Source organism: Dasypus novemcinctus, chromosome 2 (genome assembly GCF_030445035.2).
Source record: "Dasypus novemcinctus isolate mDasNov1 chromosome 2, mDasNov1.1.hap2, whole genome shotgun sequence".
NCBI lineage: Eukaryota > Metazoa > Chordata > Mammalia > Cingulata > Dasypodidae > Dasypus > Dasypus novemcinctus.
Genome location: NC_080674.1, coordinates 77,955,659 through 78,099,837, shown reverse-complemented (window position 1 = coordinate 78,099,837; position 144,179 = coordinate 77,955,659). Strand labels below are relative to the sequence as shown.

The 144,179-nt window shown below is 38.9% G+C and overlaps 2 protein-coding genes, 1 long non-coding RNA gene and 1 other non-coding gene across 4 annotated transcripts; 3 read left to right on the top strand and 1 right to left on the bottom strand.

Moving 5' to 3' along the window:
* The first annotated feature begins 7,773 nt into the window (after positions 1-7,773).
* ZBED3 (zinc finger BED-type containing 3) lies at positions 7,774-24,337 on the top strand. The gene is made up of 3 exons (XM_004466558.4): positions 7,774-7,892; positions 17,968-18,069; positions 18,708-24,337. The coding sequence occupies exon 3, from the start codon at positions 18,722-18,724 to the stop codon at positions 19,418-19,420; it is 699 nt and encodes a 232-aa protein (XP_004466615.2). The 5' UTR covers positions 7,774-7,892; positions 17,968-18,069; positions 18,708-18,721; the 3' UTR covers positions 19,421-24,337.
* Positions 13,934-14,070, top strand: LOC111766071 (small nucleolar RNA SNORA47). Its single transcript, XR_002798232.1, has one exon. It is a non-coding gene; the product is annotated as a small nucleolar RNA SNORA47 (small nucleolar RNA).
* Positions 24,338-32,761: 8,424 nt separating the features above from the next.
* On the bottom strand, positions 32,762-91,230 carry AGGF1 (angiogenic factor with G-patch and FHA domains 1). The gene is made up of 14 exons (XM_004466553.3): positions 90,614-91,230; positions 88,074-88,170; positions 78,749-78,951; positions 77,279-77,443; positions 74,556-74,744; positions 54,376-54,706; positions 49,753-49,864; positions 46,728-46,779; positions 42,233-42,334; positions 40,543-40,708; positions 39,909-39,991; positions 36,708-36,835; positions 34,915-35,014; positions 32,762-33,840 (listed from the first exon to the last, which is right to left on the bottom strand). Exons 1-14 carry the CDS (start codon positions 90,836-90,838, stop codon positions 33,640-33,642), a joined length of 2,154 nt encoding a protein of 717 aa, XP_004466610.1. The 5' UTR covers positions 90,839-91,230; the 3' UTR covers positions 32,762-33,639.
* A 67-nt stretch (positions 91,231-91,297) lies between these two features.
* On the top strand, positions 91,298-93,229 carry LOC131280105 (uncharacterized). Its single transcript, XR_009187704.2, has 2 exons — positions 91,298-92,641; positions 93,027-93,229. It is a non-coding gene; the product is annotated as an uncharacterized lncRNA (long non-coding RNA).
* The last annotated feature ends 50,950 nt before the right edge of the window (positions 93,230-144,179 follow it).

The following is a 144,179-nucleotide window of genomic DNA, read 5'->3' as shown; positions in this document are numbered from 1 at the left end:
AATCAAAAGAGAAATGCAGACAATATATTTTCCTTTATTTAGCTTTGTATATATAATTACACCAGTACAACATAAGGTAAAAACTTTAAAATAAGAGATTATAGTACAATCATAAAAAAATAATGATCAATATTTTTTGTTCCATTAATGTATTTTTAAAGGGGGGGGACTTTAGATCCACATATTGACATATTGGTCTGCACAGAAATTTATCTTATTACAATTTAATAATTACATAGCAAGAATAACACAAAGAATAAACTTCAATTTTTTAAAATATATTTTTTATTTTTAAAAGATACTTATATAAAATGTTACATTAAAAGATACACGGGATTTCCATATGCTCCCCTCCCCATACCTCCCACTTTTCCCCACATTAACAATTTCTTTCATTAGTGTGGTACATTCATTGCAATTGATGAACACATTTTGGAACATTGCCACTAAGCATGGATTATAGTTAACAATTGTAGTTTACACTCTCTCCCACTCAATTCTGTAGGTTATGGCCATATATATATATAATGGCCTGTATCTGTTGTTGCAGTGCCATTCAGGAAAATTCCAGTGTACCCAAAATGCCTCCATATTACACTTATTTTTCCCTGTCCCTCCCCTCAGAAACTCCAGAGGCCACTGCTTCCACATCAGTGATAAAAGTCTTCCATTGCTAGAAGAAAAATAAGTCTATAGTAGAATACCAGTAAGTCCACTCTAGTCCATATTTTATTCCCCAATCCTGAGGATTCTGGGATGGTGATACCCACTCCATCTCTAATTGAGAGGGGACTTGGATCCCACATGGCTGATGGATGGGACTTGCTTGCAGTTACAGATTCTCTCGGTTCCTTGGGATAGTTGTCCATCCTCCCCTCCTTGTTAGTTGTCCTGGGTGAGTATAAACCTCAATTTTAAGGATATTGTTACGTAAAATTTTTGATGTATGAATTAAATTTTGCAATTGCCAAACAAATTTTACTCCTCACAGTTTGCCCTGTTTCACTTTTATAACTTTTAAACAAAGAAAATTCCTAGTGTCATATAGAATGATAGAACTGAACTAGGCAAAGATTTTTTCTTTTATGCCTGCAATCACTGTAATAATTGTTTTATTTTGAATCGACTGTGTAAATATAGGAATGTGTGCCTCCTAGGGGTTGAAGCAAGCTGGGATGATTTCAATCTGTTACAAATTTATTCTACAAAGAATGCGTGCTGTTGAATCGGTGTCAGAAGTGGGAGCAGGAGGGCGACTGTATAATAGGAAGTTCTCTAAATCAACTTCCATGTAAAATACAATTATTAAAGGTGAATTAATACAAATGTGTACATTTGAAGCTATCATGTATATTAATAAAACTCAACTAACTGCAGCAATTGTTTAGAACTTACACCAACAAAATATTTTTTGAGAGAGAGAGGAGTATTTTTTAAATCATTGACATTGTTTAGAATTGCCAGAATGTGGTACTTAAAAGCAGATCACATTTTAAGTCACCTACAAAGACCCTACAGCTAACGTCATTCTTACTGGCAAACAACTGAATACATCCCCCTAACCTGGTGAACAAGGCAAGGAGGCCCACTCTCATCAGTTCTATTCAATATTGACCTGGAAGCTCTAACCATAGGGAAAAAAATAAAAAGCATGAAAAAGAATGAAAAACTATATATTTTGGAAAGGAAGAATAAAACTATCTTTTTTAAAACAACATTATTGTCAGTAGAAAGTCCTAAGGAATCTACCAAAAAAAAAAGGCTACACTAGAACTCATAAGTTGAATTTAGTAAGGTCATAGGGTACAAGGTCAATATATAAATTCAATTGTATTTCTGTATACCAGCAATGAATACTTGGAAAATTAAAGAAGAAATACAATTCCATTTACCATGCCATCAAGAAACATGACATAATTAGAGATAAATTTAACAAAGTTTATATAAGACCTGTACACTGAAAACTGTAAAACATTGCAATAAGGACTAAATAAACAGAGACATGTCATGTTCATGGAAATGAAGATTCAATATTGTTAGGAAGGCAATTCTCCCCACATTGGTCCATAGGTTCAACACAATGCCAATAAAAATTCCAGCAGATATTTTTGTAGAAGCTGATTCTAAACTTTATTTGGAATTGAAAATCACCTAGAATAATAAGAACAATTTCAAGACTTTCTATAAAGCTATAGTAATCAAGACACTGTGGTCAAGGTAAAGGATAGCCATGTAGAACAAAAGAACAGAGAGGTTTCAGAAATAGAGCCACATATATATGTGATTTTCAGCAAAGTCCCATGGCATTTCAATGGAGAAAGGAATACCTTTTCAGCAAATGTTATTGGGACAATTGGATATCCAAGTCAAAAAAGAGGAATATTGACCCTTGCCTCACAGCATACTCAATGATTAGCTCAAAATGTGTAATAGAAAACATGTAAAAATGAAAACCATAAAACCCCTAGAAGAAAACTTAGGAGATCTTTGCAACTTTGATGTAAGTAAATATTTTGCAGGGCATAAAATCCAACACCATAAAAGAAATATTGGTAAATTGGGCTTTTACAAAATTAATACATTTGCTCATTGAAAGACACTATTAGGAAAATTAAAAGGCAAGCCAAAGGTTGGGAGAAAATATTTGTAATATGCATATCTGACAAAAGACTTGTATCCAGAATATATAAAGATACACATTCAACCATGAAGACAGAAATGAATTAAATATAGGCAAAAGATTTGAAAAGACATTTCACAAAAGAAGATATACAAATGACCAGTAAACACATGGAAAGACTTCACATCATTAGCTATTAAGAAAATGCAAATTAAAACCAAAAATGAGCAACTGAAACTCTACTACACTGCTGGTGGGAATGTAAAATAGTACATCCACTTTGGAAAACAGTTTGGCAATTTCCCAAAAAGGTATTCCACTCCTAAGGATTTAGCCAAGAGAAATGACAACATATGTCCAAACAAAGACTTTTACAAGAATGTGTATAGCAGCTCTATAATAGCTAAAACCTAGAAATAATGCAAATGCCCATCAGCACATGAATGGATAAATATATTATGGTAAATCCAAAAAGTGGAATGCTACTCAGCAATAAAAAAAATGAACTGTTTATAATAGTGGCCAACATAGATGAATCTCAAAATCATTAATCCACACAAAAAGATTACATATTATTCCATTTATATACAATTCTAGAAGATGCAAACTAATCTATAGAAAGCAGGTCAATGGCTGTCTGAGGATGGGAAGTGAGGGAGAGGGGGTGTATTTCAAAGGCGCATAAGTAAACTTTTGGGGGTTATGGTATGCTCATTATCTTTATTGTGTTGGTAATTTCATGCCTACATACATATGTCAAAACTCATCAAATTGTATACTATAGATGTGCAGTTTATTGTATGTCAGCTATACTCAAAGTGTTTTATTTATTTTTTTAAGATTTATTTATTTCTCCCCCCTCCGTCCCTTGTCTGCTCTCTGTGTCCATTCTCTGTGTCTCCTTATACTCTCATTAGGTGGCTCCAGGAACTGATCCTGTCACCTTCTGGAGTGGGAGAGAGGCAATCATTCTTGAGCTACCTCAGCTCCCTATTCTGCTACATCTCTTATTATTTCTCCTCTGTGTCTCTTTTTGTTGCATCATCTTGCTGCACTAACTCTCCAAATGGGCCAGTACTCCTGTGCGAAGGCAGCACTTCTGCATGGGGCAGCACTCCTGTGTGTACTCTACTCAGGGCAGCACTCTGCGCTGGCCAGCATTCCATGTGGGCCAGCTTACCTTCACCAGGAGACCCTGGACATCAAATCCTGGACCTCCTTTATGGCAGATGGCTTGAGCCATACCCACTTCCCTCAAAGTGTTTAAAAAAAAAAATGAGATACCAGGGAAATGGATGTGGCTCAAGCAGTTGGGTGTCTACCTACCATATGGAAAGTCCTGGGTTTGGTTCCTGGTGCCACCTATTGAAGACAAATAAGACAGCGAGCTGACATGACAGGCTGGTGTGGTGAGCTGACACAATGAGGAGACACAACAACGAAACACAATGAGAAACACAAGAAGCAGAAAGTGGAGGTAATTTAAGCAATTATGAGCTTCCCTCCCACATGGAAGGTCCCAGGTTCAGTTCCTGGTGCCTTCTAAAAAGAAGATGAGCACACAACAATCAGACACAGAGAGCAGACAGTGAGCCCAAACAATGGGGGAAGAAGGGGAGAAATAAATCTTTTTTTAAAAAAGTTCAACTCCTTTAAAACAAAAATGATATACCACTTGACACCCACTAAAATGACTGAAATTAAAGAACCTGACAATGCAAAGTGTCAGTGAGGATGTGGAGCCCCTGAAACTCTCATATACTGCTAGTAGGAATGCAAAATGTTACTGCCAATTTGGAAAACATTTTAGTAGCATTTTATAAAGCTCACAAAACACATACTTATGATCCAGCAATTTCATCCCTAGATATTTATCCCAAAGAAATGAAAACATATATCAACACAAAGACTTGTGTACAGATGTTCATAGAAGCTTTTAAAATATATATCCCAAACTAGAAATAACCCAAATGTCCATCAACAGGGGAATAAACAAAGTGGGCATATCTATATAATGGAATAAAACTCAGCAATAATGGGGAGCAGGGGTAGCTCAGTGTTTAAATGCCTGCTTCCCTGCTACCTCCTTAAAAAAACAATACAAAAAAACCAAAAACTCAGCAATAAAAATGAACAGCCTACTGATACATGCAACAACATAGATGAATCTCAAGAATGTGCTAAATGAAAGAAGCCTGACACAAGAGCACACACTGTATGATTGTTTATATGAAATTCTAGAAAAGTTTTTTTTTTTGTAGTGACAACATATCAGATTTCCTGGGTGTGGGGAGAACGTGAGATAAATTGCAATGGGATGAAAGGCTATTTTTTGGACTTTACAGAAATGTTCTGTCTTTTGATCGAAGTGGTACTTACGTGATGGCTCTATACATTTTTCAAAACTCATCAAACTACATTTAAAATGGAAGCATTGTCTTGTATACAAATTATACTAAGGTCCATTTAAAAAAAAAATCAAACCAAGTTCCCAAATCCTCAATGAGCTACCCACTGTCACCCCAAGTGTAGAATTGTAAAAGGGGCATACTGAGGACTCTCCAGGCAATTATGTCCTTTGGCCCCAAGTCCTCATTGGTCTCTTCCAATGATGAAGCTGCATGGTGAAGGTGCACGTGAATGCTATGTAAAACCTAGACCAAGGGGCTAACTCTGTGCCCGTCCTCCAACCTGGATCCCACTTAGCTTTCTGATGGTAAGGAAGGACACCTCCTTCCAAATAGAAAGCTAAGATGTCCTCAGCAGATGGCCAGCAGGGTCCCAGAAGACCAGCAGGATAAACTAGAAGAAGAAAAAAGATATGAGGAACTGAAGACACCCTTGTCCTGCTTTATAACTCTCTCTGGAACACCAGATCCATTGTTTATTGAGGTGTTCACTCTGTACCCAACACTATGGTGAGAGTTTTCCATACATTATCTTATTCAATTATTATAATAACCTTAAGTATAACTATTTCTATTGTACCCCCAAAGGCACCAAGAAATTAAGAAACTGCCACAATGTCTCAGAGCTAGTATATGGCAGAGCTGGACTAGATGAATAGATGAACCCAGAAGCCTGATGTAGGGAAGCAGACTTGGCCCAATGGTTAGGACATCCGTCTACCACATGGGAGGTCCGTGGTTCAAACCCCGGGCCTCCTTGACCCGTGTGGAGCTGGCCCATGCGCAGTGCTGGTGTGCACAAGGAGCGCCTTGCAGTGCAGGGGTGTCCCCCACGTAGGGGAGCCCCATGCGCAAGGAGTGCACCCCATAAGGAGAGCTGCCCAGCGCGAAAGAAAGTCCAGCCTGCCCAGGAATGGTGCCGCACACACGGAGAGCTGACACAACAAGATGACGCAACAGAAAGAAACACAGATTCCCAGTGCCACTGATAAGGACAGAAGTGGTCACAGAAGAACACACAGAGAATTGGGGGGGGGGGGGGGGGAGAAGGGAGAGAAATAAATTTTTAAAATAAAAAAAAAAAGAAGCCTGATGTAAAAGCCTGGGTTCTTGACCACCACACCGACTTCAGTCCTGAGCCAGCTCAGCTCTTGAGATTTCCTGCCTCTTTCCCCCTCATCACCCTTCCCCAAGCACTCACAGCTGGGGGCAGGCTCAGACGATGGTGTGCAGAACAATCAGGACCCAGCTCCCAGAACACAGTTCTGCTCTCCTCTCTGCTCTGGCTACAGCGAGAGGGCCCAGGTTGAAATCCTAGAAGTCATTTTCTTTACGTTTCACATACACTAGTGCTTTTAAGAGATACACTGCACTCTTGAGATCCCCCTGTGTTATAAATATGTTATTTATGGAGAAAATGGGGATTCTTTGTCACATTCAAATTGAGAACTATTTGAAGAGAGGGGGAAAGTATCCCATCCTATTGAGTCAAGGGGGAAAAGAACTACAATATACCATACTAGTAAATACGAGTGTAAAAATAGCTTCTGCTGGAAGTGCAAATTCAATCTTACTGGGGCCTTAAATGTATTTCAAATATTTTTCATTAAGCATTTTCACTTTTTTCATGTTTACAACCTGGTAAGATCCCCCAATTTAAACCAAGGTCAAATTATTTTAGATGCCAACTTGAAAAACCTTAAGCTCAATGTTTTCAACTCCCTTTGAAAAGAAGAAACACGAAGCATCTGTTCTCTGAAAACAGACTATTGTGACCTGTAAGTCATTAGTCATGACAAAATCCTTGAGGATGGGAACCATGGCTGGGTTTTCCTTGGCTTGCCCAGAGCATGTGGTTCCAGGAGGCGGTGGGGAGAGGGCACCTCTGTTTTCTTTGCTCCACACTCCCTTTATTCAGTAGGCAGCACTTCCCTTCCCTTGGAAAACTACTGTTCCCGACTCCCAGTGTGTGGTCCAACAAGGGCTGCCAGATACGGCAGCCTGACCACATAGGTGAGAGTGCGACCCAAGGTTCTGAGATGTAACTTGCCACCTCTAAGCAGAAGTTTTAAGAGTAGCATGTGTACTGCAGCTGACTGATAAATTTCCAAGAAATTTGGCAAGTCACTGCAGCTTGAATTGGCCTTGTGGGAGTATTTACACCATGGAAATCAGTAAACACTGCAAATCAACCCCTGACCCCCAAACTTGTTTACCAGCACACCAATGAGCATGTTCCAAAGAGAAGTTAATCTTTCAGCCAGAATCCCTGAATACAGTAAATTGATGAAGCAGAGCCATAGCTGCCTGCAGGCCATATGTAATTTGCTTGAAATCTAAACATGTTGTTGTAAACCACTGATTTGTAGGGATTGTTACCTCAGCATAATCTAGCAAAAACTGACTGCTACACCAGCTAGTGTTCTCCTTTATCCCCTTTTTTGGTTGGGGAGTATTCCTCCTAACAACTTGTGACATCACACCTTGAACCTGAAAAGCTGCAAACTGCACTGAGAGAGGAAATCGGGAATCCAGGTCTTGGAAGGTTAATGTAAAAGATATAGAACAATAATTGCATTGATTTTTAATCACTAAAGAATTGCGTAATTTTCAAACACGAACAAAGATCTGTCACTCTTGAACCTGGATGGTTTAGGAGTGACTCCCGCATCCCTTTCACATAAAGGTCCCGCGTAACGGTCTTTCTTTTCATCACCGCACTCGCGAATTGAGCGCTGTGTCTTTAAGGAGCGGAGCGCGGACGTTTCCCGGCAGGACAAAATGTCTGCGGGGCTTGTGGCGAGGGTCGGCGTCCGCGGCCTCCCGGCGGGCCTCGGGCTGCCCCCGCGCCTCGGGGGTGAGGGGTGAGTGAGGCCGCCAGCGGGCGCGCCGGGGGGCGCGCCGGGGGCGTCGCGGGCCGGGCGGGGAGCGGCGGGGGCGGGCGGCGCGGGGGGCGCGGAGGCCGAGGCCCCCGGAGGCCCGCGAGGCCGGCAAAGGGCCCGGCGACCCCGTCCGCGACCCGAGGGGTCGGCTGTGGTCGGAATCGCAGTTAAGGCCACGAACCGCAGAAGCCAGTGGGCGTTCCCGGCTTCCCGGGGCACCGGGCGCGGGACGTGCCCTTGGTTGTCAGGTGGTCCTTACTGAAAAAAAAAGCTGCTGGACCCGGGCCCCTGCGTGAAGGCCGGTGACGCCTTTCGTGCTGCGGCTTTGCTCCCCGCCGCAGTGTCCCCTCAAAAAAGCTACTCGCGGACAGCGGCAACCCTCGCCACGCCCCTTTAGTTAAAGTCGCCTTCTTGCGGTTTCACTTAACAATGAAGTTTAGTTGGGTGCCCCGGAGGGAGCACTTTGTCAATTGGGGCTTTCTCAGTGTTTCTTTCTCATTTTGGGGAGAGAGAAACCGGATGCAAGCCGGATTATCAAACTAGAATCGCCCTCTCCCTACGGTTGCTGAAACTAAAGACGTGTCTAATCCTTTAGGAGTATAAAGGAGCGGTTAGCTTTCGTTTCCTTTATTAACTGAAGGCTACCGAACACTTGTTTTTACTCTCCTTGAGAGAAAAAAGTACCTGCCACCGTTCGAACTTCTAATTAGCCAAGACCACGGAGACACGATGTTTAAGAGAAACTGTTGTCGAAATAGCCTAATAAATTGGCATAATTAGGGTAATTATTTCCAGTATTTTAAATTAATGTATTGTTTATACATCTTCTCTGGTCAAAAATAGCTTGAAGCAACTGAGGACAAAAAGTATACACCTATGTGTAAAAAGGCTGAGAGCCCAATCCAGGTAATTTTGCATTAAAGCACAACCTTTCAGTTACAAAGGGATCCAAGGTAGTGTAGAATTTGAGAGAGGTTCAATTATTTGCATATAGAAAGGCCAGGACTCAGGAATGATTTTGAGAAGGAAAAATGATTTATTGACAGCCGGCCGGACTTGGGAGCTTTCTGTTTCAAACTCGAGCTTCTAACAAGATTTTCAAATTCTTTTTATACAGGGTAAGGGCTAAATCCTTCTTTGTTTCAGTTTTCAATAGGCTTGAATTAGCATATATCTTCCACATCCTAGGTAAGCTTTTAGCATGGACCTTATACATTCTAGATAAGCTTTTAGCACATTTGGTTTGCATTTTCCCTGAATATTTAAAGTTTATAGAGTTTGCATTGCTAAAATGTTTCCTGGGACTGGAGTCTTTGCCATGAGCACCGAGGGCAGGACCGGAGCCTCTTAACGACCCACACCCACAAGTCAGGACACACGGACCGTTATCTATGAAGGAACGAACAGCCTCCCACCCATAGCCCACATCAGTAGGACAGTTTTAAATCCCTCTAATTCACATTAAATTATGCGTTTTACAAGATCAAATGGATCACCACCCTTCTTTTTAGGAACATATGTATTAAAGTAATTCAGGCTTGAAATAAAGATCCACTTTACTGCAGAAGGCTTTACAATGTCCATTTTTAAAAATGCCTTAATACGGAGTGCTTCTCAATCTTTTTGCTAATGATGGAAATATCTAAGAGTTTAGTTTATGACATAATAAGGAACATCTCAGATTCACCAGATAATTAGCTGCAGGTCCAGTAAATTTTTTTTACAGTCCACTTAACAAACTTTTTCTAAAATTTTAACACTTCATCCCCTATTCCCTGAGAGTGGTAGGCAGCTATAGCCCAAGGATATGTACCCGATTTGGGTACCAGGTATCCATCCACATTGTCCAGTTTGGAGGCATTTTAACGTGTCTTTTAACTTCTAAGCCTTCAGCCTGGTGATTCCAGACTAATTTCTAGAGTTGTTTGGATCTGTTTATAAATGGATTAATACATAGCAGTAAACTATTTCAACAGAGATGAACAGATAATAGATGAATGAATGGTGGATTCCTTAACACTTCAATTGTCAAGGCTAATTGTTTTAATTAATGTATTCTGCTTTGATTAAAGTCACTAGTGGATGAAGTAAATGAAAATGTTTTTAGTATCTCTACACAAGTCTGTGAATTTCACTTTTGTGTGAATTTCTCACCTATTGTCCAGGCTCAACCAACATATATTTGTTTGTAACTCTGCCAAGTTAATCCAACTAAAGGAATTGGCCTTGACAATGGAAGGATAAATAGAGATGTAATTCCTTGTTATTTCCTTTGAGAACTACCTGGTTCTTTGACTTTTACCCCTGCCTATTGTGTGTTGTTTTTTATAAAAAAAATTTTTTTTTATGTGTATAAGCCTAAGTATAAAATAATTCAACGAACTTTTGTGGGTGGTTAGTCATACCTTGTGTAAATGCATGTATTTACACAAATTACTCTTGCAGTTTTGGTCCCTTCCTTCATTCCCCTCCATTCAGGGGAAGTTTTAATCTGATAGGTTATTAGAAGAATTACAGAGGTCATTAATGTGGATTTATTATCTTCCACAATCTTAGACTTTTTGTGACCCCTCCCAGATAATGAATTCACAAAACTCAGCCTTAGGAGAATTCAGACGTAAAGTTGCAACCATACTAGTCTCAACACTTCCATAAACTACCTAAACACTACATTTGTTTGTTTTTTTATTTTCTTCTGAAATTCAACATAGAAGTTTCCACTATTACATTAATATCATTTATTTAGCTTTTATTTAGCTTCAAGGCACTTTACCTTAGAATATGAGGTTGGGATTGGAACCTTTAATTAGAATTGAGCACTGATAATGTGTTTTGATGGTAGATGACTCTGAGCTTTGTACCTGCAGGGGTGGGGAAGGGATGGGGTGCTGGAGCACGAGTGTCCTCAGGGTCTTAATCAGCCTGCACGTTTGTGTTAGAGCCTCTGAGGCCACATGCCAAGGCCTTGCTGCCCCTTCTCCCAGTGTGGACCCTGCATGATGGAATTCACCCCAATGAGGGAACACTGAGCTGACTATTACCACTGAGTGTGGAACTTACTATGGCAGCATATCTCAGACCCAGAGCTTCCTGAGTGCTGGGGCTGTGGGGTGTTCTTCCTCTTTGAATCTACAGCAGCAAGCACTTGCCTGACACTGAGCACTCTCACAGTGAGCATTTGAATGAAAGAGTAAATGATGTGAACGGATGCAAATGAAATAACTGCACCTTTTTGGTGGCTTAAAAAATGTTTAAGGCAAAGTTAAAGGCAGTTCTTATTTTTCATTTTGTTCTTGTTAGTAGACCTGACAGTTAATTGATGTGCATTTGTATTGTGCACTTGCTAGGTCCAACAGCGTATCACAGGGCTTCAGCTAACCAGATCTCTCCATCATCATCTCTTATCTGATAATGAGCAAACTATTTGCATGAGAGTCAATTTAGGAAGTGGAAATAAATTTGGGGAAAGGAAGTGGACCTATGATTTTTTTTTCTTTGTTTGGTTTTTTGCATTCATAAATCCCCAAGGGGATTTTTTCCAACTTAGATTACCTGGTGTATTGAATAATAGTATGTCAAAGAGAAAAATAGCACTGTCTTTTAGCCACTAAAATCTTAATTCAGGCAGTAGATACCAGTAGCTTATTTGTTCATGCCTTGAATTTATATAGCCCTGGAGAGTTCAACGGTGAGATCATTTGCATTATCTGATTTCAGCCATCTGTATCAGAGGAAGATAATCTTATCATTTCCCTTTACAGATGGGGAGATTGAGGTTGAGTTTGGGTAAGAAGCATAGTGTCAGATTCATTTTCTTTAATGCAGCACCCCTCCCCCCATCACCTACTCTAGGCCAGGGAGATAAATGAATTGAGTTCCTCTCCCCCCATGTCCTCCGACTCTTGTGAATATACAATCTCCTGCTCGGCCCAAGCATGACAGACCACCTGACACTGAGCAGCCCCACACTCAGTTTCCCTAAGGGCCAGATGGCAGCACACTATTGAAATAGATCTTCAGGTGGCCCATGGGACTGTCCCATCCAACCCTATATCCCCCAGAGCCTGGCCCTGCCTGAGCTTACACTTCTCAGGACCCAAAGATTGCTTTTTAAAATTATTTTTATTTGTCTGTAGATCCTAGCATATACATGATGAATGCATATACATACATGATCAATGCATGCTTTCTTAGTACCTTTTTCTTTTCTTCTTCCCTTTCTCTCCTTTCATATCTCTTGCCACCTTATCAACTGTTTCTCATTTTTCTTGAGATATATGTTCTTTAAAGAGTTGTATCTTATTTAATTTTAATGAGTTCATATTGTACACACTTTTCTGCATCTTGCTTTTCTTCTGCAATAGTACCAGAAACCCCTCTAGGTCATCGGGCAGGAGTCCAGTGCACCCTTTTAAATCATTGCATAATATTCCCTTGTATGAATGTACTTTATTTACTCAGCCATTCTCCTGCTGATAGACATTCCTTTGTTTCTAGTTTTTGGCCATTCTAAATAATAAACATCCTAATACATATGACTTTGTGTGCAGAAAAGATTCCCAGGAGTGGACTCTCTGATAATATGTATTTTTAATTAATTAAACTGCCAGATTGCCTTCCTAATGGACTGTAACCCTTCACATCTTCCCTAGTGTAGCAGTTTAATATTGTTGATGAATTCCAAAAAGAAATATTGGGGGAAGCAGATGTGGCTCAACTGGTAGAGCATCCACCTACCATATGGGAGGGGTCCAGGGTTCAAACCCAGGGCCTCCTGACCCATGTGGTAAGCTGGCCTACACGCAGAGCTGCTGTGCACAAGGAGTGCTGTGCCATGCAGGGGCACCCCCACGTGCAAGGAGTGTGCCTGCGAGAGAGCTGCCCTGTGTGAAAAAAGCGCAGTCCGCCCAGGAGTGGCACCTCATACATGGAGAGCTGACGCAACAAGATGACACAACAAAAAAGAGATGCAGTTTCCTGGTGCCACCAAGGGTGCAGGCGGATACAGAACACACAGCGAATGGACGCAGAGAGCAGTAAATGGGGGATGGGGAGAGAAATAAATAAAAATAAATCTTAAAAAAAAATTGGATTATGCTTGTAATCTGATCTGTACCTGGGCATGATTGAGTTATGATTAGGGCATTGAGTTCCCACCTCTTAGTGGGTGAGGACTCACAGATAAAAGGCATGGCAAAGGACAGAGTTGAGGGCTTTTGATATTGGAGTTTGATGCTGAAGCCTTAAGCTGGAGCCCTGGAAAGTAAGCTCACAGAGGAAACAGAAGCAAACCCCAGGAAGAGAGAAACTCTGAGCCCAGGAAAAAGAAGCTGAGGAAGGAAGGAACCCAGGAAGCCTGAACCCTAGCAGACATCGGCAGCCATCTTGCTCCAACACATGGAAATCGACTTTGGTGAGGGAACTTACACTTTAAAGCCTGGTATCTGTAATCTCCTATCCCAAATAAATACCCTTTATAAAAACCAACCAATTTCTGGTATTTTGCACTAGCATCCCTTTGACTGAATAATACACTTAGTAACACATGAACATACCCTTTTTTCTGCATCCCTTTTAGTATTGGCTGTTGGAACTCTCTAGTTTTGTTAGTGTGTGATAGATATAAAGTGATACCTTATTGTTACTTTAATAGAATTCTCTGAATATAAGTGATATTGCACGTCTTTTCATACATTTCCTGGCCTTTTGGCTTTGCTCTTAGATCATTTGCCTACTCATATTTATTGCCCATTTTTTCTATTAGGTTGTTTGTCTTGTTAATTTATAAGAACTCGTTGCATTTAATGGTTGTGGCTGAGGATTCTAAAGAGGCTTCTTTTTTAAGCCAAGGAGGTTAGGAGGTTTCTCTTCCAGACTTCTGCTCTGTAGGGTTGGCTGAAATTAGCCCAACGATTGTTTAGCAGAGCTAGGCAGGCTGTGTATGACCTGCAGCCACTGAATGCTGGTCACTCTTTAGATACAGAGTCTTAATAGAATATTGTATTACCCAGCTTGCAGTTGTGTGGAGGACTGAGAAGGTGAGGCAGATCTGTACCATGCTGCTTTCCACTGGTTAAGACCTCCCAGAGTGAAGGGTGCCAAGGCAGAGGATGTCCCTCTGCCACCCTTGGAGGGGCAGCACTGTGCTGGCCAACATTTGCAGTGCTTCTCCCTGACCGCTAAGCCTAATAAAAGACTCAGACATCAAAACCAGCATTTCTCACCTTCCTTTCCACTTTAACTCTTATAACAGATGGCATTCATGTGTATGATGCTCCTCTGGCATACCTGGTCTGGCAGTTTGAGATTATTTATGAATTCCAAAAGGAGAGATTATGTTTGTAAACTGGTCTGTTCCTCTGGGTGTGATCCCCTTTGATTGTATTAGATTCAGCTGAGATGTCTTTGGTTAAATTATGTTAAGATTAGGACTTTGATTCAACCACATCAGTAGAGTGTAACTCAGGTTAAGTCCCCGCCCCCTTGTTAGGCTATATAAATGGACACTCACTCAAGAAAACACACAGGGAAGTGAATTTGGCTCAACTGATAAAGCGTCTGCCTACCATATGGGAGGTCCAGGGTTCAAACCCAGGGCCTCCTGACCCATGTGGTGAGCTGGCCCATGAGCAGTGCTGGTGCACACAAGGAGTGCCATACCACTCAGGGGTGTCCCCCATGTAGGGGAGCCCCATGAGCAAGGAGTGCACCCCGCAAGGAGAGCTGGCCCTGCACGAAAAAAGTGCAGCCTGCCCCAAGTGGTGCCGCACACAGAGAGAGTTAACACAGCAAGATGACACAACAAAAAGAGACACAGATTCCCAGTGCTGGTCACAAGAATGCAAGCGGACACAGAAGACACAGCAAATGGACACAGCAGACAACTGGGGAGGGGGGGAAGGGAAGAAAAATAAATCTTAGAAAAAAAAAGAAAACACAGAGGAAGAATAGAGAACTTTGTGAGTTTTGATCCTGGAGCCCAGGAAAGAGACGAGCCATTCACTTCATAGTTTACACCTGACCTTGTGAAGGGAACAGAGCAGCTGAGAAGTCTGAGGGACAAGCCCTATGGCAGCCTACAGCTGAGATTGGAAGGAGCTGGGACCACGGAGTCTTAAGAGGAAGGAGGAAGGAGAGACCAGGCAGACATTGCCTGCCATCTTGCTTCAACATGTGGCAACTGACTTTGGCGGAGAAATCAACCTTGAGTTGGATTCTTTAGAGCCTTGTAACTGTAGGCTTTTACCCCAAATAAATACCCTTTATAAAAGCCAACAGATTTCTGGTACTTTTATATCAGCACCCCTTTCAGCTGACTAAAGAAATCCGAAGACATCTTGCAGGAAGATGTCATTTTGACAGTAATTGGTCACCTCTGGCACCTTTGGGGGCACATTAGTTACCATTACTCTCAGACTGTGACACAGATAAGAGTCTTTTGGTTGCGTACAATTTTCAACCCCTAGCACAAGCAAGGAAAGTGATAGTCTTGATAATATAGGTAAACTCTAAATTTCCTTTAGTTTATAAAATAAATCATAGGGATTCTGTTACAACTGAACTCCTGAAGGGCATGACTTGGTGAAGCTGTGAGACCGAAGGACACCCTGGCACTTAGTCAGGCATAAGCTTTATTGGGACTTAAGGACAGGAGAGATTCTTTGATGGCAGCCGGTCAAAGAATGAATGAAGTTAGCTCTTCACAAAGAGATGAGAAAATGAGGGGTAATATAAAAGGGGTGTCAGAACAAGGACATTCCATAGGGGGTAAGAACAGAGTTCCTGCTACGGTCACATGAAGCATACATGTGGGGTGTGGTGATGTTTTCACTAGACTCCTAGGAAGGACGTTTACCAAGGACATTCACTGCTTTGGGAAGATTATAGTTTACAATAACATCTATACATTCTCTTCCCTCTAGGGAGGGTTGTTAACCTTTAATTTATTCTAGGTCATGCAGGCGGCTACATGCTGAGGACTTAGAGGGGCCTCTGTCCCCACAGATTCGCTATACTATTCTTTCCACCCTTGTGTATGTCCACTAATAATAAAAAAAGGAACACTGGAAATATGAGGTTCAGGTGTAGAGGGAGATAGAAAATAATAATAGTAATAATAATAATAAAGACATGGATAAATCCATAGAGACAAAATGCAGATTGGTGGTTGAAGGAGCAGGGTGGAGGGCAATGGGGAGTAATTGCTCAATGGTTATGGGGTTTCCTTTTGAAGTGATGAAAATGTTTTGGAACTAGATGTGATGGTTGCATGACATTGTGAATATACTAAGTATCATTGTTCACTTTTAAATGGGTCAAGGCAAAAAATGGAGGTGGGTGGAGATGAGCATAAGTTAAAAAAAAAAAAACTGGTTATGGGCCAGATTTGGCTCAGGTGTAATTTGCCTTCCTATGGTTTAGACTGAGAGGCTTCAGAAACATTACAACAAATGCAATGTACAGACTTTCTTTGGATGCTGATTTGATCAAACCAAGTCAAAAAAAGAAAAAAACAACAAAGAATACATTTTCATGACAGTGGAGAAATTTGAACAATTAATGGATACAAGGTAATTTTAAGGAACTGTTGTCAGTTCTGTTAGGTGTGACAAGTAGGTGGTTATATTTTTGTTGGTGGTGATGTTTGTTTTTATTTTCAAAGAAGAAAGAATCCTTATCTGCTACCTATTAATACTGAATGGCAGATTTGCTTTAAAATTATCTAGAGTGTGAAGGGAAAGGGAATAAAGATGAAACGGAACTGGCCAGATGATGATAATTATTGAAGTGGGGTAATGGGTGCATGGGGCATCTTCTTTTTGTGTATGTTTGAAATTTTCATAATAAAATCTTTGGGGCAGGGGGAGGGGAGGACAAAAATAACCCTTCTTCCCCCAAAAAGCATTTAAAAGAAGTTTAAGTAAGTTGGATAAAGAAAATATTTCTAAGATTAAAATCTTGTTCTTTATTTATGAATCATAAAAATCCTTGAAGGTGGTCTGGAACCCCTTCCAGCCCTCGCTGTTGGGACTTTAGTGATTTAATGTATCTTGGAGAAATGTAAAAATTCCTTAATTTCTACCTTTTATACTAATTGGTCATCATGAGTAACTTATTCAAATCAATGCCTGTAATATCAGAAGACTAGTCGTTTCTTTTGTTAAAGAGACCTGGTGATCTTGGTGGATTCCTAATCTTCTAAAAATATATATGAGAGATATAGAAAATGCTGTGCCTGATCCTGAGTTAACTTGCTTGGTGGGGACAAAGAATAATTAGGTTTAAAAAATTGTACTGCATGTGTAACAAGACTATTAGCAATTGAGTTAAAAACTTAAATACTACTGTTATTATAGCAACTTATTTTCCCTGTTCTCATCTTTGTCTTCAGTGATTGATTGCCAGTTGTTCTTAACAAGGGAGATTCTGGAACTTTATCATTATCTCTGCTGCTAGTTCAAAACTTGACAGTGAGAGGGTATTGATTATTTTTCCTTGCACTGTCCTCTGACCTTGACCTTGATTTTCCTCCTGAAATAAGTTTGCAGAAGAGTTTATTTTTGAACTTGCAAAGCAAATTTGTCTAGAGTCACATATTCAGTCTTTTGTGAATTTATTTTCTACAGAATAAACTCCTATCCCCTCTTTGATAGATTATTGCAGTGGTGAATTGTTTTCCTGATAGAAAAGACTTTGGAGTGATAGTTATTGCATAGCATTTGGATCCCTTTAACAGGGGTCTTTTGTTGGAGAAAGTGATAAGCTATTACTTTCCTTTATATTTCTTACTTAATTAAAAGTATTGACCGAGTTTTGTATCTTACAGATATATATAGAGGGAGCCATTTAGTTGGGATGAACAATAAAGGAAACTAATTTTATTTTATGACTCTGGCACCAATAATAGGCTCAGAAAAAATGAACACAAGAGGAACACAGTGCTAGTCAGTATATCTAATATTTATCTTTAAGGCTGCTTAATTGACTTTCTTTTACTGGACTGCTTCTCACTGCCTGTCCTCTGAATATACTCATAGCCCTGCTGATGGTTTTTCAGAGCTCAGGAGTGATACTGCAGTGTTTCTACCCAGTGAGCTTGCAGTTGGAAGTCCTGACTCAGTGACAACCCTCGGAACATGACCTTCCATCTAATTTAAAGGTAAAAAATTTAGAAAGCCACTTTATATGTTATTTTCCAAGTTTACATGAATTTGAAACATTCTGATGATTTTTAGTACTGCCAGTTTTTTCATAGGCACATTGTTTTATAACCATAAAAGATCCTTTCATCTTGAGGGAAGTACAGTCATTGTACCTTCTTTAAAAAGGCTGTTGCCCATTGGCTCTGCAGCCTCTAAACTTCAAGGAACAAATGTTTCATTCCCAAGGCTTTATTTCTTGCTGGTTTCCATTGTTTTCTCTGAAACACCCAGAAAAAAATACAAAAGAGAATCCTGCTCTTATTCTGAGAAAAAACAATAGACATTTTTTCTTTAAGAGTGCCAAGAAGACCAGTTAAAACTATCACACAGATAACAGCACTTATTTAGCTTGTCCTTCATTTCAGAGAACTAAGCTTCCCATTTTTAGTATAAGTACTTGTGAGCTGAGGACCCATTTGATTTAGACGAGAATTCCTAGTATAAGGAAAGAAGAACTAAATATTAAAACAATTTTTTCCCCCGAAAAACCAATACTAATAAGAGGGAGGCATGGTTCCCTTCTAGGTTAACTATGGTCACTGAATTTGCATATATATGTAATCCCCCGCTTTCGCTTCCCTCCCTCGGTATGAAGACGCTGCAGAAAGAATGAGGTGTGAGGAGCCGGTCGTGAGCATGGAGGAGACCTGCGGGCAGGACGATGCGGCAACGCAGGGCGGCGCGTTCCTGGGCCTGGCGCCGGCGCCTCCGGGCCGTCTGGGGGCGCCATACTCCGAGGCCTGGGGGTATTTTCACCTGGCACCGGCGCGCCCGGGGTACCCGTCGGGCCACTGGGCCACCTGCCGGCTGTGTGGGGAGCAGGTGAGCCGGGGCCCGGGCTTCCACGCGGGGACCTTGGCGCTGTGGAAGCACCTGAAGGGCGCGCACTGGCGGGAGCTGGAGAAGAGCGGCGCCCGCCGCGAGCCGCCCGCCGCCCCCGGCCCGCCGCCCCCCGCCGCCCCAGCCGCGGCCGCCGAGGGCGACTGGGCGCTGCTGCTCGAGCAGATGGGCGCGCTGGCCTTCCGCGCCAGCCGGCGGGAGCGGGAGCTGGAGCGGCGCGAGGCGGCCGTGGAGCAGGGCGAGCGCGCCCTGGAGCGCAGGCGCAGGGCCCTGCAGGAGGAGGAGCGCGCCGTAGCCCAGGCGCGGCGGGAGCTGCAGGCCGAGAGGGAGGCCCTGCAGGTGCGGCTGCGGGAAGTGAGCCGCCGGGAGTGCGCTTTGGCCTTGGCTGCAGCCCCGCACCAGACAGCACTGAAAGAGGAACAGGACGGGGAGAGGGACGGCTACGCAGTAACGAAGATCCTCCTGTAGAGTTTAGTAACTTCCACCGCTGGCAGCAGCGCTACCCAAACTGGTCCAGGGACCAGCACCGTCAGCAGCTATCTTTGGAGCAGCATCTCAGGCTCCACTGCAACCCTACTCAATTAGAATCTCCAAATGTGGAACCCTCCCGGGGACGCTGATGATGCTTGCTTAAGTTTGAGAAGCACTCCGGGAAACCAGAGCAGAGCCCCAAACACTTCCTCTTTGGTGGTCACCTGTGGACATCTGGGAGTGTAAGCCCCAGGCATCTAATTGGGCATTGGCATTTACAGGTAAAGTGGAAATCTTTTCCTCTGCCTGCCTTTGGGAATAAGAACTCCAGCAGCCCAGACCCCACCCTGATCACCGGAATCCATGATCACTCAGGGCCCAGAACCTTGTACCTGGTGACTTTTAAAGGTCAGAAACTTCTGTACATATCAGACTTATCACACCATATGCTTGTATACCAGCCAGGTCAAGACAGGATGGACGGTGCATGAAAATGAGGATAAAGCTTGGGTCTGGGGTCTTAGCCACCCACCCCCATCCACAAAAAAAGTTTTTCTCATTTCCTATTGCATAGTCTTTGCCCATGGAGTTCTGAAAAAGGGACCGTTAGTTTCCAGGGCTGCTCTTTACTCTCATCATCTGTAGTCCCTTGTTTCCTTCTTGCTTTCCCAGTACAATCCTGAAGGACCCTTCTTTTCACTTGCCATCACACCTCCCAACCCCCATGCTGCCCAACCAATAGCAGGTTCACTCTATCTCACCTCAACCATGCTCTCTGCCATTTCAGGCTCCATGGCAGCTGTTGTAAATTTCCCTACTTTGCTGCCTCACACCTCCTGACCCGTTCCTAGCATCAAGACTTCTTCCCTTTGGTGCCGGGAAGAGCATTTCTTCCTGTGTGTATCTTCACAGTCCTCGCTTCTGGGCCAAAGGAGAAAGCATCCCTCCTATCCCAAACAATCTCTTCCTCTCATGTTTTCATCTCATTCCTCTGCTGCCATTATTACTTTACCCATTCCCTCTCTTTCCCCAGACTATTTTTCAGAAATGCTCATTCTCTCTTGTACTGAAAAGACTGCCTTCCCAGATGCTTCCAAATGAACATCACCTAAGGGTTGAGTGGTCCTTGCTGTCTTCCTCCCCATTCTACTTAATCCTTCACTTCTTGATCAGATTTCTACACTACAGTGGACACTTAGGAAGCCACCACAACCTCCCAGTCACTGAATATGAAGACTTATTTTCAGCCTTCATTTTGCTTCTTGAAATTCTTCCATTGGTAAGTAAAATTTTCTTTTCCTCCCAAGAATTCCTTTTCCTGGTGTAGAGTAGTACCCAAATAATCTCTCCTCAGCTTCATTTTTCCCATTTTTTAAGTGAAAAATACTAAGCATCCAGGAAGGGTTGAAAGGCTAGTACAATGAAAACCCATATATACCCTCTACCTAGCCTGGACATGTGTTAACATTTTGCCATGTTTACTTTTTCTTCCCTCTACCCCATAGGTACGTGCACATATATTTTTCATATATCCCTAAGTAATTCAGCTTGTATCTCCTAAGAATAAAGGCATTATTTTTATAATCACAGTACAATTATAGTACAATTAAGAATATAAACAATTCTCTAAAAGCTTGTAATATAGTCTTGATAAAGATTCCTCAGTGGTCCCAAGACTGTCTTTTGGTTGTTTTTGTTTTTTGTTTCTTTAAAAATGATATAACCAAGCTTCATACTCTTGTTTATAACTCATGTCTTTAAGTCTAGCATAGTCCCCTTACTATTCTTTTTCCATGACACTTTTTTTAAAGAGCCCAGGTCATCTATCTTATAGAGTGTCCTATATTCTGGATTTGTCTGATTGTTTCTTCAGGTTTCTTTCTACACTCTTGATTCAGCTACTTGTAGAACTGCAATAATCATCTCTATGACAGTGACTTATAAATATCTCCAGCCTCGAATATTCTACCCAAGTCCAGTCCTTCAAGTCCAATCCTCTGCATAACCTGCTACTACAAATGGAAGGGGCAAATTTATTCCACTCCCCAGCTTCACCCCTCCCTAGTAACTAATACTTACTGGGCATCTACTAGAACATGTGCTACTACAAGCACATTCTACACACTTGACGTGGATGATTTCAGTTTATTCTCACAGCAGCTTCTTGGGGAGATAACAATACCATGTTCATCACACAGTTAAGGATAGAGAAGGGCTAAGTAGCTTGTACAAGATTGCAGCTTGTAAGTAGTAGAGCTGGGATCCAAATCTAATCATTCTGCTTCCAGAAGCCATGTAACCTACTGTAGTATACTGCCTCCTGATAGCTCTGCTTCCCTGTTACTGAGTCACTAGAGCTGACACTGTTTCCTTCCTAACTCCAATTCCAGTTAGTGATATTTATTTTCTGAGCATTCTCCATGTGCCAGCACTGTGCTAAATCCTTTACAATAAAGATTGTATGCCACACAGCAATGCATGACACTGGTGCTATTGTGCCCATTGCAGATGAAGAGACAGGCTTGGGGGATTTAAGTAATGTCTTCAGAAGACACAACTGCTAAGAGGCAGAGTGGGATTGAACCCCAGTCTGACTGAATCTTTGACCCCTGCTCTACTGAGTCTGTTTCTATAACATATTGCCTGTTTTCCTTCCAATGCCCCCTGCTAAACCCTGGCTCCATTTATCATTCATCTGGGTAGATGCTTGTCTTCCCCCACTGTCCCACCTGATATACCTCTTGGCCAATTCCTAAGCCAATATTATGTTACTTTCCTGTTCAAAAACCTTCCAAGATCACCCATCACCCACCTTTTTTTATTTTTATTTTTAAAGGTACCGGGGTTAGTGATTGAACCCAGGACCTTGTATGTCAGAAGCCAGTGCTCAGCTGCTGAGCTACATCAGGGTTACCCCAAGTTGTTTTTTTCGTTAATTTTGTTGTTTTTTTGTTGTTGTTTTGGGGAGGTACCAGAGATCAAAACTAGGAAGTAGGTGCTCAATCGCTGGAGCTACATATCCTCCCCACCCACTATGTTTTCATTATTTTTTCCATCTATCCCTTGCAATTTGTACTTATACTAATCATAGTATAAGTTATTTCTCTTAAATACTGAAAGTTAACTTTTGCACGAGGATTTATAAATTGGGCTGTAAGATCTGAATTTGGACTTTAGAGAGGGGAAAAAAATCTGAAAGTGATTCTCTTGTATTTTACCAATTGTTAGAAGCATCAAAATACAGCAAAGATTTACTTAAGTTTTAACCACTCCCTCAGGAAAGATGGCTGATGGGAACATGAATAGCCTTTTCTGTGGAGAGAGTAGAGCAAAAAGCCTGAGTGCTGAGTGATGATTATGGGGGCTAAGGAAAGAGATTTTACTTTTTGCTTTATACACATCTACACTGTTTTTGATTCATACCAAGGATGAATCACTTTTATAATAAAAAATAAAATTATTCACATTTTGCAAATGAAAAATCCTCACCATTAGCATTCAGCTTGCTTAGTTAAAATAAACAGAACATCCAACACAAAGACAAATATTCACATTCCAGAAAATTCACATTCCAGAAAAGCCTAGAAAGAACTGTGGCCCTTGTCCAGTCCAGTCCCTTCATTTGACAGATGAGGAAGTTGAATTCCAGAGAGCAACTTGTCCAAGATCACTCAGGTGATAGTGGCTATGGCAGGTCACTTGACTCCCGCCTCCTCAACAAATATTCGGTCTCTGGCCTTGAGGGCTTCTGCTTGTACACCTGCCAAAGCACATGGACTGTCAAGACCACAAGGTCTATCACCTTTTGTGGTGGCATTTTGCGATTAACTGAGAGTGCAGAGATGACTTCAGGGGATTGAACTGGCCTCTCTGTTATGGTATAGTATGCTCACAGAGAGTTGTCACTGCCATTTGGGACAGTGATATGCCTTTATGGATTGATACATGCCCCCCCATAAAGACATGTTCAAGTCCTAACCTCCACTCCTATGGATGTGAACCTGTTTGTAAACAGGATCTTTGAAGACACTGATAAGATAAGACCGCCTGAGTCAGGGTGGACATAATCCAATATGACTTGAGTCCTTATATTTGGGGGAAATTTGGACACAGTAATAGGAATGAGGAGGAAGAGACAAATGGCTATGTGATGAAGGCAGAAACTGAGTTATGGATTGCCAGCAAAACCACCACCAGAGTGCTACAGACTTCAGGAAAAGCATGGTGTGCTGACACCTCGATGTTGGACTTTCAGCCCCCAAAACCTCAAGAGAAAAAGTTCCTGTTGTTTAAGCCAAGCAGTTAGTGGTATTTATAACAGCAGCTCTGGCAAACTAAGACTCATATACCTAGCCTACATAGTGGGTCTTTCCTTAGTTATTTGAGTGGGCTTGCTGATAGCACCAACCTGATGCTGCCTTTGAGAGAGATGTATACAGTGGCAAGGTAGAGGGATTGAACTGGTATACAGACTATACCCTGCAATTTAACTCCTGCCAAGAAGTAAAGATATTATTTACTTCTTTAGATTGAAATTTGGCAGGGAGAAGGCCGTCTGGAAAAAACAGAGTAAGAACAACCAGCCTTGAAATGACCAGGGCCCTGTAAGCATCTAAGTTGTCATCTTGGAGGCTGGCATAGAGAGAGACGAGTTTCGTTTCGGCTGACTTTACACTTTAAATAGCTGTCCATGTCTTTAACATCTCAGAAGGGATTCATAAATACTCTTGTTTTTGTTTTAGTTTTTGCTGCTTTGATCTCATCAGAGAATTGTATTTCTAAAGGTGTTAACTTCTTACCTTTCAACAATTTGAATCTGCTTCTTTGTAAAATGGATGAAGTGATCATTAAGGTCCTCTTTGGCTCTAATAGGCTATAATACATGAAATACAATAAAACATCACTGAAATTTTAGTGGCTCAGTTGCTCTGTTTAATTGGATTTTCTTGTTACATGTGCGTATTTAAAATAATTGTATGTCAAACCTCTCTTTAAACAGTAGTCAAGGTTATAAATCTATCAGGTTCAGTCCCTAGAACTGAAAATATGTGTGGCAGCATCAGCATGCTCTCCATACTGTACTCCTTTGGTCCTCAGAGCACCTTTGTGAGCAGGTAGGGCAGGTGCAATTGTCCGTGCTTTACAATGTGGCCCTAAACTTCAAAAACATCCACTAACTGGGGAGTTGGGGGTAGGACAGCCAGCTTTCCCAGAGGAAGTTAGGGAGTTCTTTGTATTAGGCTACTATTGCTGCTGAAACAAACACAAACTTAGTGACCTCAAACAACACATTCTCTTACAGTTCTGGAAGCCAGAACATAGATCCCAAGGTGTTGGCAGGGCTATGTTCTGTTCTGCAGGCTCTAAGATTCTGTTTTCTGTCCTTTTCCAGCCTCTAGAAGATGCCCACATTCTTTGGCTTGTGGCCCCTTTCTATCTTCAAAGCCAGCGGTGGCCAGTCACTTTTTCACACTGTCTCTCTCTGACTCATACTTTGCCTCCCTTTTTCACATATAAAGGACCCTCTCCTTAAGGTCAGCTGATCAGTGATCTTAATTCCAACTGCAAACTTAATACCCCCTGCCATGTAACCAACATAGTCCCAAATTCCAGGGCTTAAGTTGACATCTTTGAGGGACCATTATTCTGCCCATCACAGCATTGTACAGCCTGACCCTTAACTAGGGGTGTGAGGAAGGAAGGTTGTGCTCTGCCCCAGAAACCAGCACCGTAGTGGGGGTCCTAATGTATTCCCTCTTATATCTTAGTCTCTGTGGCCAGAGCAGGGAGCACACACAGACTTTTCTCAAAGACAAATCCCTGAGTGGAAGCTCCAAACTAATCCCAAGGACCTGGAAAGGTAGATTTGAAGGATGCCTCTGGGGAAAGGAAAGGGAAACCAGATGCTTCCATAGTTCTGAGAACATTTGTAAATTTGTAGGTGGACTAGGATCTGGTTAACTTGAAAGGCAAAGTGGTGTGAAAGGAGTTGATCAAATCTTTGGAGTCAGATGTGAATCTAAATTTCCAATCACTTGGGCAACCATATGAACCTCTCTCAAACCCAGTTTCCTCAGCTGAAATATGGGGATAGTACATGCCTTAAGGGTTACTGTAAGGATTAAGTAAGATATTATTTAGCTAAATTCTGACATGTAGTTTCAACTCAATAAATACTGCTTCCATCTATTTCTCTTACCTGAGAGGGAGTGCAAAACAAATCCTGCATTCCTCAGCAAGAGCAGGTTCCCTGGGAGGATTCCTGAGAGCAGCTGCATGAAAGCCACAAAGGTTTGCCAAATCATTATCCTTCACAGTAGAACTCTTTTTCTATCAAAACATACATTTCATACCTGATTTGCCATATGAGCTGCTCTAGTCAAAACTCAATCTGACTTGTGAATACAAAGTAATCTGATTCATCTTACAAGCAAATATATCAGGACCTATTCATCTGAGTACTTTTCTCTTTAGTCACCTTGGAAGTCTGTACAGTTATTCCAAAAATGCTTACATGCGTAAAACATCTCTGGAACTCCTCTTTTTGGAGTGGCCCTCCGAACCTCTGGTTAAACATCCTTAACCTGGCAACTATTCATCTTTCCAACATAAATTAGAATTTTGAAAAGAGCTGCCAATTATTCAGAGCCCAGTCTGCTGAATAAAGTAGATAATTAAGCAGACTAACATTTCTGGCTAAGAAGGTGAGATGATAATGAAGCAATGATAATTATTTTTGTGTGGCTTGTAAAGTGCTCTTGATAGTGCTGTAATGTTAAGGTTAAGTAAAGGCAGCATGGTCGTGTTCGAGATTAGAGCCCATTTTAGTGGGTTTATGATGCGAATGAATTCAGGTAGCACTGGGAGTCATTACGTATTTAAATAGTATTAAATGTTTCTTTTTATGAAAATCTTACAATATTCCATGAACTCTGATTTCATAATATTAAAATGAAGGCTTTAAGGAAAAACATTAAATGTTAATGAGATTTTTATTATTTCAGTATATATTCTCCTGGGCCTCTGGTCAAGATAAGTAATGATCAAATGAATAAGCTGGCAACCTTCCTGCCCTATGAAGTCTTCTGGTAATTGGAAGCTAAGTAACACTTTGTCACATGTGTAATACATTTAATAATACTCCACCACCTTCTCCCAAATTGTTACCTGCTTTCGGGGTAATAAAATACCATCACATTTTGACATAGATGAGGAAAGCTAACTTTTTGCTGGGAGAATTTCTGAAAAGTCATTCTTACTCAGTAGGAAGAAGGCATCACTTGCCTCCATTCACAGTAACTTTCCCAAGTGTGTTTTCAACTCATCTTCCAGGGAGTTTTTAATTTACATATTCTCCATCAAGTCCAATTTCCAGTTTGACCTGATTCATATTGCTTTCTTTGTGTACTTCAATAACGTATTGCTTGGATTTAGAACTGCAGAACCAAAATGTCCAAGTAGGCAGTCTCTGTTATTCTCAGGTAATCAGATGGAGTGTGTAAATAAATGAGGGGCTGTAGTTTCTATAAGGTTTTACCATTGTCTATATCCAGAACCCTAAAAAGCAAGACTAACAATAATGGAGGCAGAAATTTATAAGATTCACCTAGAAAGGTCATAAACATTTTTAGGAAAAAAAAGGTTTTCCTTTCTCCCCTTCTACTTGCACCCTGCCCCCCACCTCTCCTAGGAAGTCTGGTTTTGGAAAAACCATTGGAATGAAACCATTTTGGACTAATATTCTTTTCAAAACTATCAAGGTCTTCATGTGACTGCTTGGCCTTTACATTCCCTCAAGTACTTTCTGAAACTAAATGTAAGCTAAGTGAAGACCAGAGTCTTGTCTATTTTGTTCACTGCTCTAACCCTAGTGCCTAGAACAGTGCCTGGGTTATGCTAAGTGCTTCATGGCTACTTGCTGAATTAATGTATGCTATCAAAAGATCCTTTAAATCAGGGTTCTTAACAAGGGGTCCATGAGCTTGAATTGAAATTTTAAAAAAATATTCTTGTGGGGTTGTGTTGGTGTGATATATTTATTAAATAATACACAGTATAGTATGGCCTTAGTAAGGGGTCTGTGGTTTCATCTGACTGCAAAGGGGTCTGTGAAACAAAAAAGGTTAAGAACCCCTGCTTGAAATGAAACTATCTGAAATCTAGTACTCAAGAGTTCTCTCTGTAGCTACCCAGCCCTCATGGGGTAATAAGAATCAGGGTTGGCATACAAGATCTTCCTATCATTTCCAGATGGTTCCATTTCCAACGTCAAGCCTCCTTTAAGGATGAGCGTCAGCCTACAATACCTTCTATACTCTCTCAAATGCCAATCAGTGTTTTAGTTTGCTAAAGGCTGCCTAGCATTGGGTTTTTACAATGGGGGTTTATTGGCTTGCAAGCTTACAGTTCTGAGGCTGTGAAAGTGTCCAAGTTAGGCATCAGGAGACTGGCAATCTTGGAGTCCTCTCTCACAAGGCAAGGCACATGGAGGTGTCTACTGGTCTCTGCCATCTCTAGATTCCGTTGCTTTCAGCTTCTTGCTCTCATGGCTTTCTCTCTCCTGGGTTCCATTGATTTCAACTTTTGGCTTCTGGGAGTTTCTGTCTCCAGCTTTTTTCTGTCTATATTCATCCCCTTTATAAAGGAGTCCAGTAAAAGGATTAAGACCCACCCTGGCTCATTCTCTACTGAAGTAATTTAATCAAAAGGTCCTACCTACAATAGGCTCACACCCACAGGAATGGATTAGCTTTAAGAACATAATTTTCTGGGGCCCACGAAGACCTCAAGCTACCACAATCTTCTACCAATCTCCTTGTTATTCTCCAATATTCATTAACCAAGTCAGGTCCCGAATTAGTCTTCTTGTCATATCTACCTCCTGTCATCACTACGGGGGCTAATGATGACCCATCTGTGTACAAGCCTCACTCCTCACCCTTCTCAAATTAATAGTTACCATCTCCTCTCCAGAACTCTACTCAGAGAATCTTACCTTGGCATTCACAATATAGCATAATAACAATATGTACTAATAATTGCTAACATTTGGGGGCTTATGTAGCAGACATTGTGCTGAATGACATGAGTCTTATTTAAATATCCCAACAACTCTATGAAGACACTGAAGTACAGAGAGGTTTAAATACATTTTTAAAGGTCTCAGCTCGGAAGTAGTAGAGCCTGTAATTTGAACCTAGGTCAAACTCTTCACCCTGTGCTCTTAACCATCCCTCTGGAATGAAAAAAACCAAGATTTAAACTCCAGCTCTGCCACTTCTGTCACACAGGCTCTTTGACCCTGTGCAAAATAAAAACCTCTCTGAGCCTCTGTTTTCTAATTTATAAAATACTGGCAGTATGTTCAGTGCCTAGTACAGTACCTGACACTATGAAAGTTAGCATGTTCTATTCATCCCACCAACAATGCTTTTGAGCACCTCCCATATGTTCAACCCTGTGGCAGAAGCTGAAGATAACAATGAATAAACAAACAAGGTCCTTGCTTTTGCAGATCTGGCTCCACCTTTGCAACCCATTTGCAGCTACTCCAATCTAACCCTGGGCATTTGAGTTTAGGTATCCTAGCTTTCTGGGTTTCCTGCTTCTACTCTGCCAACTCTCCAAGTTTGGTGAGAGTGCAGCCTCCTTCACTCTTTTACCAATTGTGTTAAGCCTCTCGATAGCATCTCTTTCCTGCATGTGCCCTCACCTCTTTCATCTTTCTACCCCTCTACTGAACAAACTCCCTATCTCCCTATCTCTTGAAGAAAGACTCCTCTTCTTATTGAAGGTGGTCTCTATTGGATCAATTATTCATTTAACCATCTGCTGAGCCAGGCACCTCTCTACTCTCAAGATCTCTCCACCTGTCTTGTTGACTGTGGAACTCCCAGTGCCCAGTGTAAAAGGTACTTGGGGGGAGCTCAATATTTAATAGATGGAACAAATCCTCAAGGAAGTCAGCCTACTCTTAAGGCCTACCAGCCTCCACTCCACTTCTCTTCAACCAACCAGTTACTATGCTATACAGAAATCTAATGAGGGCATTTCTTGCTGAAAATCCGTTGATAGATTTCTCCTTGCCTCAGATAAATTCCGAATTTCTTAGCATGACAAGCAGAAAAATGGCTCGCTTCTTTTCTGTTTTTTTTTAAGCAGTGAAAAGACTTTCTTCATATGAAAATTTACTTGGAAGCTTTAGTTTGTGAGATCAATGTAGACCAACTCTGGTTAAGGACCTGGGGCCTGCAGTGACTAGTCTGGCCTAGCAACCCTCATTCCCATTCAACCCCACCCTTACCCACCCCACTGGATATGTAGGTCATGAGCTCAGAGTCAATATCTAGGCTGAAACTATGTGGAAGTAATTTTCATTTCTAGATAAATGAAATTGGGCACACAGCAAAGTAAGCAGCACGCCTGCAGTTGAGCCTTAAAGGCCTCCCCACTTCCAGCTGTTGAATTCCTATTTATTACCACCATGTTTATACAGTTGACTACACAAGTATACATGCTTATTTTTTTTAAACATTTTTTAAATTTCTCTCCCTTCCCCCCATCCCCAGTTGTCTGCTGTGTCCATTCACTGTGTGTTCTTCTATCCTTATCAGCGGCACCGGGAATCTGTGTTTCTTTTTGTTGCATCATCTTGTTGTGTCAGCTCTCTGTGTGTGCGGCGCCATTCCTGGGCAGGCTGTACTTTTTCGTGCTGGGTGGTTCTCCTTACGGGGCGCACTCCTTGCATGTGGGGCTCCCCTACGCGGGGGACACCCCTGCGTGGCACGGCACTCCTTGCGTGCATCAGCACTGCACATGGGCCAGCTCCACACGTGTCAAGGAGGCCCGGGGTTTGAACCTTGGACCTCCCATGTGGTAGGCGGACGCCCTATCCATTGGGCCAAGTCCGCTTCCCCCTGCTTACTTTTTAAAACTTCAAATATAGACGTAAATATAAAGCAAAAGTCCCCTCACTCCTTTGTCAATTAATAGTGACAATTTGATATGTATACTTATAATTTTAAAATATAAATGGGATTATAATTTATGTATTTTTCTACAAACTGCTCTTTAAAATGAGCAATGTACTGAGAATATTCTGTGAGGATATAGATAGTTCTTATTCATTTTAATGGCAACAAAGCATTACACAATCTAACCAATACCACCATCAACCCTCAATGGCTTATGCCAATTGTGACCATTCTGTTGCCCACTTTTTCAGCTTCCCTTGCAGCTATGGGTGAGCCATGTTATCCAGTTCTGGCTAATGACCCTAAGGACAGATCTGCTGAGTGGGCTTCTGAATAAGCTTTTGCTTTCTGATCAAAGAGAACTGTGTTCTTCTTCTTTCTCCCTGTTTGGACATGAATGAGGGCTGGTGTCACAAAGTCATTTTGCAACTTAAAAGGTCATAAGCCAATACTAAAAACAGTAAAGCAGAAAGAAGAAAAAGTCTGGCCCTAAAACACACAGATCATGCAAACACACAATCATTTTAAAGAATCCAAATATATTTCCACTTTAAAGTATGAAAAAGTAAATATAATATTTTGGATCAGATATTCAGGGCAAAGACAAAAGTGATGCCCTACAAAAATAAGCATGCTTAGAACAAGATTTTGGGAACAATGTTTTCAACTGTTCCTAGGAACAACTTTAGATGTGGGTCCAGAAATGCTTTCTGGCTCCTTGCCAAGCACATTCCTTTATCCTACAACTTGATAAGATGGCCTTGCCACACAATATCTGACACCTCTTGCTTTCCTTTATGATTTCTCTGTTCTTTCACCTCTTTGAGAACATGCCAAATTAAGAAATAATCTTCTGCATGAGAAGTCATAAGGTTTTTTTTTTTTTGGTCAGAAGGTTTTTTGATTTGGGTGAACCATTACTTTTTGTAAGTTCATGACTGGAACAGAAATGAAACACCAGAAGAAGTAAAAATTCTTTCAAAAGAACTGAGGAAAAAACAAAAAAGACTAAGTTCCTCTCTTTTGAAGATAATAATAAATGCTTCCTCTGGCCATTTCATACCAGGAAATGATTTATTCTACTCTAATGCTAATGATTTCTTCTGTTCTCAATTTTGTTAGCTTCTCATATTCTGGCAAAAATTAAGATATTAGACTTCCCAAAAATTCAGCAAAATTTAGTGCCACTTACAACAAATACTTAAAATTAGTAAATTTATAACTGCAAATAAATGATTTAAAATTAGACAAAATTTTGTGTAATCTAAATTGTATATAATTTGCATATATGCTTCTAAACAAATAGAAGCAGCTCATATTTATATTGCTTTTACAGTTTACAAAGTGCTTTTAGATACATTTTCTCATTTGCTATTCAAGACAGATATGTGAGATAAATATTATTTTTACTTTACAGATGGAAATAGACTAAGACATTATTCAAGGCTTTATCCACTATATAGTGTAGCCCAGAGACTTTTTTAGGTCTGCAAAGGGTTTTAATAATGCAACTACAACATATATTTCCAATTTTATCAGGATTCTCAAGTTCCCACCTCTTAACAAAAGAAAGCAATGAAAAAAGTATTCTTCAATCTAATAATAAAAATGGGAACTATTAAAGATAGTCATATACTTACTCAATGAGTGAGGTCCACCAGAAGCAAAATCTATTTTAGGGGTCCTTTGTTTACTGTTACCTACATACAGCACCACATTTAAACCACAGTAATTTCTATTTTAGAAAAAAATAGGTCTCCAAGTCCTGTGCGTATGTGCCTATGTGTGTGCAGGTAGCCAGAAAGACTTTAACCATTAACCAAATCTGGAATTATAAAGCCTCTGATTATCCTAGCTTAAGTCTGTAGGGACTTGGCAATTTGTATGGTCATCTCTCTAAGTTTTAGTTATGGATTTATTTTTCTTTTCCTATTCCCCTTTCTTCCTATGTACCTTAAGTACTGTATAACATTGCAACCATAAATTCCAAAAGGTAACCTTTTTTTCTAAATTAGCTTTCTTACTGTATAATTATTTTCAGAATTGTCCTTCCTTCCTTATTTCTACCAACTGAAGATATTTCTTTATGGCAGATGAGGGAGCTATAGCTTATATTCACTACCAGAAAAGGGTGAATTCCACCATTAATTTCCCAGCAAAAAGCTGGGAGAAAGGTGAACAGAAAGGAAAAGAATAGTCACACCTGGCAGAGCAGGGACATCTGTACACAGAAGGCTACACTGAGTCCTCCATATCTGAAGCTATCCTTTTATTACTGTACCAATTTAGAGAGGAAAATTCTGGATTGGTTTTGAGTTCAAAACAGACCAATGTATGGTTAAATCATCAGTTCAATAAATCACTCTTTTTGATGTTATAATATTGTTTTTATTGCATTTGAGGACATCTGCAATAATAAATATTATGTTTTGGAGGCCTTGGCTAGGTAATCCTTTTGCACTGGAAATCAGATTTCTCTGGCACAATTCCATCGCCAGCAATGGGATTTATCAAAACTACAAATGCCAGCACATTGAATATTTCAATACTGTACTTAGTTGTTCATACCTAAGTATCTCATTAGCTACGAAACAAACTAAATGTAAACGCTTTATAGTACAAATCAACAGATTCTTCATAGAAGAAAACAATAAAAGACTAATTTTCTACATGTCACCTGTTCATTAGTTCTTCAATAATATTACTTAGGTTATTTCAAGGATAATAAAATGTATGCACCACTACCCATGTTTTCTGAACATCATTTATCTAGGTTCTAAAGGGCATAAACAAGGGTGCATGTGGTCAGAACTGGGTTTCTTTTTGTTTGTTGTTTTATAAACTTTTGATGTTTCTTTTGCTCATGTTACAATAACAAATATATGGCAGCAAGGACAAATGTACACTTAAGTCATTAGTGGTTATGTGGATTTTGCTTAAATGGATATTGTAAATGACAAAACAACAAAGTCTATAAGCTCATCTGTGCCCTGTGAACTTTAGTCCACTCACAGAATAACTTGATTCAGTCACTATTTATTAGTTTAAAAAATGGTTTTTAGAAGCTGCAAAGTTTACCAAAATAACTAAACCACACATTATGTCATATTTCTGAATCCTGAGGGGGTAAATTATGACACAGTTCTTTTATGCCACCAACTCTTCTGGGAGGAAAGTTCTGTAATAAAACAAGAGTTTCCAAATTCTTTTTAAAAGCCTGCATTTCTGTTCTATGACTGATCTTCATTCTGTAGTTCCTTTTACCCAAGGCATGGTCCCTGGTGCATCTTTTTGAGGTTTAGTTTCTGGGAAATTTTCAGCAAATCTCTCTCGTGCTTTGTCCCAGTTCTTTTTGCTCTTGTTTTGAAGAAGGTGAACATCTTCAATTGAGGATGGTTTTCCTGTCCCCAAGCCTGCATGTGTTCGTCGAAGCTGAAGTTGGATCTGTTATCAAAAATTAAGCAGAGGACTTACTTTAGAGTCTAAACACATTGAAATCTGCTGTGCTCAACTTGGGTGACTATAAAGCTTTCTTAGAGACTGGTAAAACAAAAAAAGCTTGTCAAATGCATCAAAAACATACATGAGGGCACATATGTATGTAATTTAAACCTGTTTTTCCAAATTTTCCTGCCTGTCAATAAGCACAGCTGACTCTATAGAAAATGAAGTGCTCCTTAAATAGCAATCACCATATTTCATCGAAATGCTACAGAATGTCAAACCACTCTAACCCAAAGTAATGGCAATGGACATATTTAAACCTACTATCCTACCATAAGTTAATGAACAGTTATGTTAGACATTAAGCGTCATAAAGAAAACTTGACTGTTTATTTTTATAACAAGATAGGAGGATTTCTCATTATTTCAAGAACATTAAAAGCTACCAGTTACTGAATTATTGTACTGTACATTAGGTACCATACTAAGGGCTTTATCTTCACGACATTCTGAAAATCAGTTCTTACTATCCCCATTTTACATAAGAAAACTGAGGCCCAAACTTGCCCAAAGTCACACAGCTATTAAGTAATAGAGCACAAATTCTAACCTAGGTATAATTACAAAACTCATGCTCTTTCCATTGTACCCACAATGAAAATGAGAAATTGATATTATGTCTACCCTTATCCATCTTTATTTCTTTAGATATCAAGTAATTATCAGGAAACTTCTTTAATAATATTATTTTTTAAGGTTTTTGTGAAAGATGATTTGGACCGCCTATGAACATGGACTGTAGATTTAACCATTATTGTTTTCTAGACATTAATCTCTATATTGCTTGTTATGTGCTCTAATTCTTGAACGTAATACGGATTCTCCAGTAATACAGAACCTGCTTGTTTATAATAAACTAACACTATAATTGTTCCTGCAATGTTTAGTTACCAGACATTATACAGAAGTCATTATAACAATTAACAGATACAGAAGAACACCTGGCTCAGAAAACAGCTCTTATTATCCTAGCTTCAATGTAAAAAAATAAATGAAAGAAAACACACATCTTACCGGAGTTTTCATTCCTCCGCCATCCTTCCCTAGGCCCTCTCCTTTTTTCCAACCCATCTTCTCCAACATCTTCCGGCCTTTGTTGCTATCAGTAATTTCACTTTATGGAAATTTAAGATGACAGTTGATTTATAAAAGACCATTTAGGTAACATTTAAAATCATCAATTAAAAACAACTGGAACAATTCCTTTAGAAAGCTATTTGGCATTACTTTATAAAGTTGAAGACACACAAATGTTATAATCTAGAATTCTAGTCTTATGTATACACCGAACAGAAAAACATGTATATGTGCACCAAAAGACATATACAAGAATGTCCTTGCAACAATATTAGTGACAGCCACAGATCAGTTACAACCCAAATGTCCATCAATGGTAAAATTGATAAATGAATTCTGGTAATTTTTATGTAACAGAATATTATAAAGCAATAAAAATAAACTATACCTGACAAAATAATGCTGAACAAAAATAAATGCATAAAATAAAGACTGAATTTTCCTATTTAAAATTTTAAAAATAAGTGAAATAAATCTATTGCTGTTAGAAGTCAGAACAGTGGTTACCATTGGGGAGGAGAAAGAGATAGCTAAGCTATTAGGAGCTCAAGGAGGGTAGGCTCCTGGGTACTGATAATTTCTATTTCTTGATCAAGGTGGCCATTTTACAGTGTGTTAATTTTATGGTATATCATTGAGCTGGACACTTATGATTTGTGTACTTTTTAATTGATGTATATATATATTATACATCAATTAAAAAGTTAAAATAAAAACTCTCATTCACTATTTGCATTTTGTCCTACCCTTTTATAGATTCTGCTAATTTAAGGATATTTTAATTTTATGTCCCATTATATTGTCTTTCAGTTATACAAAATGTGTTAAAATAGCTTTTCAATAACAATAAACCAAGCAAGGTCAGAACTAATGTGTGTCACTTTTTATTTCTGCCTTCTAATTTAACTCTTAAGCCATCTTGATATACTCCAACAATAATTTCAAGAATATTAAAATCACCATGCTGCTTAGTGTTATGTACTGTAGAAGTCTGTATTTCATCATTTTGACCCTATTGCTTTGAAGATACACCACTATATCACATACCAGTAACAGAAAATTGCTGCTCTTTGTAATTGTAAAACTCCATCACCTTCAGAGATGTTAACATGTGAAAAAAAAAGTAGTACTAAGGGTAGAATCAGTGAAATATGACATTTAATCAAAACTTTATCATTAGTTATCAGTTCTACATAACAGATTTAAATTTTAACTAAACCCAGAATTTATATTCTGAGAAAGAAAAAAAAAGTAGCTAATATATAATTAAAAGCAAAAATAAGGTCAAATTATAGAGGCGTCAAAATCATATTTTTATGTTTATCAAGGCTACTATACATAGAGAAAAGAAGTGAATCAAAGAATAAGAAGAAAAATAATTATTTCAGGTCACCAAGAACAGAAGTACTTGAGTATAAAAATAATTAGAAAAAGTACCAGTCCAAACCAATTTCTTACTAGCCTAAGTTCTAAATAGCTAATATATAAAAGTATATTCATTCAATTGGCTGGCTAGAATGTTAGCTATGCATTTATGTACACGCATGTATATGTTCAACAAATTTCCAGGAAATAAAGGAATTCTGATTTTAGAGGACAGTGTTTCCATTTTGTTCTGAACTATCCTTTTAAAAGTACCTATCAGAATATATAACTTTGTAAGTTAGACTACCCTATGACTGTGGTTAGGATATACAGACTGATTGAAGCAATTATAATTCAATACTTACGAATGAACAGATGCAGGAGCATCGTCTCTTTGGAAAGTTCCTTCACTTCCAATCTGTTCCCTACGTTTTCCAGCTCTATCTTTATATTTTGGATTCTTCAATGCCTTTTCATCTTCATAATCTGTGTTCTTTATAAACAAAATATTCATTGAGGAAAAGAAAGTTGATAAATAAAAATGTAATTTCTGTACATTTGCCTTACTTAGCAAATATTATGGCTTCTATAAAGAACAAAATAAAAATAAGCTATGATATAAATCAAGATAATAATGTTACAGGATGTGATATTTTTGTTCTCTCCCCTTTAAAAGTTTTTATATGATTTCAGTTGTACCATAACATGAATAAAATTTTAAGAACATAATACTGTGAAAATACAGTATATTTTGATTTAATGCTATATGCTCATTTTCTCCTATGAACTACTATATTTAAAGAAATATATAGAACCCCAGGGGTTGGAAAAATAGCTATTTCCCTTTTTTCTTATGGAACTGAAAGTCCCAAAGGACCTAAAATAGTTTGTACTGCTTTTTGGAAGGGAAAATTTATAGAAAGTCTTTTAAAAATGAGGAAAAAAGCAAATAACTTTTATGGGCTATAATAGGATTTTTGCTTTGATATGGTTCCATTTATAAGACTGATGAGTCACTCAGAGATTCACTGAGCAAAAAATTTGCTAAACTCGATAGGAGTGTTGGAATACAAAGAAAAACTTATAATCCAGGATGGAAGTCACTTAGCATAATACACTATGACTGTTAAAACAACAAAGGCACATACAAACTGTAGCAGTGTCACAAAAGAAGAGGTAGTCAATTGAGCATGGGGCTTCAGAGAAGACTTCCCTTCCCCTTTTCTAATACTTGTTGATCTTTATGTAAAAATATGATATTCATCCAGAGATATGCTAGGGAGTGGTAGAGCAATTCAAGGAAAGTAGCACATTTTAATTTTGCTTTTAAACAGAGAAGAAAAATACAGAACTACCTACCCTGATCAGTTTTTCCATCAGAAGATGAATTTTTGAGAAAACATTTTATTGTATCCTTATATAGCTTCTATTTTCCTCCCAACTGGCCCACCTTGCCTTTTTTTTCTTTCTGATTTCTTTCCCTTATCATAGCAATACCAACAAATAATAGGATTTTGTAGGAAAATGTTATTTTAGCAGCACTCTTTTTTTTAAAACCAACATTTTCATGAAGTAGAAAAACCACTGGACAAATATACTTTAGATCTAGATTCTATGTCAAACTTTTTTTGTAGCTGAGTGGCCCTCAGTTTTAGTGTTTCAAATGTAAACTGGAAACAGTAATTACCTTCCCTCTCTACTCAAAGGACTAAGGGGTAACTTTTTAAAAAACAGCTTTGAGGTATAATGAACATACAATAAATTGTACATATTTAAATTGTAAAATTACAAAGTTCTGAGGTTTATACACACCTATGAAACCACCACCACAAAGTTTCTTTGTTTCTCTTTGTAATCCATCCTTCTTTACCCTCCCTGTGTATTCCTATTCCCTGTGTCTGGGCAAGTGGACATCAGTTTGGTTTCCTAGAATTTTATATAAATGGAAGTATATGGTATGTACTCTGCTTCTTTTACTTGGAATATTTTAAGACTCATTCAGGTTGTATCCTATATCAACAATTCATACCTTTTATTTTTTTAATGCTGAATAGTATTCCACTGTATGTAGATACCATAGTTTGTATATCCATCCATGTGAGACATCTGAATTTTTTCAAGTTTTGATTATTATAAAAACAGCTACTATAAACATTTGTTCCAAGTTTCTATATGAAAATAGGCTTTTACTTCTTCTTGGGTAAATACCTTAGTGTAGAACAGCTGAATTGAATGGCAGTATATGTTTAACTTTTTAAGAAGCTGCCAAACTGTTTTCCAAAGCAATTATACCATTCTATATTCCTACCAGCAGTGTATGAAGAGTTCCAGTTCCTCTACATCCCAGCCAACACCTGGTATGGTTAGTCTTCTTCAGTTTAGTTCTTCTAATATGGTGTGTAGTGGTACCTTACTGTGGTTTTAATTTGCATTTCCCTAATGACTAAAACTATTTTAACAGCTTTCCTTGTGTTTATTTGCTATCTGTGTATATTTTTTGGTGAAGTATCTATTCAAATCTTTTGTACCTTTTTAATTTTTTTGAGGAGGTATACTGGGAATTGAACCCAGGACCTTGTACATGGGAAGGAGGTACTCAACCACTGAGCTACAACAACTCCCTTTTCTTAATTTTTTTTTTAGGAGATACTGAGGATTGAACCCGGGACCTCATACATGCAAAGCAGGCACTCAATGACTGAGTTACACCTGCTCCGCTTTTTGTACATTTTAAAATTGGGTTGTCTGCTTTCTTACCATTGGGCTTCAAGAGTTCTTTATATAATCTAGATATATAAATCCTTTATAAGAGATATACGTTGCAAATGTATTTTCCAAGTCTATGACTGACATTGTCACTCACTTTAAGAGTGTCTTTGGAAGAGCAAAAGTTTTAAATTTTCATTAAGTCCTGTATATCAATTTGTTCTTTTATGGACTGTGCTTTTCATATTAGATATCTAAGAAATCTTTGCCTAACCTTCTTTAAAAAGTTTGCTTCTAGTTTTACATTTCTATCTATAACCCATTTTGAGTTCATTTTTATCAATGTTATGAAGTATGAATCATAGTTCCTTTTTAAATATATGGGTATACAATTGTTCCAGCACTATTTACTGAAGATCATCTTTTCTCCACCAAATTGCCTCTACACTTTTGTTAAAGATCAATTGTCCATATATATATATTTAGGGTCTATTTCTGGACTTACTGTTTCAATATACTTGTCTATCTTTATGTCAATACTACATTCTTAACTATGGCTTTAGAATAAGTCTTGAAATCATGGGATTAGTCTTCAATGGTATTGTTTTAATGCGAGATTTTGAAAACCAGAAATGACTATTCAAATGTAGGTGTCATCATTTTGCTACTCGACCTTCAAAAGCTGTTAGGTTATAAATCTCAGAATAGAGAATAATTAATGGAAGGTACATGTATCTCACAATCATACTAGGTAACTGGCTCTCTTTTTATATAGCAAGTGAACCTGGCATATCTGAAGACATTTTTACTCAAATCCAAACATGTAGTTTAACATATAGAACAATATTTAACATCCTTACCTGTAAACCATATTTGACTCGTATTTTCTTTAATTCTTTTCTTCTTTCCAACTCTTTTTCTTCCTTACTTAGTGTTGGACCAACTAAAAGGAAATAAGTGAGTCTGATTAAAAAACAAAACTAAATCCAATAGATTTTATAGAAAATTAATGCTAATGTCATTTTAATGGAAAAACAACTGATATTTTTATTTTAACTATATTTTCAAATAGAAAATTTATTTTTTTAAAAATCACTCTTTATAGTAATTATGTCACAATTACAATTTTGGAGGACATTTAGTGAACACTGCAATATTTCTTCAAAAGTTTACTAAACTGGATTGGCAAACAACAGGGCTAAAGAATAAATTTCCTGGTCAGAAAGTAACCTAATGTTATTTATCACTTAGTGAAATTACTACATAGAAAAATCAACTACAATCATAATCTACTAGAGCCTATGTCTCAAATTCCAAATGCTTGTCATTTATTAACCACATTTATAATATTCACTGACATATATTAATAAGCATATCTCAATATAGTATTAGATCAATTAGATATGGAACTGGTAGCTGACAGACTTTACTTCAAAACACTCAATGAATTAAAAAGAAAAGTTATACCCATTCTTAGCATTATGTTTCACGTACCAATAGATTCATCTTTCTTATCAAGGCGAAGGTGAGCTCTAACCTGCCCTGGTTCACAACCATCACAGGTATCACTGCCAGGGTGAATATGAAAGGATAACACAGTCTCTCCAATTTTCACTTCATCTCCATGCTCAAGTACATAAGGATCACATTTAGTTTTAGGCTAGAGTGGGAAAAAATTACAAAACAAATCCGAAACAATTACTTATGGCTATTTTACGTCTACTCTAAGTAATGTCTGATCATAACAAACAAATATTTGAAATGGTTCTCAGTGAGGTGGACATACATAAGTATAAGACACACATTCTTATAAAATTTGACAGTAACCCATGAAAAAGTTCTATTGTGTAGATGATGGCTGAACTGAGACTCTTCCAAGTTTTATCTTATCAAAACCCATCAATCTCCCTATCTCCCAATCTCCAATCCTATCAAATACCCAACCCTAGACTTCAATCTATTACCAATCATTATAGTCAAGAAGGAAATAATACTTACTTCCCTCTTTAACTCTCTTCTCTTGATAATTCAGTTTTGTTTCATTTTTTTATTCCTACAGACTAAGAATGAGGCCTAACTACTTCTCTCCCTCCCATTTATATACATATTTTTATTATGTGCCAAGCACTTTGCTATGTGCTAGGGATACAAGAGTTAACTGGACAAACGTAACCCCTGCTTTCAAGGAGTTTCTAGCAACATTTCCATTAAAGCAACATTTTTAAAAAAGGGGCCTAAAGTTGCTATTAGAATATTTACTCTGAATTGCTTCAAAATACATCTAAATCTAAAAATAAGGCATAGATTCATAATTAGAAGACAAAGCTAAAGTATCCAGCATAGACTTTTTCAGTCCTTTTTGGGAATTCCTTTCCAAGTAACAAATTTGGGCTTGAACTCTGATCCAAATCAAATACCTATAGGAACTATGGACTTCAAGGAATCAAAATTTCAGATGAGTTTTAAAATTTAAGTGCAGGTGATTATGGTTAATAGTATATAAAAATGCTCTTCTTTTATAAAGTGCTAAGAATATGATGATACACAGGTAAATTACAACTAATGTAACTTATGGATGATAGCAGTAATATTGTAATATTTTGCAGCAATGGCAAGAAAATATTTTTTCAATACTAAGGTAGAACAATGAGGGGCTTATGGGGATACGGGATTTTTCATTTTGGAGTGATGAAAACATTCTAAAATTGACTGAAATAATGACAGCCCAACTCTGTGATGAAAATGAGAGCCACTGAGTGTACAATTTGAAAGGACTGTACAAAGCATGAGACTGTATAACCCAGGGAATCCAGTGGTGGATGATGGACTGTGGTAAATAGGACAAATATGAGAATGTTTTCTCCTGAATGATAACATACACCTAATACTAACATAGGGTGATATAATAATAGTGTGGGTTGGGGGGGGGAATATACCAAATGTAAGATAAGGGCTATAGTAACAATATTTTGACAATGTTCTTTCACAGTTTCACAATAATGCTAAGTGTTGGTGGAGGGGAGATTGTATGGGGTCTATATGTATGATGATATGCATGTCTATAAATTCACAAATTCTACTACACATTTATTGCTATGTATGTTCAAGAATGAATGATATACTTCAATAAAATTTTATTTAAAAAAAAATGGTACAGGCAATTAACTACAATATATATACTCACCTGAAGAATCTGTTTCCCATTAACAACTGTACCATTTTGACTGCCTTGATCCACGAGGACATAACTTTGTAAGTCATGGTCAAAATAAATTTCTGCATGAAACTTAGAAAAAAATGAAATTAAGCCAATTATAAAATACTATACTTTTGTAAACCATGTAAAAGAATTTCTTTATGAGAGAATTCTTTTTTTTTAAAGATTTATTTATTTATTTTAATTTCCCCCCCTCCCCTGGTTGTCTGTTCTTGGTGTCTATTTGCTGTGTCTTGTTTCTTTGTCCGCTTCTGTTGTCGTTAGCGGCACGGGAAGTGTGGGCGGCGCCATTCCTGGGCAGGCTGCTCTTTCTTTTCACGCTGGGCGGCTTTCCTCATGGGCACACTCCTTGCGCGTGGGGCTCCCCCACGCGGGGGACACCCTTGCGTGGCACGGCACTCCTTGTGCGCATCAGCGCTGCGCATGGCCAGCTCCACACGGGTCAAGGAGGCCCGGGGTTTGAACCACGGACCTCCCATATGGTAGACGGACGCCCTAACCACTGGGCCAAAGTCCGTTTCCCATGAGAGAATTCTGTGATCTTTAGTTTCAGTTAATTTAACTTTTAATATTTTTAGTACTTTTTTTTCTGAATTAAAAAAAAACATATGCTCCTGGTAGAAATGTGGGTGTAATCTACAATTCCACCTATAACTACAATTAATTAATTAATTCCACCTATAACTACAATTACCTTGTCTACTTTTTAAATATAGTTGATATTACACTGTATATACAATTTAAAATTCTTTTTTCACCTAAAGTATTTGTCAATGTCATTGAAAATTTCTTAATTAAAAGGTGATTTGAAAAGTTCAAAGTCAACTTCTCAAAAGTTTGTCCAGCTCTTCAATACTCAGGACTGAACATTCCCTCCTTGTGGTTCCGTAGCATTTTGTTTATATTTTTATAATAATTAACATTATATGATGGATTACATAAGTGAATATCAAAGTCCTTCCTGAGAAAGGAGCTCATTTTTGTTTATCAGTACATAACACAGTGTTTCACATATATCAATACATATTTATTTGAATAAAGAGCTACTCAAATATTTAAAATTTTATAAGCAGCACACTGCTAGTGGGAAAGTAAAATGATAAAGTTGTTTTAGAAAACAATCTGGCAGTTTCTCAAAAGGTTAAGTAGAGTTACAACATGGGCTAATAACTGTACTCCTAGTAATATACTCGAGAGATGAAAACAAGTTCACACAAAAACTGGTACAAATGTTCATAACAGCACTATTCATATTAGTCAAAAGTGGAAACAACCCAAATGTCTGTCAGTTGATGAGTGGATCAACAAACTGTGATTCCAAACAATGGAATATTATTTGGCAATAAAAGGAAGTACTGATACATGCTGTAACATGGATGAACCTTGAATACATTATGCTACGTGAAGGAAGACAGTTATAAAGGACCACATATTATGAGATTCCATTTACATGAAATATCGAGAGTAGGCAAATCCATAGAGACTGAAGGTAGAGGTGGTTGCCTAGGGCTATGGGAGTTGGGAGGAAGTGAGGAATGTCTATGGCTACAAGGTTTCTTTTTGGAGTGATGAAAATATTCTAAAATTGATTGTGGTGATGGCTGCACAACTCTACATCTCTGTGAATACACTAAAAACCCGTAAACTACACTTTAAATGAGGAAACTGTATATGGTACATGACTATCTCAAACTCATAAAAATTTCTTAAGCATTAACTTAATATCAAATGTAACAAACGCACAAAATACAGTAAAAATATTGAAAACTCTGTATACCCATTACCCAGTTTTCACAAAAAAGAAAATAAATGATTATCCATTGGCATGTATTTCTGATCTATTTCCCTTCCTTCCTTTTCAGAGGTAATTAAAAAATCCCTAAATTTGGTATTTATTTAACTATCATGCATCTCTGTAAACTTTTACCACATATGTGTATATCTATAAACAATATGTAATTTTATTTTACATGGTTGTGAACTTGATGCAAATGGGAATCATACTGTAAGCACTTTTTACTGAGACATAATTTACATTGTAAAATCTAGAAGATCTTAAATGTACAGTTTGATGAGTTCTAACATGTATGCTTCTATATAATTATTTTTATTTTGCTTCTTTGGCTTAATATTTACTATGTTGTAAGGTTCATCCCATTGTAAACATCTGTAGTTGGTTCATTTTGCTTTTCATGTACTTTGTTCATTTTTTTCTGTTATTAGTATAACAACTATATCAAAGGATTTAAATAATTTCAAGTATTTTGATACTGCCAAACCCTATTTAAAAGAGGCTGTTCAAAAAAAGGCTCCCAGAAGTATTATTTACTAAATATGATGAATGAAAACTGACATCTGGGTATCATTTGTATTTCTTAGTTTATTAGAAAAATGGAGTGACTTTCATGTATTACCCATGGTACTTTATTGTGAATTGCCTATTTATGAACTTTGATCATTTACCTATTGGTGTTGCAGTAGGGTTTGAAACAACAAATCTGTAAGAGCTTTTGTAATATAAATATATTTCTGTCATATTTGTTTTGACTGTCCTTTAGCTTGCCTTTTAAATTCATTTTGTGACACAGAAAGAGCTTCAAACTTAAAAGTTTAAATTATCTTGTCTTTTGTGATTTGTTCCATGTTTCTAAACTTAGAATGTCTTCTCCTATCCAGTGGTTAAATATCTGTTTCTGTGTTATTTCCCCTAATAGTAACTTAAGGGTTTTTTGGTTGTTTTTTATTTTTTTTTACATTTAATTTTTCCCCATCTATTCAGATATGTGGATATATGCTGACAAATTAATTTCAAACAGCCAAAATTATCTACCTCACCAGTGGATATGTTAATTTAAAAGAAAGAAGAAACAAATGTCACTGAGAATCACTTATATTTTACATTGGAGGAAGAAAAGGACTTGTTATTCAAGTTACTGACTGGGGTTTTATTTGGGTTTTTGGTGGGGGTTTGAGGCAGTTCTCAAATCAAGGGCCATAGAAAGTAAAAAAGAAAGATAATTTAGACTTAAGATTATAAGGATTTCTTCCCACTCTGAATGAAAAATAAAAAGTGAAAGTAACTAGACTGCCAGCCTAATACTGGGAAACAAGTTTCATTCCAAAAAGAAAAAAAATCATGTAAAATACCCATCAGGTCCATATTATAGACCATTACATGAAAATTTAATGCAGATGACTGAAGTAAAGGAGAAGAAAAACAAAAAAAAGAAAAAGTTAACTGTGGCAGTTTGAGATTTTATGAATTCCCCAAAGAGAAAGATAATGTTGTAAACTAATCTATTCCTCTGGGTGTGATACCCTCTAATTGCACTCAATTCAGTAGAGGGAGCTTTAATTAGATTATTTGATAAGATTACTTTATGATTTTTTGATTGGACTACTGTCAGCTGAGTCCCCACCCCCTTGCTGGGTCTGATATAAATGGACTCACACAGGCAGACACAGGAAAAGGGGAACTGGCATATTTGATTCTACAATGTCAGAGAGGATGCTTAAACATGAAGTCCTCAAGAGGCCAGGCCCACAGAGCACCTCAAGAAGAGACGGTGAGCTAGGATGGGAAGAAAGACCTCCACAGAGATTCGCAGCCATCTTGCTGCACCATGTGGCAACATGTCAGGATCAACAGTAGCTGACTTTGGTGAGAAAGCATCTCTGATGATGCCTCGATTTGGGCTTTTCACAGCCTTGAGACTTATGCTTTTATCCCAAATGAATATCCTTTATAAAACAAACACCTCTCTTGTACTTTGCATTGGCAGCTCTTTGGCAAACTAAAACAACCACCATAAGAAGAGAGGGAAAAAAGCACACTAAACCTAGCATGGAAAAATAGAAATATGAAACATAAAGAATCTGAGAAGCGAAATCTTTTGTTTTCTTCTACTTTAATAACTTAAATTGTAAATATTCTTAATGTCTGTTTGTTTTGAAAATCCAACGAGTTTTCCCTCGGAAACTGCTAGAGGTTCAACTAGAGGCTCAACTAGGAAAACTTGTAGACAAGAAACTTGGGGAGTGGAAAATAGATTATTCTTGGGTTGAAACATACCCTGGACTCAAAGTAACCATCTACTAAAGTAGCCAACTGATAGCCAAAATTGGGTCTGACTCATTTGCGAACTGCCCATATAGTTAGCATATTTATTTCACTCAATAAATATCTGCTAAGTGGGTACTACTTCACATATAAAATTAAATTCAGTATTCTTAAATTCTGCTGTTGCTCCAAATTGTTAAAAAATAATTTAGTGTATCCAAATTGCTATGAGGAATTTTTATTTTCTCAAGCAGTAGAATAAAACAATCTTTATTGCTTTCTTTACCATTATGACATTGAATATCAACCATTCTATTCAATGAGGCAAAAAACTTTCTGCTAGAATGATGATTTTTAAAATTGAGCCTAGGGAGGATATATTTGAAAAACTAAAGAGCTTACCTTACTGACACCAACTTCAGGGATTCGGAGCGTATGTTCCATATCTTTTTCTCTGCAGAATTAAGTAAAGTGTCTTTAGTAATGTTTGGACCATATAAAGATGCAGCATTTACAAAGTGATATGGGATGAATTTTTTAAAAAGGATATTATTAAAATGTAAGTCACCATTATGGTAAATCTCCTAGTTATAGAAAACACAGTTTCCTTAATCCTACTCTAAATTTCCTATCTGAAAGGGTATTCCAGAATTACTTTTATTCTTTGGATTATCCATCCCAGGCTAATCAGCAACCATTGCGCATAAGATGTCCTTTGTACCAATTTCAATCAGTTTTCCAGATCTATTGATGAAATGTTTTTATTTCTATTAATACATGTAAAAAGGAGCATACTGTTCTCCAAGAATTTAAAATGAACGCATTGTACAGAATCTGAATTTAGGATACATTAGATTTTATTCTCTATTGAGAAAAAAAGAAATTATCTTATTTATGATTAAAATCTACCTCCCTACCAAGCAGATTAAGAATTACAAAGGAGGAAAAGAAAGTATATATTGCCAGTGCTGGATTTAAGTCAGTAATTTAAACCTGAAAAGGACAGAACAAAAGGTAAGAAAATGACAAAATCTCTGTGGAAGGTACTACCCAAAGTTTTACCTCTTTTCATAGACAGATTTCCATTTAGAACTGTGATGATTAGGCTAATGTGTCAACTCGGCCAGGTAATGGTGCCCAGTTGTTTGGTCAAGCAAGCACTGGGCTAACTAATACAAAGGCATTTCACAGACTTAAAGATCAGTGAATTGATTGCATATATGGCTAGTTTACATCTACAATCAACTAAGGAGACTGCCATCAGCAATGAGTGATGTCTCATCCAATCAGTCGTAGATCTTAAAAGGGGAAGTGATTTCAGCATTCAGTGAGATAATTCCCATCTCTACTTCAGACAGAGAGCATCTCCTGGGAACTCATCAAGGACCTTCACTGTAGCCTGACCTGCAGAATTTGGACTTGTGCATCCCCACAGTCATGTGAGACAATTTTATAAAGTCTCATACTATTTATACATATCTCCTGTTGGTTCAATTTCCCTGACTAATAAAGGGACTATGAGGAAATACCCTAGATTGAATTCCAAAAGCAACTGACAAAAGTGTCAACAGTATTGGGTGGGTATGGATGCCATTTTTTGCACATTCAACAACTATCACATGCATTTCACAGGTAAGCACTCAAGAAACTTACAGTTCACCGGAAGGATAAGACAAATAAATATACAAATAGCAAGTAAATATAGTAAACCATGTATTGGAAGATACAAGGACAGTATTTAAAGAATTCAGTGGAATAGGGAGAGTATATAAAAAAGAATAAAGCAGTGCCTACCACTCAACTAAGCACTTTATTAGGCAATGTGGTCTGCTTCCAACTATCAACTTCATGAATTAGATATTACTACCCCCGTATAAATGAGAAAATTAAGATTTGATTTCTGACTTGAAGTCTGAAATATCACAAAAAGGTGGCTCTGGAGCTAGGACTGAAAGGATGAGTACAAAGATAAGGAGGATTTTGCACACCCAGTGCTCAGCAAAGGGATTCTAGGCAGGAGAAATACTGAATATAGGTACAGGGGCGGTAAAGTATGGATTTGTTCAGGGAGCAGTAAATAGTACAATGTGGCCAAGCCTGAGGTTTACGTACTTCAGAGGCCGAGGCTGACAAACTATCACCTGTTTCTATAAATAAAGTTTTATTAGTACATAGCCACACCCATTCATTATGTATTGACTTATCTGGTCCTGTAAGAAGAAACTGGCTGGCCCCAAATATAGATGATAAAATCCTTGAATAAGGAATAAGGTGCTCAAACCAGAATTTGGAGAGCCTTGAATGCAGGACTAAAGTGGTCAGAAACCACACATCAGGCCGTAGAAATTCACTGACTGTCTTTAAATAGAAGACAAAGAGTTAAGGGTTATGCTTTCAGCAAGGAGAATCTGGTAGCAGTATGGGAGGTCAACAAATCAAAGAGAAATAAGGAAGGCCTGAACTAGGACGGTGGCAACAGGAATAGAGAGGAAGAATGAGATGGAAGAGAGGTTTCTGCAGGAAAATCAACAGTCTTGTGACTAGTTGTAGTAGTCATGAGAGGAAAGGAGGCAAGAATAAATGACAGGAGATGGCAAAAATATTTAACCATGAATTGCCAATTTTATTCAAAAGTAACAACTGCCTGCAGGACAAAATGCTGACTACAGGCTAATATGCAAAATCTATTATTAGTTATACCTTATTGGTCTGAAATTCAGCAGAGAGGTTGAAATTGAGATAAAATTTGTAAGTCCCCTTCACAGAGATAAAGATATATAGAAAACAGATGAGACACACAGATAAAGAAGGGAAACTGATCTAAAGTGGTCTTTCAAACTGAAGCTAGTAGTTTTCTATTGTAAAAAAAAAAAACGAAAATTAGGTATCATTCTTAACCTTGAAATACCCTTTAATGGTCCTATAGTACCTAAGAGATAAAAGCCAGATAGCAAAGAAAGCCGTTTTTATAATCCAGGCCCAACTCACCTTTTTAGCTTCAACTTCCAGTATTATTTTACATATACCCCAGATTCTAGTTACATGAAAGTATTCACAATTCCCTATGCATGCCTTTATCTCTGTGTCACTGTACCTTTACATACATTCCTCCTGCCTAGAAAAGTACAAGTTACCCTTCAGGACGCTGCTCCATTATCATCTCTTTATGCTTCCCAGTTACCTCTGCTCTCAAAAACCAAACCATGGGATGATTCCTCTTCAGTGAGCCCATGAGCACGCTATATATGCCTCCATTAAAGCAAGTTTACACAGAAATTATTTAACATCTTTTTTTCCCTTTTAGACTGTGCTTTCTGTGAGCAGAGATCTTGCCTTAGCCTTCTTATATTTTTAGGATATAGAACAATACTTAACATAGAATAGATGCTCAAGAAAACTTCCTGAATATAATATTAAACACTTTTACCTTCCAATTGTAGCAGGGTTTACAGCTGTAATGATAAAAAGTGATCCTGTTTGCAGTACTGGTGATCTAATTACAATTACTCTAATACACGGGGGCCAAATTTTTTCTTCATCTGCCAAAGAGAAAAGTGGGTGAACATTAATTCAAATGCTGTGAAAGGGGGGAAAATGTTTTGGGATAATTAGGAAGCATCCATAAAAGAAAACACAAAACTATATAGATCAAAAAAAATCTTAATTCTGACTAAAATAAACGTAAATTCTGCTACCTACACAATAATCTACACAATGAGTAAGGCTTAACACAATTATCACTTTAAAGTGGTTATCCTAATGGTATCCAACATATTCAGCATCAATCACAGCTATAAAATAATCACCTACTTTTTAAGGTCTTGGAATTTGAGAATGTCCCATACAATTTTATATTATTTTCTTGTTAGAAAAATCAAGTCCACCCTTTTAAAAAAAAGTGAGAGAATATGACAAAAAAATAAGCTCATATAATATGAAATCCTGTATTTTAAACATATGCCTTTATATACCCAAGTAAAAAATATTAGAGGTACCATAATACCTATGTAGCTGAACTCATGAAGAATACCTTTAAACGCAATCTGACATTACAGAGGAGCCTGTCCTGATCAAGATGGCAAAGTGAGATGCTCTAGGACTCTATCTCCAACCCACAGAAGCTTTGAACAACAGGCACAACTGGCACAAACATCTTCCTCAAAGCTCCAGAAAACAGTTAAAGGATTGCAGTCAGAGGGTGAGTGTTGCATCAGGAAAAAAGGAACTTTAAAACCAGATCTCCTGATGGCCTTACTGGCCTGTCCCCCATCCCCTCAGTGGCAAGAAGCCAGCTCCCACTCCCAGTGCAGGCCACTAGTCCCAGTTCCAAGGGAAGCAGTGCATCTTTGTGCACATACAAGGACAAATATTTATGGCAATCTGTCTGGGAGCAGCTTGATGGACTGAACTAGGACACATGTCACAGGCTTGCCATTCCAGAACATGCCCTGCACTTAGAGTCAGCTCACAGAGGTCTACAGAATGCTGTAGCTGAAGAGTCAAATCACAGCTGTTTGAGACAAAGGAGTACCACCATCCATGGAACATACAGTATAGCACCTAGGACTGTGAAGAAACATTGTTTTCTAAGGAAATGAGGACATTTGTATGTGTAAACAGGGGAATTGTTAGGACCACACAACATAGCCAGGACAAGATGCATGTGCAGAAAAATGCAGGGGATTCCCTAGTTTTGGCCTCAGGCTGTTCTCTAAGCTTATTAGAGAATTTAGCTAAACTCAGAAAGAGCATTCACAAAGGTCAATTTGCAAAGACTAGTAAAGGTGATTTTTTTTCTGCATTCTTTTTTTTGTTTGTTTGTTTGTTCTTAGCTCCAGGCATTCAAGGAAATCTTTGTCATAACATTAGCCAGATACAAGCTTAAGGAACACAGATATCACAGAGTCTAAATCCCAGTGATAAACATTAAATAAAACATGGACAAAGTAATAAAAGGCATTAGGAATACGATAGATGAACACAAAGAGAACATCAATAGAGAAAAGTCAGGAAAACAAACCAAACTGAGCTGGAGACCACAGTAAGAGAAATTAAAAATTCCCTAGAGGGGTTCAACAACAGCTTGAAGCTGGCAGAGAAAGAAGTCAGTGAACCTAGAGATAAGACCATTGAAATCATCCAGTTTGAGAAGCAGAATGAAGAATGAACGAAGAAAAGTGAACAAAGCCTGAGGAACCTATGGAATACCAGCAAGCATACAACATACACATTATGTGTGTGGGGGAGGTTCAGAAGGAGAAAAGAGAGACGGGGGGAAAGGGAAAGAGAACGTTAGAAGAGATAATGAAAGACATGAATATGCAAATAAAACAACAAACTCCAAACAAGATAAGTCCAACTGGATGCATGTTATAGCATATAATAATCACACTGTCACAAAAAGAGAGAATTCTGAAAACTGCAAGAGAGAAGTACCATGTCACGTTTAGGGGAGCCTCAGTAAGATTAAGGGTCAATTTCTCATCTGAAACCAAGGAGATAAGAAGGCAGTTAGATGACACAATTAAAGAACTGAAAGCAAAATAAAAGTCCCTCAAGACTTCTATATCCAACAAGTCTGTCTTTCAAAACTGGGGGCATTTCTTCCGTGGCAGCCATTGAAGGTCAGCAGTCATGGTTCTGCACTACCCATTTGGCTGTAGGCTTCAAAAAGGGCAATAAAGTGACCAAGAACGTGAGCAAGCCAAGGCACAGTCACTGCCATGGGTGCCACACCAAGCACACCAAGTTTGTGCAGGACATGACCTGAGAGATGTGCAGCTTCACCCTTAAAAGTAGCACCCCATGGAGCTGTTCGAGGTTTCCAAGGAAATAGGAAGGGATGGCCCAGGCAAAGGACAAGATTAAAGCATCAGGGAAACGGACTTGGCCCAGTGGTTAGGGCATCCATCTACCACATGGGAGGTCCGCGGTTCAAACCCCGGGCCTCCTTGACCCGTGTGCAGCTGGCCCATGCGCAGTGCTGATGCGCGCAAGGAGTGCTCTGCCATGCAGGGGTATCCCCCGCGTAGGGGAGCCCCACGCGCAAGGAGTGCGCCCTGTAAGGAGAGCCGCCCAGCGCGAAAGAAAGTGCAACCTGCCCAGGAATGGCGCTGCCCACACTTCCCGTGCAGCTGATGACAAAGAAAGGGACAAAGAAACAAGACAACAAGACGCAGCAAATAGACACAGAGAACAGACAACCGGGGTGGGGTGGGGGGGTAAGGGGGTGGGGTGGAATTAAATAAATAAATAAATCTTTAAAAAAAAAAAATTTAAGCATCAGAAACTCCACAAGGAGGCCCAGACCTGTGAGGTATTAAACACTTAAAAAAAGTGGTCCTAAATATGCTCAAAAAGCTAAAGGTTGGGAAGTGGACTTGGCCCAATGGATAGGGCGTCTGTCTACCATACGGGAGGTTCGCGGTTCAAATCCCGGGCCTCCTTGACCCATATGGAGCTGGTCCATGCACAGTGCTGATGAGAGCAAGGAGTGCCCTGCCATGCAGGGGTGTCCCCCATGTAGGGGAGCCCCAGTACTCCCTGTAAGGAGAGTTGCCCAGTGCGAAAGAAACTGCAGCCAACCCAAGAATGGCACCGCACACAGAGAGCTGACACAACAAGATGACGCAACAAAAAGAAACACAGATTCACAGTGCCGCTGATAAGGACAGAAACAGTCACAGAAGAACACACACAGCAGACAACTGGGGGGGGGGGCGGGGGGAGAGAACTTAAAAAAAAAAAGCTAAAGGTAAACATGGGGAAAGAACTAAAGGAAATCAGAAAAATAATATATGAACACAAAGATTATTATCACCAGAGAGTTGGAAATTATGAAAAGGAATCAAAGAGACCTGAATACCACAGTAACAGAAACTAAAAATTCCCAAAAGGTGTTTAATAGCAATTGAAGCTGGCAGAAAAAAGAACCAGTGAATGTGAAGCTAAGACAAATAAAATTATCCAATCAGAGGAGCAGAAAGAGGAAAGAATAAAGAAAAGTGAACAGAGCCTGAGGAACCTATGGGACAGCATCAAGTGTACAAATATATACATTATGGAGGTGGGGGAGTCTCAAAATGAGAAAAAAGAGAGAAAGGGAGAGAATATTAGAAGAAATAATGGCTGAAAACGTCCCAAATAAAATGAAAGATGTGAATATACATATCCAAGATGTTCAACAAACTCCAAACAGGATAAGCCCACACACCAAGACATATTATAATCAAACTGTTGAATGCCAAAGATAGAGAATTTTGAAAGCCACAAGAGAGAAACAATGTGTCACATACAAGAAAGCCTTAGGAAGAGTAAGTGCCAATTTCTCACTGGAAACCATACAGGCAAGAAAGCAATGGGGTGGCATATTTAAAGAGCCAAAAGAAAAAAAATTGCCAACCAAAACTCCTACATCCAATAAACGTCTTTGAAAATTGAGGGCAAAGATGAAGACATTCACAGATAAACAAAAGCTGAGGGAGTTCATCACCATGAGACAAGAAATGCTAAAGAGATTCCTGCTGGTTCAAAGAAAGAACACTAGACAATAGATGAAAGCTGCATAAAGAAATAAAGATCTGCAGTAAAGGTAACAACATAGGTAAATATAAATGCCAGTACTATTTATTTTTGGTTGGTAACTCCACTTTTTACTTCCTAAAGGATAAAAAAAGCATACAAATATATAGTATTTGTTGTTAATAGTAACAAAAAAGGCATCTATTCTCCCCTTGTCCCCCCATTACAAAAGTGGAGGATAAATATCTAACCCACTAAAACAGAAAATACGTATTTTAGGATTAGAACATAGGTAGCTTTTTTCATGGTCAACTGAATAAAATGAAATTTTCTTAAGGTATTAGTCATTTATTTTTAGTCTATTCTATAAAAAAGGACAATTTTTAATATCACTAAATTAATCCATTTAAAACTTCTAATTGGCTAATTTTTTACAGATATATTAGTCACTAATATTTTTAATTGTTTTGCTCTTACAATTACCAGGCTGCATCATTTACTTAAAACTAAATAATGATTATTTACTCACCACCTTCATCCTCAGTATCTTCTGGTGTTACATTGTCTTCACTTGTAATGTCTTCATCATAACTGTCCTCAGTCTGAGAGTCTGTAATTTCACCTTCTTCCGGCTCGCTATCAGTCTCTATGATTTTTTCATCTTTAAATGAAGTTAAATTATAGATGTTTTCTTTATGAGGAGATTCTACAGTGCTTCCACTAACTGGAATAGTGAACTTTGGGGGACTATTTTTATAATGAATATCTATTTTGGCTTTCTTTTTCACACTTGCAAAATCACCCTCATTGCAGTTTATATGCTCAACAATGGATGTTTTTTGATCTTCTGAATTCAAATCCTGGAAAGGTGAAGGTGGGAACAAAGAAGAATAATCCTAAACATCACATCACTATTTTATAATGTTCAATCCTTAATAGTAAAAAAAGGTTTAGAAAATAGAATGATGACAAAACATGCGTGTAGTTTTACAACACACTCACAAATTCTAGGATACTCTTCTCAATTAATCTTAGGACAATCCTAATGACTCACTTGGAAACAAAGAAGGCAAAAGAAATAACTGCATAATTTCTGAGATTAGGTCAGGAAATTCTTCTGCCTGGTTTTCTTGGAAAGCTTACACTGAAGGAGTCAGCCACTGAGTAAGAAGCCAGAATAATTACTTAATCAGTAACCAAGAAGAACTAGTGATCATTTTCTATTTAGTGTTTCATAGCTGCAATAAGCATATTACCAACACAGGATCAATGCTTGGGATGGGGAATGAATAGACCGCATGGTTTTCTAAAAATATACTTTAACATTTCTGAAAGAATATTAATATTTATAATACTAAGGTACTATTATTATAGTGAAATTGTACCTTATTAAATGGCACCTAATGGAATTAGTCAACACGCCCTAATACAGTAAGCAATTAAGTGACGTGAATACCAATGAAGCCTAGAAAAATATCTTTTAGAGACTAACTGCTAAAATAAAATACTATGGAGAGCAGATGTGGTTCAAGCAGTTGAGTACCCGCCTCCCACATGGGAGGTCCTGGGTTTGGTTTTTGATGCCTCCTGAAAATACAAAAACAAACAACAAGCAAAACAAACAATAAAACCAACTCAGGAAAGCTGATGTGGCTCAGTGGTTACATCCCAGCTTCCCACATACGAGATCCCGGGTTCAATCCCCAACCCCCAGTACCCCAAAAACAAAACAAAACAAAACAAAACCAACAACAACAACAAAAACTATTTATGTTTGATATAATCAGATTAAGATTGTATCTAAACCTTTGCTTTTATATTTCATGACCTGGACTTGCAATATTCTACAGAGTTTATGTTTTTCTATCCTCAAACACTTAAAATGGATTTTTGTTCAAAAGCAAAGTAAGAAAACTGCTATTTTAATTTGAATGCATACAGCTATCATATCTTTCACATCAAGACACCTGCACATTTTGAAAATCGAGATTATCAAAGTGTAAAGGAATAATTCTTTTATTCAGTAATTTTATTCAGTTTCATAAAGCTCATAGCCTCATTACTCTCACAGTATTCTGGGAAGGAGGAAACAATCATTATCTGTGTTTTACAGTAGATGAAACCAAACAGTAAAGTTGGAATAAGTTCTGTGACTACATCAAGTGAAAGCTAAGGTCTGTTGGATATGGTAAATGATTTAAATAACCTCTTAGTTTTGTGATGGGAATTATTCCCCCTACACCTTTATCTTATTAAATAAAAGCATTGAATATCTCTTTCAAAAAAAAGAACAAAAGCTTATGACTTCTAATTCAGACAAAACAGAGAGCCTTTCACACTTAGCATGATTATGACAACAAAAGCCAATTTCTAAAATACTAACGACAATAACAGGTATATATGTCTACAGTCATAACACATGGATGGTCAATGATGTTCTTTTAATCTCTCTCTAACTCTATTTTCAAGAAGTACATTTTCTTGATAAGAAAACAAGGTTTTGCTTTTCTAGGACACAGCACTGTACATACTGCCTCAATATACAATAGTCTCTCTCTCTTTTTTTCAAAGATACATAACATTAGTGATTATGAAAGAAGTCAATGCTATAGGAAGTACTGATCCTTCAACTTTCTTACTTGTCCGCAACTAGGTAAGGGAGCTGCACCAGATGGTAAATCAAGACACTGTTTCTTTCGCAAAGACTATCTTGATACACGAAAAAAACTTATATTTAATTAATATATGTATATATATTTATATGCAGAACTAAAAACCATACACTCAAAGCCAGGTACTTTGAACTATTCGCCACAAGGGGGAAGAAAAAAAATGGCAGGGTAGATATTTAATCTAAGCCCACCACCACACAACTTAAAAGACAAGTCAAGCTTTCCAATGCTAAGAACAAAATGTTAGACAGATGGGCCCTTACTGATGATTATGTAGTCTACCTAGTGTTCCTTAGTCTCCCAGGGTTCAGAGGAGCTGCCTCAAGTATTCTCAGTAGAAAAGGAAGTATGAGTAGCATTCTTCACTGTATACCCCACTATAATCAGAGAAGTGTCTCTTTACTGCCTTATGTAATTATATAAAGGTAAGATTTTCTCTAAAAGGGGAGGAGATCCATTTCTTAAATAAAAGTCTGAAGATTCCCAATCTAGTCCTAACAGTTCATTCCACAGATAAGAAAATTGAGGTACAGAGAGGTAAACTGAAATACCAAAGTTGCAGAACTAGTGGCAGAATTACAAGTGTCATTCAGGTCTCCTGACTTCAAGTCCAGAGTTCTTTCCACTACATGAGAAAGGTTGCTTCCCTGAGAGAAACTAAAACATGCAAAGAACAAAATGGTATAAACTTACATGCTTTCAGAACCCAGAAGTTACAAAAACAGAAAATCTAGCTTACTTAATATCCTTACTAGTTTTAATATTACTAAAACTTACCAACATCCCAATTTTTCCTTAGAAATTATTTCCTAAATAATATTTGGAAATATGGTATCATCAATTCATGGAACTTCTTCACCCCGGTTCCCTAAATGGACATGTTCTCTAGACTCCACCTTCAACCTTCTTTCTTTACATTTAATACTCTCCTAAAGATTTTACCACTCCCAGTTTTAATGAGCACTTCAATGCAGATAATGCCCAATTTTATAAACATAGCCTAACCTTCTCCAAAGATTCAGTCCATGAAATTCCTATATTTCCCACAGGCACCTCAAACTAAAAACTAATAGTTATTACCTGTGTCCCTTGTTCCTTTTATGTTTCCATTTTTTGGCTAACGATATTACCATCTACTTATCATCAAAATTAAAAATCCTACTATTATCTTTGACACCCCCTTAACAACTATAATTTATCCAAAAATGTCCCCTAGTCTATTCCCAATGTCCTAACAGTCCCAGTTCAGGCCCTCATCTTGTATTGCCTGGATCACACAAAACCAACACTGTCCAATAAAAATACCATGCAAGCCATATTTATAATTTCAAACTTTCTAGTAGCCATACTGATATGAAATAATTAGAAAAAAGGAAATTCATAATCAGACATCAGAACACAGATTACCAAGGACCAGGTGGGGGTAGAGAATGGGGAGCTAATGCTTAAATTGTACAGAATTTCAATTTGGGGTGATGGAAAACTTTTGGAAATGGATGGTGGTGATGGTAGCAAAACATTGTGAATGTAATTAATAGCAATGAATTATATATTTCAATATGGTTAAAAGGTGAAATTTGTATATATGTTACTAGAATAAAAATATTTTAAAAAGCAAAAAAAAAAACCCAACACTAACTATAGGACTATACAAAAGCAACAGTGAATCCTAACGTAAACTAAGGTTTATAGTTAAAAGTATAATAGTAATATTTTCCATCATTTGTAACAAATGTACCACACTAATGCAAGGAGTTAATAATAGTGGGGGTATATGGAAATTCTGTATTTTCTACATAATTTTTCTGTAAATTTACATCTTCTCTAATTAAAAAAATAAATAAATAAAAACAGAAGAAATTATTTTTAGTTAACCCAGTATATACAAATATTATCATTCTAATAACATCATTTAGTTATATTAATGAATATTTATACCATTTTAATATATTAATAAAATATTTTAATTATATTAAATAGCTAATATAAAAATTATCCAGATATTTCATTCTGTTTTGGTACTAAGTCTTGAAAATCCAGCATGTATTTCATATTACAGCACATCTCAATTTGGACTCATCACTTTTTAAGGGCTCAAAAGTACACATGGTTAGTGGTTATCGGACAGAACAGGCCTAAAGAATACATCTACCCTAAATTTTCTTTTTGAACTTTTAACCATTTATCAAGTCAACACCCCTTAAATACTGAATTGACTTTACTTTACCTTTACCTATTTTACTCAAAGATCCAAACGTACCCAATGTAGCAGAATTGTAGTTTTGATAAAATCTACCAAAGATTGTCAAAGATATTTGTTGGCTTGATAATAGCCAAGAGTTCAAATTATAAGATGAATCAATTATATCTCTTTTATGCTAAAATTTCAACTTACCTGGCTAATAAGCCTTTTATTATTAATTATTCATGTGTATTTGGCATGCCTTATGATCAATGAACAAATTTATTATTTTTATCTTAAAGAGTTATCTTCCTCTTTTCCCTTTGGTTTGTAACATACTGTGAAATTTCTATTTTACAGTAACATGACGGAGTAAATTCATATGCTTTTGTTATTTTACAAAATATAAGAGTATCTTAAACATAATTTTTAAACAATTTTCTTTTTTTTCAATTTTTACCTCCCTCCCCAAGATGGCTCCCTCATCTGTCTGCTTGTCTTCCTCAGGAGGTACCAGGAACCCAACCAAGGTCCTCCCATGTGGGAGGCAAGTGCCCAGTGCATTGAACCACTACTATTCACAGCTTGTTGCATGTGGCTTGTCTTCTTTAGGAGACACAGGGAACTGAATCCAGGACCTTCCATGTGGGAGGGAGGCACACAACTGCTTGAGCCACATCCACTCCCAAACACTTATTTTAATAGAGACATATATTCAGTTTGGAGGTTGGTTCAATGCTCATGGTATAATAAACTATACAGGCTTCCAGCAATACAAACATACCAAGGACAAGAACAAGGGCAATGAACCGAAAAAGTATAAGGTGCTTTACAATTTATAGTGAATAAATGCAAAAAATTTCTTTATCCAATAGTGGCATTGTTCACAATTGCCAAAAGATGGAAACAACCCAAGTGTCCATCCACCAATGAGTGGATAATTAAAATGTGGTATATATGTACAATGGAATACTATGCTGCAGTAAGAAGAAATGAAATTGGGACATATATGATAACATGGATGAGACTTGAAGACATTATACTAAGTAAGCCAGACACAAAAGGACAAATATTGCATGGCCTCACTAATATGAACTAAATACAAATAATAAACACATGGAATTAAAACCTACAGTATTAGGAGATAAGAAAAAGATTGAGAAGAACTATGGATGCTTAATGTATGTAGAAGTTTTAATTAACTTGACTGTAAAAGTGTGGAGATGGATAGAGTTGATAGTAACACATTATAGTGAGTAGCAACTGGTTTATAAATGGGATTGAGACTGAAAAAGGGAGTCTGGAGAAGTAAATGTCAATAGAAAGAATGCTGAAGAATAATCTAGGGACTGAATAGCACAGTGAACCCAGAGTCGGTTGAGAATTGTGGTTAAGGATACAAATGCAAGAGAGTACTTCTGTGAGCTAGAACAGATGTACATCACTATTGCAGGGTGATAGGAATATAGAGAAACATGGGAAAACTACAACTGGTGTGACCTAGAGACTGTGGTTAACAGCAGTACTATAATATTCTTGCATCAATGCCAAAGCTATACTGTGTTGATAATAGAGGTGTATGGAAAAAGTATGCCAAATGTATGCTATGGACCATGATTGGTGGTAATAGTCTGATGATCTTATCTCATAATCTGTAACAAAAGTTCCACGATGGTGTTGTGTTGTATGGGAAATCCATACATCTCTATGATTGTTTTGCAAGTTCATAACATCTGTAATGAATATATATATATATTTTTTTTTAAAAATAGTGTGGGTTGGGGGAAGAATACACCAAATGTAAGATAAGGACTATAGTTGGTAGTAATATTTTGATGATGTGATGGTTGAGAGTTCCTCTGGCTCTGCCCAAGCTGCTTGAGGGGGAGGTGTTAGATGGACGCACAGCGGGCGCGAAGAATGCTGCGGAGACGGCAAGTGGTGGTAACACGCAGTCTACTTTATTGAGGAAGTGCTGGACAATATATATTGTGGGGTGAGGGGATGGGACAGGCAGGAGGCGGCGTGTGGGATGTTGGTTGGTCGGGGCTGGTGGGAGTTAGGCAATGTGGGAGTTGGCCGGTGGGGATTGGCTAGTGGTCGTTGGATGACGCGGCCCTGGCGAGGGGGAAGAGGGGGAAGCAGCAGGTCGGGCTTGGTGGTTAGGTGGGAACGGCTGAGAGGGCGTGGCTCACCCGTACCTCGGCGAAGAGCGGGCGGCCCGTTCGCCAGACAGGGAGGGCGGGACTCGACCATGCCCCTGCGGAGAGCAGGAAGCCCATCCGTTCTACCAGTTCCCTTGGCCCACCGCAGCTCGCCTGGATAGCCTTCCCTCAATTCCCCCTCTCTTATACATAAAAATGGGCTGCGAGAGTGGCAGGGAGGTGGGCGAAGTTTGCATCGGCAAAGGAAAGAGGGGGGAGGGGGAGGTTAGCCGGCAGGCAGGTCCGCAGTTCGAAGGTGGTCTGGCGATGGGACAGGCGAATGGCTGCTTGGTTCTGGAGGGCAGCGGCAGTATTGGCGGGGCCCGGGGCGAATGAAGTTTTGGAAGATCCGTCTCCTGAAAAGTTAGTGGGGGCTAAAGGCGGGTAGGCCGTGGGCTGGGGGAAGTGGGAGCGCAGGATGTTGTGGATGGTTTAGCGGGGCAGTAGATGCTTGAGAGCGAGGGCAGCAGGGGGGGCCGAGGTTACAGGAGGCGTAGGGCACCTGTGGGGAGAATGGGCGGGAGGAGGCCGGGAAGACGAAATGGGGGGGCGTTCTCGGTGGTGGCGAGTCGCTGATAGTTGACCTGTACATGTGAGCTAAAAATTGCATTAGCCTGATCCTTGGCGAGTTGGACGATCCTTCTGATGGCCCATGGTCCGACTGCCAATGCGAAGAGGAGGATAATTAGGGGGCCCAAAATAGGGAGGATGTAGGGGAGGATTCCATTGAATCCCCAGGAGACGCTCCTTGGGCTTCTCTCTCCCTTTTTCGTTTTTCCAATCCGGCCCTGACTTGGGCTAGATTATCTTGAATGAGGACAGAGTAATTACCATAGAAACAGCATTCCTCGCCTAGTGCGGCACAGAGGCCTCCTTCTTTAAGAAAGAGGTTTCTTAACCTCTGCGGTTTTGAAGAACTACTTCGGAGAGGGAATTAAGTGATTTTTCTAGGTGGTTAATGGCTGTTTCGAGACAGGCGACATCTTGGTCGACGGCTGCCCTGAGCGAGGAAAAGGCATTAGTGTGCAGGGTTAGGGCCGCAATTCTGGTGCCGGCTCCTGCAAGACCTAGAAGTGAGGCAATCGTAATGGCGGTGATGACTTCTCTTTTCTGCACGTAGGTCGGTAGGAGGTGGCGCTGCCAGGAGTCAAAAAATTGGTTATTGCTATGATAGAAAATGCGGGGGAGTAAGAGAGCGAGCACGCAGGTTTCGTTGGTGGAGTTGAGGGTGCGAACATTAAGGCATGGGGTAAGGCCGGTGAAGGAACATAGCCATTTTGTGTTATCGGCGGGCAATAGAAATTTTGCGGTTGCATCAGGGGTAGTTGTATGGTTGCAGAGAGTTTTCACGGAGGGGGTAATGGTGCCCCCGATTTTTGTGATACAGAGCCCGCTTTGAGAGACAGATTGGATTGTTAGTCCTACTTGGGTTTGGTTCCAATTGCAAGAGGCAGGAGCATCGTCTGGGGAGGCTTGATAAGAGGCATTGGTGGCTATAGCTTCATAGTAAGGCATGGAGGAGGAGAGGCACAGCCAACAGCTAGCGGTAAGGTTGGCATCGGAGGAGTTAAGAGTGAGAAAGGTGGCTTTGACTAAGGACAGAAGCGGGTTGTGGATTTGCAACGGGGGTAGGGGGGTAGGAGGGGTGGCGATGGAGCTAGAAGACTGATTGCTGGTTTTCGTTACAGGGGGATGAGGAGACTGACTGCTGGTTTTCGTTGCAGGGGGAGGAGGAGGGGGTAGAGGGTTAAGGACTGGGTTGGGACCAACGGCAACTGGAGGGGTGGAGGTGGGGGCCCTCTTTTGTATTATGAAGAGGCCACCATAATCATAACTTTCCATGTATAGCCGGATGCCATATGTACGGCCCTGCAGCCAGGCAGTGCTGGAAGGGTCCTTAACGGTGAGGACAATCATATCCCATCGGGCAGAATTTGCAGTGCGGAATGAGAGGTAGGGGTACTGGTTTGGAGCATTGCTCCAGCCGTACGCCATGGTTTCGCATCCCCAGGAGGGGCAACAGAAGTGTGCAGGGTCGTGGCAGCCTCTGGCAGAGGAAGGACAGATGTAAAAGCCGGAGACTCGGTAACCGCCACCGACATGGCCGTTAGGACCGCACAAATACCCATCAGTGGGCGAGGCATAGCATGCCCCAGAGTGGTCGTTCTGGTTTGTGTGGGAACGACCCATAAGGCGGCAGATATGTGTTGTGAACGATGGGGCTTGGGCGGTGATGTTATGCAACAAGATTTTATCTTCGACTCCAATGACTCTGATTGTCCAATTGAAGGGTTGGTGTGACAGGTTAGAGAGGACAGGTGCAGGGTTGGATAGGAGCGCGAGCATTAGGAGGAGCAAAGATTTAAGCAGAGGAGTACCCGGTGGGGGGGGGGGTTGCGACCTGAGGTGGCACGGGCTCGGTGGTAGAGCTGGATTAGCTGCAAGAGTTGGGGATCATTGGTTGGGGCGATTGGGGAGGTTTCTTCACTCAGCGTCATTTTGGACATCCGATGGGCGAGGAACCGCAGCTTGCGCTTGTCTCGTGGTGTCATTGTGGGCGGTGGTGGCGGGCCGGATGTTGCGTCCGGGGATCCAGATTGGCTGTGAGGCGGTTTCTGGAAAAACACAATCAAAACCTCTCCCTTGGGTAAGGAGGTGGCATGGCCCTTCCCATGTGTTCTTCTCTGGGTCTTTCCAATAGACCATGGGCATGGGGGTGGGCAGATAAGATGGCCCCCAGTGCTTATGGGTGGGCGAGAGGCCTTTGTTGTCGAAGGTTAGAAGGTTTAGGTGGATGAGGCATGCTGTAATGATTTCATCTGCAGAATTTTGGGGGGCAATGATGCTCTTGTATAGTTTATAATAAATGTTTTACAACAATACAGAGTTGGTGGAGGGGTGATGTATGAGACCCCTGTGTGATCTTATGTATGTTTATTTGTAAGTTTGCAATCTTTACTATATACTTATTGTTTATTTAAGCATTTTCATATATGAATGATATACTTCAATAAAAAATAAAAAAAAAATGTCTTTATCCATACATATGGAAAATAAACTTATGCAGGGGAAAAAAATAGGTAAGTTAAACAAGCTCTCATTAAAAGAGAAAAGAGGACCTTGGGAAGATGGCAGAGTAGGAAGGTCCAGGAATCAGTCTCTCCACCAGAACAACTATTAAACAGGCAGTAACTGTCTAAATCAACTATTTCAAAACTCTGGTATCCAGTAGAACACTGTACAGCATCCAGGGAAGAGTGGGAGGAAAAGGCTGGTAAATTACCATAAATGCCAGTAAACTGATCTCTATGCACAGTGGTTATTGGCACCAAACCCCCACTGGTGACAGGCAACAGTAGGATCTGGTCCCTGTCATAGCTGGCTGGTACCAGAAAGGAACATAAATGCAGTTTCCCAAGACTGGGGGAGGGTTCAGGCCTATTGCTGCCCACAGCTTTAAAAAAAAATTTTTTTTAAAGCTTTAGCTTACAGAAATGTTACATTAAAAACATAAGGGATTTCCATATGCCCCACTCCCTCCCCCTCCCACAATTTCCCACATTAACAACATCTTTGATTAGCTACTTCATATCACTGGGGGCCTGCTCTGAGGAGGCCATTGTTCCAATCCACCCAAGACAAAGGAAGCAAAGGAGACTTAAAGATGTTAACCTTCCTCAAAGCTGCAGAGGAGAGCTGAAGGACTGCATTTGCTGGGGAGGTGTCAAGAAAGCCCAGCTTTGCAAAGCTCTATTATGAATAAGCTCCTGGTTCCCTTCCTGGCCCCTCCCTCATCCCTTCCCCAGGGCAGTTTGGAGCCTGCCTGCAAAACCCTTGTAGGTCCCTGGACTCCTTCCAGATGGCAAAGAAAGACTTGGGAAATTCCTCTCCAGAGTGCTCCCAGTCCCAGAATTTGCCCTCCAAGCAAAAGCAGCTTGAGACAAGGAAAGCAGTATAAGAAACAACTGTGACAGGTGACTTAGGGCAAAGGCTTTAAGACCTGTAGTGGTATACCCAGGAAAGGGAGGGATATTCAAACTCCTAACAGGGGAATGCCTAAGGCCCCTAGCAATGACAAAGCTAGGATAGGAATAAGACCCAGAAAAGACAAGGAGGACCTGGCATTTCACATGTGCCTTGGGCTGACCTTCCTAATCAGAAAGCTGAACTCTTGACAGAGAACAAGAGCCAACACAAGCACAATTTGCAATAGATGGTGAAAGGAGTTTTGTACATAGGTTTGCTTGACATGGGTAGCTCCTGACACTAAAGAAAATCTCTAGGGCGGCGGACTTGGCCCAGTGGTTAGGGTGTCCGTCTACCACAGGGGAGGTCTCCAGTTCAAACCCCAGGACTCCTTGACCCGTGTGGAGCTGGCCCATGCGCAGTGCTGATGCGCGCAAGGAGTGCCCTGCCACGCAGGGGTGTCCCCCGTGTAGAGGAGCCCCATGTGCAGGAGTGCGCCCCGTAGAGAGCCGCCCAGCGCGAAAGAAAGTGCAGCCTGCCCAGGAATGCTGCCGCACACACGGAGAGCTGACACAGAGAGCTGACACAGCAAGATGACTCAACAAAAAGAAACACAGATTCCCGTGCTGCTGACAACAACAGAAGCCGACAAAGAAAACACAGCAAAATAGACCCAGAGAACAGACAACCGGGGTGGGAGGCGGGGAAGGGGAGAGAAATAAATAAAAATAAATAAATCTTTAAAAAAAAGAAAATCTCTGTCATATCACCAGCTAGTTACAAACTCAAAAAATAGACACAAAGGAAATAACTCACAGAATGAACATTTTAAAACATTACAATGAGCAAGTGCAGCAAAACGCTACAAGACAAATGAAAAAACAGGAAATGACGGCCCATCCAAAGGAAAAGGATAAAAATCCAGGAAAAACAAAGAAGACCAGTCTGTAGACATACTGGACAAAGACTTTTTTATAAAGGATCCTCAATATGCCAAAATGAAGGAGATACAGAAAAACAAAGACTATCAAGAAATCAGTCAATACTGATTTCAAGGAGATGAGAGAAATTACTAAATGATATCAGGGAAACAATGAAAAAACATGAGAATCTCAATAGAGAGACATTTTAAAAAGGAACCAAACAGAACTATTAGAGTCGAAGACCAAAAGAAGTGCGATGAAAAATTCCCAGGAGGGTTTCAATATCAGACTGGAGCTGGCAGAAGAAAGAATTAGTGAATTCAAATAAAAGACAATTGAAGTGAGCCAGGCTGAGGAGTCGAAAGAAAATATTATAAAAACTTAAGAGCCCTCTGGGTCATCATCAAATATACTAATATACTCATTAAAGGGGTTCCAGAAAGAGGAGAGAGAGAGAAAGGGGCAGAAATACTGTTCAAAGAAATAATGATAGAAAACTTCCCAAACGTAGCAAAAGATATGAATATGCATATCCAAGAAGCCCAGAGAAAACCAAACAGAATAAACATAAAGGAAAATATGCCCCATCACATACTGATCAAATTGCCCAATGCAAAGGATAAAGAGAGGGTTCTGAAAGCTGCAAAATCAACAGTTTATGTACAAAGTAGTCCCAAATAAATTAAGTACTGATTTCTCACATTAGAAACTATGAATGCAAATGGGCAGTGGGTTGAAAGAAAAAAACTGCCAACTAAGAATTTTATAGCCAGCAAGACTTTTTTAAAAAAATGAGGGCGAGATCAAGACATTCCAAGATAAACAAGACCTGAGGAAGTTCATCACCACAAGACCAGCCCTACAAGCAATGCTAAAGAGATTCTTCCAACTGAAAGGAAAGGACACTAGACAGTACGAAGCAGCATAAAGAAATAAAGACTTTTAGTAAATGTAGCCATTTAGGTAATTATAAAAATGCCAATAATAGTGTATTTTTTGGTCTGTAACTCCACTTCTTACTTCCTACAGGTGCTAAGATACAAATGCATAAAAAGTAATGATAAATCTATGGTTTTGGACATATACTGTACAAAGATATAATTTATAACAAGTACAAAAGAGTGGGAGATGGAGAGGTATAGAAACAGTGGATGTGTATGGTACTGAAGTAAGCTGGTATCAAATCAAATATTATGTAGTAAATTTAGGACGTTAAATTTTAAAACCATGATAAGCAGAGGGAACAAGAAATATATATCCAGAAACAAATAAGAAAGGATTCAGTATTACACAATTTTAAAAAAATCAAATAAATATGAAAGTAGGCAGTAATGGAAAATTGAGAGGGGGAACAAAAAGTGTAAGATTTATAAAGGCTAAATAAACAGCAAAATGGCAGAAGAAAGAACTACATTATCCATAGTGACTTTAAATGTAAATGGCTTAAACTCCCCAGTCAAAGGCAAAGATTGGCAGAACAGACTAAAAAAACCTTGACTCAACAATATGCTGTTTTTAAGAAACTATATCTTAAATTCAAAGAGATACGTAGGCTGACAGTGAAGGGATGGGAAAAAATATATACCATGCAAGTAGGAATCAAAAGAGATCTGGGGTAGCTATACTAATATCAGATAAAAAAGACTCTAAGTAAAAAACTAGTATGAGGGACAAAGACAGGCAATATACTGATAAAGGGGTCAATTCAACAGGAAAAAATAACAATTACAAATATTTATGCACCTAACAGCATAGCCTCCAAAATACATGAAGAAAATAATGACATATTTGAAGAAAGATTAAATGGTTCTATATTAATAGGAGATTTTAATATGCCACTTTCAATAATGGATAGAATATCTAGACAGAAGATCAGTAAGGAAATAGAAGATTTGAATCATATTCTAAACCAACGAGACCTAGCAGATGTTTATAGAAACTTTACCAAACAAAAATAGAACATATATTCTTCTTGAATGCATGTGTACCATTCTCAAAAGACAGAATATATTTTAGGTCACCAAACAAGTCTTATTAAATGTTTTAAAAACACTGAAATCTCACTGCATTTTCTCCCATCACACTGAAATGAAGCTAGAAATCAGTAACAGTGAGAGAAATGGAAAATTAACAAATATGTGGAAAATAAACAATGTATTCTTAAATAATCAATGGGTCAAAGAAGAAATCACAAGGAAAATTAGGAAATATCTTGAGGTGAATGGAAATGAAAATATAATATACCAAAACTTACAGGGTGCCCGCAGAGGCAGTGCAGAGGCAAACTTATAGTCTAAATGCTTATATTAAAAAAGAAGGATTAAAAAAAAACTAGAAGGTCAAACTAAGCACAAAGCAGAAGGAAGCAAATAACAAGATTTCATCTGTGCAGAATTGGTAAAAAGTTGTTTGGAAATGTTTGGAAATGAACAGAACTAGTGAAAGCACATAAGAAGATTTTAATTAGTAATGCTAACATATGAATATGATAGTGGTTTGTTTTTTGTGGTTTTTTTTTTTTGAATAAAAATGTTCTAATATTGATTGAAGAATGAATGCACAACTCTGTGATTATACCAAATGCCACTGATTGAACTGATATAGATAAATTATATGGTTTATGAACAAAAAGAGAAAGGGGTCCCAAATAACCAAACTCATCCTAAAAAGGATGAGCAAAGTCAGAGAACTCATGCTTCATTCTTTTGGCTACAGATATCCAATTCTCCCAGCACTATTTGTTGAAGAGACTGTTTTGTCCCAGAAAAGTGGACTTGGTGTACTCATCAAAAATCAGTTGACCCATTGTGATTGTACGAAAGGCCACTGATTATATACTTTGGGTAGAAGAGCCAGAAACAGCAGCTATGTACAGTGGGGGAAACAGAGCGAGAGGTGAGAGGTGAGGAATTTCCTTGTTTTTCTGTTTTTTAAAAATTATTTTTAATACTGAAATAATGAAAATGCTCTTATAATGTTTGAAGTAATGAATGTACAACTATGTGATTATAGCAGATACCATTGATTGTACACCTTGGAGGAATTACATGCTTTATTAATATGTATCAATAAAATTGATTTTTTAAAAATCAGTTGACCATAGAGGTGAGGGTCTATTTCTGAATTCTCAGTTCGATGACATTGATCAATTTGTACCTGCCTTTATGCCAATACCATGCTAATTTAACCATTGTTAACTTTACAATACACTTCAGGGTCAGGAACCATGAGTTCTCTGAATTTCCTCATCCTTTTTAGGATGAGTTTGGTTATTTGGGACCCCTTTCTCTTCCAAAATAAATCTGGCAATTTACTTTTTTATTTCTGTAAAGTAGTCTGTTGGAACTTTGATTGGTATTGTGTTGAATCTATAAATCAGTTTGGGTAGAATTGGCATCTTCACAGTATTTAATCTTCCAATCCATAAACACATAATGTCCTTCCATTTATTAAGGCCTTTGATTTCTTTTAGCAATGTTTTGTAGTTTTCTGAATACAGACCCTTTACATTCCTGGTTAAATGAATTCCTAGGTATTTGAGTCTTTTTTGTTGCTATTGTAAATGGAATTTTTTTTCTTTATTTCCTCCTCAGATTGCTCATTACTGGTATGTAGAAAAACTACTGATTTTTTTAATTGCCACCCCCCCTTTGCAGGTTTTTGAGTGCTGTCTGTTCTCTGTGTCCATTCACTGTGCGTTCTTCTGTGTCTGTACTTATTTATTTCCCCTCCCCCCTTGCGACTTGCTTGTTGTATGCTCTCTGTGTCCTTTCGCTACAGGCTGTTCGGTGTTCTCACTTGTCTCCCTTCTTTTTGTTGTGTCACCTTGCTGAGTTGGCTCTCCATGGTGTTTGCAGGCCAGGCAGCGCTCCGCAGCGTCTGCAGGCGAGCCTGCCTTCACAAGGAGGCCCCAGGACATGACATAATAAGGTGGGTAGGGGGAAATATACACCAAATGTAAGATATGGGCTATATTTAGTAGAAATACTTTGACAAGGCTCTTTCATAATTTGGTACAAATGTTTCACAACAATGCAAGGTATTGGCAGTGAGGTGATATATAGGAGCCCTGTGTGTTAGGTATGTTTGTTTTATAAGTTCACAACTTTTACTATACACTTATTGTTGATGTTCATGTATGAAAGATATACTTGAGCAAATTTTTTAAAAATATTACTTTATACATATATATACACTATGGCCCAGAGCTTACATTTATAAAATTTTTTCCATACAAACCCCATTAACACCATGTATTAGTATTGCACAGTTGTCATAGCATATAAGAGAAAATTTTATTTGTATTACTAACCACAGTACAACTTCTACCACATGGTTCACTGTGTTATTCAGTACCCTGCCTTGTACAAACCATCCAAAGTGTACACTCAGTAGCATTCACTTTCACCACAGAGCTGTACAGGCATTGTCTTAGTAAATTTTTTAGTATCTTCCTTAGGACAAAAGAAAAAAATCTCATTCACTCCTATTATTGACCTTAGCATTGAAACAGTACCTTCTTTGGCACTGATGCAAGAATTTTACAATATTGCTGTTACCTTTCTTCCATAAGTTTCATCAATTGTATTTTTCCCATGCATTACCATATTCTTACCACCTTGTAATATGTTGTACATTTATTCTTGTTCATAGAAGAATATTCTTGTATTTGAACTATTAACCACAATCCTCATCCACCACCAGGTTCACTGTTACACAGTCCGTAGATTACTCTCTAGCTTTACTTCAATTGACATTTACACCCTTATACTACCCCCTCTCAGCCACAACCACATTTATAAACCAGCCTTGTTACTTCTACTCACTATAATGTGCTACCATCAATTCTATCCATTTCTACTTTTACAAGTCAAGCTAATTAAAATTCTACATCCATTAAGCATCACTACCCCTTCTTAGCTCTCATCTTATCTCCTAGTAACCTATATACTCCAGATTTTAATGTCATCTGTTTGTTCTTCATATTTAGTTCATATTGATGAGTCTATAAAATATTTGTCCTTTTGTGTTTGGCTTATTTTACTCAGCATAATGTCCTCAAGAATCATCCATGCTGTCATACGTCTTTCAATTTCTTCTTACAGCAGCATAGTATTCCATCATATGTATATAAAACATTTTGTTTATCCATTCACTGGTTGACGGATACTTGGGTTGTTTCCATCTTTTGGCAATTGTGAATAATGCTGCTATGAACATCAATGTCAAGAGTCTGTATGCATCACTGTTTTCAGTTCTGGATATATTCCTAGTAGAGGGACTGATGGAATGTACAGCATTAGCTTCCTGAGGAACCACTGAACTGTCTTCCACGGAGGAGACACCATTCTACATTCCCACCAACAGTGAAGGAGTGTTCCTATTTCTCCACATTATCCTCAGTACTTGGAGTTTTCCATTTTTTAAATAATGGCCATTCTGTGAGTTGTGAGATGATAGCTCATTGTAGTTTTGATTTGCATTGCCCTAATAGTAATACTGAACATTTCTTCATGCACTTCTTTTTGCCATTTTCAGTTCTCTTTGGGGAAGTATATATTTAAGTCTTTTGCCATTTTTTAATTGGATTGCTTGCCCTTTTATCATTGAGTTGTATTATCTCTTTAATAGCATGGAAATCAAACATAGCCAACTGATTTTTGACAAGGTGGAAAGACCACTCAATTGGGAACCCATAATCTCTTCAATAAATGGTACTGGTAAAACTGGATCGCCATATGTAAAAGAATGAATGTGAGCCCCTAACTCACATCATATATAAAAATCAACTCAAAATGGATCAAAGACCTAAATATAAGAGCCAGAACTATAAAACTCTTAGAAGAAAATGTAGGGAAGCATTTTCAGGACCTTGTGTTTGGTAATAGTTTCTTAAGACTTTATAACTAAAACATAAGCAATGAAAAAAAATAGATAAATGGCTCTTCCTCAAAATTAAAATCTTTAGTTCCTCAAAGAACTTTATCATGAAAGTAAAAGAGAACCTACATAATGGGAGAAAATATTTGGAAACCATCTATCTGAAAATATCCAGAGTATATAAAAAATATTTCAACTCAACAAAAAAGACAAACATCCCAATTAAAATAACAGCAAAAAGACTTGAAAAGGCATTTCTCTGAAAAAGCTGTACAAATGGCCAAAAAGCACATGAAAAGATGCTCAACATCATTAGTTACTAGAAATGCACATCAAAATCATAAGGAGCTACCACTGTGGTTTTGAAATGCAAATCAAAACCACAATGAGCTACCATTTCATACTCACTGGAAAGACGTAAGTCAATGATTTGAGCACCTGCTATGCAATGTACTGGCAAGTGGGTGTAGCTCAGTGATTGAGTGCCTGCTTCCCATGTACAAGGATCTGAATTCAATCCCCAGTTCCTCTTTAAAAAAAAATAAACAAAAAACCCCAGAAAATTACAAGTGTTGTAGAAGATGCAGAGAAACAGGAACACTTATTCATTGCTGGAGGAAGACAATTTGGCAGTTCCTCAGAAAGTTAAGTATAGAATTACCATATAATCTAACAATCTAACCTTTAGGTATATATACCCAAAAGAACTGAAAAGCAGGGACTTTCGAACAGATAATTGCACACTATTGTTCACAGCAGCATTATCACAATTTTTCACAAGACTGGAAGCAACTCAAGTGGCCAACAACCAATAAATGGATAAACAATAGGTGGCATATACACACAATGAAATATTATTCAGTCCTAAAAAGGAATGAAGTCCTGATACCTTCAACATGGATGAACTTTGAAGACATCATGTTGAGTGAAATAAACCAGACACAAAAGGACAAATATTGTATAATCTAATATGAAATAATTAGAACAAGCAAATTCACAGAGTCAGGGGATGGAACAGGGATAGGGAATAGGGAGTTAAGGCTTGAAATATACAGAATTTCTATTTGAGGATGGCAAAAAAGTTTTGGTAATGGACGGTGGTGACAGTAGCACAACACTGCGAACATAATGAATAGTACTGAATTATACATTTGAATGTGGTTAAAAGGGGAAATTATAGGTTGCATGTTGTAAGAGTAAAACAAAACAAAACAAAAACACATACCAAAAAAATATCATCGAACTGCACAACTCAAACAGTGAACACTAAGTTAAACCACAGTTAATAGCACAATTATAAAAACGTGTTTTCACCAATTGTAACAAATGTATCACACCAAAGCAAGATGTTCATATATGGGAACCCTGTATTTGATGAAAGAAAGAACAGGGAAGAAAGAAAATGAAAATGCTTTAACTGTTCTTTCACCATTCACAGCTACCTTTTAGAGTACTTGGAAAATTCTCAAAATTCCGTGACAATTTTTTTTGAGTTCCTGTCTTGGGGTTCACATATTTTCAGGGAAGGATGGTAAATACCAGCAGTTATGAAAGCTAGGCTGGATGAAATATCACAGAACACTTTCAACTTTCATTCTCCAGTTTGTCAAGGAAGGTCATTTGAAGATCCCTAAACATTCTTTTCTTATTGCTGAGAAGTGTTTTTACAGCCTAGCCCTTCAAATAGTGCAACCATTAGTAGTGGGTATGAATCATTAAAATAAAGGTCTTGCAAGCAGACAGAAAAATCATATTTGGTATTTTAGCCATATACCATTCTATTCCTAAATAGTGTTAAGAGAAAATAACAGGGAAATAGAAACAAATCAAAGTGAAAAGAGAAAATAAATCCAACACAATCCTATTTCCATATGTGAACTTCAATATTATAGATTTTAAATAACTATTCTTTGGTTAAAAAGGAAGAAATGATGAGATAAAATTTCAACAGTAAAGTATCAAATAGTTGCCTCAATTCACAACATGCCTGCACAATATGCCTCTTTCCTACCTATAAACTGCCATATTTACTATGTGTGTAGGGAATAGAAATAAAAGCAATTTAACATTTTTTATATTTTACTTCTCTCAATTTAACATTTGAAATTTAATATATCATAAGCATTTTAAAAATTTACCAGTCTTTTTAAGTACCATGGTAAGGCCTACATAATCCTTTTTCAAGGCCTACACAATCAATCCTTTATCAATTAGATGTACCGTAATTTCCACAACCAGTTTCTTGTTGGCTATTTAAACTCTAATTTTTCTGTTCTTATAAAAATTACCCAATCACTATGCAAAGGCATTTTTCTTTCATTTGGATTTTTATAAAAATTAAGTTGCCAGAAGTGAGATTTTTTAAATAATGCAAATGTTTCCATGGTTACTGATACACAAAGTCAACCTGTTTTCCAAGAAGACACTACCAATTTAGACTCTTAATAAATACACACCTCACTCTACACTTGCCAGCAATGGATATGTATTTTTTTAATGTTTTCTAATATAATAGGCAAAAAACAGTTCACCATGATTAAGGAAGTTGAACCTTTAATGTCTATTCATAAACTTTTTTTAACATGTGAATTGTGCACTGATGTTGGTTTATTTTCTTCCAAATTATGCAACACAATATTATTCTATCTGCCTTGAAAACTCTCGAATTTTAAGAAACATCTTCTAGTTCCAGTGACTGACAATTTGTGAAAAAGTTCATGCTTTCCCCATCAGAATGCTCCTTGAAAGATTCTGATATCTTGATATTTTAATAGATATATCTGAAATCTATTTTTTTACCTAATGATTTTTAGTTTCATCAAAAATTTTGGCTTAACTATGTTACTGCCATTATGTAAGTTTAGAAAAGAAACTGACATTACCTTTTCCTCATTTGTTGTAGAAGAATCTGGATCCTTTCTTTTCTTCTTCAGTTTTTTATCTTTACTTTGTTTCATGCTGGAAGTCTGATAAGATTGCAAATCTACTCGAGAGTGAAATTGGTATCGACCACTTTCCACATCACAGTAGTAATAAATTCCAGTGGAAGGATCATAATACAGTTGATTTTCCTTTCAAAATCAAGAAAACAAGTTCTAGTCATGTAAAATTAAATAAAAAAGAAACACGAAAATGGCAGATATATTCAAATAGAGCAAATGTATAAGAACTATATTTTCTGAAGATAATGAAGATTAAAGAATGTTTGCGATTTTCCAAAATACTTTTATTATTCAATATCTGCTCTAATTTTCCTAATGTAAAAAACGAATAAATCCAAAATTAAATTGAATTATATAAAATTGCCAATATTTAGCCAATTTCCACTTTCAGGAATAGCAATTTCATATGGTTCAATGTATTAACAAAAAATAATGAATAGAAACCTTTTTGAAGGCACAAAACCTAATACATGCATCAGAAAAAAAGCCAACCATAAAAAATCAATTTCAGATTCATCAGTCTTAACGATTACTAAATTGTTGGGTAGTATAAACCTCAAAACCCTCCTCTCAATGTAATGCAACAGAGGTTTGCCAATTAACCCACATTACTAAAACTCGCTAAAGAAACATTTGAAAATAAAGTTAAGCTCATAAATATCACATGCTGCATAAAGAAATCAATAAATAATTTTCTTCACAAATTCATTTTAAAGTAAAGTAACTAAATTTATGAATAATGCCACCATGCAAAAATGAATTTTGCCAAATTATGGCTTAAAAACTAGAAAGATAAAATTATGTAATCACCTGCAGTTATTAGATACTGGCCAATACTCCATAACCAAGATTTAACTGAACAGTCTATATTTTATTTATATCATAAATCCATGCAGACCAGGCCTGGAAAGATCTTATGATGTACTGAGATTGAGCAACTACAACTTCCTGAAAAAGAATATTTTCCTAACTGTTAATACTATCATACTCAATTGCCTTTGACAATGCATTTAGCAGATTTCTTACAAAAATATTTAGAATTCTCACTAGCTTTCTCTTTTCTAAAACTGAATAGAGGCTTCCTAATCTTTCTTTCTTTCTAGTGATAAACATTTATAACTCAAAACTTTTTAAATTTGTATGTAGAATAACAAATACTAATATCATTTACTTGGAAATTCTGTATTTTCATAGAAACCAAATAAATAATAGCTATTCCCTTTGGTGGTAACAGTTTAAACATTTATTTTCTGAGTATTCATTAGTATTCTGAATTAGCATACCCGAGAGAAAACCCTGTCTTCACAAAGGATTTACAAAGTCTATCAAGTGCAGACTGAGAAGCTAATGAAATTCTTCATCTTAAATAAGATATTTAGTATCATCATTATATTTCCTAGATTAATTAACAATGGCTCCAGTAACTGGGATGGTGAACATTTGTTGTACTGTGGGGCTACATTCTGTAATTCCCAAAGACCAGATCACATTCCTAGACCCTTGAGGTTGAAGTAGGTATGTGAGTTCCACCATCATTGTCATCAAATCTGGAATGAAACCCAATTAAGTCTCACATTTCAGCAGCCACACACTGTATTATATATCAAGAACTTTATTTTCTGGTTTTGTCCTAGTCAGTGGTCCGTTACATTTCTATTCCACACTAATTTCCTAGTTCTCACTGCTGACAGATTGATTTAAAATTTTTTTTTAAAATACGTAATTAAAAACCAAAGACATAAGGGAAGTGGACATGGCTCAACTGATAGAGCGTTTGTCTACCATATGGAGGGTCTAGGGTTTGATCCCCAGGGCCTCCTGACCCATGTGGTAAGATGGCCCACGTGCAGCGCTACCGCGCAAGGAGTGCCATGCCACACAGGGGCACTCCTGCGTAGGGGTGCCCCAGGTACAAGAAGTGCGCCCCGCAAGGGGAGCCACCCCACGTGAAGGAGGCGCAGCCCACCCAGGAGTGGCACCGCACACACGGAGAGCTGTTGCAACAAGATTATGCAACAAAAAAAGAGACAGAGTTTCCAAGTGCCGCCGGATAATGCAAGCAGATGCAGAAGAACACACAGCGAATGGACACAGAGAGCAGACAATGGGGGGGAAGGGGAGAAAAATAAATAAAATAAATCTTAAAAAAAAACAAAAACACCAGAGACTTAAAAAACAATTACTAATAATAATCATGTTACTGATAATTCAAGAAAAAAATTTCCTCTTTTCAAGAAATGGATGCATAAATCTTTTTAAAAATTAAAATTAGAATTAACAATCTCACTTTTTTACAAATTAAGAAATAATAGTTTAGGTTTTTAAACTCTTCACTACTTTTATAACAATGCAATTTATTATTTACTTTATTAATAAAAGCTCTAACACTTTAGTAATGCTATTTTATATATGAAAGGTTATTAGGCCTCTTTAAAATATCAGCCTGTTATAACCACAATTAATAACTTACCTTATTTAATTAAAAACCTAGAAGTATAGTATCATAGGCTATTTTGCAATTTTTTACTCTTGTCAAATAGCTTTGAATCAAACAGTTTTTAAATATAACTTCTTGCTTGTAATATTTCAACTTAGGTCTTAATATTTGTAATTAAGTAATCAAGCATACAACTGTAAAGTACCAAAAAGTCTGAGGTACTTACAGAATCATAATAGAAACCAGTGCTGTGATCAAAATACAATCCAGTGTTTTCATCATAACTAAATCCAGTCTGCGATACAGCAGCTTCTGCTGCAGCTCTCAAACTTTCAGCTAATGATAAGCCTTCTAAGGATGTATCTTCATTTGCTAATGCAGATGCCGGCTCCTAAATAAGAGACAAGTCATGTGAAATGAAACAAAAGCTTCTGTACATAAGTTTAAAGATTAGCTGACTTCAAAACAACAAATACACTTAAAAGCTATGTTTAAATAATAAGACCTCAATTTTTGCAATGAAAAGAGATGGATATTGATTACAATTCGATCTACTTCAAAAACCATTTACTAGTATATCAGTTAATTCAATTCTAACTAAAAGTTAGTGAGTGACAGTTATTTTAAAATAAATACGATACCACAGGAAAGCAGTTCACAAAATAAAGAACCTCAAAAATTACAGACACATTATCTAGATTCTTCAATAATTTTATGTTCAAAAGGGGGAGAAACGTAAAAAGAGATAAAAGGAAAAGATATAAATTAAATGAGAAGTATCAGTTGTATTGTATAGATCCTGGGATTCTATTCAAACAAACTGTAAAAAACAAATTTATAAAACATTCAGGGAAATTTGAACACGACAGAATATTTGATAAAAAGGAAGAGTTAAAAAAACATATGAAGGCAGAGTAGCCCCCCGCTCCCCGTACTGCCTTAAAAAAAAAAAAAGGTGTGAAAGTGGTATTGTCATTGTTATAAAAAGCAAACAAACAACTATCCTTGCATTTTACATACAGACAATGAAATCTTTAGAGATGACATGATACCTGGCATATTTTAAGCATAATAACGTGGGAAAAGGGCAAATGAGTAGGGATACAGATATAAAAAGAATGGCCAAGAGTTGATGAGTGATGCATATGAGGGTTCAAAATACTATTTGCCATCTACTTTTGTGTATGTTTGAAATTTTCCATAATTAAAGTTTCTTTTTAATGTAAAACCAGCACAGATCTCTTTCCTATTCCTCACATTAATAGTTCACAAAATAATAGATTCTGAAGGGAAAAATCAATGGCTACTGTTACAGTCAATAATAACACATATTAATCTATTTTAAGGTTCCTTCTACTTTATTTTTAGGCAATTATACTCACTGTCTTTGGATAATTGTCCGAAGTTCTTTGGTTGATTTGAAGTCAAAATAACTAACATAAATCATCACAAATTTTGTTTTGGTTCATGTATGTAATAAATATTTTTGGAAATGAACAGAGCAGGAAAACAATTACACATATGAGCAAGTTCTAATTTTGATTCTCAAAACCTGTAATATTCTTTGCATAATAATATATAAGAATGTTTATGACCTTTATATGGACCAAAAAGCCTATTTCTCTCTATCTAGTAAAAACAACTAAGAAAGACAAGTTCTTAGGCATCAACCATTTCATATTTAGCATTTTATTACCTGTGAGTTTGAGGTGAAATGTTCCTCTTGTCCACATTTATCATTTTTTGTTATATCAGTGCCAGTGTAAGCATCATTTTCTATTTGTGAATGTTCTTCAGGATTAAAAGTAGAAGCCTCTAGATCCTGACCTTGTTGAACTGAGAGTTCAGTTGCTTTATCTGGAAGACTAACATCCTTATAGTATGTCTGATAATAATAATCTGTAGGAAAAAAATTAAATGATTTTATATTATAATAGTGTGCATAGAAAGGACTTAATTCTAAAACACTTACACTGAACACAAAACAGCACACAGTGCAAACAAATCATTAAGTTTAGAATTGTACACATTTTAAAAGAGAAACACTGGCAGTGCACATACATCGGCAGCTCTGTCTTTGATTCTAATGTCACCTTCACTACCCCAGCCATCAAGCTAAAAGAAAACAACAAAAGGCAAGAAAATTTAGATTTTCTATAGCAAGATTTAAAAAGGAAAAAGGTAGGTTAAGTTGTGTTCTATCAAAAAATCTTGGTAATTCTTAAGTACTTCTAAACATATACCCTAACATCATTATTTATCAATTGACAAAAAAATAAAGATAAGGAATCAGGGGTTGATTTTTCTATCAGATTTTTTTCTTGATGCTGATATTTTAAAATATATAATATATGCAGTAATAGTGTGTTGCTATGTTTAGCAATTTAGCTAAACAATGAAGAAAACAAGGCAAAATCTAATGGGAAAAGATAACTTCTTGCGATCCATGTTTACTTAAACTCAGTAGCTCAGTGATTTTGCTTCACCAAATAATACCAACAATGAGGATAAGGTGTATTAACCATTCCCAAAAAGGTCTAACAGACTAGCACTGAACACAATGCTAACTAGAACATATCAGCAAGAAAACATGTGCCCTTGGTCACAAAGAAAGCTAGATATGAGAGTAGAAGGGTCACTGCTTGGCAAAAATTACTGAGTGGAGGACCAACAAGATAGCAGCAGAGTAAGGAGTTCCAAGAGTCAACTTGTCCTACAGGGCTGTTAGTAATCACCCAGAGCTATCTAAAGTACCTGTCTGGGGGCTCTAGGAGACCATAAGAGTATCCTGCAACATCTTGAAAGAATGGAAGGAGGAGACTGCCCATCTGCAGAGAAGATTCATGAGTAGAACACTCCAAGCCATGGAAGCCAGTGCCCATACTCCACTGGCAGCGCAAGCTGCCTCAGGAGATTTCCGTGGCTGGAATTGGAAACTCCAGTTCCCAAAAATGGGGGAGGAAGAGACAGTTGGGCACCAACTTCAGCTATTGATCAGTAAATTCAGTGGGCTAAAGTATAATCCTAAGAACAACTAAAGTTGAACCTGTCCAAGTCAGAAAGAGGCCAGTAGCCACCATTTTAACTCCATCCTGGGCATGAGGGGAAGCAAGGCTAACTGAAAATCACAGCGCTGGTACTGACTGCCTTCTTTCCATCCAGATCAGATCGCAACTCTAGCCTAAGCCCCAGCCCCACATCCAGGAGGGAGGAAGTTGTGGGGACCTGCACCAGCCTCTCTGGGAAACTGCAGGTGCATCTGGCTGGCACAGATAGAATAGTCGGACAGCTGGGACTCCATCCCCACACCCCAAAAGGACAGCACAGGGGCTGTGTTTCCTCAGCCTCTCTGGAAGACTGCAGGTGCTTTCAGTCCACAAGCTGGTTTGTTGAGCACCTTCAATTCCATCTCTACCCCTCCAACCCCACAGGAGAGGAGGGGGCTGGTGTTACTTCAGCCTTTCTGTAACTGTAGGTGGTATTAGGCTGCACAGTCTGGATACTCAGGCACCTGTAGTTCCATCCCTGCCACTCAACAGGATAAGAGGGGAGCTGGGTTTCCTCAGTCTTTCTGGGTAACTGCAGGTGCTTTCAGCCCACACAGATCAGACACCTATAGTTCCATCGTTGCATACAAGTAAGGTAGGAGGGGAGCTATGATTCCTCTACCTCTCTGGGCAACAGCAGGCACTTTAGGCCTACATGAACTGGACTGTTGGGGACCTGTGGATCCACTCCATGCTCTAACAGGATACACGGGGGCTGGGGTAGGCTTAGCCTCTCCAGACAACAGCAGGTACTCCCAGCCTATAAGGTCTGAACTGTTGGGGACCTATGAAGCCACCCCCACCACCCAATAGGACAGGAGGGAGCTAGTGTTTCCTCAGTCTCTCTGGCCAAGGCAGGTACTTTTGGCCTATATGGACTGAACTGGTGGACATCAGGGGATCCATTCCCCTCCCATAAAGGGCAGAAGGGACAGAACTGCCTTAGTATCTCAGGCAACTGCAGGCCCGTCTGGCCCACACAAATTAGACTGCTGGGCAGCTCAGAGGGTCCATCCCCACCCCTGGCAGGGAGAGAGGTAGTGCTACATCTGTCTACCTGGGCACCTGCAGTCATTTTGGACCTGCATAACACAGACTGCTGACCACATCTGCAGCTCTATCCTTGGCCCAGGCAGGAGAGGAAAGTCATGTAGTAATCTCTTTGGGCAACTACAGATGGTCCTGGCCTGCACAGTTTTGATTATTACACATGGCTGTGGCTCTATGTCTACCTGAGGCAAAGGAGAAAGGTGGGAGAAGCTTCACTGGTCACTGGGCAATACAGGCAGCATCAACCCCCACAGCTTATAGCACCAACCATATCCTTTGCTCCTACTACACAACCAGAAATGGAAAAAGGGCAAGAAAGCCCTAAACTAAAGAGAGAGACTGCACCCAGAATAAATACCTCTAATAAGCTAGATGCGAAGACAGCAACAAAAAGTTACAATTCATACCAAGAAACAGGAAAATATGGCCCAGTTAAAGGATCACGATAAGCTCCAGATGACATAAAGGAGATGAAACAACTAATCAGAGATGTTCAAACAAATCTCCTTAATAAATCCAATGAGATGGCTAAAGAAATTAAGGATATTAAGATGACAATGGGTGAGAAGAAAGAAGAATCTGAAAGCATACGTAGAAAAATAACAGATCCTATATGAATGAAGTCACAAAAAATAAAATTAAAAATAGATGGGAGTCATATAAAAGCAGATTTGAGAAGCAGAAGAAAGGATTGGTAAGCTTGAACACATGGCCTCCGAAAGCAAATACACAAAAGAACAGATGAAGAATGGAAAAAAATTGAACAAGTTCTCAGGGAACTACACGACAGCAAGAGATATGTAAACATACAAACCATGGGTGTCGCAGAAGGAGAACAGAAAAGGAGCAGAAGGAATATTTGAAGAAATAACAGTAGAATTTTCCCAACCCTACTGAAGGACATAGATACCTGTGTCCAAGAAGCATAATATACTCCCACCTGAATAAATCCAAACAGACCAACTCTCAGACACATACTAATCAAGATGTCAAATGCCAAAGACAGACAATTCTGAGAGCAGGAAAAGAGAGACAATGCGTAATATGCAAGAGATACCCAATAAATTTAATTGCCAATTTCTCATAAAAAACCATGGAGGCAAGAAGGGAGTGGTACGATATATTGAGGATACTGCAAGAGAAAAATTACCAGCCAAGAATTTTGTATTCAGCAAACTTGTCTTTCAAAAATGAGGGCAAGTTCAGAATACACAGATCGACAGAAACTGAGAGAGTTCATAACAAAGAGACTGGATTTGCAGGAAATACTGAAGTGAGTGCTACAGGCTGAAAAGAAGAGACAGGGGAGAAAGGCTTGGAAGAGATGCTAGAAATGAAGATTATATCAGTAAAAGTAACTAAGTGTCAAAAGAGTGGTGAAAATAAAGTAACAGATAAAACTCAAAGGTGAATATGGGGGAAATAAGAACTACCTTTTCAATAGTAACACTGAATGTTAATGGATTAAACTCCTCATTCAAAAGATACAGACTAGTGGAATGGATAAGAAAACATGAGCCATCTATATGTTGTCTACAAGATACTCACCTTAGACCCAAGGATACCAAGAGATTGAAAGTAGAAGGCTGGAAAAAGATATTCCATACATTCAGTAACCCAAAAAAAGCCAGAGTAGCTACACTTATATTGGATGAAATAGACATTAAAAGAAAAACTTACTGGACACAAGGAAGGATATTATATATTAATAAACAGGGCAATTCAGCAGGAGAAATAACAATCATAAATGTATATGCACCTAACTAGGATGCCCCAAGATACAGGAGGAAACACTGGCAAAACTGAGGGGAGAAATAGATGTCTCTACAATAACAGGTAGAGACTTGAATATACCACTCTCAGCTTTGAACACAACATCAGGGCAGAGGATAAATAAACAAACAGAGAGCTTGAATAGTACAATAAGTGTACTAAATCTAACAGACGTATACAGAATCCTGCACCCCAAAACAGCAGGATATATAATCTTCTCAAGTGCTTGTGGATCTTTCTTGAGGACAGATCATACGTTGGGTCACAAAGCAGATCTCAAGAAATTCAACAAGATCAAAATCATACAAAGCACTTTCTCTGATCATAACGGAATAAAGATGGAAATCAACAAGATAAAAGGGAAAATTCACAAATACATGGAGATTAAACAACATGCTCTTAAATAATCAGTGGGTCAAAGAAGAAATTTCAAGAGAAATAAATATCTCGAGATGACTAATAACAAGAACACAATATATCAAAACTTATGGGGTTCAGCAGAGACAGTGCTGAGAGGGAAATTTATAGCCTTCAATGCTTACATTAAAAAAGAAGAGCTTTCCCAGGCAGTGAAAGGGTTTCTGGACTACACCCTAGGGCCAGAAGTGGTCACATCCCCTCCTCTTTAATCCCACTGTAATCAATAAAGACAAAACCGGTTTGTGCATGTAAAATAAATAAATGGAATAAAATAAAACAAAAATAAAGAAGAGCTAAAATCAATGCCATAACTACACACCTGGAGGAAATGGAAAAAGAACAGCAAACTAATCCCAAAGCAAGTGGAATAAATGAAATAACAAAGATAACAGTAGAAATAAATGGAATTAAGAATGAGAAAAACAATAGAGAGAATTTTAGAAAACCAGTATGGGAAGCTGATTTGGCTCAACGGATAGAGCATCCACCTACCACATGGGAGGTCCAGGGTTCAAACCCAGAGCCTCCTGACCCGTGTGATGAGTTGACCCACACACAGTGCTGATGTGCACAAGGAGTGCCGTACCATGCAGGGGTGTCCCCCATGCAGGGGAGCCCCACGCGCAAGGAGTACACCCCATAAGGAGAGCTGCCTAGCGTGAAAAAAGTGTAGGCTGCCCAGGAGTGGCACCGCATACATGGAGACCTGACATAGCAAGATGACACAACAAAAAGAGACACAGATTCCGGGTGACACTGACAAGAATGCAAGTGGACACAAGAACACAGAGCGAATGGACAGAGAGAGCAGACAACTGGGGCGGGGGTTGCAGGGTGGACAGGGAAGGGGAGAGAAATAAAAAATAAAAAACCAATAGTTGGATCTTTAAGAAGATTAACAAAATTGACAAACCCTTAGCCAGACCGACAAAGAAGATGCAAATAAATGAAATAAAAAATGAAAACAGGAACATTACTACCGACTCCACAGAAATAAAAAAAGATCAAAATAGGATACTATGTACAACTGTACGCTAAAAAACTAGACAACGTAGATGAAATGGAAAAATTCCTAGGAATGTATGAACAATCTATACTGTCCCTAGAAGAAATAGGAGACCTCAACAAACAAATCACAAGAGACTGAAACAGTCATCAAACAACTCCCTAATGTAGAAAGCCCAGGATCAGATGTTTCTCAGATAAGTTCTACCAAGCATTCAAAGATTTAATACCAATATTACTCAAGTTCTTCTAAAAAACTGAAGAATGCTACCAAACTCATTCTATGACGCTAATATCACCTTAATAACAAAGCCAGATAAAGCTATTATGAAAAAAGAAAATTACAGACCCATTTCCCTAATGAATACAGATGTAAAAATCTTCAACAAAATACTTGCTAACTGAATCTGACAATACATTAAAAGAATTATTCATCATGATCAAGTAGTTTTATAGCAGGCATGCAAGGGCGGTTCAATACAAGAAAATCAATCAGCACAATACACCACATTAATAATTCAAAGAAGAAAAAACACATGCTCCTATCAATTGATGCGGAAAAGGCATTTGACAAAATACAGCATCCTTTCTTGACAAAAATACTACAGAAGATAGGAATTGAAGGAAACTTTCTCAACATTATAAAGGCCATATAATATAAATCCACAGCTAATGTTGTACTCAATGGTAAAAGACTGAAAGCTTTCCCTGTGAGATCGTGAACAAGACAAGGATGCCCACTATCACCACTGTTGTTCAAGACAGTGATAGAAGTTCTAGCTAAGAGCAATCAGACAAGAAATAAAAGGTGTCCAATTGGAAAGGAAGAAGTAAAACTTTCACTATTCACAGACATGATACTATACCTAGAAAGTCCCGAAAAATCTACAACAAAGCTGCTAGAGCTAATAAACAATATCAGTAGAGTGTCAGGATACAAGGGCAATACACAAAAATCTATGGCATTTCTATACACAATCTGAGGAAGAAGTCAGGAAAAAAAGTTCCACTTACTATAGTAACTAAAAGAAGAAAGTATTTAGGAATAAACTTAACCAAGGATGTAAAGCACTTGTATTCAGAAAACTACAATGCATTGTTAAAAGAAATTTAAAAAGACCTAAATAATTTGAAGAACATTCCATACTCATGGATTGGAAAACTAAATATCATTAAGATGTCTAATCTACCCAAGTTGATATTCAGATTCAATGCAATTCCGATAAAAACTCCACCAGCATTTTTAAAACAAATGGAAAATACAATTATCAAATTTATTTGGAAGGGTAAGGGCCCTTAATAGCCAGAAACATCTTAAAAAGGAAAAGCAAAGTTGGAAAACTCTCAGTTCCGGACTTTAAATCATATTATCTACTATGGTGGTAAATACAGCATGTCACTGGCATAAAGACAGACACAAAGACCAATGGAACTGAACTGATGGTTCAGAAACAGACCTTCACAGCTATGGTCAAGTGATTTTTGACAAGCCTGTCAAACCCACCCATCCTGGACAGAACAGTCTATTGGACAAATGGTGCTGGGAGAAGTGGATATCCATAGCCAAAAGAAAGAAAGAGGACCCCCATCTCACACCTTATACAAAAATTAACTCAAAATGGATCACAAATCTAAATACAAAAGCAAGAATCATAAAACTCCTAGAAGAAAATTTAGGAAAACATCTTCAAGAGCTGGTGGTAGGTGGCAGATTCTTAAACCTTACACCGAAAGCACGAGCCACGAAAGAAAATATGGATAAATTGCACTTTCTCAAACTTAAACACTTCTGTGATTCAAAGGACTTCATCAAGAAGGTAAAAAGGCAGCCAAGGCAGCCCACTCAATGGGAGAAAATATTTGGAAACCAAATATTCAATAAGGGCTTGATTTCCATTCTATATAAAGAAATCATACAACTCAACAAAAAACAAGCAATCCAATTTAAAAATGGGTAAAAGATTTAAATAGACATTCCTCCAAAGAGGAAATACAAATGGCCAAAAAGCACATGAAAAAATGTTCCATATCACTAGCTATTAGGGAAATGCAAATCAAAACAACAATATGTTATCATCTCACACCTCACAGAATGGCCATTATTTTAAAAGAAACGAAAACCATAAGTGCTGGAAAGGATGTGGAGAAATAGGAAGACTTTTTCACTGTTGGTGGGATTGTAAAATGGTATAGCCCCTGTGGGAGACAGTTTGGCACTTCCTCGGGAAGCTAAATATATAACTGCCATATGATCCAGCAATTCCTTTACTAGGAATATATCCAGAAGAACCAAAAACTGTGAATGCACATCTGCACACTGATGTTCATGGTGGCACTATTCACAAGTGCCAAAAGATGGAAACGACCCAAGTGTCCATCAACCAATGAATGGATAAGCAAAATGTGATATCTACATATGATGGAATACTATGCTGCAGTAAAAAGAAATGAAATTGGGACACATATGATACCATGGAGGAATCTTGAAGATATTATGCCAAGTGAGGTAAGCTAGACACGAAAAGACAAATATTGCACAGTCTCATTAATAGGAACTAAATACAAAGAGTTAACACATGAATTAAAATATAGAATTAGGAGATAAAAGGAGGGCTGAAAAGGATGCTTAATGTATGCAGAAGTTTTCATTAGATTGACTGTAAAAGTGTGGAAATATATAGAGTTGATGGTAACACATTATTGTGAGTAGCAGCCAGTTTATAAATGGGAATGTGGCTGAAAAGGATAGTCTAGGTACATAAATGTCAATTGAAAGAATACAAGAGAATAATCTAGGGACTGATAACAGTGAATATAGAGGTGGATGAGAATTGTGGTTGATGGTACAGATGCAAGTGTTCTTCAGTGAGTCAGAACAGATGTATGTTTCTATTGTGGGGTGTTGGGAATATGGAGAAGCATGGAAAAAATACAACTGGTATGACGTATGGACTGTGGTTAACAGCAAAACTGTAATATTCATGCATCTATGCCAAAGTATGCTTTGATAATAGGGAAGTATGGAAAACTGTGCCAAATTTATGCTACAGACCATGGCAGTAATAGTCTGATGATATTATCTCACAAAATACTCTACCACAATGTGGTGTGTTGGTGAAGGGGTGTCATATGTGACTTCTACACATGAGCATGATTGTTTTGTAAATACATAACTTCTGCAACAAAAATATATTTTAAAAAATAATAATAGTGTGGTTTGGGGAAAAATATACCAAATCTAAGATATGGACTATAGTTAGTAGTAAGATTTTGACGATATTTTTTCATAATTTGAAGCAAATGTTTCACAAGAATGCAAGGTGTTAGTGGTGAGTTGATGTATGGGACCCCTATATGATGTTATGCATGTTTGTTTTGTTAGTTCACCAACTTTTACTATTATTATAAACTATTTACGTATGTTCATGTATGAATGATATACTAAATGATATAATAAAACTTTTTAAAAATTAAAATTACTGAGTGGATGTGCCACTGAAAACACACTATAAATGTGTACTTATAGGGATGACAATACATTTCTACTTTTTCCACCAGAAATGCAAATTGGTTATCTGAAAATATCGAATCAGATGGAGAGAAGTCAATACTGTACCAGTACTCATATTTATCTAGATCGCTGTCTATTTTAAATGCAAAGAAAACTTCACATTAGTATGATTTAAGTTCAATAGTACTGGGATAACCTCACTATGAGCTGAATACCTGAGATTGACCAAGGAGTGTGGTTCTCTGTTTGTACTTCTACATCGGACTTATCTTCATTTCTCCCACAATGGAGTATTTTACTGAGCTCTTCCACCTAAAAAAGGAAACCAAAGTTTTATTAAAAACAAATTATATATTAATTTCATAATATACACCACTATCCTGAAATTACAGTAAGTAATTATTTTTCTTGGTAAAGTTTTAAAGAAAAAAAGCACAAGTCTAGCTAGTTTCCTTTTCAGAAAAACAAAAAAAATACTATGACTGTCAAATTTTACATTTTAATTTGCAGAGATAGATGTTTTTATTCTTTAACTCTCTAGCTAAACTTCAAAATACATCCCCCTGCCTCACTGCCCTATCAATGCCTAAATAAAGCAATAGGACTTTGTGAACAGGATCCTTTATTTCTAATAAATAAGAATATTTATATACTAATAGTTTCAAAGGCCAACAGTTCTCCCTAAAACATGTAAATTTCCATCCATATTGAATTAAATTATCTAATATCATTCAGTGTCCTCCACTGTGAATTAAAATATTCACTTAAATACACGATGACATTTAAACACCTTAATGTACATTTCCTTTTAATTATCAGGCTATGACTAAAAACCTGAAATAAAAAAGAACAAAGAAGAGTTCCTCATGCATTGAATGTTCTCGAAAGGATATTTCAAAGGCTAGCATGAGAAAAAATGCCATAAGCAGATGAGGACTGCCTCAGTCAGTACACCTCAGTTTGATAAAATTTTAATGAGACAATGTCCATTATAAACATGAAACTAACCAAAAAACAAGCTTCTAAATATTTCTTTAATACATAAAGCTTAAAAGGAGAAAGGTTGATTAAGCCTGATTATATAGATTATCCAGGTATTTCTTAAATTATAAGATCCTCTGCTACTTCCAAGGCTGGGCTCAAGGTGAGGCAAATTGGGCACAAAATTTAATAAGGCATTTTCTTGGGTTCATGCAAGTACAAGGTCCATACCTGAGAAAGCCCCCTTAAATTCTGCACCCTGGGTGCCTCATCTTTCTTACTCTAATCCTGGCTCTGGCTACTACCAGTACATGCTAGGCATTATCCTTAGTGCTTTGGATAACATCTCATTACTCCTTACAACCTTACCAGTTAGTTATTCTAATCCCCATTTTACGTAAGAAAAATTTTAAGATAAAATTATCTGTACAAGGTTCTTTGCCTCCAAAGCCTGTACAAGTTTTTCTATCATTCATCCTCGATTCTCAAGATTTTTTTTTTACTGCTGCAGATGAAACACAATTCAGTAATTTGGGATGACAGTTAACAACAAAACTCCCCCACTCCCAACCCACAACCAGGGAGGCTAAGAGGAGAGTAGAGGGGAGGAGTTATTACAATCAGCAGTAAAAACTTTCTATGCAAATTAGACCACTATCAAATTACCAATAAAAACCGATATGCTGGATCTTAAAAGAGTAGCAAAACTGTTTTGTTTTTTAAGATCTCTATGGCAAGCAATACTTTAAACAACTTAAACTATAAGTGTTTTTTAAAAGGCTGTCATATTTTGTTCTCCTCCTCCTACAATATCTTTACCATATTTGGATTCTTCTAACACAGTCCTTGCACAATGTAGGTGTTCAAAAACTACTTGCTGAGTAATCAAATAAAAAGTGCTTCTATAATGTCAACAACATTATACAATGTGTACACTAAGGCCTATAACAAAGAAAGTTCTGACGCAGGGTAGGATTATTTTCATAATTCATTTGACAGAGCATAACGAAGTTTGAAACTTTTAATATTTAGCCTACAAATGTAGTTTTAGAAAACGTGCCAATAAATTTCAAAAGATCAGGCAACACCTTAATGTGGCAATAACTTGAAGTTACATGTTAGGAGAGAATGCACCTGCCCAACAAATCAAACGGGAAAAAAAATTATGCCCCTGTTTAAAAAATATTTTTAAAAGACAGCTGAAATACTTGCCCTCAGTGTACATTCTGAAAATTAAATAAGCTAATAAGTTAATGCCTATAACAAAGACAGTTTTATCTTCCCTACTTCCACCAGAACCCCAAGATGATAAATGTCCAACCTTATACATTTAAAGTGTTCAACAGCTTGCAAGAAGTTTTCACACTTAAGTTGATTTACCCTTGTCTACAGTGTGGGACCATCATTTCCATTTTATGGGCAAGAGAGGCTCAGTATCAATTCTCCTATCTAGGGAGTGGTGGGCTTCTGATCAAGTTCAGCACTTGAACTAGTTACAAATGGTCTACTGCCAATAGGACGGTGCAAGTGAGAATGAACACAATCTACAAAGCACTGAAGTTCAATTTATGCCAACCGTAATTGCTAATCATGCACTTATCTAAATCGAGTAACCCACTGTTCGATTTGCTCCAACTGTATTTGGAATTACAACTGCATTTTTTAAATTGTTGTTGCTTATTTCAAATACTTTATAAAGTAGTTCCGTGCCCCTGCAAGGGAGCCCTTCCGAGCTTGGAAGGCCTCGCCTCGGGATGGATGGAGAACCGCGCACCTGCGTGCGAAGCTCCTGGTTGTTGCTCTCGGCGCTCTGGTACAGCCGCTCTGTGTGATGCAGTAGCCTCTCGATCTCCCGCACCTGCCGCTTGCAGCTCCGCAGCTCGCGTTCCAATTTCTCTACTTTCCGCCTCAGGTGAGCCAGCTCAGGCTCGGGGGAGGTGGGCGGCGAGAGCGGCGACGAAGACGGCGACGGTGGCGGAGATGGAGCCTCAGAAGCCATGAGAACGGACGCGAGGGGGTCCGCGGGCGCAGAGGGGCTGCGCTTAGGAGGAGGCAGACGCCCGCAGGCCCAGAGGCCACGAGAGCGCGCGGGTAAAGGGCCGTCTCACACCGGCCCAGGCGCGGTGGCCCCTGGCCATGACGCCCAGGAGCTCGCTGCCTTTAGTCAAGTGCGGCTGCGATCACAAAGCAAAGGGAGGGAGGCTGAGCCCGGCCCGATTCGCACTCCCTTAAAACCGAAAACTTTCCTGGCAACTACCTTCCCCAGCGACGGAGAAAGCGAAAGAAGCGTTGGAGTAGTGGGTGGGCCAGGGAACCAGGGACCAGAAGCTCTCGAGCTGTTCCTGGGCTGAACCGGAAACGATGGCGCGAGCAGTGGGCGGGTCCAGAACTGAAAAGGAAACGACGGGAAGCGGGCAGGGCCTGGTGGCGCACATGCGCACTTCCCGCTGAGTAGTGGGCGTCTGTGGAGTTGGGCTGTGCGTGACAGCCTAAACAGCTGGTAACGTTTGAAGTGGTCACCAAAGCTGTAGAGCGATGGGGAGATCGCGGCCTTTGGTCTCAGGCTTTTGCTCCTACCTACTTTGAAAACTTTTTGCCTAGAGTTTACTTCCCAGCTCCTCGTTTTACGGATGAGAACTCTTGAGTCTCCGAGAAACTGTATGCCAACGCTTAGAGAATTGATACACCAGGACTAGAATCTAGCGTTCTGACGTGCAGCTTACTTAATCACTCTCTAGCTGATTCCATGAATTTCAGCCCCTGGGAAAAGAAAGCAAGTTTGTTAGGTCTGACTTGCAGAAAGGAACATCCCTGATCAGTAAATAAGCGGCAAGATTCTATAGACACAGGAAAGAATTTATTTGGTCTTTCATCCACGTGGAAACTGGCATTGCTTAGTTCACCAGCCGTTAAACCGATGAAGGCTTCTTTGGAACATGCTTACTTCCTTCACCAAGGTCAATAGAATTAGATCCTGAGCTAGGTCTGAGACTGTGGAGGTCAGCAACTATCTCTTGTTCTTCCTCATGGTCGATGGCTCAACACAGCTCCTGTCACAAAGCAGGTGTCCATATACGTGTGCTGAACACAGCTAAGCCTAAGAATCCTGTTTGATATCTGTTTTAGTGGACACTCTGTGTGTCTGTTTTGTTCCTTGCATTACCCACTGTGTTGCGATTTGTGGCACACAGTGAGCTCTCCAGCGGGGACCTGGCCCCTCTAGATCCTGCATGCATTTTTCCTTAGACCTTAAGAGTCCTTCAGTAAAGCAGCCTGTGTGAAAACATAAAGATCGTTTTCTATGCTCAAGCCAACAATGATCTTCTACCTACCAAAGGAAATTTAGTGAAAAGGCGCTGTGTGTCCTTCTTGATTCAAAATAGATGTACTGCCAAAAAATTCTGTCTTCACTTAATGCATTACAGCTCTTTTTATGAATTTATCCCAAAAAAATTTTATAAAAAATATTTTCCACTTTCTCCATCTTTGGGGGTAAGAAATTCCATAAACATTACCTGCAAGGATCACCTTTAAGATAGGATGTCAGTTTTTAATCATTAATTAGACAATGAAGAAATAAGTATATTAGCCACTATTTGAAGCTATGTTTCTTTTATTTGTCTTAAAGCTCTGTTCAATCCTTAGTGTATGCTTCCTAATTTTATTTCCTCAGAATCTTATAAATAAGTTCTTCCGACTTTATCATCCTACCAGTCTTCCTCTGACCATTAATCTGGAAGAAAAGAAGGACATTTATTTTGAGAAAAAAGAGAAAGCTTTGTGTATCAGGAATTACACTAAGGTATGATAACACAGGAGGTTCTTTAGTAGCTTATTAAACAAATTGAATTACATTACATTAAAGATGGCTGGAGATGGGCAGCCCAGGGCTTCTCAAAGCCCCACCCAGTGATTTCTGCCCATATCCCAATAGCTACCTACCCCTTGCTGCAAGTGGGAATAGGAATTGTGTGAGTGTGCATGTGTGGATATATGTTTATTTCTAATCAGGGCACATAGTTCCCCCTAAAAATAGAGGGATATTATGGAATGAATTGTGTTCCCCAAAAAGATATATTCATGTCCTAAATCCCACTCCCATGAATGTGACCCTATTTGGAAATAGGATGTTTGACAATGTTATTAGTTAAGATGAGGCCCTAAACCAGTATGGCTGGTATCCTTAGAAGAAGAGGAAATTTGGACACAGAGCTAGAAGATGGCCATGTGACAGAGGAAAGAATTGAATTATGCCACAAGTCAAGGAACATCATGGATGGCCAGCCACCACCAGAACCCTATAGATTTAAGAGGAAGCATGACCCTGCCCGCATTTTGATTTCGGAATTCTAGCATCCAGAACTCACACAATAAATTTCTCTTGTTTTAAGCCACGCAGTTTGTGGAATCTTGTTATAGCAACCCTGGAAAACTAAGGCAAAGTGATGTTTTTTGTTTTTTTTTTTAATGTAAAGAAGGGGGAAAGGCATATTGAATACATAATTGGTAGTCTTTGCAGTACCTAGTTTTCAAGTCTAAGAGGTACTTAGCACAGTGGGTAGGGCCAGAATCCTAGAGAAACATACTACTAGACCCCTTCATGATTTGATTGTGTTTTATGTTTTTTCTCACTTAATTTTTATTTCAAATCATACACCTTACTTACAAACATTATCAACACTGGCCCATGCAAAACTGCTGAACTTCCCATTGTGCCCCATGTTGGGTGACAGTTGCTGAGATTGGCTCAGCAATAGGTTGGCTCGAAGGGAAGGCAATGCAGAACTTTACAAAATAAAAGAGAGAAAGACACAAGAGAGAAGATAAAGATGGGACCAGGGGACTCACAGCTTCTGGAACTGAGAGCCTCAACCCTAGTTTCCACATCTTATTTATTGGGAAATTACCAAGCAGCTGTTTGCTATCAGAACTGCAACATCATCTACAATAATAGGGAACAACTGCAACATTTACAATAAGGAACAGGTCATACAAAGTTCAAATACAGGGAAGCGGGAAGCAGACTTGGCCCAGTGAATAGGGCATCCGGCTACCACATGGGAGGTCCCCGGTTCAAACCCCAGGCCTCCTTGACCCGTGTGCAGCTGGCCCATGCACAGTGCTGATGCGTGCAAGGAGTGTCCTGCCACGCAGGGGTGTCCCCATGTAGGGGAGCCCCATGCGCAAGCAGTGCACCCCGTAAGAAAGTTCAGCCTGCCCAGGAATGGCGCTGCACACACAGAGCTGACACAGAAGATAACAACAAGAAACACAGATTCCCGTGCTGCTGACAACAACAGAAGCGGACAAAGAAGAACACACAGCAAAATGGACACAGAGAGCAGACAAGGAGGGGGGGGGGCAGGGGAGAGAAATAAATAAAAAATAAAATCTCTTAAAAAAAACAAAGTTCAAATACAATTTAAACTCTTTTTCCCACACAAGACTATTAAATTTTCTTTCTTTTACTGTCCTTCTGTATTTCTTCTCCCCCTCCCCCCTCCCCCAGCATTACTGCCTCTCTGCCAACTTGGGAACCTACTCTCGATTTTGATATGCATCCTTAAATCTGAGTCTACCCTTATATGTTGTTTTGTATGTTTCTTTTACATTTGCAGTATTTTGTTTTACATTTTATGTTCTTTCTTAATTTTCCATGTTAAGTTTGTTTTAAAAATTCGTGTATATTGCTGTATATACATTCAAGAGCTACTACGTAGTATCCAAAGTATAGTAGGTTGAATAGTGCCCCTTCCCCTCAGACTCATACCAACCTGAAACCTCAGAATGTGACCTTTTATAGAAATAGGGTCTTTCAGATGCAATTAAAATGAGATTATCTTGGATTAGGGTGGGCCCTGAATCAAATGACTGGTATCCTTATAAGGAGAGGACATACAGAGAAGGTGGGCACATGAAGACAGAGTTAGGCAGATTGGACTTAAGCTGCCATAAGTCAAGGAATACCAAAGATGGACAGTTTGAAGCTTTTTGTGTATCCCAGAAAAGATCATTTTCTTGAAGCTTATCTATCCATTCCTGTGGGAGTGGGATTCTTTGTATTGGATTCAGTTGGGGGAACTTTGTTTGGATTACTTGAGTGAAGCGTGACCCAGGGTGGGTCTTGATTCTCTTGCTGGAGTCCTTTAAAAACCAAGGACTGAAAGCAGCAGGCACAGAGGAAACAAAAAGTGGCAGAGACAGAGAAACCCCTAGAAGCAGAGAGAGAGGTCCTGGAGGCTGGAGACTAGAATCCGTGGAACACAGAGACACAGAGAAAAAGCCACAGAGATGGAGAAAAGGAATCCAGGAGGTTAGAGAGAAACCTAGTAGAGAGGAAGCCACATATAGGGCAGCCAGAAACTGAGATGAGACCCCAGAAGAGAAGGTGATGCCTCCATGTCCCTTGCTACATGGCAGAAGTCCAGAATCACCAGCAGCCAGTCTTCAGTGAATCAGCATCTTTGATGATGCCTTGATTTGGACATTTTCACATCCTCAGATTTGTAAGCTTTTAACCTAATAAATTCCAGTTATAAAAGCCAATCCATTTCTGGTACATTGCTCCCAGCAGCTTTTAACTAACTGAAATACAGGCATAGGACAGTTTTGCCCTCAGAGCCTTCAAAAGGAAGCTACCCTGCTGACACCTTGATTTCAGACTTCTCACTTCCAGATGGTGAGCAAATAAATTTCTGTTGTTTTAAGTCACCAGGTTTATGGCAGCTCTGAGAAACTAATACACAATGGATACATATACCACATTCTATTTATCCATTCCCCTATTTGTCGACCATAAGTTATCTCCAGTTCTCTGTTGCCACAAACAGCACAATGAAAATCTTTGTTCATGCCACTTTATTGATCACAAATTTCTTTGTGAATTATAATGAGACATGTGATCTCTAGTATTTAGGGCAAATGTTTATTTAAAGTTACTGTGGGGAAGTGAATGTGGCTCAACTGATAGAGCATCTGCCTACCATATAGGAGGTCCAGGGTTCAGTATCCAGGGCCTCCTGTCCCATGTGGTAAGCTGGCCCACGCGTAGTGCTGCTGCAAGCAAGGAGTGTCATGCCACACAGAGGTGCCACCTGCATAGGGGTGCCCCACACGCAAGGAGTGCGCCCCACAAGGAAAGCTAGCCCGGCGCAGAAAAAAAAAAAGCGTAGCCCACCCAGGAGTGGCATCGCACACACAGATATCTGATGCAGCAAGATGATGCAACAAAAAGAGACACAGATTCCCAGTGCCCCCTGACAAGAATGTACGCAGACACAGAAGAACACACGGTGAATGGACACAAAGAGCAGACACCGGTGGTGGGGGTGGGGGAGAGAAGTAAATTAAATAAATAAATAAAGTTACTGTGTTCCACTAGATTGCTTTCTAGAATGGTTGTACCACTTCACATTCTCACCAATAAAGCACAAGCAATTCCTGTGTCCCTATATCTTCCAAAATTTTATATTAGCTGCTCTTAGGATTATTGCCGTTCTTATGAATGTAATGAGCTATATCATTGTTGTTTTAATTTGTGCTTCTCTATTTCTAGGGGACTTTATGCATTTGTTACATTTTAGATGTTTGCTTCTGTACATTGTCTATTCATACCTTTCCCCCATTTCTTTCTTGTTGTTTTGCAGAAGTTCTTTATATAATCTAGATATTTGTCCTTTACCAGTTTTAGAAATTGCGTATGTCTTCTTCTAGTTCATCATATTCCTGTTAACTTTATCTATGGTGTTCTTTATTGAACAAAAATCCTAATTTTTATGTAGTCAAGTCAATCTTTATTTTTTTTCATTTCATTTGCTTTGTGATTTGGGTTTTTGAAACTTATTTTTCCATGAAGTTTTCCTCCACCCTTGAGTCATATTTTCTTTAATTAACTCTATAATTTTACCTTCCAGATTTACCTCTCTTCAATGGGAGAGAGTCAGATTTATTTTTTTCCACATAATAACCTAGCTCTCTTACGACCATCTTCTTTATATTACTTTGTTGTAGTGTGTTAATCATATATCAGGTTGCCATAAATATGTGGGTTTACTTCCAACCTCTCTCTAATCTGTTCCATTTTCTATTAGTCTGTTCCTATGCCAGAAAAAATCAATTTCATTACTTTGGTGTTATAGCATGTCTTCATATCTGGTAGGTCAAGTCCCCACTCTGCTTTTTTAAAAATTGGCTTAATCAATCATGAACTGCTCCGGCTGGCGGGGGCGAATCCAGGGACCTGTGGGAAGAAGCAGAGTGGGGCAGGAGTTGAGAGAATGGAGACAAGACAGGGTTCTGATCAAGTCTCGTTTATTGGGGGTAAAACACGGGAATTTATAGGGAGGGAAGGGAACGTGTACATAGGTGATAGGCTGGTCTTGTGGGTGGCAGACATCCAAGGAAGGGATTGGCCGACAGTTCGCGTCGGGTCTTCGGAGTCTCGCGCCTTGCGCATGCGTATTGCTGTGGTCGCCAGAGTTGCGGCAGGAAGGGGAGAACAAAGAAACAAAGAAACAAAGAGGAAGAAGAATAAGGAAATGACAGGGCAGATTTGTGAACTCCGCCATGTTGTGAGATCCGCCATGTTGTGGGCGTCTGTAAATAGGTCTCACAGCGGGTGGCTCCCCACAATGAACCTCTGTACTTTCATACAAATTTTAAGAGAGTTTGTTGAGTGTGTCAAATAATCTAATGGAATTTTTAAAATACTGCATTGAACATGTGATTTCAAAATTTGGGAAGAATTAACATAAAACTTTACCGTGTTGAGCTCTCCTGACCATATACATTCTCTTTTGCTCCATGTATTCACCCTAGTTTATACTTCGAGTTTTAACATTTTTTTCTGAAAAGATCCTTGGTGTTATTTCTTAAATTATTTCCTAGGCACTCTGTAATTTTATTGCTATTGTGAATGAAATCTTATTTTCTAGTATATTTGAGAGAGAAAGAAAAGTCAAAAGTGATAAATTTCTAGCTTAGACAAAGGAGATAGGAATTATTAGAGAAAACTGTGTTGCGTAGGGGAAAGTGGGGTGCCTTAGTTTTGATTGAGTTGATTATATTGAGTTTGAGATTCCTGCAGGCAATCCAGTACAGATGGTTGGTAAGTGGAGCATTCCAGAAGCCCATCTGAAGCAATCTCAAATGGCTTCAAGGGCCAAGGATAAAGTAAAAGAGTGAGGAACTGCTCCTCATTTCCTGAGAATTGTGGGACCATGTGCGGTTGAGCTTCTGATCTTTCATGAAAGGCATAAATGTGGATGTTTGTGTGAAATCTCTCTATTTAAGACAATTAAAAAACAATTTCTTTGACTTTATTATTAAGTCATCTTCACTGTTCATGTTCACTTTAGGTACCACTCTGGACATCTTCTTATTTTTACAACCACCACTCCTCTCTTTGCCCATATCCTCCCCACTCTTTGCTTTCTAACTTGTCCTTTTCTTCTTCTCTCTTTCCCCTTGAATTTTTTGCTTTTGTTTCAAAAATTTATTTTATATATATATAATAAAAGTTTATTATAAATATAAATAATAAATATATATATATATACACAATAATAGAGCTCTTTTCTCCCAGGCAGTGAATCAGCTAACCCCCAAATCCATTTAATCTTCAGGCCTTTGATTGTTATTTGTAGTATATGCTTTGGAAAAAGCACTTATGACCTCAGTTCTTGTTTTCTGTCCTGTATCTCAGACATCCTTTGCCATAAAGTATATATTTCTCACCAAAAATGTGGCGTTTCCCCTCCACCTCTAAATCTGAGTTTGTCCATGTGATTTGCTTTGGTTAATGGAGTGAGGTGAGGTGCCAGAAGAGTAAGTCAGTTCAGGACTTAGGTCTCGAGAGTCCTTGGTGTTTTTGCTTGCTCTCTTGTGTCCCTGCCATGCCATGGTGATATACCTGGGTATATCTGCTGGTCTCAGGAGGAGAATGAGTGATGCATGGAGCAGATTTATCCCACCTAAAGGGCTTTCACCAAACCCAGCCTAGAGCAGAGACCCCAGGCAAGCCTCAGATGCATTAGCAACTCCAGTGGAGATGAGCCAGCCCGGAGCTGACCCCCAGACTTTTGAGAAATAATAAATGACCCCACTGATTGTGGGGTAGTTTGTATGCAGCAATAGCTAACTGATACTCAATCTGAATGAGAGCCAGTCCAGAAGCCTGTGGATTTCAACCGGCTGGAGTTTAAGTACCTGGGATATATTCCACATATATTCCACAACTGAGAAAGAGTGTTAATTAAATAAAGCTTGATTTATCATTGATTTCTTTTAGAGTATCATCAATTCTGTATTTAATGAACATTTACCTGACATAATTTACATTTGATCCAGTGAACAACCAGTCCTCCCTATCTGACCCTACTGTTTGATGCCACACAAGAATACCTGGGGAGCCATAGCACTTCAGTAGTTATGATTATTGCTCCATATTACTTTTGGTCAATTGACCATTACCTGTTTCTTCCCCTGGAGGCCCAAGGAAAGGATGAGTGGGTGTAACACTAAAATACTGAAGTGATGGTAAAGAAAGCTAGGCAGGCTCCTCTTCACCCCCAGCTATAATACTTACATGTTCCACCTTCATTTTTTATGACTGTCTAATGACTAGAAAAGATTACTATCATGTAGATGATCCCATACTCTCCCTCTACCTCTCATAATGAGAATGCTGACCCTCTGAGGAGAGCCTGTCTGTCTCTACTAGACTGATTCTAGGTCTTCAAGATGCAAAATCAATGATGTAGAACTAGAGCAGTACTTTCTCAAGTCTCTGGGATGAAGGACTTTTTTTTTTTTTTTTAAAGTATTCTAATCCATTGTGAATTGCTAATTTTGTAAAATGCAAGAAAATGTGTGAGGAGGGGAGGAGAGAATTGGGTTGCAAGAAGGGTTGATAGGTAGTATGAAATGGATCCATTTGAATAGTTTTCAAGAGGTACAAGTTAGTTTGTGTTGTTAAAGTTACTTGTCTCTTTGAACTGTACTTCTCTGAATGCAACTGGCCCAGTTGGGTCAGAAATTCATTAGCATTAAAACTATACAAAATAAAACGCTCATGCATCATTGTAACTTCTTTTGATAGTCTTCATTGTTCAATGATACATTTCATTGTGCTAAGTAGGAAGATGCCTGGCTAGTTCTTTAAAATTCATTCAAGCCAGCCCATGTGGAACTATGTCTAATTGCCCATTGGTGGAAACATAAATACTGTCTTTCTCCTCAGCCTGTGCGAATTTAAGATCTTCATTAAAAATCTTAAATAGATTCATTTTCTTACTGCCTCCAAAGTTCCTGGGATGCAAACCCGTTCTGGATTCAACGTTTGAAAAATGTTTTTATGGCAGTCACTGCTGGTTGCCAGCCCAATAGTTATGCTCCCCTCTTCCTAACAAGAGAACCCAAAGTTTATTCAGGGTAGTCATACAGCTAACTAAAAGTTTATATTTCTCACCTTCCCATGCACACGGTTATAGCTAATGAAGAGTTAGTAGAAAGGCAGGACTTTGGGGAAAGCTATTGCTTTTCTGATAAAATGGGACAGAGTCAGCCTTTTTTTTTGTCTTGGCCTTGTCTTACTTCTTAGTCTCTCTACCTGGAAAGTGGGTATTATGCTGGAGGTAGAGTGGCTGTGTTGTAATCACGACACTATCATGAAGCAGAACACCACATGCTAAGGAAAGCAAAGTGAAGAATGATGCTGTGAACTGCAGGTCTCTGGACTTCCTCTGATGTGAGAAAACTAAATCCCTTTTGAACAAGTCACCATAGTTTGGTTTCGATTTCATTCAGCCAAATGTAATGCCTAAAGCACAGTCATTTTGTATGTTGAGTAGCTTATTTACTTTGTTAGATGTTTCAGTAATTGTTGATAACCTAACTTTTTTTACTACATTAGTTTCTAAACCCACTTCATTTCTATGAGTTTCGACCTAAGAAATGATTGCGGATAAAATGACACTAAATTTCAAAACCTCTGGCTTCTTGGTGCTGTTCCTCCATATGAATGAACTAGGAAACATTCCAGTCAAGAAACCTTTCATTTAGCTCAGAGATGAACATTTATATCCTCCAACTTTTTTCCAGAAGTTCAATATTATTTGATGAATCTCCAGCAATTGATATCTCAAAGCTTACTAGAATTTAGACAGAAATTTCATGTATGTTTTGCAACCAGTATGACATAAATATGTTCCTGGTATATTTTGAGGTTTTTCACTTTTCTCCTTTCCCTTTGATAAATATTAGCCAAAAGAGTGTTGTATAGAAGAAGTTGTAATCGTTGTGGAAAGAGTAGGCTGACTGGTTTTACTTGTGTTTGTGTGTGTGTCTGTGTGTGTGTATTTGGGAGAGGGGTGTTATATGGGTTCATTTGCAAAGTGGAACTTGTTACATTGCACATAACTTTTTGATTCAGGGTTTATGAAATGAGTTGTAAACAGAAAGCATGTGCACTGAGCTATTAAGAGCATGTTCCCAAAATAGCATGTGTTTAATATATGCTTGCTGAATTGAATTGAGAAACCATACAGTTCACTATAAAACCAGAGTGGTTTATAGAGAGATGGCTGGAGTGCTGTAGGACTATGGAATTCACAGAGTTTATGAGCTGAGAAAAGTTGTGCAAAATTTTGGAGCTGTGTGATTATTCCTTGGTTCCACCGCCTCTTGGCAAGAGGTGTGAGCAGCGTATCTACAGCAAGAATGCACCCACACTTCACTTGGTCTGTTCTTGCGGAGCCCACACTCCATTTCATCATCCTTCTCAAAAACTGCTCCACGTGGTCACAAACTCTCATTGCAATTGTCATGTGTGAGAAAGCCTTGAGTCATCTGGAGAAGAACCAGAGAGCTGGGGCACAGGACACGTACATTTTTAATTTAGTTCTGCCAATATTGTAGTTCAGGTTACTTAGCCTCTTTATGTCTAAAACATGTTTAGATAAACCTCGAAGGTAGAAATTTCATGAACACAAAATAGGATAACATTTATTTATTCAAGCACAGTGCTGGTCTCTCAGCTTCAACGGTGATTAAAACTTGCTTCAGGAAAACAGATGTGGCTTAAGTGATAAGGCCTCCACCTCCGATATGGAAGGACCCAGGTTTGTTCCCTGGGACCTCCTGGTGAAAAAAGAAGAGAAAGCGTGCCTGTGCAGTGAGCCAGTGCCCACGCAGTAAGCCAAGTGCCCGCACAAGTGCCTGCGTGGTGAACCAACTGCCCATGTGAGTGCCTGTGTGGGAAGCCAGTGCCCACGTGGTGAGCCAGTGCCTGCATAAGTGAGTCATGTAGAAAGATGATGCAACAAAAGAGAGATGAAGGGGAGAGTCAAAGTGAAGCACACCAGAGACCAGGAACTGAGGTGGCACAATTGACAGGGAATCTCTTTCCACATCAGAGGTCCCCAGGATCAAATCACCCTGAATACTAGAGAAAAAGATGAGAAGACAAAAAAGAGAAATAGATACAGAAAATCACACAGTGAATGGACACAGACAGTAAAAATAGCAGAGTGGGGGTGGGGAAAAATAAATAAATCCTTAAAAAAAATGAAACTTGCTTCAGTTCATTGTCATATACAGTCCTGTACAGCATAGTCTACTGAGGGAGACACCTTAATCAAGTAATCACAACAAATAGAAGTATAATTGTAAAATGAAATCAACAGCATTAGAAGCATATCACCACTGAATGTAACTCATTCCATAGAACCATAATTCTAAAAATGTAACAGAAGTTATGTTTAAAGGATAGAAGTGCTACAAAGATCAGAGAAAACAGAGTAAAGGGGAGTCTTGAACAATTTCTTTTGTTCCACTAACTAAACATAGAAAAAGCATTGCAAACTCTCTTTTAAAGGATCAAAAGGGACAACGGGATAAAATAAACATACTCTCCTTATTAGGAACTCCAAATATGCTCAGAACGTTCCCTTAGTTCTCCCATGCTCAGGCAGACTCCCTGGAGCAGTTATGCACACAAAAGGAAGTGTAGAAGGACACGAATGTTCAGACGATTTTAATATAAAAACTTACTTGTTTTGGTTTTCTTCCCTCTTCAGTAAAAGGATAGAATGCAAATTTCCCGTTAGATTTTTGGCAAAGTCTAAAAACAATTTCTCACTATCCTCAAGAATGAGGAAAGAGTACCGGTCTCTGAGTCTACTGCACCATCATTCTGGCATGAGAGAACCAAAGACAAGGGTTTGAGGAAGAGGAAGAAGTATCTTTAGAGAAGGCAAGGAGCTAAAAGACCAAGAGTAAATAAGGGGATGGATGAAATAAGGTTTGGGGCTAGGATGAGAACCTAGAGAATTCGTCCAAAAAGAGAGAGTGCCTATTAAGTTGGAAGAGCCAGGTGGATGGATCTGAGAAAAGCCTATTGACACAGAGCCTAGGAACTGCATAGGAGCAGAGCCATTGCCTGCAATTTGCCCTGCTTTCACTCAAGGGAGCATTTCCATCCCCTGCACCAGAAGACTCTGATGGGACTGTCCTCCCTTGGGGAGGTCCGTGGGAGTTTTATTCTTCCAGCATCCTCCCCCACTGATTGCTCAGTAGAACTTGTAACAAACTCTTCTCCTCCACTCCACTGCACAGTGCACGCAATACCCAAGACACCCATGAACCTAAAGAGGGAGAGAACAGAAGGGGCTCTGTAGTGGACCCCCCAGTAGAGTGGGTATAGAAAAGCATCTCACACCTGTATTTGGTTTGATGATGACCGAATGAATCCATCTTGAGACTGGAAGAGCCCTCTCCCCCCACACCCTTTTCTCCCAAACTGGAGCAATAGTTATTAACAATTCTCTTACCATCCTTTAAAATATTTAAGAATGTAAAAAAGAAAATTTAAATTATAAAAAAAAATTAGAATGCCATTAATAAATATTTACCTTATTTCTATTTTAAGGAAACGCCTGGACATGATCCTATCATTTATTGAAAAAATACATACCTCGCTTTAGTTCACAAGGACTTCACTGAGATAACAATGAATAAAAACATTTGATCACCAAAGTAATGGTATTAATTTATTGAAACATTTTCTTGCAAAGGAAGTACAGAACATTTCTGAGCCTAATGAGCCCTATGTTATCATCATATGCTTATTAAACATATTCATGATATTTCATTTGGCACATATGTCTAGATATAAAAGTTATATACAAATTAAGGTTCATCTAAAAATGCACTAGAGGGAAACGGACTTTGGCCCAGTGGTTAGGGCGTCCGTCTACCATATGGGAGGTCCGCGGTTCAAACCCCGGGCCTCCTTGACCCGTGTGGAGCTGGCCCATGCGCAGTGCTGATGCGCGCAAGGAGTGCCGTGCCACGCAAGGGTGTCCCCCGCGTGGGGGAGCCCCACGCGCAAGGAGTGCGCCCGTGAGGAAAGCTGCCCAGTGTGAAAAGAAAGAGCAGCCTGCCCAGGAATGGCGCCGCCCACACTTCCCGTGCCGCTGACGACAACAGAAGCGGACAAAGAAACAAGACGCAGCAAATAGACACCAAGAACAGACAACCAGGGGAGGGGGGGAATTAAATAAATAAATAAATCTTTAAAAAAATAAATAAATAAATAAAAAATAAAAATGCACTAGAAACCTAGATGAGAAATACAAAGTTAGTGCTCAAAGAGCTTGTGAGGGTTAAAGAGGAATAGAAATATCTTAATAAGTGAGATGATTTCAAGGGAACTGTGACCCAAATGGGGCAGTAAAATCACATGAAAATGAAGTAATGAATGTAAAATAGAGACAGGGTAGCTAAGTCTCAGCTCTGCTACAGACTAGCTGTGTGACTTTAGGCAAGTTATTTAAACATCTAAGGTAACCTCTTTTCTAAAATAGAAATTAAATAATAGTACCCTTCATAAAGGTTTATGGGTGAATGAGGATGAAAAGCCATAACATTTGAAATAAGTATAGAACCTGACACGTGAGTATTAATTGCCATTGTTTTCTTTCACAAATGCTTATATAGTACGTGCTTTGTGCCAGGCAACTATCATAATCACTTTACCAAAACAAACAAACAAACCCATCTGTGTGCTAGGCACTATCATAAGCACTCACTTAATTCTCATGAGTTCCTGAGTCAGCGCCTACCTATCTCTAATTAGTCTAACAGTACCTCTAATCTCTTTGAGGTAGGTACTGTTATCATCATCACCTTCGTTTTATAGATAAGGAAATTGGAGCCCAGAGATTAAAAGACTTGCTCAAGATGACACAGCCAGCAAGTCTCAGAGTTGGGATTCAAATTCAGACAATCTGCTTCCAGAGGCAGTGCTCTTAACCAAAATGACACCTGTCAGCCCCTTGCTAGTATAACCACCACCTCCACCACCATCATCATCTTGAACCATAAATTGAGGGGAGCTCTGTGAGGCATTAATATTTAAATATTTGTTCATTAATCGATTATTAAAGTTTTGTCCACTTTGCACAATAGATGTCATAAAGGATGCTTGGCACTTTTGTAAACTCAATCATATTTTAAGTGCACAAGTGGGCTTGCTAATGGACAGGAAGTATTTATGGAGTCATGCTAGAAAGGTTTGAAAGGTTAATAGAACCAAAGATTTGTAAGGACCCTTAAGGCCTCCTTGATGATTCCTTTTTTCCTTTGGGATTGCTATAAAAATCATTCATTTAATAATCCCTGCTTGTCTCTCAAGTTAATAGAATAACCAAATGAGAAAGCAGTTTGTAAATTATTAAAGAAATGTAATGTAAGCTCCAATCATTTGCCTTTTCTACTTTAACAGATTCAGAACGGTATTCGTGTGTATGTGTGTGATAGATATACATACGAACGTCCTTGAAAATTTCTTAAAGGATACACACTATTCTGTCCATGGCGATTGTCACTGGGAAAGTGGGATTGCTTTGGTGACATGGACTTAACGCCTCTTAAATTCTGTTTACTGAGAACAATGATAATACAAAGAAAAAAAGAACTTTTTGACCAGCAGGTGGCAATAAAGCATTGAAAAAAAAAAGAAGAAAAATAAATAAATAAATAAATAAAGCATTGATATTTTCAAAAGATTCCAGGTCCCAGTTTAAGAACTTACTGTGTTGCATTGTATTTCCAAGGAGTCACATTATTGTTGAGAGGTTGATCCTGATGATTTTAAGTGGTGAAGGAATCAGAGCACTGCGCAACTATGATGAGCAATTCCCGCCCTGCCCTGGAGGAGCCCAGGCTCAGACAAGCAATTCTTGATTTCCTGTGGTAGCAAGTGATAAGCAATGCTATTGGGAAAGCACAGGTGTCTAGTAATAAGGTGTTTGATCTCAACTTTGCCCAATCTCAGGCACTGTGGGAAGCTATTAACATGAAACGAATTTTACAAATCTGCATTTAAGTTAATTTTGCATAAATGGAATGGTTCCTGGGGTATTGCGGTTATAGTATTATAAATCTTTGGTGAAAGTTTTTTGTGGACCACTTTTACTGCATTTAAGAAAGTGATTTCTTCCCTTTGTTCTATGAGGAATGGAAAGAAATACTAGGAGATATTGGTCCCTCTCTCCCTCAAGGTGGAGAAGTCACAGGCACCCTCAGCAGCCATCTCCCAGCCCTCACCTACCCCCTCCTTTTATTTGTGTGTAGTTGCTTCAATATATTTCCATTTCACAGTCAGGGAGAGAGCTTAGTTTTAACGGACTGTCCTGACCTTAGCCTAAACTCAAAATTGGAAACCCAGCTGCTTAGCAGGATGGGAACCCTACACAAAGGTCATTTGATACCTGTTTTTTACTCAGTGGTAGGGCACCCTCCCTCTGGGGTAAAATACCCTCCTTTGGGAACATAGATTTGTCTCTCCTCTCCCAATCCAAGTGGAGCTTGCAGTGCTGCCAGCCACTGACCCTGACCTGGGAGACTGGTTGCAATGGGATTTCTTCCCCTGTTCTTTTTTTTTTTTTAATGATTTATTTTTTATTTATTTCCCTCCCCCTTAAGCACATTAGTGCTGTCTGGAACAGACCAGACCTGGAGTGCAAATGTTTAGGTGGTGTCCACACCTCAGTTAAAGTCACAACCTGGCTCATAAATGGGCAGAGTCTTAAATCTTCTGCAAAGTGGCTAGACAACCACAGACACTCAGCAGGAATATGAATGCTTGCTACACTTTTTCCATATATATATTTACTTTTTTAAATATAAATTTCTTAGTGAAATTATTTATATAAATTTATAAGAATATTCAGTTGGATTCTTCTCCTTAACAGCAATTCTTTCCTTTTTCCTCAATAAATTTTTGTACATTGATAAGGAATGCACATCACTTGTATTATGGTCTTGTTAATTTTGTTGGGAACCTCAAGAACCAAGTATACATAAGGGGGGAGTGTAGGCTGGGCTCACACCCTGACTTTCAGAAAACAGGATAAACCTTAGCTCTTTAACTGTTCTTACCTAGATGATACAGTAGCTGGAGGATTAAATTATAATTATATGTTAACCAAGATTCTTCTCTGTACCCTTATTTTAAAATAAATAAATAAAACAGAATCCTGCTGCATATCTTTTGTGTGTTTCATGCTCAAGTAGGCACATGTTTATTTAAGGTCTTTCCATGCCATTAACTTTGTAGAAGCCATTTTCAACAATGGCTGATGTGAATGTGAATATTGGATAATTCAGGAATCAATGCATTTTGCAGTGTGTAGGAAAAAGCCATGTCTGACTGCATCTTAATCAACTTTTGCTCACTTGCCAAATTGGAAAATGTCAGCTACGCATTATATCACAGACAAAACAACAATAATAATCACAAAAACAACAGGCAAAAAAGCCTGAATTATTCACAATGGATGATACTAGTGAATCAACTCATCATTTTGAAAATGGGCAACTGACATATTTATCCTGCCTTTCCTATATGAACTATACCATTGTATAACCAAATAATAGATGAAAGAAAGTTTCTCTTTATGAAAGTATTCCAAGTAATAAATGAAGACAGAATGATAGAATTAGAATATCAACATTGTTCAATTCAGAATAAATTAATGGATCCAACTATTGATCATCAATAACTGCACAAATCAAGAGAGACAACCAGATAGTATATACCTCTTGATAGACGCCCCACAACAATACCTATGAATTTGTACTGCCGAAAAATTCTAAACTGAATTTGCTTAAACCAATTTACAAGAAGTCACATTCTTATTATTTGAGTGGCCATATTTCAGGTTTTATTGTACAATTTTGGGACTTGGAGATGGAGAAAGAGGTATGAACAAGCACCTTCTTGATCCCTTTTGGAGACTGAGAGGTCACTCTCCCCAAGTCCACTAGCCAAGAAAATAATTTAACCTTGGCTGTGTAGAGGAATCACCTGAGCACCTTTTTTTTTTTTTTTTTAAATTTTTAAATTTTTGAGGTACAGGAGCTGGGCATTGAATCCAGGCTCATATGTGGGAAGCTAGTGTTCAATCACTGAGCTACATCAACTTCCATGAGTTGGTTTCTTCATTTGTATTGCTTGTTACATTTTTGTTTTTTGAGGAGGCACCAGGAACTGAAGCAAGGACCTCCCATTTGGGAGGCAGGCATTCAACTGCTTAAGCCACATCTGCTCCCTGAGCAGCTTTTAAAAATAATTAATATTGGGCTCCACCTCAGACCAATTAAATCAGAACCATTAGGGTGGGGCACAGTATGCCTCAAAGGCTGCCCAGGTGATTACCAGGGTAAAGAACTGTTTTAGAGGCACTCAAAAAAAGCAGGTGAAAATCACCATGTGTATTAGTCAGCCGAAGGGGTGCTGATGCAAAATACCAAATATTGGTTGGTTTATATAAAGGGTGTTTATTTGGGGTAGGAGCTTACAGATACCAGGCCATAAAGCATAAGTTACTTCCCTCACTAAAGTCTATTTTCACATGTTGGAGCAAGACGGCTTCTGATGCCTGCGAGGGTTCAGGCTTCCTGGGTTCCACCCTTTCAGGGGCTTGCTTCTCTTTCCTCTGTGTGCTTACTTCCTGAGGCTCCAGCTTAAGGCTTCAGCATCAAACTCCAATATCAAAACTCCAAGGTCAGAAACCCTCAACTGTGTCCTTTGCCATGCCTTTTATCTGCAAGTCCTCACCCACCAAAGGGCAGGGACTCAATGCCCTACTGACATAAGAGGTTTACTTGATAAAGTAATCAAGTAATCAATCCAATATAATCTTACATGCCCAGAGGAAAAGATCAGTATACAAACATAATCCAATATTTCTTTTTGGAATTCAATGATATCAAACTGCTACACCATCCTATATGTTTATATAATGAATTGAATTTGTAGAAACTCACTCCATCTTTCCACATTGATTTGTTGTAGAATTTGAGAGAAGTTCAATTACTTGAGTATAGAGAGGCCAGGACTCAGGAATGATTTTGAGAAGGAAAAATGGTTTATTGACGACCAGCCGGACTCGGGAACTTTCTGTTTGAATCCCGAGCCCCGAACAAGATTTTTTAGTCCCTTTTATACAGAGAGGAAAGGCCAAATTGGTCCTTTTGTTTCAGTTCTCAATAGGCTTGAATTAGCATATATTTCCACATCTTAGTAAGCTTTTAGCATGGACCTCAGGCATTCGATAAGCTTTTAGCATATTTGCTTTGCATTTCCCCTGAATACTTAAAGTTTATAGACCTTGCATTGTTAAACTGTCTCCTGCTCACCAAGGGCAGGACTGCAACCTTTCATCATCCCACACCCACAATTCACAGTTTAGGTTATCTCTGAAGAGACAAAGAGCCTGCCACCCATAGCCCACATCAGATTCATTGACCCTTTCTAGTCCATTTATGGGCCAAGGACAGGAATCTCTCACTGAGAGCCAGGCATGTAGGGTTATAGGTTTGGAAAGCAAAGCTGAAATGGAGAAATCATTCAGAGGGGAAAGAAGGTAGAATGGGTCCAGGGTCTGGAATGGAAATCACTCAGGAGCAGGTGCGAGAATTGGACAACAATGCATAGTGAAGTTTCAAGCTGCTTGGAAGGCAGTGGAAGTCCAACAGTCCAATAGTGAAGTTTCAAGCTGCTTGGAAGGCAGTGAAAGTCCAACAGGAAGACGAGCCTTATGCCGATGTGGGCTGCAAAGTGAGTCAGACTTCAGGGTGTTTCATAGCAGGAACCACGGAACTCAGACCAGGAGGTATAGATCACTTGGGTCAGAGGACTGGTCGCTAAGAGGCAGTGAGGGATCCTACATGAGTTTCCTGGAAAGTGGATTGATATGGGATGACTTCTTTGAGGAAGCAGTGGCATCACTGGGCAATGCATGAAGCGTTTCCAAAAGGGACCACTTGCTGAGAAGAACTGGGTTCTCTTTCACAGGTACAGACATTGGTCCGATGGAGATTTGCTTTCTGAGTTAAAATCAAAGAGGGAGAAGAAACTTATATGTTCTGAGTGCTTACAATGAGCCAGTTTCTTTCACCTATTTCTTGGGTGAGTTTTTTACTCTAAGCTGAGAACTCATAGTCTGCAGGAAGGCCTTTATTTTAAACAGATTTGACAGCTCACTCTGAATGTTCTAGTTTATACTTTCCTCAAACAAGGAGTTAAATGGGGCTTCATGGGCCTGGTTTCTAGCTTCTAAAATACTGCCAACCAACCAAGAACTAACGAAACTAGAAAATACTGAGAAAGAAAAACATCCATTTTTACCTAAATACTACTGATAATAATTGATAACATGTAGTTACTACTGTATGCAAGGTCCTGTGCTAAAAACTTTAAATGCTTAATAATATTTAATCCTCATGTTCTGTATCTTGATTGTGGTGATAGTTATACAAATGGGTACATGTGATAAAATGCCATAGAATTTTATACAAAGCACCCCCCCAAAACAAAACAAAACAAAACAAAACCTGAGTGCATGCAAAAACTGGTGAGATTTCAGTGAGAATTGCACTGTAGTTAGTTATATCATACCAGTCAAGTTCCTGAAAGATGTCATCACTGGGGGAAGCTGGGTAATGGGTGTATGGGACCTCTCTATACTATTTACGTGACTTCTGGTGAATAAGTAATTATTTCAGAATAAAAAGTTAAAGTAAAACCACTTTGAGACAGACACTATTTTTATCCCCATTTTGCCCGTGAGGAGACTGAGACTTGGAGAGGTTAAGTAGTCTGCCAATTGTCACTCAAATATTAAGTATCAGAATGGTGATTCCAACCCAGAATTGATGTACTATCAACCACCCTATACAGTGGATAATTTTTAGATGTACATCAACCGCCCTATACAGTGGATAATTTTTAGATGGAATAGTGATTCCTGATACTCAAAGAATGTTTCTTGGTTCCAACATGGTCTGAAAAATATGTAAATAAATTCAATTACAGTATAGTGCTTGAAAGTTAAACTGTAACATACTTAAGAGTTAGTATCAGAATTGTGTTGGGTCTATATCAAGAAAAAAAGAGATGACATTTCATTTTACAGTCTTCTTTCAGCAATGAATTGCAAAATGGCAACACTTTCGTTTTTATTATTGTAAAACACCAGATATTAGATAAGTTATATAAAGATTTTATTCAATTACCAAGAAAAATCTTAGACTTGAGTCATAAATAAGAGATATTGCCTTTATTTTATATAATCCAATCCTTTCTGAAGACAAAGAAATTGGTAACATATTTCCAGAATTCTAATTCCATTGTAGGTAGATGAATCATAGCATTTTTATATGACACACTTATTAGAAGTCTTTTCACTTCATTTAGTCTTAATTACAGTGGCAGTGCATTGCAGTGGATCGATCGCATACGCATATCTGATCTCAAGGTCTATAAATGTCAGAAACACATGGTAATCAGAGACCCAGGGCTTTTTCTTTAACAAATTATGTGCCTATAGAATTTAATTCATAAAGCATGAGCCAATGATCTCTAGTTTTATTAACCACTTTGTGTCATTTCCCAAAATTTCTCAGAGAAAGAGAAATCTGATCATTTCTTTTATTTGGTTTAGTATGACATAATCTTATTAGACTCTTGATAATTGGGTGTTCTGGGCACAAATAATCTGGGAGGCATGGGGTAGAACGATTTGTGGTGTGAATTGCGCTGTGTTCTGAATGGATTCAACTGGATAGGGAGAGGTTGTGATGCGTCCTTCTCAGTGTGCGGTTGCCCCATTCTTCAGTTCCTTGTCCTAACTGTGGTCTCATGGCAGTTTTTCTGGAAAGGAAAAGGAGATGGTGACCCAGGCCCCCGCCCAGTATGGGGCAGGGATTGCTGATGATAACTACTGCCAGGTCCACCAGGGACCTGCCCATCTGCAGTGAGGAAAGCATGCAGAGTTTAATTTCATCAACCATTGATGAAGAGAATAGCTTTTAGTATGGGCTTTTAGTGTATCTATGTAATATGGTACACAATAAACTGATTATCATTTTCAAAGAGAAAAGAAAGAAAAGCTAGTATGAAACCATGAACATTTCTGAGTATGCTAATGAACCCCCATGATGCCTTCATTTTGTCTTACTCATTTGTGACTGATTTCAGTTTCATCAGTGTGTCTTTACAATGCACCTGGAGCTTGAAGGTATAAAGGAAATTCTACTCAAACATCAAGTTAGTGCCTTGGGACGTGCTTGGTCATTTACAAATTTCCATTATCTTCCAGACATATTTTCTTTATCAAAAGGATGAAGTAGATTTGATGAATACATGCAGTTTTCCTTATTGTACACCATATAATTTTGTCAAGGACACAATAAATATCCTAGGCAACCAGCCCTCAGGTTGATGATGAAGTTAGGGGTTGCTAGAAGCACAATCACACAGGATACTGTGGTTCCCTTTGTGAATCTAACCCTCAAGCTAACAACATGTTGGCTTTGTAAAGCCAAAAATTGGGAAGTAATATAAATGTAGATCTTTAAGGGGTTGATCCATTTATAGTACACCCATACAATGAAAAGCCCTGCAACTATCAAAATGGTGTTATGTGGCTATTTTGATTATATTTAATTGCATTTAGGTTGCATATTTTTAGTTTAAAAATCAGATTTCAAAACACTCAAAGTAGTATGATCCCATTTATATGTGTATTTATATATGCATAGAAAATAGCCTGGATAAGTAAACACAAAAATATATATGGAAGTTATATATGGTTGAGAGAGTATGGGTAGTTTTTCTTTTTGTTTTTTTTTAACCCATATAGTTTATAGTCTTCTAACTTAGCTTATGCTAATTCTGTGTGAAGACTTTAAAGAATGAAATCCGAAAAAAGAAGATCCTATTATAGCTGGTACTACAGAAATATGAAAGTTGCCACTTAATTTAGTTACCATTATTTACTCAATAAATATTCAGCAAATGTTTCTTATCTACTATGTGCACAGATATTTGCTCTGTCCTGAGGGATACTTAAATATGTTCTAAATTCTCTCCTGTTTTGAAACTTAATCTTAGTGTTGTAGAATTTGAGAGAAGTTCAATTATTTGAGTATAGAGAGGCCAGGACTCAGGAATGATTTTGAGAAGGAAAAATGGTTTATTGATGGCCGGCTGGACTCGGGAGCTTTCTGTTTGAATCCCGAGCCCTGAACAAGATTTTCAAACGTCTTTTATACAGAGAGGAAAGGCCAAATGGTCCCTTTGTTTCAGTTCCCAATAGGCTTCAATTAGCATATATATCTTCCACATCTTAGGTAAGCTTTTAGCATGGACTCCAGATATTCTAGATAAGCTTTTAGCATATTTGGATTTTGCATTTCCCCTAAATACTTAAAGTTTATAGCCCTTGCATTGTTAAACTGTTTCCTGGGACTGGAGCTGTTGCCATTGTCCCTAAGGGCAGGACTGCAGCCTCTTACAGTTCCACACCCACAGCCTTTAGCTTAGGTTATCTCTGAAGAGACAAAGAGCCTTCCACCCATAGCCCATATTAGTAGTTGAGGAAGCACAGATATGTGTGTACATACAACCAAAATTAAACCAAAGGCTGAAATAAAGACACGGGGAAAGAACAAACAGGGAATGTGGGAAGACAGAGAAAGGAGCCGGTGAATGCTGATAAAGCAGTGACAATAATAAAGCAAAGTGACCCATTCACCAGTAAGGAGATGTTTTGGAGGAGCCTGCAATGTCACACCCAACCCAAGTAGGGTGTCTCTGATTGCAGGGCTAAGTCCCATTTAGGTGTAACTTTATCAAAACAAGAAGAGATCTTGCTGGTGCCTGGTATTATGTGGTCATCAGGAAATATATGGATGTATTGACATTTAACGGATGAAATATATTTCCCATTATTGCTTGAACCAATATACCCAGTGACATGTCCAGTAGGGACGATGGAACGTACTTATGCTGCAGCTGCTGGGGAGTGACACCATGCTGGGAGACATCCAGCAGACGTGCTGCAAAGAGGTATGGAAGAATAATTTAGGGGCAATTCAGCCCAGCCATTAATTTTGGGGAAGCAGGAAAATGAACTTCTGCTTTCTGGGGACTGGTTACATCTGGGCTGAGCAGTTTAGGTGCCGGGAGACTGAGAGGCAGTGACAGTAAGAGGTCCCATGGCTCTGGTTGTTGATGAGGCAAGGATCTCACCCGCCTTTTTACACCACTCACATCTCGTCAGTGGACCAATTGTTACTTAGTGGCACACACTCTGCATTCTCCCTCCTGCTTATCCAAGTGTTTCATATGGAGATTACCCTTTTATGCTCATTTTCAGACCCTGCTGCAAATTTTCCTCTGCCCTTAGAGCTCAATTACATGGTTAAAATGAGGATGCAAATGAATTGATAATTACCAAAATCATTAGCATCCTAAGGATTGTGACAATGGAATGTTCTCTTACAAATAAACAGCTATGGGGATTAGCAGATGAGTGTATAAGAACATCAACAATATTAAAAGAGAACAGCAAACGATCTCATCCTAGTCTCACCCCATGCTTGTGTCATTACTCATCTTCCTTCCTTGATTAAAGCAGGCTTGAGAACCCTGTACTGTTGTTCCCATACTAAATGTACACATATTTTGTGGCAAAACATTAAACTTGGGATCATATTATAATATCTGTAATACTGAATAGGATGTCAGCTACAGCGATTTACTAAAGACTGGATTTTTCTGTTCCAAGGAATGAAATTAAATTTAATGGAGTGAACAAAGGAGCATCTGAGCATTGTATGTGCACACCTCGAGATTTATCCAATAGTGTCAAGTACTTTTCAATCACTAACAATAAATCTGTCCATTCTACTTAGCAAGCAGGTCTATGTCTTTCCCAAGCTGGTTAGAAAGTGTTATATTGTCATTCATTAGTAGTTAACTATAACTCTTTTGCAACTGGAGACAGTTATCCTTTTTATACTGAAGCTTAATTTGCCACTAAAATATGCAGAGATATGTCTTTTTTTATGCAGTGGGTGTTTTCTTAGGGAAAGTTATTTGATAATCATTTTTTTTCTCACTGAGAAGCATTATAATTTCATCAATGAATCCAATCATTATTTTTCAATTGGCAATAATTTGGTTTCTTAATTTTTAATGTAATTTTTAAAAACTCATTAAGCTATTTATTAAGGGTTGATTTTATGTATGTATGCAGTTTTCTGGTAACTGAGAAGTATATCCAAAAAAAGTAAAAGTAAAATATGGTCCTTGTCCTCTAAGAGTTTCAGTCTAATTATGTCGGTAAGACATACAGACTTTAAGCAATTGATTAACAAGGTAGGAGAGTAATAATTAAATGTAGACAATACATTAAGAGAAAGTGCTGGAAGAAATCTGAAATAAATGGTCCCCAGTTGGACTTGAATGACAGAGAATATTTAAGGAAATGGAAGCAAATGCCAAGGGCAATTCAGACAAAGGGCTAGCCTGGGAACATTTTTGGAGTCGCAATTGAACCTGGCTTATTTAGAGGTGTGGAGATTTGTTTGGCAAATAGAAACTCTTTATGTGTATATAGTGATTTACCCTGTGTATTGGTTTTCTATTCCTCCTGTAACAAATCACCACAACCTTAATGCTTAAAACAACACTTTATCTTACAGTTCTGTGGTCTAGAAGCCTGGTGCGGCTCTCATTGGACTAAAAGCAAAGTATCAGCAGAGCTCTGTTCCTTTCTAGAGACTCTAGGAGAGACTCTGTTTCATGGCCTTTTCCAGCTTCTAAAGGCTGTCCACATTCCTTGGCACTTGGCCTCCTTCCATCTTCAAAGTCAGTAATGTTGCTTCTCTCTAACTGATCTTCTGTAGTCACACCTCCCTCCCTCCACAGCTGGGAAAGGCTTCTTTGTGTTTAAGGATCCATATGATTAGGTTGGGCCCACCTGAATAATCCAGCATAATCTCTTTATTTCAAAGTCCTTAACCTTAACAATATCTGCAAAGTCCCTTTTGCCATGTAAGGCACCATATTCACAGGTTCCAAGGATTAGGATGTGGGCATTTTTTCGGTCAAGGGTTTAATTATACCCCATTTGTAAAATGTTGTTACAAATAATATCTTGGAAAGAACTGAGAAGTTGGGTTTGAAAGTAAAGATGAGCAAATGATAAATGGCTTTGAATGCTATTGTGGGATTAAGTCCCACACTGGGGAGTCTTTGAGTGACCATAAAAGGGGATAGGATGGAATCAGTGCTTTGAAAAGATCTGTATGAAATTGACACAAGGGATGGATTGAAGTGCAGGGGAATTTCCTCCAATGACAGCCATAAACTAGCTATTATTATAATCCCAAGTGAAGGTAAATGAACCTAGACTAAAGCTGTGGTCTAGGAATAGAAAGAAAGGGATTTGAAAACACTTGGAAGGAAGTTTCAAGAGACTAGGAAGTTGACTGGCTTACAGGAGGTGAAGAAAATGGATGGTTTTATATTTCTTTTTCTCCTCCCCTATCAAGAAGACAATGCTCTGCTAATTGGCATTTTAGAGCTGTAGAAAGCCATTATTTAGAAGGATCTTGCAGTGAAAATTTTTGCAAAGACAAAAACAAACAAAAAACTTTAAAACACCTTATAATCTACAGGAGTGGATATGGTTCAAGCAGTTGCCTCCCACATGGGAAGTCCCGGGTTCAGTTCCCGGTGCCTCCTAAAGAAAAGGAGCAGACAACCAGCAGACAGACAAGGAAGCCATTTTGGGGGTAGAGGGGGTGAGGATGAAAAAAAAAACACCTTATAATCTAGCAAACATTATGAGATGAATAATATTCTAGAATGAAAATTAATTTTTATGCACAGAACACATATAATTGAAATTAAATATATTAAAATGATGGTTTCTCTGTGTAATCAGTGAAAATTCTAAAAGCCAACTATTGTAAAAGTCAGTTGAGAAAGTAAAACTCATTTCCATGAAAGAAGGAGGAGAAAGGTTTCATTTTTCAGAAAGCTAAAATAGGAAGTTCTCCCTTTGCTGGGGCATGTGGTTCTGAGCATATGTGTGTGGCTCCATTAAAAACAGGGCTCTAGAGACATCTGACACGTAAGCAGGGCAGACAAGCTCAGGAATTCTACACCCTGTCAGTGGGCCTTACTTTGGAATTCATACTTCCCAATGTAACAGAGTTAGATTCATTTATAGTGTCCCTACACATGGCTCTTCTGTCCCTTTTATCTGAACCTATAATTAGCACTACACATGTTAAATATAAGTCCCAGAGACTTAAATCTTTGGTTTGTTCATGTGCTGGTTGAGCCCTGAATCTCAGCAGAATTTCAATACCTACTTTCCAGTTCATTGGACTCACCCAGGAAACAAACAAGGAGATGATGATGGACAATGCCCATCCCAAAGAACAAAGAGTTTTGGCAACTATAAGCAGGACACTTTCATCCATCTACCCCATGGTTTCTAAGTCCCCTCTCAATTAGAAACAGAGTGGGCATCACCGTCCCCAAATCCTCAAGACTGGGGAATGAACAATGGATTAAATTAGACTTATTATTATTCTATTATAGACTTATTATTCTAAAAATGGAAGAACTTGTATCATTGATATAAAGGCAGTGGCCGTCTGAGGTTCTGAGGGGAGGGAGAGGGAAGAATAGGTGTAACATGGGGCATTTTTGGGACATTGGAGTTGACCTGCATGACGTTGCAATGACTGATACAAGCCATTGTACATTTTGTCAAAACCTATAAGATTGTGCCAGACAAAGTGTAAACTATAATGTAAACTATATTCCATGGTTACTAGCAGTGCTTCAATATGTTTTCATCAATTGTAGCAAATGTACCACACCTATGAAGGATGTTGTTAATGTGGGAAAGTGTGGGAGGGGGAGGGATGGGGCATATGTGAATCCCTTCTATTTTTTATGTAACATCTATATAATCTAAAGCTTCTTTAAAAATAAAAATAAATAAGTATATAAATAAGATGAGAAGGGACAGGTGTGAAAGGGAATAGTAATTTGGGTTCAGTTCCAGGGGCCTCCTGCTGAAGGCAAGCTGGTCTGAGCAGAGACCTGGCCTATGCGGAGTGCTGGCCTGTGCAGAAAACTGGCGTAGCAAGATGACGCAACAAAAAGAGACACAGAGGACAGATAGTAAGAGATGCAGCAGACCAGGGAGCTAAGATTGAGCACCTCTCTCCCACTCTGGAAGGTCCCGGGATTGGTTCCTGGTGCTGCGTAGAGAAGACAGACACAGAAGAACACACAGTGAATGGGCAGAGAGAGCAGACAACGAGTCCAAAACCAGCAGGGGTGGGGCGAATACATAAATAATAAAGGGAGACCCGACTGGGGCCAGACAGTCCTATCAAATTTGGCCTACTGATTCAGGATTCAGCTTGTTTCAGCCTCATCCTCACCAACAGAGGACCCAGAATTAAATCAAGTTAAAGATACAGTAGCCAAAAGGATGTTCTAGAACAGCAGTGGGGACTAGAAGAGTCTTGCCAGACATGGTGTAGAATTCTTTCATGTATATATGTATGTTTATATCTTTGGGCCATATTTTTGTTGTAAACACTGAAATGTACTTGATTATATTAGTGACAGAACTCTTAAAAGTCTGACTACATTAGCACAAATTAGAAAAAGTTGTGCTTTGTGTTTCATTACATGGATTTTGAACTAATGGTGATACTTTCAATACCCACTAATCACAGATTTTACATAATTCTCTTCAGGGGAGGGTAGAGGAAAGGACTGTGAAGTCCATAAATAGACATTTATTAGTTTTATTAATTTTCTATGGAACATGATAGAGAACATCATTTATTATTATTCATGGCAGGTTATGTTAATGACTTAAAGGATTGATAGTCATTTAATTCATCAATAATATAGACTGAGGGAAAAAAGCAAAATGCAGAAAATCTTAGCTTGCCAGGCTTGCTATAACAAATACCACAGACTGGTTGACTTAGACAACAGGAATTTATTTTCTCACATTTTGGGAAGCTTGAAATACAAAATCAAGGTATTGGCAGGCCATGCTTTCCTGGAAGCCTGTAGAGTTCTGGTGGTAGCTTGACAACATCCACAGTTCAATCTCTTCCTCCATCACATGGCCATCTCTACCATCTATCTCCTGATTGAATCCAAATGTCTTTTGCTTATAAGGATTCAAGTCCCATTGGATTAAGGCCCACACTGATTCAGTATGGCCTCACCTTAGCTAATAACATCTCCAAAGATCCTATTTAGAAATGAGCTCACATCTCCAGTACTGGGAATTAGGACCTGAACATGTGTTTGTGGGGCGTGATTCAATCCATAACACAGAACATGTACAGTATGATGGTGTTCTTATAAAATGAAAAAAAGCAAAACAAGTTTTTCCTTTTAAAGGGTATATATTTATTGAAGAAAATTTAGACACACGGGGGGAAATCACTACTCTTGTTTCTCTACCTAAGTACAATCACTATTCAAAGTAAGTAAACTGTTATTTTTAAAAAAGGTTTCTGAAAGTAAGAATGGTTGGATGCCACCCCAACATTTTTCTGTAAAGTGCCTTCAAGTGTTAGACAAACAGGTCTGATTGCTGGAGAGACAGAAAAATGAATGGTTTTTGGTAATCAATGCAGTCAATGAGAAAATGACGATGTAACCCATTAAGAGTCTGTTCTTCTCCAAGGTGCTGCCTGAGGAGAAGGGGAAGGAAACAGCAGTGTTAGGGATTGAATCATGACCCCCATAAATATACGTACAAGTCCTAACTCTCAGTCCTGTGGGGGCTTGTAAATAGGACCTATGAAGATGTGATTATTAGTTAAGGTGTTGAATCTTTTGTGAATAGGGTCTTCAAAGATCCTATTTAAATGAGGCCTGATTGAATTAGCGTGGGCCTTAATTCTACACGGCTGAAGTCCTTAAAAGCAAAGGAAACTGACACGGAAGTAGAAACCAGAGAATGATGCAAACTAAAGAACCCATGAACTGTGGCAAACCAGCACCAGAAAGCTACAGATTGTGGGAGAAAGCATGGCCGGTCAATACCCTGATTTTGGATTTCTAGCCCCAAAACTATCAATTACTGTTCCATCAACCAGTTTGTGGTATTTGTCATAACAGCCCTGACAAACTGAAACAAATGAGTTACTCAGCTTCTAACGCAGGGCATTAACAATTAAGCACATTGTTTATTCCTGAAATTAAGGACATTGAATTATTGGGAAGGGTAATATATTCATAATCTGATTGACATTTAGAAATTAGAGTCATAGTGAATTAAGCTTAGGATCTTGTTATCTCCTAGAAAAACAATGCCTAGAGACAGGTAGAGAAAAGTACTGTAAGATTTTAATTAACATTTTCCTCTCAGCATCTCACTCTGGAGTAAGATTATTGGGATTTAAATCTAGGTTCTGCCATTTTCTGGATACATGCCTTTGGAGAGGTTGTTTGACTTTTCTAAGCCTCAGCTTTCTTATCTGTGGAATGAAATGCAAATAGTATCTACTTCAAATGGCTGCTGTGGGGAACGAATGAGATAGATAAGTAGAATGTGTTTTGTGAAATGACTGCAAGGAACCCAATTAATCTGTGTCACCAGCACCCAGCGCAGTGGTCCGCACATGAAAGACCTTATAGTTGCATGATAGGAAATTTATTTGACAAGTACAGCCTAAAACGATTTTTTAAAAAAGTTTTAATAAGGAACCAGATAAATTTAAAAGTTTGGAAAAATCCAGATATCCATGGTTATGGATAAAGTATGGGATACCCATAAAAATGAATGCTCTGTAGTCATAAAAAGAATGAGGAAATTATCTAATGCTGATATGGAAGAATTCTATGATATATTGTTACATGAAAAAAAGAGAAAGCAAAAAACATTTGTATTTGCATAAATAATCCTTGAAGAATACACTAGAAACTAGTAAATGTGGTTAGTCATTGAGGCTAGAGGTTAGGAATTCAGTGGTTGGAGGGAGAAAAGTGAGAATGACAATTTTTACTGTGTATGTTTTAATATTTTTTAGTTTTCTAAATCATGTGAATGTATTCCATTTTCAAAAACAAATGAAAAAAATTAAAGAAAAACAAGGAGGTGGATTAATGTTGTTTATGCCAATCAGTGCTATGGTGCAATGCTAGCAGAAGGTTTTTTTGTTTTTGTTTTTGGTGTTTTTGTTTCATTGATTTTTATTTGTTTGTTTGAGATTAATTTATTTTCTGAAGAGCTAACTCACATGGCTCAAAATTCAAATGGTAAAAAGGATCATATGGTGAAAATTTTCCTTCCCACCTTAGCTACAGAGTTACCTCCCCCTGGGCAACCAATGTTATAAGATTCTTGGATATTATGAGAGTTCTCAGACATTTAGAATTTTAAAATATATTTGCTCCTGTAATTTCAAGGGGGTTTATGCTGGAGTGGTTTTAGCAAGTCAGGACTCACTTATTAAAAGCTAACTCTTGGGATCAGATGTGGCTCAAATCAGATGTGGCAGGTTGAGTGCCTGCCTCCCACATGGGAGGTCCATGTTCTGTTCCTAGTACCTCCTGAAAAAACAGAAACAAACAACAAGCGAAAGAAAGGAAAAAGCCAACTCAGGGGAACCAACGTGGTGCTGGCTTCCCATATACGGGGTCCTGGGTTCAGCCCCCAGTACCTAAAAAAAAAGTTAGCTCTTTCTGGATGATGGAAAGTTTTGGTAATGGCTGACAGGGATGGGGGCACAACTTTGCATAGGAAATTAACACCACTTAATTGTATATTCAAAAAGGGAAATAAAGAGAAATTTTAGGTTGTATACAAGTAACCACATACATACACACACACACAAAACCATAGAACTGTACAACACAATGAAAACAGTGCACTAAAGTTAATAGCAAAATTATAATAGTGATTCATGAATTGCAAAAAAGGTACCATACTAATGCAAAATGTTAATAGTAGAGAAAACTGTGTGTGTGTGGGGTGCAGAATATGGGAACTCTGTACTTCCTGCATGATGTTTCTGTAAACCTACAACTGTTCTAATAATAATAAAGAGCTCTTTCCTTAAAATATCTTTCTAATACACGGATGAGATGCTGTTGAAAATATCTGACAGTTGCTGGCAACACTCATGTATTGATGTTGGCAACAGGCAGGCAGAGACTGACCTCTACAAAGGTCAGGAGAATAAAGGAAACAGACAGAAAATCTTCAGAAAGTGATGCACCTGCTTCTGCCTGGGCACCAGGAAGGTACAGCCATGCTTTGCTTGGTTCAAACTCTTGGAAGGAGGGACCTGTGGAAGGAGGACTGTAAAGTTCAGAAGTGGATCTTCTGAATACATTTCCACTAGGACCAGTACAACTTAGCCTAAAGCTTAAGGGAGCCCTAAAAGGGTCTCCAGCACCAAGGATTCACCTAGTGGAAGTATGGTTCCTGGACCAGCTACATCAACATCACCTGGGAAGTTGTTAGAAAGGAAAATTATTGGGCCCCAATGAGACCTACTGAATCAAAGCCTTCTGTGGAGGAACCTGGGAATCTGGGTTAATAGCAACCAATTCCAGTGAATCTATGACTAGGGATATCTGGGAAACTGGCATAAATGATTCCTATTACCAGATGCCTGATGTTGGAAAAATAAACTTAATCCTTAAATACAATCAGATGGTTTTTAAAAAATCAAAATCAGCCAGCCAGGGCCATGCGCAGTGCTGATGCGCGCAAGGAGTGCCGTGCCACGCAAGGGTGTCCCCCGCGTGGGGGAGCCCCACGTGCAAGGAGTGCGCCCGTGAGGAAAGCCGCCCAGCGTGAAAAGAAAGAGCAGCCTGCCCAGGAATGGCGCTGCCCACACTTCCCGTGCCGCTGACGACAACAGAAGCGGACAAAGAAACAAGACGCAGCAAACAGACAACCAGGGGAGGGGGGGAAATTAAATAAATAAATAAATCTTAAAAAAAAAAAAAAAAATCAGCCAGCCAGGCTTACCTTACAGGTCAAACAAGATTCTTTCAAACTAATAAACAGCAGCCTCCTCAGGCACAAAAGAAATTCATTCTCATTGTTCTGGAGGCTAGAAGTCTGAACTTAAGCTGTTGGCAGAGATCTGCTTCTGGAACCTGTGGGGAGTGTCCTTCCTGGTTTTTTCCTGACTTCTGGTGGTTTGTCAGCAATCCTTGGGGTTCTTGGCTTGTTGGCGTATCATTTCAGTCTCTGCTTCTGTCGTCATATACTTTTCTTCCCAGTTGCTGTCTGTCTCTTTTCTCTTCTTTTTTTTAAATACTTAAAAAAATTTTTTTAAATGCTTTAGATTACATAAATGTTACATAAGAAATATAGGGGATTCCCATATTCCTCACTTCTTACCCTCCCTCACATTCCCAAATTAACAACATCCTTCCTTAGTGTGGTACATTTTTTACAACTATGAGCACGTATTAGAGCATTGCCACTAAGTGTGGATTATAGTTTACGTTATAATTTACACTCTGTCCCACACAATTTTGTAAGATATGACAATTTTGTAAGATATAATAGCCTGTATCTATCATTGCAGTATCATTCAGGACAATTCCAATTTCCCAAAAAATGTCCCTATACTACACCTATTTTCCTCTCTCCCTCCTGTCAGACCTCTGGTGACCATTGCTTCCACATTAATGATAAAAGTTCTTCCATTGCTAGAATCACAATAAGTCTATAGAAGAATAGCAGTAAATCTACTCTAGACCATTGTTCATTCCCTTATCCTGAGGATTCTGGGATGGTGATGCCTACTCTGCCTCTAATCAAGAGGGGGCTTAGATTCCATGGGCAAATGGATGGGACTATCTTGCTTGCAGTTGTAGACTCTCTCTGTTCCTTGGGATGGTTGTTATCCATCATCATCTCCTTGTTAGTTGTCCTGGGTGAGTCCAATGAACTGGAGAGTAGGTGTTGCAAGTCTGTTGCTATTCAGGGCCTGACTGGTATGTGGACAGTCCAAAGATTTAAGTCTCTTGGACATACACCTATCAAGTCTGGTACTAACTATAGGTTCAAATAGAAGGGGCAGAAGACCCATGTGTAGGGAAACCACAAATGAGTCCAACTCTGTCACACTGGGGAGTGTAACTTCTGAAGTATGGCCCACTGGCAAGGCGCAAAACTCCTGAGCTGTCTGCCCTGCCTATAGTGTCTGGATATCTCCAGAGCCCTCAGGAGCCCCGCTATTTGAGGCCATATTTACTGTGGCAGTCTTTTCTCTTCTTATAAAGACGCTAGTCGTATTACATTAGGATCCTGCTCTATTCCACTATCATTAACAACCCTGTTTCCAGTAAGATCACATTCTGAGGTTCTGAGAATCAGGACTTCAACATATCTTTTTGTGGGACACAATCCAACCCGTACCACTTAGCAAAATCAAAAGCGCTCTGAGCTTACTAAGGAAAGCAGCAGGGCGAGGGTGATAGAGTCCAGGGGGAAGCCTTACACCCACCAGGTGGTCGCTGCAGTCCATCAGTCTGCCAAAAGCTAGCAGAGACTGTTTGAAGAGCCACTCAGTCCAGATAGTCAGATGACCGTGTATTCAGGAAAGTAGAGGACAGAAATGATTTGGATAAGAATTGTACACCTCTTACTCATTACACATACTATGAAATAATGGAAGTCCTCTTCTTTCAAGTTCAGCTTTGCTTAAAAAGGCAGTCTCCACCTTGTTGATCCAGAGTATGTAACCAAAGAGATCACAGGAACCAAAGTCAACCTTGTCAATGTGGACAAATATGAGCAGTGAAGAGCAGAAAAAGGGTCCACAGGTGTTAAAATCAGCCGGTGTTTCTGAACAGCAATTGCTGTGGAGTACTTAATAGTACTGCTGACCACCACTCTTCAGCTGGAAAGTCTGGAGGCCTATTATTCTCTTTACTCTCTATTACAGCAGGGGTTCTTAACCTTTTTTGTTCCACGGACCCCTTTGCCAGTCAGGTGAAAACCATGGACCCTTACTAAGCCCACACTATGCTGTGCATTATTTAATAAATATATCACACCTGCACCAACACATCCCCACAAGAATAATGGTTTTTAAAAAAATTTCAATTCAAGCTCATGGACCCCTTGTTAAGAATGCCTGTATTACAGTCAGCTCTGTTTAATAGTGGAAGAAAAATGCTTGATGCCAAAGATGGCACAGGAAGGACTGTAATGGGAAGTCTTGAGGCAGCTGATATGCAATCACTTCAGAAGGAGAAACACCAGGAGGAATCCTAGCCTCCACCTGCTGATATGACATGGTATTTTGCCTTTCAGACTAGACTTAAAATATCCAAGACCATTTTTCAAAAACCCACATTGCCAGGCAGCTTTGCGTAGGAGGAAAAAGTTCCCAAGTTGTACACAGGCTGTACCATTGTGAAAGTTAAGGCGAGCCTCAGGATCTTGTCTCAGGCTCTCCTTCCATGCTGGGTTTCTCCAGTGCCATTAGATAGTCAAGGAATTGGGGCCATTTTTTGGTGAAATGCCTATGTTGTTATCTCATTCTTGCAACTTGGCTATTATTCACTAAGAGAACTAAAAATAAAAAGAAGCATCTGAACAGAAACAGCAAATGAACATAAGGTCCATTAAAGATAAGGACTTTGCCAGTTTTGTCTGTATGATTCCCAGGGCTTAGAACAGTGCCTAGCACACAGTGGGTGCCCTGTAAGTACTTATTGTATAGGAAAGGGTGACACCCTGATCAGGAATAGAAGCCAGCACTCCTCAAGATCATTGACAAAGGGCTACAATGGGCTTTGTCCTCCATGTTAACAACAGTTTCATTTGTCATACTGATGAGGACCAACAGATGGAAACCCACCCATTTGTTTGGGTTTCATGAACTTTCTTTGCATTATTTTTCATCAATTGCATCTTGCTTTGTTGCTACATAGCTCGGTTTATTTTATTGGCATTTTTTCCTTCACACTTGCTTCAAGAGCTGCTGAGAATTCCCCATGTAACCCTGAGGAATCAGATACCCACCTCCCGGGAAAGAGTGATAGGCTGAGGTAGACAGGGTAGGCTGGAAGGAGCCTTAGCCATCACCTAGAACAAAATCTCTGTTATACAGACAAGAACCCTGAGATGAAGAGAGGGGAAACAATTTGCTTGGACACCCATGGACCATCCCACTGGTTCAGAAACATCTTGGTCCACTAGTATCATGGTGATATCAGCATTGTTCCTTTGTGTTTTGTTTTTGTTTCTGGTTTTGTTTTTAAAGATTTATTTTATTTATTTCTCTCCCCTTCCCCCCCGCATTGTCTGCTCTCTGTGTCTACTCGCTGTGTGTTCTGTGTCTGCTTGCACCCTCGACGGCACCCAGAAACTGCGTCTCTTTTTTGTTCTGTCATCTTGCTGCATCACCTCTCCATGTGTGTGGTGCCACTCCTGGGTGGGCTACGCTTTTTTTTCACATGGGGCAGCTCTCCTTGCAGGGCACACTCCTTGTGCGTTAAGTACCCCCATGTGGGGGCACCCCTGCGTGGCACAGCACTCCTTGCATGTGGCAGCTATGTGGTGGGCCAGCTCATCACGCAGGTCCAGGGGCCTTGGGTATAGAACCCTGGACCCTCCCATATGGTAGGTGGACACTCTATCAGTTGAGCCATGTCACTTCCCCAGCATTGTTCCTTTGGCTTTCCTGAATCTCAGCTAAACAAAATATTTTACTTGGGGAAGCTAATTGATACTGAAATCCCTTAAACTCTTGCTTCCCATGCGCGTTTTAGGAGGAGCTTTATGAATGCTCTTATGATAGGCTTTATGAATAAGTTTATCCAGTGAACTGGGATTAGGATACTAGACAAATTAGTTCTAAGTGGGAGTGGAAAAGGATGGGAAAGCTCTGGATGAATTAATTCATTTTACAAGAAAAAGAAAGTTTAATGAGGTTTAGCTTTGGCTAGGCAACATAGCATACACAGTCATGACCTAATATGTGCTCAATGTATGAAAGCCACTGTTTTTCACTTTGGGTCCCTTCAGGTAAAACTTTGCTTACATTTGTGTCTTAATTTGCCAAAGGGCTGCTGATGCAAAGTACCAGAAATGGGTTGGCTTTTATAATGGGAATTTTATTAGGGGAAAGTTTTACAGTTCTGAGGCTGTGAAAATGTCCAAATCAAGGCATCATCAGAGATGCTTTCTAAACAAAGGTCAGCTGCTAGCAGATCCTGGAGTACTGCCAGGCAGGGAGGCAAAATGAAGAGTCTTACCCTTCTTTCTCCTGGAGCTCAGCTGTGAGCAATCAGGCATTTCTTCCTGGGCCTCGTCTCCTTGAGCTTCTAAAAGCATTTCTTTCTGCAGCTATAGGTGAACCTAGAATCCTCCCTCTTACATGGCCAGAGCTCCCCTTTCTGTGTGTGTGTGTGTTCTTACACACACACACAGTAAGAGGGCAGAGACACAACCCGGATCATCACTGACATAGTCCAATCAAAAGTCCTAGGGAAGCAGATGTGGCTCGAGTGACTGAGCTCCTGCATACCACATGGGCAGTCCCTCGTTCAGCTCCTGGTGCCTCCTAAAGAAGACAGGGAGTTGGTGCGATGGGCAGGCACAGTAAGCTGACACAACAAGAGACACAAGAAGGAAAACATAATGAGAGACACAACAAACCAGGGAGTAGAGATTTCTGGTGCCTCCTAAAGAAGATGAGCAAGACAGCAAGACAGCAAGCTGATGCAATGGGCAGGCATGGCAAGCTGAGGCAACAAGATGACACAACAAGAGACACAAGAAGAAAACACAATGAGAAACACAACGAAGCAGGGAACAGAGGTGGCTCAAGCAATTAGGTGCCTCTGTCCCTCATCGGAAGTCCCATTTTGGTTCCTGGTGCCTCCTAAAGAAACAAGGAAGAAGAACAGACACAGAAAGTGCAAACAATGATGGGGTGGGGACAAATAAATAAATAATAAATCTTTAAAAATAAAAAAAGGCCTAAATTGATCTAATCAAGTGATCTAATCAAGGACTCCTTAACTGAATTTAATCAAAAGGCCCCATCTACACCACATTTACAGACACAGGCATGGATTAACTTAAGAATATAATTTTCTGGGGTCCACCAAAAACAAACCAGGACAAGTTATCAATCATTTCTAGAATAAGTCATGTCCAGATTGGTGATACACGACCCACTCACTCTTATCTTTCTAGTTTGGCCAAGAGTGGAGGGATACAGAAGGCTCAGGGTGAAAATGGTGCTAGAATGCCATGTCTGGTGTTCACCCTAAGGGCCGACTTGGGAGAAGTTAAATTTGTATTTTAATAGCACCCCACTTAAATCTATTTTTTAATAGTTTTAAGAATCTGGATTCAGGTTAGTATTTATCACTATTATTTTAGAGTTTTGGGGTCTTCATTTACAGAGTAAATATAGGGACTCATAATACAATTGAGTAATTCAATTAAGCAAATATTTGATCTCATATCAAGTGCAAGGCAGTGTTATGTGCAACCTGAGGGACATGAGGATGACTAAGAAACAGTTCTCACTCTTGGGTTTAATTACCAGAATCTATTGAGGAGAACCAGCAAGATGGCGGCAGAGTAAGGCACTTCTAGAGTCAGCTCCTGCTATAGGGAGCTATCTGAAGCTAGCTGAAGCACCTGTTTGGGGGCTCCAGGAGATCAAAGAGCAACTTTCAACATCTTTGAAGGAATGGAAGGAAGAGACCGCCCATCTACATAGAAGACTTGTAAGTAGAGTGCTCCATGCTGCAGAGGCTGGTGCCCATCCTCCACTGGAGGCACAAGCCACCTCAGGAGCTGTTCCATGGCTGGAACTGAATGCTCCACTTCCCAAAAATGGGGGCAGAAGAGATGGTTAGGCATCAATTTCAGCTACTGATGAGTAAATTCAGTGGGCTAAAGTATAATCCTGAGAACAGCTAAAGTTTGAGCCTGTCCATATCAGAGGGAGGCCAGTAGTCACCATCTAATCTTTGTGCCTGCACAAGGGGAAGCAGGGTGGACTGAAAATCACAGTACTGGTGGGGACCAGCTTCTTTCCATCCAGATCATATTGCAGCTCTAGCCTAGGCCCCAGTGCCACCTCCAGCAGGGAGGAAGCTGTGGGGACCTGCACCAGCCTCTCCAGGAAATTACTAGCCAAGCCGTGGAGGCCAGTGATTATTCTACTCTGGCAGCACAAGCCAACCCAGGTGCTATTCTGTGGCTAGAATTGGAAGTTCCATTTCCCAAAAACAGGGAAGGAGGAGACAGTTGGCTGCCAATTTCAGCTACTGATTGGTAGACTCACCTGGCTAAGATATAACCTGGGAAACAGCTGGGGTGTGAATCTGTCCAAGTTTGAAAGAAGCTGGTGGCTGCCATTTTGATTCCACCCCCAGCCTGAGGGGAAGCCAGGATGACTGAAAATCACAGTGATGGTAGGAACTGATTTCTTTCACCCAGATAGGCCTAGAGCCCTAGCCTAGGCTTCAGCCCCACCTCTGGCAGGGAGGAGGCTGGTGGGCCCTGCACAAGCCTATCCAGGTTACTGCAGGTGACTTTGGCTGGCATAGACTGAAAATCCGTAGTCTACCAGGGAAACTGTGGTTATCTTGGACCCGCACTGCATAGACTGCTGACCACACCTGCAGCTCCATCCATCCCAGGCAGGGGAGAAAGAGGCATGAAGTTTCATTAGTCTCTCTGGGCAACTGCAGTCTAGGCCTGCATGACTTGGATTATTCCACACAGCTGTGACTCTGTCCCTACCCCTGGCAAAGGAGAAAGTTGGAAGAAGCTTCATTGGTCCCTGGTGAAATGAGGGCAGCTTAAGCCTCCACAGCTTACAGCACTGACTATATGCATGGCTCCTACTGCACAGTCAGCAAAGGAGAAAGGGCAAGAGGCCCTAAACTAAAGAGAAAAACTGTACCCAGAATAAATACTCTACTAAGCCAGATGCCAAGACACCAACAAAAAATTACAATCCACACCAAGAAACAGGGAGCTATGGTCCAGTTAAAGCAACAAAATAAATCTCCAGATGACATAAAGGAATTGAGACAACTAATCATAGATGTTCAAACAATCTCCTTAATAAATTCAATGAGATGGCTGAAGAGATTGGGATATTAAGACGACACTGGATGAGCACAAAGAAGAATTTGAAAGCATACATAGAAAAAAGGCAGATCTAATGGAATGAAAGGTGCAATAAATGGAATTTAAAAAACACTGAAATCATATAATAGCAGATTTGAGGAGACTGAAGAAAGGATTGGTGAGCTTGAAGAAATGCCCTCTGAAAGTGAACATACAAAAGAAGAGATGACGAAAAGAATGGAAAAAATTGAACAAGGTCTCAGAGAACTAAATGACAGAAAAAGGCAAGCAAACATACATGTCATGGGTATCCCAGAAGGAGAAGAGAAGGGAAAAGGGGCAGAAGGAATATTTGAAGAAATAATGGTAGAAAATTTCCCCAACCCCATTGAAGGACAGAGATATCCATGTCCAAAAGGCACAATGTACTCCCATCTGAAAAAATCCGAATAGACAACTCTGAGACACATACTCATCAGAATGTCAAAGGCCAAAGACAAAGAGAGAATTATGAGAACAGCAAGAGAAAAGCAATACATAATATATAAGGGATATCCAATAAGATTAAGTGCTGATTTCTCACCAGAAACCACAGAGGCAAGAAGACAGTGGTCTGACATATTTAAGATAATATGAGAGAAAAACTTCCAGCCAAGAATCTTATATCCAGCAAGACTGTCTTCCAAAAGTGAGGACAGGGAAGCAGACTTGGCCCAGTCGTTAGGGTGTCCGTCTACTACATGGGAGGTCTGTGGTTCAAACCCCGGGCCTCCTTGACCCGTATGGAGTTGGCCCATGTGCAGTGCTGATGCACACAAGGAGTGCCATGCCACGCAGGGGTGTCCCTCGTGTAGGGGAGCCCCACGCACAAGGAGTGCACCCCTAAGGAGAGCCGCCCAGTGTGAAAGAAAAAGCGCAGCCTGCCCAAGAATGGCGCCGCACACACGGAGAGCTGACACAACAAGATGACTCAACAAAAAGAAACACAGATTCCTGTGCCGCTGACAACAGAAGTGGACAAAGAAAAACATGCAGCAAATAGATACAGAGAACAGACAACTGGGGCAAGGGGGAAGGGGAGAGAAATAAATAAATAAATCTTAAAAAAAAAAGTGAGGACAAGGATAGACTGTTCACAGGTAAACAGAAACTGAGAAAATTTCTAAGCAAGAGACCAGATTTTCAGGAAATACTAAAGGGAGTGCTAGAGCCTGAAAAGAAAAGACAGGAGAGAGAGGTCTGGAAGAGAGTCTAGAAATGAAGATTATATCAATAAAAGTAACTAAAAGTGTCAAAAGAGTGGTGAAAATAAAATATGACAGATAAAACTCAAGCAGTCAGGAATAAACTTAACCAATGATGTAAATCACGTGTATTCAATATTACAAGAAATTTTAAAAAGACCTAAATAACTGGAAGAACATTCCATGCTCATGGATTGGAAGACTAAATATTATTAAGATGTCAATTCTAATAAAATTGATATATAGATTCAATGCAGTCCCAGTAAAATGCCACCAGCATTAAAAAAAACAAATTCAAAACATGACCATCAAATTTTTTGGAAGGGTAAGGGGTCCTGAATAGCCAGAAACATCATAAAAAGGAAAAGCAAAACCTCATCTTCAGACTTCACATCATATTGCCTAGCTATAGTGGTAAAAACAGCATGGTACTGACCTAAAGACACACACATAGACCAATGGAGCCAAATTTATGGTTTAGAAACAGACCCCCGCATGCATGGTCAAGTGATTTTTGACTAGCCTGTCAAACCCACACAGCTCAGGCAGAACAATCCAGTCAAAAAATGGTGCTGAAAGAATTGGATATCCTTATAATCCATGTGGAATCTAAGCCCCCTCTCGATAGAGAGGTGGAGCGAACATAACCATCCCAGGGTCCACAGGATAGAGGAATAAAGTATGCATTAGAGTGGACTTACTGATATTCTACTATGGAACTATTGTGATTAGTAATGGAAGAAATTGTAGCATTGATGTGGAGAAAGTGGCCACAGTAGCTGCTAAGGGGAGGGAGAGGGAAGAAGAGGTATGATGTGGGGTCATTTTCAGGACTTGGATTTATCCTGGGTGGTACTGCAGGGACAGATACGGAACACTGTATGTCCTGCCATGCCCCACTGGGTGGACGGGGGGAGAGTGTAAACTACAATATAAACCATTATCTATGTGGTACAGCAGTGCTCCAATATGTATTCACCAAATTCAATGAATGTGCCATGATGATGAAAGAGGTTGTTGACATGGGAGGAGTGGGGTGAGGGAGGAGGGTGGGAGTTATATGGGGACCTCTTATATTTTTTGAATGTAACATTAAAAAAATAAAGAGACAAAAAAAAAAAAAGAAAGAGAAATAAACAAAAAGAATTGGATATCCATAGCCAAAAGAAGGAAAGAAGACCTCTATCTCACACCTTATCCAAAAATTAATTCAAAATGGATCAAAAACCTGAAAGTAAAAGCGAGAACCATAAAACTTCTAGAAGAAATTGTTGGAAAATATCTTCAAGACATGGTGATAGGTGGTAGATTCTTAAAGGAGGTAAGAGGAGGACTGAAATGGACTACTGATGTGTGTAGAAGTTTTAATTAGCTTTACTGTAAAAGTGTGGAAATGTGTAGAGTGGATGGTAACACATAATGAGTAACAGCTTATTTATAAATGGGGATGTGACTGAAAATGGTAGTCTAGGTATGTAAATGCCAATTGACAGCATGGTAGAGAATAATCTAGGAACTGAACAGCACAGTAAACCAAGAGGCGAATGAGAATTGTGGTTGATGGTACAGATGCAAGAGTGTCATTTGCGAGCTAGAGCAAATGTACCTCACTAGTGTAGGGTGTTGGGAATGTGGAGAAGCATGGGAAAAATACAGCTGGAGTGACCTATGGACTGTGGTTAGTAGTAATAATATAACCTTCTTACATCTATGTGAAAGATGTACTGTGTTGGTAATGAGGCAGTACGGAAAATGCGAGCCAAATGTACACTATGGACATGGTAACAATCAGATGATATTATCTGTAGCAAATGTTCCACCGCAGTGTTGTGCGTTGATGGAGGGGTGTTATTTGGGAATTCTGCACATGTGCATGATGGTTTTATAAGTGTACAGCTTCTGTCATTAAAAATATATGTAAAAAAATAGGGTGGGTGGGGGGAAAACACACCAAATATATGATAAGAACTATGATTAGTAGTAAGATTTTGACAATATTCTTTTGTAATCTGTAACAAACATCTCACGACAATGCAAGGTGTTCGTGGAAGGTTGATGTGTGGGAACCCTGAATGATGCTATGCATGTTTGCTTTGTAAGTTCACAACTTTTACTATACACTAATCGTTTATGTATGTTCATATATAAATGATAAAAAGATAATAATAGGGTTGGTTGGGGGAAAAATACTTTGGTTAGTAGTTATATTTTGACAATGCTCTTTAATCATTAGTTAAAAAGGTTTAACAACAATGCAAGTTATTGGTGGTAGGGTGAGTTATGAGAGTCCTGTATGATGTTATATATCTTTGTTTTTTAAGTTCACAACTATTATTATACACTTATTGTTTATGTATGTTTATGTATGAGTGATATACTTCAGTAAATTAATTTTTAGAAAATCTCTTGAATAAAATTGACTGCCTCTAATACATTCCTATGAAAAAATAGGTGGAAAAGGAATCATTTGTGAAAGATTATCACATCATCATGAATTACTTCCAAATTCCTCCTATCTCCCTTGCTTCTAACATCATAATGTTATCCTAAACATCTGTCTCTGAGGTTCACTTTGTCATAAATATCCTCTAGTGAACTGAGAAGTAAATTACATGATCAAAGATTATTCTGGGTGTCATCAAAAAGAAATGAAGGTTTATTTTCTGATGCAAAAAAAATGAAGTGACAGTACCATAAAATGGGATATGTTGTCTTCCTCAGATCCCAAGATTATAGAGCTGTAAAAAAAAGGGCAATTTCATATTAACTCTCTGATGAATAGCCAGTAAGATTTTATTTTAAATTTTGTTTTAGGAAATCTTTATAGGTCTTCATTGCCAATTATGTTAGGCACTAATTAGTTACTCAACACTGAAAATAGAAATACATTTAAAAAAAACTAGAGGAAAGTGACTTTAAAAGAAAAAGATTACCTATTATAATTTTTTTTCATGCACATCCTGCAATAATCTTAACATTATTAGCTTTATAAAATGCTGAGTTCTAAATATGAACTCTCAGTGGTAGATAGTTACGGGAAGTTCAGAAATTCAGGAGTTTGCAATATAAATTTGCACTATAAATTCTCCCTTAACTCTTTCAATCTTGTGTTTCCCCATGTATTAAACGAAGAAAACCCATGTTCACCTGGTTCCCAGAGTTGAGTCCATGCATATTGTAGAGATTTACTGAAATGAGATGCAGGGAAGTACTTTATGAAATATTAAAAGAAATACAAATAGTAGTAATAAATCACTATACTATTAAAACACAGCATATGAGCCAAGTAACCTAAATCATACTGATACAGATATATAGATATGCTGCGTCAGACAAAATATATGACAATTTGATTCTGTCTGTCTCAGTGGCACCCAAAGAAAGCTTGCTGACCCATATTATATAACTCATATAACATGCTTACCTTCCTTTAATAATCAAATCCATTCAATCAACAAATGTTACTGCCAGTCTTTCCTAGGACAGCACACTGGTGAACAAGACTAACAAGCAAGTTCCTGCCCTCCTGGATATTTCCTGGATATTTGTCTCTTTTAAGCTTTATGTGCATGTGAATCATCTGGGGACTTGATTTAAATGCAGATTCTGATTCAGTAGATCTGGGCCTGGCCATGAGGTTCTACTGGTCCAGAATGCCACTTTTATTTTTTTTCTGACCATTTTCCCTTTTATATACCCTCCCCACCCCATGATGGCTTTCCTTGTCTGTTTGCTTGTTGCTTTTGCTCATTGCCTGTTCATTGTTTTTGCTCAATTTCTGCTCATTGTCTGCTTGTTGTTTCTTTGTTTTCTTAAAGAGGCATCAGGAACCGAACCTGAAACCTCCCATGTGGGAGGTAGGCACTCAACTGCCTGAGCCATATCCCCTACCCCTTTATATATCTTTTTTTTCCCTCTCTTTATTTTTTTTAAATGTTACATTCAAAAAATATAAGCGGTCCCCATATACCCACCACACCCCTCATATAAATATATATATATATCTTTTTAAAAGCAGTTTTATTGAGATATAGTCACATACCATGCAATCCATCGTGGACTTTTAATATAATCACAGAGTTGTGCATTCATCACCACTCAGAATTCTACTTTGAGTAGCAAGGAATGAAGTAACCAACATGCTGTCCTGCCAAGCAACATGATGCCTTAGCTAACTGAAAGCCCCCTACTTCCTTACGAAAAGGACCTTAAGGATTGACTATAACGTTGGGCATGTCAGTTCTGGTGGAAGTGGTAGAGGAGACACTTATGAGCAAATGGACTTTCAGTAATCTCTCAGTTAGAAGGCTGGCTCAGAGGAAACATGGTCAGAGCAGCCCAGGTAGGACAAGACCCACCTGCAATGCTCTGCTCCAAGATTTTCAGGATGAAAACTTTAACTGTAGTGAGCCTACTTTGATCGATGGAACTGATTACATATGGCAGGGACTCTTTTTTTTTTTTTTTTTAAGACTTATTTACTTATTTCTCTCCCCTTCCCCCACCCCAGTTGTCTGTTCTCTGTGTCTATTTGCTGCGTGTTTTTCTTTGTCCACTTCTGTTATTGTCAGTGGCATGGGAATCTATGCTTCTTTTTGTTGTGTCATCTTGTTATGTCAGCTCTCCGTGTGTGCAGTGCCATTCCTGGGCAGGCTGCACTTTCTTTCGCACTGGGCGGCTCTTCTTACAGGGCGCACTCCTTGCGCGTGGGGCTCCCCTACGCAGGGGACACCCCTACATGGCACGGTGCATCAGCACTGAGTGTGGGCCAGCTCCACATGGGTCAAGGAGGCCCGGGGTTTGAACCGTGGACCTCCCATGTGGTAGATGGATGCCCTAACCACTGGGCCAAGTCGGCTCTCCCATGGCAGGGACTTTTAACATTGGTTGCACATTAGATACCCCAGACAACATTTGGGGGTTAGAGCCCAGGTATCAGTGCTTTTTGAAATTTTCCCAAATGATTCTAATGTGCAGCCAGGATTCAGAACCGCTGTTCTCTAGGAATGGATTTTCTAGAACAGTTCTTACTTCAGGAATTTCTTATTCTTTTCTTTAAAGACAATTTTTAAAAAATTATAACTAACTGTAATTAGTTTTTATAAATTTTTATAAATCTTTTCATATACATATATTAGTAAATCAGGAAAACATCTTTTTCATTAGTTTTTATCTTCATTTTTAGCTCAAAAAATATGACAGCCATGTGGGGGAATATCTGCAACATATATGGCAAGCATTTAGTAGCTTATTACATTTATTTGCTTACTACAACATATATGGGAAGCATTTAGTAACTTATGATATATGTAGCATTTCTACTATACAAATATTTTTGAGTTCCTACAAAGAAAGGGTTCAACTGTATTAGTAATGCTTTATTTCTTACACTGGGTATGGGTACATAGATCTTCATTTACACATTTTGTATATTTTAGCATATCATGAACTATACAATAGGTTTTTAAAAACCATCAAATAGAAGACCTATTAAGTGATAATGGCTGCAATTAGATGATATACTATCTGTCCTCATGGAGATTTATTTGGAATATGAAGCAAACAACTTTAAAGTACCTTTTGGGGAGTGGATGTGGCTCAAGTAGTTGGGGACCACCTCTCACATGTCTTTCTAAAGAAGACAAAGAGCAGACACTGAACAAAAACAATGAGCAGACAAAGGGCAAACACAAATGAGCAGGGAGCAGATGTCACTCAAGCATTTGAGTGCCTGCCTCCCATATGGGAGTTCCTAGAGCCTCCTAAAGGGGGAAAAAAAAACCAGACAGGCTGCAGACATGGCCCAGTGGTTAGGGCGTCCGTCTACCACATGGGAGGTCTGTGGTTCAAACCCCGGGCCTCCTTGACCCATGTGGAGCTGGCCCATGTGCAGTGCTGATGCGCACAAGGAGTGCCTGCCACTCAGGGGTGTCCCCGCATAGGGAAGCCCCACGCACAAGGAGTGCGCCCTATAAGGAGAGCCGCCCAGCACGAAAGAAAGTGCAGCCTGCCCAGGAATGGTGCCACACACATGGAGAGCTGACACAGCAAGATGACACAACAAAAAGAAACACAGATTTCCGTGCCGCAGACAATAACAGAAGCGGACAGAGAGGAAGACGCAGCAAATGGACACAGAGAAGGGACAACCAGGGTGGGGGGGAAAGGGAGAGAAATAAATAAATAAATAAATCTTAAAAAAAAAAAACAGACAAAAAGCAGACAATGAGGGAAAAAAAAAAAAACAAGCAGAGAACGAGCGAAAAAACCAGGCAAACAGATGAGGGTGCCATCTGTGGTGGGGGGATGGAAGTGTCTTTCTTTTGATTTAGCAATTCCATGAGTGGTAGATTGAATTATGTACCCCATCAAACAAATTTTAATCTTATTCCTTGTTCCTATGAGTGTGCCCATTTGTAAATAGGACCCTTTGAAAATGTATTGTCAGTTAAGGTGTGGACTCATTGGTGATTAGGATCTCTAAAATCCTATTTAGGTGTGGTCACACTGACTTTAGGTGGACCTTAGTCCACGTGACTGGAGACCTTATGATGAGAGAAAATTCCCATGTAGCCATTGGAGCCCGAAGTCAGTTGAAACTGTTAGAGCAGACGTAAGAGAAAAAAAGTCACCATGTGACAGAAGGCAGAAGTGTAAGCCAAAGAATACTACAGATTTTGGGAAGAAAGCGCAGCCTTGTTGACACTTTGATTTCACACTTCCGGCCTTCAAAACTGTGAGTCAATAAAGTCTTGATTTTTAAGCCAACCCTTTGCGTGGTATTTGTTTTAGCAGCCCTGGCAAACTAAAACAGTGACTAAGAATTTATTAAAAAATAACCATGAAGATTGCAGGAAATTATCGTTAAATATGGGGAATTTAGCCCTATGCTTGCAGGTGAAAATTGCCTATCTATATCCATCTAATAAAAATTTTACATTTTATAAAGTTCTGAGGTCATTAGGGACAGGGCTGACTTTGGAGCAATCATAAACTTTTCTTTTTCTCTCCTGGATTGTATTGTGTCTGAGAATGGATGTCATCCTAGAGAAGTATGTGTACGTGTGTGTGTGTGGGTGGGTGGGTGTAAGTACAAGCACTTTGTGATCCCATAGTTACTCACTAGACGCTAAAAACAATGAAGAGGCAGATCTAGTTTGCATAGACAGTAGACTCTGGATAGCTCTAAATGGCATTGCTCACCCTTCCCTGAGGTTTGAGTCTAGGCTGGATAACTCAGAAGAAGAGAAAAACATCTGGGGATTATTATCACAAATTGTGGGGAAGGGGAAATAGGCTCTGAAATAAGACCATTTCCTAAAGGTAGTGAGTGGTGTTTCGCAAGAGGTAGATGGAGATTTAAACTGTGGAGATATGAAAAAAGATGCTTCCATAGACAGCCCTGACTTGAGCCTTAAGCAAGGTTGGGAACTAGTGTGGCCCTATGAGAAACTTTTCCTAGAGATATTTTGTCTTCAGACTGTATGAGAAGTTATATTTTTCACACAGTTTTAAATTCTTTCCTGCATACATTTTAATTCTCTTTAATTTTCCTTACTCATCAGGAAGCTTTTCAACTTGGTGTGTAGTGTTATGGAGTGAAGTAAAAAAAGAGAGGCGCATAAAGGGGAGCGAGAGCTGCACTGCCCTCCCAATCCATATCTCATCAGTCCATGAGTCCCCTTGACCTCAGCCGAAAGAGAAGTGGGTACAGCCCAGGAAAGAGTGGAGGTGGCAGGAAGCAGAAGTCAAGAAGATGCCTTGGAGAAGGCTTGAGGCAGCCCTCTTCCCTTCCCCCAAGTTAAGGCCTCAGCCACAAGCATAAAACAAGTTGCTGGAAGATAAGTCATGCGCCTTTCTTATTTCTCCATGTATAGTCAAAAGTTGCTGAAGCATAACAAACAATGAGGAGTTTCAAACTATTCAGAACAGCTAAATGTAGACACTTTTGTGTGTGGTGTGGGTTGGGGCTGCTGATGAGAAGTGATAGCTTAGAAGGTGATTCTCCTTCTAAGGAAAAGTACATGAGATGTTTGGTTATAAATGGCCAGAAAGCCTACTTATCAAGACAGGAGTATTGATCAGGAAATAACTGTTTGCTGGAAACAAGGCAGGCTTTTCAATGGGTAATTAAGATGGTGTCACTTGATAACCACTCTGGGATTCTCTGGGAGAATCGTTCTTCCCGCACCAGTGTCATTAACCCGGTGTCATGGCAACCGGCTGGTCTCAACTCTCCCACTGGAGCTTTCTTTTATTAATGTGTCTCCTGCTCACAAGTTACAGCTTGCTCCTTCCATTGTGTTGCTCCAAACACAAGTGGCCCTGTGGAAAGAGTGAGGTGGATTTTATTGTTTAGTATAAGCCTTCAAGATCTTAAGAAAAACAAACAAACCAGCCGGAGTCCAGCTACACTGAAAGCCAGGCCCTTCCTCCACACCCGTCTGTGTAGCCTTGTGGTTTAGTGACCAGTAGCATCAGCACCCCTTGGGGGCTTGTGAGAAATACAGACTCTTAGGCCCCACCCCTGAATCAGAATCTTCCAGTTAACAGGATCCCCAGGTGATTTAAATTTGCATTAAAGTGTGAGAGGCAGGGGCCAAACAGAATTCCTTTTACATCAGGGGTTCTTAACTTTTTTTTGTTCCATGGACCCCTTTGCCAGTCAGGTGAAAATCACAGACCCTTTCTCAGAATGTAGCAGCAGTTAGTTTTATGATAGTCAGCATCGGAGGTCAGAGAAAATGAAGATAATAAGTTGATCTTTTTCAATTCAAGGTCACGGACCCCCTGAAATCTTTTCATAGACCCCTTGGTTAAGAACCCCTGCTTTAAATGATACCATCACCGGGAGGTTTCTCTTCTGAGGCACCCTTCTTTTTCATAGCCTCAGTGGCCTGATAAAATTTCAACGAAAAATGGAAAATGATTTCCTGCTGTTGTGGAATTTAAGAGAAGTTCAATTATTTGAGTATAGAGAGGCCAGGACTCAGGAATGATTTTGAGAAGGAAAAATGGTTTATTGACGGCCGGCCGGACTCGGGAGCTTTCTGTTTGAATCCCGAGCCCCGAACAAGATTTTCAAACGTCTTTTATACAGAGAGGAAAGGCCAAATGGTCCCTTTGTTTCAGTTCTCAATAGGCTTCAATTAGCATATATCTTCCACATCTTACGTAAGCTTTTAGCATGGACTCCAGACATTCTAGATAAGCCTTTAGCATATTTGGTTTTTGCATTTCCCCTAAATACTTAAAGTTTATAGCCCCCGCATTGTTAAACATTTCCTGGGACTGGAGCCCTGCCAGTCCCCAAGGGCAGGACTGCAGCCTCTTATCTTTCCACACTCACAAGTCAAACAGCTTAGTTATTTCTGAAGAGACAAAGAGCCTTCCACCCATAGCCCACATCATTCCCCCCTTTCTGCCAAAGATTAACTTGCTAAGCTTTGGCATAATTATTGTTGGAGCTATGAGGTGGATGGCTGTTTGTTGTCTTGACTGATTATTTATCAGTCTTTAGTACAGCATCCAGGACCGTTTTTAGAAGTTTAGAACTTTTCATTCTGGACAGCAGAATCTTGGGCAGGGGCCTCCTGCAGTTATTCTGCTGCCACTGGCACTCACGTGGATTTCCAGTCAGGTTCCAGATCCATCTATTACTTTTCTTTTACTCTTAAAGAGTTTACACCTTTAATTTAAAAGGGGTGCTGAAGGGAGACGATCTCTTTTCTGTAACTGCTTCCTGCTGGCCATGGGCTGTAGTCATTGCCTAATAAGGTGTAAAACTCTTAATTTATTCTAACTGGAGGAAGATGGATCTGGCATTCTGTACGAAGTTGGATGAAGTTTTCATATGGTTAATAAGATGTTCACTCTGAAAGAAACAAACTTAATTAAAAATTTGGAATACCCGTTTTTTTAAAAGAGGACACATTGGATTACAGAGGTAGACAAGGTTAGGTGCCTATAAAGATGGCACTCCTTAAAAGCTGGTGAGAACAGCATATATTCTTTTTTAAGTTATCCATCTTTAGAGAGAAATTGCAACAGACACTTAGCTTTGTCTGAAGACACATTCCAAGCTGTTCAATGATTGACACTCATTCGCTCTGTCAGATGCTCCTGGTGAACTGGCACTCCTTGGGCAACTGGCTTCACTCAGGATTAGAACACTAATTTGGAAATACTCTTAGTTTTCACCTGTGGGAGTGATCAGAACTACAGAATAAAGATTTTTACACCTTGGTTTTCATTGTACAATTTCTAGCAATTTTGACTTGTTCAATAGGTGACTCACCATCAGCAAGCAAGCCTCACTTTTGCTAACTTGAGACTGGCTGAGACTGCCACCTTATTCTATAGACATGTTATTAACTGTTTAGAAAATGATTTTACCAGGAATTTAACATGTCTAATATACTTCCGCACTTGATCCAAAATAGAAAAGATAACATTACAATTATTAGGCATATATTTAGTACAGGATAAAAGTACAGCACTTAATATTAACTAATGTATTTCTTAATGCATAAGGATTCAGAGTTGCCATTATTAGTTTTGAGTTTCAGGTTTGTAATACTTTACATGTTATCTCTCCATGAGAGCAGGCCATAATGCCAATTGTGCTCAAGTTTTACTTACAGTCTCCTGGTATCATGGCTCCACTCAGCATGTTCTTCAACGCAGTGAGCAAGTTGCAGCATCCTTCCAGTATTCCAGAGATTTTCCAGTATTCTACTAGCCTGGTGCATAGTGCTCTCTGGCACCATGGAACAGTGCCAGTCTGGAGGCGATATCCACTGTACACTTGGCTGTACCGAGTCATTATTGGCTGCAGGAGCTTGAAACTGCAATATAGTTTCCATCAACTTCAGGAGCAGAACCAGAGACTAATATAGCACATATTTTCAATTGAGGGGTCAGTGACCAGCCCAGCCAACAACTCACATGGAGAGGCCACCTGTAATGTATACAAGGCCTGGTTCGAATGCACAAGAGTTTGACAATGTTAAAGTCTATTCCTTGTTTTATATATATTTTAAACAACTTAACGCAATACATATATCAAATGACCATCTACTTACACAATTTTACTATGAAGATAACAGTAGGTACTTCACTTTAGTAATAGAGGAAAAATATTATTTTTCATTGTTAGAATGAAAACAGAATATTTCCAATAGAATCAAGACAACCTTTTATTACCATTTACTTAAATGTGTATTTTGCAGTGGCCTTCAGACAGGTTTATTATCATGAAGTTATTTCTGCTACCAATAGCAATCTAAGTTTCTTTAGTTAACAATAATTTCTACAACTAGAACTATTTAAACATTTTCAGTTTGGAAGATGTTTTACAAACTCTTTATAATTGACTATAACCACATTGACTAGCCACCTCATGTTTAAATAAACTTACTAAATTACAATTACCAATGAAAGAAATTTACTCTCTATTTAAGAGAGCATATCTACAATCTTTTCCCTTTAGCCTAATTTCACCAATGTGAACTTACAATTTTCACTTACAATTTTCATTACTGTAAAGATTTTGTACATATGTTAATTTAGTTTATAAATTAACTATGGGAGATTACACTCAAGTTAAATAAAATTGAAACCATAATAGTTTATGCAAGGAATGTTCTCTTTTTCCCTTACAGGAAGCTAAAAACTTCTTTTCTTTAAGTTATGAAAATTATTAATTTAAAAGCATAACTGACTACCAGGTTTTAAAACACATGCATACTGACTTCCAGGTTTCAAAACACATTACACAATTACTTAATTTTTTAAAATCATAACCCAGGAAAGATCTCTCCATAGTTTTTATGGACTTTCCTTTACTTACTGAAATTTGTTAATAGAGCCACTAATTACCTTATTTTGTTGGAAAGAAATCTTCTGGAAGAAAATAAGGCTCACCAGATTGTGGAGAAGAAAATACTTTATTCTCAATCTTTCAAGAAGGGGCGCAGAGCCAGATATGGCTGGTGCCCCGAACAAAGAAAAATGACACAATTTATACCCCTAAGCCTAGCATGCAAGCTCTTCCTGTTTTTCCATAGATTGGATACTTCAGAAGTTACAGCTTATCTGAGATTTAACTTTCCCACGCAAAAGTTTGATTTAACTGCTTCTTCTATCACATTCCAACCATTTTAGTTTTTACCTGCTCCCCCCCTTTGTCAAATAAGGAATAGAATTTAGTGCTGAAATGGCACCGACTTAGTTAGCTCCTTCTTGGGCATCCTTCCACTGCCCATAGGACTGGCCTAAACTGGTCTCCTCCACTGCTGTCCAACCCGGGAGTGGGAGACTGAGGCAGCAGGCCGCCGGGTTACATCAACATTTTTCTTCTGTGAAAATTAACCTAATCTTTGTTTTGTTTTGTTTTTTTTCCAATTTATGGCTGACAAAGGTTTAAACTGGGAAATTACCAGGCAAACTGATTCTTAATTCCCTAGCCTAGTAGATAGGTTTAATCTGCCACACCTAGTCTTGCCTTAAAAGCTCTTGCAAAGAGGAGGCCCTTTCCCAATTGTTTCCATAATCAGATTTCTATGACTTTTTCATCCTGCTTAGTTCAATTTGGGCT

Bases quoted from the DNA above. Each gene is read 5' to 3' on its own strand.
- ZBED3 (XM_004466558.4), top strand. From the start codon at position 18,722: ATGAGGTGTGAGGAGCCGGTCGTGAGCATGGAGGAGACCTGCGGGCAG.
- AGGF1 (XM_004466553.3), bottom strand. From the start codon at position 90,838: ATGGCTTCTGAGGCTCCATCTCCGCCACCGTCGCCGTCTTCGTCGCCG. The intron at 46,780-49,752 runs GTAAAAGTGTTT...TTAATTCTGCAG, and splicing joins AACCCTGCTACAATTGGAAG to AGAAAAAGATATGGAACATA. The intron at 35,015-36,707 runs GTAAGTATTGAA...ATTTCCATAAAG, and splicing joins GCTCCTGCATCTGTTCATTC to TGAAATTACTGATAGCAACA.